The following is a 144179-nucleotide window of genomic DNA, read 5'->3' as shown; positions in this document are numbered from 1 at the left end:
GTAACACCTCAATCAGTACCCTCGCACATCTCACCACCTATACTTATAGACATAATCCATGTTAGTTAAACAATTAATTGAAGTCGCATCAATTAATCCCAATGTTGTCTTGAGAAATAGGCCACCATAGTATCAAACTACACATGCCCACTAGCACATCACACACATGCATCCCCATATAAAATAAGAAATGTAATTCTTCCCAATAACACAAGAGTAATTTCTGTAACATCCCTCTTGCTTGGGTTATAACTATCCTCAATTGCATGAATTTGTAAGAGGATGGCTTTATAATTAGAGTGGAAAACTCAATCAACACATAATGCAAACATGGAACAATCAAATGAAATGAGCATATGTAAAACGAGTTTAAGTGTCCCATACCACACTGGACAATATGTAGACAAACTAAAATTCTTATCTTGGTCAATAAAATTGAGATTTAGCTTAAGTTAGTCTCAGATTTCCAACAATTCTTGCAAACTTATGACGGTCAGACTGAATCTTGAACTTAACAAGTACTTTTGATTGCTCTTAAAGTTGAGTAAACTTCTTGACTTGAAATAAATCTAAAACTTGAGTTTGCATCAAATCTTATTTTTATACATTCTAAGACTTAAACTTGAGAAAATGTTTAGTTTGAACATATCTTATACTTGAGAAAATTTTCATTTATTCTTAACTAAATCTTGTATTCATAATGTGCGTATAATTATTTTTCCCCTAATTCTTGTTTACCAACTTTCTTGGTATTTTAGAAATTCTTGTAAATTGATATTATCTTAACAACTTACATATAAATCTTGTTCTTAATGTGATGATCTTGATTTTGACTTAGTGTGATAATTAACTAATTCTTTCCTATTGTGAATTAGCTCATGGTGTTATATGATGCTATAATCTTCCCCAAGTTGACTAAAGATACTATCGAAGACTGCTATCCACTATGGCTTTCTATCTAAATCCTATTGGAATTAGAAAAGACTAAAGAATACAATACAACCAAAACACAATAGCAAATATAAAACTGTTTGCAAATGTGAATTTGTACGTACCTCCACCTTTAAATAGTATGTCGGTTGTATTACCCTCTTGCTTAAAATGTTTACCATAGATGAAAAGAAAGCAGTTTCATTGGAATCTAAACTTTGTTTTCAGAAGTTCTGCAAAAATCTATTTCTTATTTATAAAAATGGTGTATAAGCTTTATGCTAGAATAAAAATTTTATGAAAAGAAAGATAACATTTATATTTAAATCATTTGAAGAATTGCAATTATAATAGATTTATATAGCAAATTTTTAAATAAAACTTGGCATCCCAAAGTACAGTCAAAACTAACCATTGATATTGGAGTAGAAGAATCTCACCTTAAATTGATGATTTGTTTGCTATGAAATAAGATTTAAAAATGGTAATAATACTAACTATAGCAAATTCTATATTCCTCTAACAACACGAGTATGATCTGATATACAAATATCTTTTCAGGTGGTAACTTAGATCTAAGATAATTATGAAAAGATACATGCATACTTGGTTGCATAGGGTTTTTACAACAACACAATTGATAGTATCCCCTATATTAAGGGGACTAAGGATGTTTTATTGGTCATCATGTTATACATTGATCACATGCTATTCACAGGCCCTAATGATGATCATACTTCAGCTTTTATAGCTAAAGTATGATCTAAGATCATTATGAAAAGATACATGCATACTTGGTTGCATAGGGTTTTTGCAACAGCACAATTGATAGTATCCCCTATATTAAGAGGACTAAGGATGTTTTATTGGTCATCATGTTATACATTGATGACATGCTACTCACAGGCCCTAATGATGATCATACTTCAGCTTTTATAGCTGATTTAGATAAGTCTTTTGAGATGTCAGATCTTGGACCATTTCATTATTATTCGGGCATTGGTTTTGGCAACATAATGATGGCATCATTATGCTATAGAGGAAATACATAGATGCATTTTTTACAAAGAGATTCAATCTTAAAGACTATAAACTTGTGGCTACACCTAGGGAGCCAGGTTTATGAGGTGACTAAGTCTTGAAGATGTAGGTGACTCTTTTGATGTTGGCTCGTATCAAGAAGCTATTGGATGCCTTATCTTTTTGTGTAACACCAGGCTTGTCATTCACTATGTGGTCTCAATATTGAGCAGATTTATGCATAGCCTAGGGACAAAGCATTGGAAGTCTGTCAAACGGGTGCTTAGTTATCTAAACTAAGTACTTTGGGTTATTTTATCCCAAGGGGGTAAATCACATCTGCATGCATTTACAATTGGATTGGGCTGCATGTTATGACACACGGGTGTCCCATGAGTGGTTTTTGCTTTTGCCTTGGTGATTCATGTATATCATGGCTTAGCAAGAAACAATTCACTGTGGCCACTTCTAGCTATAAAGCTAAGTAGTATAGGGCAATATTGATAGCTACAATTGAGTGTGTTTAGCTCAGGCACCTTATTGTTGATTTGGGTATTGTGGCGAGTCCTCAGCCCACTACCATCTTCATTGATAGTGAAAGCGCTATGGCAGCTTTGCAAGGAATCCAATTTTTCATGCTTGCACAAATCACATGTAGGTGCACTATCATTATGTCAAGGAGAGATGCTCTATAGGGGAAATCAACTTGGCTTATTTGCCAACACAAGGCAACTTGGCAGATTTGTTCATGAAGGCTCTCGCACAAAAGAAGTTTAAAGCTTTTCATAAAGCTTTAAACTTACTTCCCTTTGGGGACTAGTTTGGGCCCCCTATCATGGTCTAAAGAGCTTGGCACATCTCTGTACTTCTAGTGCCAACTCACCCCTTGTTCACATCATCACTCCAAGGGGGGATTTCTAGCCATATTTGGTAGTGATGTGTGTGACACTAGGACTAGCCAAGCCACTTTTTCCCTCTTTAGAAGGTTTTTTCCCCCGCGCTAGTATACACCCATCTTGGGGTATACTTATCTTTTTATACAGCACATATTCATTATCTATCTATCATCTCATTGTGTGCTCCCTTGAGCTTCTCCATTATGTGTGTGTGTGTGTGTGCACGCACGCGCATTCTTGCAACCTTATTTCTAACAATTTTTTGGGCTAAATGGATGTGAGAGCGAGCTCAAAAAAAAAGGAGAACAAGCATGGTGACAACTACCGCCTATGCCAGTGAGTTTTAGGATTTTGAGGCTTCTTGGGAGAGCCTTGATAGGCAATAGAGGCCAAGGAAGATTAAGAGAGTCTTGCTACACACAATGTCGGCTGAATGGGAGTGCAAATGGCCAAATGAAGAAGCAAAATCGATCGGCAATGTCTGCATCGCCCTCTCCTACACCAGTCATGATTTGGTCACCTCAATCTCCCATGGATGGTGCCATTTCCATCAAATCTTAGTTCTTCTTGTCTCTTCCATGCTCGATTGTTCTTACATGTGATGAATGACACATTTCTTTCAATCTTTCTTGAAACCTTAGTTCATGGAGATAAAATGGTTGATATTAGGATTAACTTCACCATTCCCATACGAATCTCCAACAAAATCTTCTAAGATTGCATCAATTGGCTTGTCTTTCTCTTCAAGTTTATTTTATGGGGAAATCATAGAAGCATTCTTGATCTTGATTAGAATCTCTCTTTCATAAATGCATGATTGAATGATGCTATTTCAACTAAATAATCCTAATCACATGTTAATGGTATCATTATTCTTCCTTAATCATGCCAAGAAGTGACTTAGAAGCCTCTTTATGCACAAATGGAACCATCCAATGAGTCTTTTAACCAAATTGGCATTTTCTTGATCTTTTGCATGATATCTTGAAGCATTTCACATGTAAATTCATCAAGAATTGCATAAATTCCCTTTCTTTATCCCATGCAAGTGTTATGCATATTTTATATGGTATACAATAATGAATGGAGATTGAAGAAATTGTTAAAGAGATTTGGAAGGGATTCTCAAGCAAGTGCCATTGGATGATTATCAAAGGATGATTATCAAATGATTGGGCCCCTAGGAAATGGTAGAGGGAGCAAGAAGAACGGGGAGATAAGGGCTCTGAAGCACTTCACTCACAAATTAAGCAAAAAAGTTATGCTGAATCTCACAAGATTTCCACTTTTTTTTATTACTCCTTTGTGGCAACCTCTGTGGCGTGAAATTTCTCATTAGACTGCTGGAGACTGTCTTGGGTATAAAGCACCAAGGAGAAGACACAGACTGTAGGGGGGCGCTCTGCGAAAAAATTTACAACAAACCATTCTGTTTGAGTGCTTTTGCTACTAATGTTATAGCTTCTCAAGCATTTGACAACCTCACACCATCCGTTTCGGATGAGATCTATCCCATCACCACACGAGCCATCCAACCTATAGAATTTTCTTTTCCTTTTCCCATTCTCACTTTTGTGGGTTATGCATCACTTTTGCTGATTAAACAAGATATGTTTTCAAAGTTTCGGTTACGGAATGATAAAGCCAAGTCCCAAGCGATAATGAATACATCCAAATCCAAGCTACTTCATCATCAACATTAACCCGCTTATTGGAATACAATGAATCCGCATACAACTATAAGTGTTGGGATTGTAAGTGGTTTAACTCTCATCTCATTCTAGCATTCATGTATCCTTGTTCAAGTGTTGAACCTAGATATGTGGTGAGGGTACCTTTTCCATGCCAAAGGGGAGCATGGCTTGAGACTTTCATGCTGTGAGTGCCTTGGTAAAGTGGTACAAAAGGGGATTGAGTATATTGAATGTGAGGAGATGTCCCAACCCTTGCTATTAGATTCTAAACCTCGGTAAGGGGTTGGGAAGACTTGGCCAGGATATCAAAACGAAGCACTTCATCGACACACATTAGTTGGTATTGGCATTGGTATCAAATTAGCAATGATTATGTAAGGCAATGTAATGGGAATGTCTAGTTTGCTTCATTGAGATTTTTCAATTGATGCCCAAAGGTAATGCAAAAATTTATCAAAATTTTCTTGGGAACACTTGATGGACATTGATTGATGCATTGTTGAGAGTAATGGATTGTTGCCACAAAAATGGACAAAAGGATTCTTTTGGATATGCATGGTTTTAGGGTTTTGGCAATCTTGATAGTTTCTACTTAAACAAAAGACAAAACTCTAATTCACTAGAAGAGGTTTTGGATTGAAGTAAAATTGGATAAAGGGTTGGATTCCCCATCCCTTCAGCTCTAATTCTAGCCCTTAACCTCTCCATTCGGACACCCGAATAACCCGGCTAGGTTGCATTTTGTATTGACTACCTTATTTTTTACAATTTTGATCCACTTTGACTGAACCAAAATCGAATTCATAGTTGGATAGTAGACTCTTAGACTGTAGCCATATTTGGTAGTGATGTGTGTGAACACACTAGGACGACCAGTCGGGCCACTTTTCCCTCTTTAGGTTATTTTTCCACCCGTGCTAGTATACACCTTTCCCTCTTTAGGTTATTTTTTCACTCGTGCTAGTATACACCTATCTTAGGGTATACTTATCATCTTTGTATAGTACACATTCATTATATATCTATCATCTCATTGTGTGCTCTCTTGAGCTTCTCCACAGTGTGTGTGTGTGTGTGTATGTGTGTGTGAATTCCTGCAACCATGTTTCCAACAATTGGTATCAAAACATATGCTCCTCGCCCTTGTTTGTTGCTTACCCTTCACCCCAAGCTACCCTTCTTCTTAAATCGAATCAATGAGCCCTTCAGGGAGAAGAAAGAGGTCCTGGAAGTGTGTAGTACTTTGTACTGAGGTTTCTTGATCAGATTTTTGTTTTGGGTGCATTTTGGGGGCCGTTCGTGCAATTTTCAATTTTCTATTGACATCTTCAAGGACTAGATTTACACTATTCTTCATGAGATTCTAGGAGTAATACTATTAGATCTACTATAGGCGGGTGTGTAGATACACCTGAAAGCATTAGAGACACTCACCATATTAGATCTTATTTACGATCTACACTTCAATGACATCGATCTCTACATCTTATGAGTAAATCTCTACTCGCTTTACTCTGCATTTCTTTCATACACCTTGTAGGTCTCCATTTTAGTGGCCTTATTTAGCAGCCACCTTGGTTGCATTAAAGGATCACTTAGGACTTGTAGGTTACATGATTACTTGCTTGGGTATTAGCAGAAATGGTAGACAATGATGTATTTTGAATGTTATCTCACTGAGAATAAGCTTGATGGGACCAACTACCCATTATAATCTTATATGATGCGACATGTATTGGTAGCCAAAGAGCTATAAAATGTTATTGTTGGTACTAAGAAAAATCCTAGTTCCTCTGATAAACATGATGCAGAAGGTACATCTGCAAACATGGACTCAGTTTTACATGGTGCATTATGATAGGATAGCATATGTAGAAACAAACAAAGTGGGATGGAAGAGATGCGCATGCACATGCGTTACTTGCTTTGTCAGTCAAGAGGAGTATCATTCCTTACATTCGGTCATGTAGGACTATTAAGCATGCTTGGAATACACTTGCGTCATTGTAACAGCATGTGTTGTTTATCTATGCAAGTAATTAGAGTCTGAGCATATGAATGAGGGAGACTCCATGGATAGTTTCCTTACAAAAACCAGGATTTTAAGACAAAATTGGCCAGTGTTGAAGAATTATATCTTGACAATTTATTGGTGCCTCTACTGTCTTAAATGCGCTGCCAAACTCGTATCAAATTTTTTCTTCTACCATCAAACTCATGTGATGAAAGGCAATCCAAATGCCTTGAAGTTTGAGGAGTTGGTTTTTGTGCTCTTCCAAGAAGAGCAATCCAGGCAAAACAAATTTGTCATATGTACAAGTGATCAGGCTTTTGCTCTACTAGTCAACAAAGAGGCAAAGTTAAAGCCCTTCCACATGACAGTTACAAGCCAAGATCAGAGTCATTAGGTAAGCCTGCAGCAGCAGATAAGGAATGCGACATGCCAAAGAAAAAGAGAAAATGTAACTATTGCAAGGAACCCGGTCACTACATTAATAAGTGTACGAAGCGACTACAGAAGGAGAAAAAAAAAGACTCGTGTATGGTTATATAGCTGATGCGTCAACATCTAGTGTAGACAATAAAGAGTCTGCAAACTATGCACATGATGATTGAGCTTTCATTGTACAATGTAGTTTTAACCCTTCACATAAGGATGTATGCATGGTTGTTTTACAAATGTACATGTTTGCTATTTTGACACTGGTGCTAATAAGTACATTACTTCTCATTGTAGTTTATTCTCATCTCACATGAATCTACTCCACAAGGAAACACTATTACATGTGCAAACAACTACTCATATCATGTACAAGGAGTTGGTAAAATTGTTCTCACTGCTACAAATGGTGGAAAAGTCATGCTCTTAAATATATTATATATACTCGGGATCAAGAAGAACTTGTTATCTATCTCTACCATTACTAAGGTGGGATTAGTGGGGTCAATTTGTGGATGAGAGATGTATTGTTCATGATCGTAGTGATGGTAATACAATGGTTACTTCTAGTACTTTATCTCATGGACTTTATAGGCTAGATGCATATGAAAGATAAAAGCATGATGTATGTACAGTTTCTCCCACAAAGGCAATGGTTGATACAAAGCTATGGTATGCACGCTTTGGTCACTTAAACTTTGGCAGTTTGGTGTATTTGCATAAGCATGACATGGTGTCTGGGTTGCCACATCTTGAAACATGAAGTACAAGAATTGAGTCATATAGACTCTAATTGAACTGCTCTGTGTTGAAATAGCCACTTGTTGGTGAGGATTGAAAGATTTACGTTTGACTTGCGAGGCTAATATAGATATCTTCACTAAGGATTGAAGATCATTGATTTGTGAAGATGGTGGCGTCATTTGGAGAGGTTTATAATTTGAAAGAAAATTCCAAGCGATGGGTTGTACCATTGACCAAGCTTTTGCCCACCATGTCCCCCTATCCAAAGATGTACCTAGAAGTCGCCGGTGAGGCTTTGGTGCAATTGTTCTCTAGTGCATGATTATGGATATGTACTCATGGAGCAGCTACTACATTAATTAGCCATAAGACTAGGTAGTAAAAGCAATAAACTTAACAAATATATAATGGCTATTGAAGATCGTTGGGAAAGTGTTAGTGTGTGAGATGGCTTAATCCGTGATGTGGACCAAATCGTGAAAGTGCAGGTTTTTAAGCCGTGAGACTGTAATTCGTGAGAAACCCGAACTTGTGAGATTGCAAGTTTTTGGCCCATGAGATGGAATTCTGTGAAGTGTAATTCTATGAAAGTGCAGGCCGTGAACTAGAATTCCATGAGATGTAATTCTGTGAAAGTGCAGGCCGTGAACTAGAATTCCATGAGAGGTAATTCTGTGAAAGTGCAGATCGTGAACTGGAATTCTGTGAGAGAGAATTCTGTGAAAAGGAACTCTGTGAGATGGAATTCTATGAAGTGTAGTTCCATGAACTGGAATTCTGTGAAGTGTAATTCCGTGAGATGGAATTCTGTGAAGTGTAGTTCCGTGAACTGGAACTTCATGAGTTTTTTTTTGGGGCCATGAAAGGTTATTCCATGAAATGGCCTAAACCCTTGAAAGTGCAGGTTCTGACCTCAAATTTTTTGATTGAAATGATTCTATGGATCAACTAGAGCATGACATGTGAGCAACAGGTTCTTGTGCACTTATGCTTCACATCCAGAGGGGTGACAAGAGCATTGTGAGATTATCTTTGATGTGCTCAAACGTGGGAATTGATTCTTGAATTTTTGGCTCACATGTTGTTGAGGCAGTAGATAAGACCGCTCGTTGGTTACCATTGGGGTTTCTTGAATACACAAGCTCTTGTGTAGGTGCTGAATGCACGAGAGTGGTTGAGTGACTTGCTTGGTATTGCTTTGGCCTCCACTCTTGTTGAACGTAAGGTGAAGCTGTTGGGGGTTTAAGTCCGTGTGGTGAGGTTTTCTTCACGTTGTTAGATTTTGGCAACCATATGAAGGGATTACCATCATAGTATCCTTGTTGTTGAACATACACAGGCACCCATCTTTGATGAGCATTATAAACTGGTGGTGGCTGATGTGCTTGGTGCTGAGGCTTCCTTCTTTGTGCAAGCCTTAGGGGACTTTGTGATGTGCTTGGGAATCCAAGCTTTGGTATTTTGGTAGTACCCTTGTGCTTGCAGTAATCTTTTTGGTACCCACACTTGTTGACTTGGTGGAGTTCCTTGAGGAACTCACATAGGCTTTTGTGGATGGTGTTGTGGAGTAGTTTTCTTTTTCCTTGGCCTTTGAGTGCTACGTTGAGGAAGAGACTTTGACTGTCGAGGCATCCAAATTTGATTGGCACCTTCATAGTAGCCTTGAGCTATAAGTAGTTGCTTCTCCACCCACATCTTGATACTATCCAGATACCTTGATTGTGGTTGTCGTGGTGGAGTTTTCTTTTGGGTTAATATGGAAGGTTTGGGGCCCTCCTTGACTTTGGTTGGTGCTGAGGCTGCAGGTTTGAGACTTTGGTTGGCACTGAGGCTATAGGTTTGAGACTCATGGGTATTGTTAATAACAATGATGCGGCTAGTCTCTTGTGGAATGGCTATCAAGACGAGGCCTTTGGGCATGTGGTTGTCTCCTTTGGTGAGGTTTGTTGATGAAGATTCATAGAGGGCCTTTCCTTTGAGTTCCTTGTTAGAGATAGATGGTTGGGCTATGGGAACTTCTTTAGGAATAGCTATTGATTGCGAGGTTTTGGCATCAAACTTCGTAGAGGTGAGGATGGGGTTGAAGGAGTAGATGCTCTAACAGAGTTGTTGTTGATGCAGATGGTAGGTGATTGTGTAGAGGGGCTTTTGTGAAAGAGGCTTGTAACCTTTTGCATTCAGCATCATAGAAATCCATTAAAGATGGATCCTCTTCCTTTCAGTATGGTATTCTCAACTTTTTGTCATTGACCACCATGATTACTCTATCGCTAACAAAGCATAATGGTGCTTGGGCAGTAATAGTCCATTTATGCCCCAAGATCAAATTTGCTTCCAACACATACTCAACCACAAAAAACTTGCAAGTAAGGGGGTTAGTTTCAATATACATTGTAGATTCAAAGTACCCCAAACATGGCATGTTTAAGTCTTGTGTAAAGGGAATTCTTTTAGGATGTTCCGTGTGTGTTGATTGCCCTAACAAATCCCATAGCTCGAGGGTCATGAGATTGTGTTCTCGTGTTGGATAGAGCTATGGTGATTTTATTTGAAATTTCCAATCCAACCAGAATCCTAGGGATCTTTTCAGTAAGATATGTTGGAAGTTCCAGCTCCTCCAAAGTCTCTTCCTTCCATAATAGCACTTGTACATTACTTATGGGAGTGTTCAAGGTGACTGTTTACATGGATTCATCTATTGAATACAACGATTCACCTATCCAAGTTCCACCAAGGACAACATCATACTCAAGGGAATCTAGGGTAACATGGAATGTAAATTCCATATTACCATCGATTTTTTTTTGCTCTCAGCTTTTTCAAGAGTACTCAATGTGTACATTGGCACACTTGGCCCTTTGACAATTCTTAATGAGGTCTATTTGGAAATTTGTGCATCCTCGCAATCCTGTTCTATGGAGTTCTTTATGTGTTGGTATAACTCATGTTGAGCCCTTAAAGGTGCAAGTGTTGATGTTATGTTGGCTTCATCATGAGAGAAGAGCATTCCTCCAAATGAGGTTTTGAGAGACTGCTTTAATTTTGTCAGGGAATTATCAAATTCCTTACGTGCTTTATCAAGCGTATAACTTGTGCAATCTGTCTCAAATGACTCTTTTGTAGAGAGTATGTCTTCCTCTTTTGAAAGGAGAAGCAGTACTCCTCCTGGGCTTTGTATTTTGGTTATTTTTTTAGGATTGGCATTATGAGGCCTAATCACAACTGGTGACCCTGTAAAACATTCAACCAAAATATGAGATTGGCATTATGAGGCTTAATCACAACTGGTGACCCTGTAAAACATTCAACCAAGCTAATCATTTTGGTTATTTTTTTAAGATTAGCATTATGAGGCTTAATCACAACTGGTGACCCTGTAAAACATTCAACCAAGCTAATCATGCTTTCCTGAGCTTGTTTTTTGTGTTCCGTATATGTAATGTGATCATTATTATCAATTTTGGTGGTTGGGTGGATTCTAGTTTCTTGATTGGTCTATGAGGTGCACTGAGTGAAGCGTTAGAACTTGTTTCATCCTCACTTAGTGACGTACTAGAACTTGTTTCATTTTCTGACTTTCTTTGGATTATCAAGTTTTCATTATGGTTGCCCATGTGACGAGATTGAATTTTCTTTTGGGCTTTTGTACCCGGTGTCACACATATGGGTTTTGTGGTTCGTGTGGTGGCCTTTGATGTGGATGCTTCGACATCATGTGTAGCTTTTGGCTCTATTGGGTTTATGTCCCCTTTTGGCTCTATTTGGCTCTATTGGGTTTATGTCCCCCTATTGGCTCTATTGGGTTTATGTCCCCTTTTGGGTTTATGTCCTCTACAAGCTCCTTTTCCTTGTCGTTTAATTATTCAACTTTGGTTTTGATAGTTTGTTGTCCCTTATCTTTCTTGGGTTTAGAAGGTTTTGCTTTTTCTTTTGGGTTGTTTTGCTTTAAAGCATGTTCTTCTTCCCATGTTCAGGTACTGTCTTTTTTGTTCTTTTTGACTATTTCTCGTGCCTTGGCTTGTAAGCATGTAAGCACATTGAAGGGTACCATGGACAATTGCCCGTTTTGTACACATAAGATATTAAGAGTTGTATTTTATGAGGCAAGTTGCATTGACGCAACTCTTCTTGGGTAATCTTGGAACATGTGAACAATGCCACATCATTCACACATGGGTCGCAAAGTGTTAGTGACTATGGGCATAGAAGTATTCCAAACTGTACAGTTTGCCACCTTGTGAGGTCCATGATAATAGAAACACTGGAGTGTTCGATTAAATGCTTCCTAAGCAGTTTCTACCCTTTGGACTATTTCTGTTTGTTGCACAGGAGATGGAGGTTTTGAGTCAATTGTGGATGAAGTGGGACACTTTTTAGTATCATGGTCAAAGGTTTTACAATATATGCAGTATAGAAGAACACGTGCCTTGTATGCACAATGAGGATTGGGATGGTCGTAGTGATTGCACTCAACACAAGGCATTTTGTTCCTCACTTATAGAGGCATTAAGGATGTCTAGTTTTGAAGGATCTCATCCTCTCTTAGAGATATTGGCTGAAAGGTTTTAAGCAAGGCTGCATAGAATTCTAGGAATGTCAATTCTAAGATCGATCTTTCTTTTGCCATTGCTTCACTTGGTTTAGATGAGAAACACCTCATATCATGATCATCTTCTAGCATGTTGTCATCTAAACGTATTGCTTCTTTACAACATTGATCGAATGTTTCCGGATTGGATACAATGATCAAGTTGTGTAAGTTGTTATTCTTCAAGCCCATCATGAAACATCTCTTCAATTGAATATCGTTTAATTTTTCCCATGACTCAGATCGTGAGTCCAAAAGCTTTATCCGAAGGATAAGGTCTCTAATGGATTCATTTGTTGGTTGACACTCAATTGAATAGAGTTCTTTTGCTGCACTCCACTGATCACCTTGTCTAGAAAAGCCATGTATAAAGCTAATTTCAAGGTTTTGAAGTTGGTCTTGATCACCGGCATCAATGTGATGAACCATCAACTAGCTTTTTCCTCTAAGCATAGGTTCAATGTATGTACCTTAGTGGGGTAGTTGGGATTTCCAAAGGCTTCACATCTCTGTTCAAACATTTGAATGAATTGAACAGGGTCTGTTGTTTCATCATATTTGCCCATAATTTTGGAAATTTGTACGGCCATATTTCTGTATAAGTGACCGAGGCTGTATGTGAGTGCTCTTGTTGGGAGAGGCTCACTGAGTCCTTGGGTTACCCCCCTTCCTAGACTAGTTAGTATGTCCAAGGTGTGGGTATCCAACCTCTAGGATTTTTAGAGATGTTAGGTAAGGGACCAAAGTCTGGTGGGATCGAAGTGATAGGGGGTGTAAAACCCAATAACACGCTTGTTATAGGCATAGCCAATGGTATTGGGAGATGCATTTGTGGCATAGATCTCAATGGCTCGACGATGTCAGTCATTGGGTTCAGTCCTTGTGTGATCCTTGGCAATACCTCTACATGGCCATGTCTGATTGTGTAAATGCTCCTTAATGAGCAAACACAATTTTTTTTTCTTTTTATATTTTCTCACAGCCCGTTACAGCCTTAAGAGACCTGGCGTACTCTTCGTTGGGGCAAACGGGTGTCCGTTTGCCCTAAATAGCTGACACTATATGCACGTGAGACCTTAGAGATAATTTTTCGAAAAAAGTGTATGCTAGTAACTTTCCAGATGGAAGAGAAGGTCCTAAAACCTATTTTCTATCACTTTCTTAAGACGAAAAAAATTTACGAGAATTTTTTCCCTGTTTCGTAGCACATTTTTTAGGGTGTTTCAAAAGAAATTTTGAAAAACTCTATGTGAGAGAGTTGTAGTATTTTTGGAGTACCATAACTTTGTTTCCTTGAGTCGTTCGTGATTTTATCATTTAGATCCTCAAAAAGTAGCCCGAATATGGCTCATCGTCGTTTTCGCATTGTTTTTTATGATTTTTCGTGGTTTTTTTGCTCTTTTTTGCCTCGATTTCTGGGTTGAATTTTGAGGCTGCTGGTCGGAGGCTAAAATGTTCGATTTTGGCTTCGGATGGGTGGGTCCAAAGTTGAAGAGCTTGATGTTAGCTTTTCGATAAGCCCTAAAGCGCCTTCATCAGATATACAGTTTAGAAGATACGGGCCTCTAAACAAGGGCGTTTTTCAGATTTTTTTTTTGCCAACAGACCCCCTTTTCACGTCGTGAAGCGAAGTTCACGGTTTTTATAAAAAAATAAATAAATAATTTTGATTTGGTCACGTCGTGAACGAAGGGTCTCACGCCGTGAAGTTGCAGAAAATGGTTCACGTGTGAACCGAACTTCATGGAAAAATTGAATTCGATTTTTTTCGGGTCGCATGAACAAAGGATCTCATGCTGTAAACCCTTATCGATTCACGTCGTGAACCGGACTTCATGGAAAAATTAAATTCTTTTTTTTTGGGTCATGTGAATGAAGGGTTTCACGCCGTGAACTTGCAGAAAATGGTTCACGCATGAACTGAAAGTTCACAAAAAAATTGAATTCGATTTATTTTTTTTGGTCGCGTGAACAAAGGATCTCACACCGTGAATCGGACTTCACGAAAAAATTAAATCTATTTTTTTTTGTCGCGTGAACGAAGGGTCTCACGTCGTGATCCCTTATCGATTTACATCGTGGATCGGACTTCACAGAAAAATTAAATTATTATTATTTTGCGTAGGTTCTGAGGGCATGAATCCTTTGGCCATGAAGTTGCAGAAAATGGCTCACATGTGAACCGGACTTCATGAAAAAATTAAATTCTTTTTTTTTTGTCGCATGTGAACGAAGGGTCTCATGCCATGAACCCTTATCGATTCACGTCGTGAACCAAACTTCACGAAAAAATTAAAAAAATTTGACACGAGTTCCGAGGGCATAAATCCTTAGGCCGTGAAGTTGCAGAAAATGGTTCACGCGTGAACCAGACTTCACGACAAAATTAAATTCGATTTTTTTTTAAGTCTAGTGGGAAATATGAATTTTTATTTTTAGGGGGGATATTTTTTTTAATTTAAAATGAAAGAGATATGGGCATTTTTTCAAAAAGATAAATGGGAATCAAAAAAGTCAACCTGTTTATGACACCCCTTACACCCTTCATAAATAACCCCCAAAATGGACAATTTTGACAACTCATAAGCAGCTACTCATTGCATGCTCATTAGCCTTAATGAGTTATGTAAAAAATGGACAATTTTGACAACTCATTGAATGCTCATTAACCTTAATGAGTTATGTAAAAAAGTGATTAAATATTAATCCAAGATTAATCTTTTCACTAATCTTTCTTTTTTACACTAATCAAGGACTTTAATTAACCACTAATCTCTAATTAATTCACACAATTGAGCACATCATCGGATAAAGCAAGGGAATGCTAATCTTTGTGCATCAACAAATGTGTAAATTAATCTAAAATAGGAGATTAATTAGACTCTTAATTGTGGTCTCTTCTTTTAAGGTAAAATTAAGGAAAGAGAGTCAAATTTCTCCAATTAATAAAAAAAATTAATGTAATTAGGTGTTTTAATGCATCTAGATGCTCTCAAAATACTCAAAAATACCAATTTTGACTACTCATATGATCAATTTAGCGTATTTTCTATTTTTTGAGTCTTAAACAAGATTAATCACCCTTAATGATAAAAACCACTCCATTAAGAGAAATTAGATAAATTCAAGGAATTTTTTATGGTTTTAAGAAATTTTTTGAAAGATTAAGCTACTTCTAATGCTTGCTAACACTTCCATCCATATAATTTCAACAACAAACACACAATTAAACTAAAACTAATGATCTTAGTTCTATGTTTAACACTGAAGAGAGCTAACATTCACTAAAAATGGCATTGTTTGATGCAATGGATGCAAACTAAGCCTAATACAAACTATGTGCAAGCCCTAAGAACATGAAGAACCACAAAAACAACAACAACAAAAACAACAATCAAGCTAAAAATTAAGTAAAAAGCATTCTTTTCAAAAAATAAAAAGGAAGCTATTTTATACCAAATCACCATCAAATCCACATCTTTTAAATCAAGATAATGGGCTACGGGTAATGCGTAGATTAGAGGAAAAACGATGGCAAAAGCCAAGGGATGGTTCCCCGGAACGGCACCAAAAATGTTAAGACTCACCCTAACCCTCCTTGAAACACATCCAAAAAAAGATTACCTGGTGAACCGCAAATGTCGTTGATGAGGATCTTTCCAATGGTCGAGCTCATAACCCTTGAGGTCTCCAATCTCATAACCCTTGAGGTCTGCAAGCTCTATAATACCTTGAGAAGCAATTCCACCGTGTCTCCCGTGAGCGTTGTCACACCGCCATGTTGCACTATGGGTCCTCGTCCCTCCTCTCACCTCACTTCACTCACACACACTCACTAGCATGCATTAGGGAGAGAGATTAGCAAGAGGATTAGCAAGAGCAAGACTCAATTGCACAATGGAAGAGTATGTTGTATTATGAGAGAAATTCACTTATAACATGGTCATAAGTGTTCACACTCACTTAAACTGTGGCTGGCTGGACACTTTAGGCTCATAAAAGGCCTAATGCTATTACAATGACTACTCTCGTAATATATCCATAAAGTACATCACTTAGGACTTCATCATAACTTGCTACCACACACTCTTGAAGCGGGAATCGCCACCCATAAATACTATGTTACACCATTACGGGTGCTCGTCCACGTTGTAGCTTTGGACACTATTGCTTCATATCTTGAATGTATGACCCTTTAGTGTATCTATCGTGACTCCTTGATGTAAGATAATGGTGGTAGATCTTGTTAACCCTAGAATTGGATTAACATGGTTATGTGTTCATTTGATAAAGCATTATTTTCAGTTTATTATGAAACAAAAATTATGCACACTCATATTATCATTTATATTTGCATTTGTGAGGATTTGAGAGAGATTTTCATCAAAAGATGGAGACTGGAAGCTGCCAATTGAAGATTTCATCAAGGGAGTTGCAATGGAGCCACCATCGTCAAGATTGAAGTGAAGATTTGCATCATGGGGGATGCAAAATCGAGTTGTCATCATCAAGGAGAAGCTACCAAGAAGTTTTATGGAGGATTTTTTTCCTCATTAATTTTTGTGTTGAGCATGGAAGAAATGCCCATATGGTGAAGGGTTGCTATGGTGGGATTTGTGAATCCTACGGTCCTTGGATGTAGTGCAAGATGTGAAGGTGCATGGTTCTTGCTTGGCTACGGCGGCAAAAGCAAGTAATGGGCTACTGTGGTAGTCCTTGTTGAGCATATCATCGAAAGGGGTATGGCTCATTGGTTTGCTCATGGAATGTGGGCAACGTTGGTGAAGTCCTATGCGGGAGCTTCACAAAGTTTGCACCTTGGGTTTCTTGCGAGAAATCCAGCTTTTCGGAGAGCACCCTTGGAGCAGTTTGCTTGAGAGAGATATTGTATGGAAGCATTCCTTGTCAAGTGAAGATGAGCACATTTTGGAGCTCATAAAGGCCATGCAAATGGCTATGGAAGACCTTGTGTTAACCCATTCCTAGGGTTAACAAGAGCTACTACCATTATCTTAAATCAAGGAGCCAAGGTGTCCAAATCTATAACTTGGACGAGCATTCGTAAAGGTCCTATGGAATACTTGTGGGGATTTTTGCTTTAAGAGTATGTGGTAGTAAGTGAGGATAAAGTCCCAAGTAATGTACTTCATGGATATATTATGAGAGTAGTCATTGTGATAGCAATAGACCTCTTATGAGCCTAAAGTGCTCAGCCGGCCATAGTTTAAGTGAGTGTGAACACTTATGGCCATGTATATAAGTGAATATCTCTCATAATACAAATAACTCTCCCATTGTACAGTAGAGTCTTGCTCTTGCTAATCTTCTTGCTAATATCTCTCTCTAATGCATGCTAGTGAGTGTGTGTGAGTGAAGTGAGGTGAGAGGAGAGACGAGTACACGTAGTGCAACACAGCGGTGTGACAATGCTTACAGAAGACGTGGTGGAATTGCTTCTCAAGAAGTTGTAGAGCTTGGAGACCTCGAGAGTTACGAGCTCAGCCATTAAAAAGATCCTCATGATAGTTGTAGTTCATCAGGTAATCTCTTGTTGGATGTGTTTCAACGGGGGTTGGGGTGAGCCATAACATTTTTGGATTCTGTCGGGGAATCATCCCTTGGCTTTTTTCACTTTTTTTTCTCTAATCTATGCATTACCCATTACCCATTATCTTGATTAGTAGTTTCCCATGAAAAATATATGGTTTTAATGGAGATTTGTGTGTGATTTGGTGAGAAATAGCTCTCTTTTTTATTTTTAAAATAATAAATTTTTAGATTAAATGTGTTGTTTTGTTAGTTTAACCTTAGTTTTTAGTGTTTGTTAAGTGTACACATAGTGTGTGTTAGGTTTAGTTTACATCCATTGCATTAAACAATGCAATAGAATGTAATTTTTAGTGATTTTTAGCTCCCTTTAAAGTTAAACATAGAACTAGAATAATTAATTTTTGCTTGATTTGTGTGTGTTTTGTTTGAATTGTATGCATTAGAGTGTTAGCAAGCATTAGGAGTAGCTTAATCCTTCAAAAAAATTCTCAAAACCATTAAAAACTCTTGAAATCGACTAATCTTCCTTAATTGACTAGTTTTTATCATTAAGGGGTGATTAATCCAATTCAAGAAGCAAAAAGATTTAAAAATGTGTTTTTTGGGATCAAAATTGATCATATAAAAGGTCAAAATTAGTGTTTTTAAGTGTTGTAAGAGCATTTAGATGCATCTAAACACCTAATTACATCAATTGGATGAATTTTCCTCACTTTTGCTTAATTTTGCATAAAGAGAAGAGACTAAAATTAAGAGTTTAATTAATCTCTAATTATAGATTAATTTACACATTAGTTGATCCACATAGCTTAGCAATTTCATGCTCTATGTAATGATGTACTCAATGGTGTGAATTAATTAGTGATTAGTGGTTAATTAGAGTCCTTGATTAGTCTTAAAGGAAAAACATTAGTGAAAAGATTAAACTTTGATTAATTTTTAAGCACTTTTTTACATAACTCATTAATAAACATTGAATGAAAAGATGCCAATGAGTTGTCAAATTGTCCATTTTGGGAGTCATTTATGAAGGATGTAATGAGGTGTCATAAAAGGTTTGACTTTTTTGATTTCCACTTACCTTTTTGGAAAAATGCTCATATCTTCCCAATTGAAAATTCAAAAAATATTTTTCCCAAACAAGGAAATTTGAATTTCCCTCTAGACTTTTTTAGAAAAATCCACGAGCCACCCAGTTCATGTCGTGAACCGTACCTATTTCACGTCGTGAAACAATCCCCATGGTAATTTTAAAAAACAAACATTTCACGCGTTAAGGTCTCACGCCTCAAGCAGTTAACACCTTAAGGTCTCACGCGCGTTTTTTTTAAAAAATAGACGTTTCATGCGTTAAGGTGTCACGCCTTAAGCGGGTCATGCCTTCAGGTCTCACGCCCAAAAAAAATTAAAAAAAATCGGATGTTTCACGCGTTAAAGTCTCACGCCTTAAGGTCCCACACCTTTAAAAAAACTCAAATTTAATAAAATTCATGAAGTCCACTTCACCTCGTGAACCACACCCTGCTGGTTCACGTCGCGAAAGGGGGTCCGTTAGCAATCCAAAAAAAAAAAGTCTAGAAAATAGCCCTGTTTGGAGGCTCATATCTCCTAAACCGTGAATCCCATGGACGCCCTCTAGTGCTTATCGGGAAGCTGACATCAAGCTCTTTGAAATCGGTCTTTAGCATCCAAGGGCAAAATCCATCATTTTGCCCTCTAACCAACAACCTCAAAAATTTGACCCAGAAATCAAGGCAAAAAACGGCCCTTAAAGCACTAAAAATCACCCAAAATAGCTCGAAAACGATTGTGAACCATATTCGGGTTATTTTTTGAGTGTCTAAACGACAAAATCATGAAAAACTCAGAGAGACAAGTTGTAGTACTCCAAAAATACTACAAGTCTCTCATACAAAGTTTTTCTAAATTCCTTTGAAACACATTCAAAAATAGGTTGCGAAATAGGAAAAATCTGTTCCAAATTTTTTTTTCATCTTGAGATAGTGATGGAAAATAGGTTTTAAGACCTCCTCTTCCATCTAGGATGCGACTTTTCCAGAAAAATATCTCTAAGAGGTCGTTCTCGTGCGTGTAGGGCCTAAGCTAATTAGGGCAATGGCAGACACCTGTTTGACCCAGCAAAAGGTACGCCAAGCCTCCTGAGTGGCTGTAAACGGGCAATAGGAAAACCTAAAAATAATTTTTTTAAAAAACCTATGCTTGGTCATTAAGGAGATATTGACAATGTCAAAGATATGGCAACAATAGAGGGATTACGTGGGCGCACCCCCAAAATGAACCCAATAGCTGATATCTTCGAGCCATTGAGATCCATGCCCTAAATGCACCTCCCAATACCATTGAGATCCATGCCCTAAATGCACCTCCCAATACCATTTTCCATGCCAACAACAAGCGTGTCATGAGGTTTTACATCCCCTGTCACATCAATCCCTCCAAGATTTGGTCCCTTGCCTAGCACTATCACAAGTCCTAAGCCTTTACATATGCTAGGTACCAACCCTTTGTAACCCCTAGATACCCACACCTTGGATGTATTGACTAATCTCTAGGAAGGGGGATTGCCCAAGGACTAAGTGAGTCCCTACCCACATTAGCACCCACACACGGCCTAAGTGACTCATTCAAAAACACGGCTGTACAGGTTTCCAAAATCATGGGCAAATACGATGGGACGACTGATCCTGTTTAAGTCATACAAATGTTTGAACAATGATATGAAGCCTTTGGAAATTCAAACTGCCCCACCAAGGTACATGTGTTGAACCTATACTTAGTGGGAAAGGCTAGTCAATGGTTCATCACATTGATGCCGACGATCAAGATGAACTTCAGGACCTTAAGAACAGCCTTTATCCATGGCTTTTCAAGACAAGGTGATCGATGGAGTGCAATGAAAGAACTCTATTCAATTGAGTGGAAACAAAACGAAACCATTAGAGATTTTATCTAGAGATTTTATCCTTCGGATAAAAATCTTGGACTCACGATGTGAGCCATGGGAGAAACTAAACGATGCTCAATTGAAGATATGTTTCATGATGGACTTAAAGAATACAACTTGATCATTGTATCCAATCCAAAAACATTCGATCAATATTATAAAGAAGCAATACGTTTATATATGACAATATGATGGAGGATGATCATGATATGAGATGTCCCTCATCTAAACCAAGTGAAGCAATGGATAAAGAAATATTGATCTCAGATTGTCATTCCTTGAATTCTATGCAGCCTTGTTTAAACGCTTTGAACCTGAATCTCCAAGAGAGGATGAGCCCCCTCGAAGCCAATCATCCTTAATGCCTCTCCAAGTGATGGGCAAAATTCCTTGTGTTCATTGCAATTACTATGTGTCCATCCCAATCCCCAGTGTGCCTATCTTTCTGTACTGCACATATTGCAAAACGTTTGATCATGAAACACCGTAGTGTCCCAATTCATCTACAATTAACTCAAAACCTCCATCTCCGTGCCCCAACCAAACACAATTTATAGGGTCGAAACTGCTTAAGAAATAGTTCAACGAACACTTCAGCTTTTCTATTATCGTGGACCGCAAAAAGTAAGATTGTATAGTTTGGAATACTTCCATACCCACAGTCTCACTGACACTTTGCAACCCATATATGTTCGAACGATGTGGAATCGATCACATATTCCAAGATTGCCCAAGGCGAGTTGCTTCCCTGTAACCTGTCTCATAGATTACAACTCTTAACATCTTGAGTGTACAAAATAGGCAATTGTCCACGGTACCCTTGAATGTGCTTACACGCTTACAAGCCAAGGCATGATATACAGTAAAAAAGAATGCAAAAAAATACTTCGAAATGGGTAGAAGAGCATGTTTTAAAACAAAAGCCAAAAGAGAAAACAAAACCTTTTAAACCCAAGAAAAATAAGGGCAACCCAACTGTCAAAACCAAGGTTGAAATAAAAGACGAGAAGGAGCCTGTGGCAGTCCTAACCACAAAAGGGCCAAAAGGTACACATGATGGAGAAGCATCCACCTCAAAGGCTACCACACAAACCACAAAACCCACCGGTAAGACAAAGAACATACAAACCAAAAAGAAAGTTCGTTCTCGTCGCATGGGCAAACCTAATGAAAACATAACGATCCAAGGAAAGTCAAAAGATGAAACAAGTTCTAGTACGTCACTTACTCTGGGTGAACCAAGTTCTAATTCGTCTCACTAGGTGCACCTCATAGACCAATCAAGAAACTAGAACCCACCCAACCAACCCCGACTTAAAAATCATGATCACATCACATATGCGCAATGCAAAAAGCAAGCTCAAGATAGCATGCTTAGCATTGTTGAGTGTCATACAGGATCACCGGTTGTGATTGAACCTCATAATGCCAATCCTAAAAAAGTAACCAAAATACAAAAACCGAAGGAGTATCACTTCCCCTTTCAAGAGAGGAAGACGTACTCTCTACAGAAGAGTCATTAGAGGAAGATTGAAAAGGCACGTGAGGAATTTGATGAATCCCTTACAAATTTAAAGCAGTCTCTCAAATCCTCATTTGGAGGAGTGCTCTTCTCTCGTGGGGGCGAAGCTAGGATAGTGTCAATACTTGCACCTTTAAAGGCTAAACATGAGTTATACCAAGACATCAAGAGCTACATAGAACAGGATTGTGAGGATTCACAAGTTTCCAAACAGCCCTCGATTAAAGTTGTCAGAGGACTGTGTGCCATTGTACACATTGGGTACTCTTAAAAAAGCCTAGAGCCAAAAAGAGGATGAAAGTGAATGGGAATATAAAACCAAAACGTGATCTAAAGCTGAAACAAAAACTGAAACATCCATGGTTCTACTTGAAGATTCTATCATGGTGTGGTTAGATTTCCCTACAGGCAATGATGTTAAGTGCAAACGCGCGTTGATTAGCCCTCGAGCTAGTCATAACATCAGACAATAGACACTTGGGTATCATTGGATGACCTAAAATCTTCCCTAAAGACAATGGGCTTGCAAGAGGTATCAATGGACAAAACATTGAAGTTCCAGGTTTCTTTAGCTATGCTACTTAAATAATCGGTGAAAATGTGGAATTTAGATTCCATGTTACCCCAGATTCCCTTGAGAATGATGTCATCCTTGGTGGAACTTGGGTAAGTGACTCATTGTATTCAATTGATGAATCCATGTAAATAACCTACCATCTGCATCAATGACCTACTCCGATAAAGCATCTACCCCCTCAACTCCATCCTCATACCAACAAAGTCCAATGCCACAACCTTGAAATCCTCATTGTATTCAATTGATGAATCCATGTAAATAACCTACCATCTGCATCAATAACCTACTTCGATAAAGCATCTACCCCCTCAACTCCATCCTCACCAACAAAGTCCAATGCCACAACCTTGAAATCCTCATCTATTCATGAAGAAGTTCCCTAAGTGCAACCATCTATCTCTAACAAAAGGAACTCAAGGAAAAAGCTCTAGAGCTAAGGCCTCCTCATCGACCAACCTCACCAAAGAAGACGAATACATACTCAAAAGCCTCATCATCAACTACCACTTTGCACGAGACTCGAGCCTCATCGAAAACAGCACCCATGAGTCTCAAAACTGTAACCTCAATGCCAACCAATGTGAAGGAGGACCAAAAACCTTCCACTTCATCCACCACAAAGAAAACTCCACCAAGACAGCCAAGATCAAGATATCTTTAAGGTATCAAAATGTGGCTAGAAAAGTAGCTCCCTGTAGCTCAAGGTTACTATGAAGATGCAGATCCAATCTAGGTGCCTCGATAATCAAAGCCTCTTCCTCAACGCAAAACTCAATGGCCAAGGAAGAATAAAAGTACTCCACAACATCATCCACAAAAGCCTATGCGGGTTCCTCAAAGAACTCCAACAAGTCAACAAGTGTGGGTACCAAAAAGGCTACTGTAAGCTCAAGGGTACTACCAAGGTAATACCAAATCTTGGATTCCCAAGTGCATCAAAAAGTCACCTAAGCCTCCGCAAAAAAAGAAGCCTCAACACACTAAATGCATCAACCATTAACTCCTAATGTTCATCAAAGATGGGTGCATGTGAACGTGCTTCAACAAAGATACTATGATGGTAATCCCATCATATGGATGCCAAGATCAAACATGGGAAGGAATGCTTCACCAACACCTTCAAACCCAACAGCTTCACCCAAGGTTTAACAAGAATGGAAACCCAAGCAACACCAAGCAAGCCACTCAAAAAATACACAAGAGCTTGCGTGTTCATTCAAACCTAATGGCAACCAACCAATAGATGTGCCTACTGCCTTGACAACACTTGAGCCACAAATTCAAGATTCAATTCCCACATCTGCCAATAACGTAGACTTATGAGCACATCAAAGACAAAAATCTTCACACAACGCAATGATATCTAATCCTTCGTGAGAGATATCTATCTAAGCCTCGCAAGTCGATATAATTCTTTCAATCCTCACTAACAAGTGGCTACTTCAATGAGAGCAGCTCAATAAGAGTCTATGCGACTCAATTCTTGTACTTCATGTCTATCTGCTTCATAAAGTACTTAAATATACATAAAAGCATAAAAGGCACATGGTAAGAAGCATACGGGAACAAGTCCTACTCAACAACATTTGACAAGAATCTTGCCACAAAAAGAGCTATCATCGAAGGCCAAATTCTTCAAATGATGAATGTCACTTCAATGAATCATATGAAGAACTGAGAATCACAATCTTGTTCTGATAATTTTATCTACGTTCCTATGGATCCTTCCTTCTCTCTCCTCCCCCATTATTAACATCTCTTAGTTTTCCCACTAACACAAATCACATGTAGCTCTGCTTATAATTGCCAAAAAACAAAGTGAGCAAAAAATATTAACCAAAAAAAAGGTTCACAAAAATATAAAAAATTCAATCATTCGCAAATACCCCCATCCACCCACCCCATTAGGAATTTCTTCTAATTTCTACCTTTTCATTTACCAACTAGCCTTTCTTGTTCCTTTCGGAGGAACAAAGACCATTGAATGTCGCTCAACATCAAAAGCCATCGACAAAGCTTGTAAATTCTCCCCACACACGAAGGTCTTCAACGCGATTAATGAGGACGTGATCGACATCAAGAAGGGGGGAATGTTAACCCATTTCTAGGGTTAACAAGAGATACTACCATTATATTATATCAAGAAGTCAAGGTAGATACACCAAAAGGTCATACATTCAAGATATGAAGAAGCAATGGTGTCCAAATCTACGACTTGGACAGGCGTCCATAAAGGTCCTATAGAATACTTATGGGGCGATTTTCGCTTTAAGAGAGTGTGGTAGTAAGTTAGGATGAAGTCAATGATGTACTTTGTGGATATATTATGGGAGTAGTCATTGTAATAGCAATAGGCCTCTTATGAGCCTAAAGTGCTTGGTCGGACACAGTTTGAGTGAGTGTGAACACTTATGGCCATGTATATAAGTGAATATCTCTCATAATACAAAGAACTCTCCCATTGTGCAATAGAGTCTTGCTCTTACTAATCCTCTTGCTAATCTCTCTCTCTAATACATGCTAGTGAGTGTGTGTGAAAACGAAGTGAGGTGAGAGGAGGGACGAGTACATGTGCAATGCAGCGGTGTGATCACGTTCGCGGGAGACGTGGTGGAATTGGTTCTCAAGGAGTTGTAGATCTTGGAGACCTCAAGGGTTATGAGCTTGGCCAGTGGAAAGATCCTCTCACGACGATAATTGCGGTTCACGAGGTAATCTCGGGGGTTGGGGTGAGCCATAACACCTCATTTTGGAGATTTGAAGAGATAAAGGTACTTTAACAACCAGAGACTGCGCAGAGAGTAGCGCCTAAGAAGATAAAAGATGTAGCATTGCATGTGTAGAACTCAATCAAGATCTCATAATGGCCATATTGATGGCTATGTTTGAGACAAGAATATGAAAGTCAAGTGGAGCAGTAGATGTTGCCGGCAACCTACAGGAGGAGTGTAGCAGCCTATAGAGCAGAAAGCCTGTAGAGTAGCAAACTGAGGAAGCAATTCTTGCACGGGAAGTGTAGAGAAAAATCGCAGTAGAGCAAAGTAGAGAACAACAAAATCTCCATTGCAATGAATAGTGAGCAAAAGCAAACAGCACTAGAGAGTGCAACCACCACAGGTCATAGTCCAAAGAAGACGACCGACAGGAGTCCAAGGTAGTAGCAAGCATAAGTAAATAGGCCACGGCCAACTGCCGCAAAGCATATGGAATGGGTAAGAAGACCTCACAACAGAGGTTGAAGCAAATGGTCAGCTGCAATAGTGGCAAAAGGTCGTGCGGTGGTGGATGTCATCAATGCCACGTCGGTCATGAAGAAGAGAAAGCTGGAGAGCAGGGTGAGTGAAGTTGAGGCAGAGACAAGTTCAAGGTCGCCATGGAAGTTTCGCAAAGCTTGACGAAGAAGAAAGCATGGAAACGCATGCGGGTCCCAATCCTGTAAAAAGTAAATCGTTTGCAGCAGCTGGTGAGCCAGAAGCATCATAGTTAAGGTCGGCGGGCCTGGGGGTGTACACAGTGCAAAGCTGTCAAATAAAAAGTTTTTTAATTAAAAAACCTTTAGTTTTTGCAGCAGTCCAAAAACATTTTCAATATATCTCATTTAAATGGATAAGGATGGTTTTACACACACAATCCCAAACAAGGATATGTTCACATACATTGTTTTCATAATCTTTTTCCAAGGATTTTTCCTATGTGGGTGCCTTGCCCAACTATGGTCAAAATGGAAGTTGTAAAACATTTCACCCACGTACTTAGGGGTAACCGTGCCCAAGCCTATGTGCTCAAAATGAGATGTGATTCACCCATTGGTATAAGGGTTGCCCTGCCCGAGAAGTTCACCGCCAAGAAGCTCAAAATGGTTATTGTGATGTGTGCATGAGCGATGCACATGCGAGGTGCATGCGCATGGGTTGGTTCCCACCCAAACTTCTATGTTTAAATTGGACTTAATGGTTCCCTTGTGAGCAAGTCGGCTCAAAATGGACTCGATATCTAAGATGGTAGACACGCGCACACATATTCGTTGGCTAATACTCCAATTTTGGCATTGAGGGGGAGTGTTGAGAGGTAGCGATTGCAGTTGTGCAATGCTACATTGACATGAGTGATGGGTGAGTTGTGGAACACCTCGATTAAGAGGGGGTGTTGAGAGATGTAATCGCAGTGTTGTGTGTATGTGGGAAAGCACCCTAGAGGTGCAAGATATTGTGGTAAGATAAGAATGCCACATGTGATATTATATGGTGTATGAGTATTGACCCAAAGAATGTGAAAAAGGGAGTGCCACATGGATGATGATGTGTAAAGTGGGATAAATCTAGAAGGCCTATATCATTGTATGGTTCATTATGAATGCAATAGAGATATAGTGTTGAGTGTGCAATCTCTCTCTCTCTCTCTCTCTCTCTCTCTCTCTCTCTCTCTCTCTCGTCATGGAGTTTTTAGTGTGGTATAACCCACCTTAATCTTATGCTTAATCTTATGCTTAATCTCTATTTCATTATGAATGCAATAGAGATCTAGTGTTGAGTGTGCAATCTCTCTCTCTCTCTCTCTCTCTCTCTCTCTCTCTCTCTCTCTCTCTCTCTCTCGTGTCATGGAGTTTTTAGTGTGGTATAACCCACCTTAATCTTATGCTTAATCTTGTGTCTATCACCATGATCAACTCCATATTAGGATTGTTAACATAGCCCAGGCACAAAGCATTGGCAGTCTATCAAACGGGTGTTCCGTTACCTAAAGAGCACCAAGTACTTTGGGTTGTTTTATCCCAAGGGTGGTAAATCACATTTGCATGTATTTACAGACTTAGACTGGGCTAGATCTTGTGACGCACGAGTGTCCACGAGTGATTTTTGTTTTCACCTTGCCACTTCTAGCTATGAAGCTAAGTACATGGCACTGTTCACAACTATAGTTGAGTGTGTTTGGCTTCAGACGCCTAATTACCTGATTATGCTGATTTGGGTATTGGGGAGTCCTTAGCCACTACTGTCTTTACTAATAGTCAAAGCACTATGGAAATTGGGAGGAATCTATTTTTTTATACTCGCTTAAAGCACATTGAGATGCATTACCATTATGTCAGGGAGAGATGCTCCCCATGGGAAATTAGCTTGGCTTATGTGCCAACACAGGACAACATGGTAGATGTATCTCGGCTCCCTCCTTTCACAGTTCAAAGAGCCTGGCACATCTCTATAATGTTCGTGCTAGCTCATCCCTTGTTCACATCATCACTCCTAGGGGGGATTTGTAGCCATATTTAGTAGTGATGTGTGTGAATGCACTAGGACCTTTCCCTCTTTAGGAGGTTTTTCCCCAATGCTAGTATACACATATCTTGGGGTATACTTATCAGCTTTGTACAACACACATTCATTATTTATCTCTCATCTCATTGTGTGCTCTCTTGAGCTTCTCCACTATGTGTGTGTGTGTGTGTGTGTGTGTGCGCGCGCGCATTCCTTCAACCATGTTTCCAACATAGACCATCCTATAGAGCTGATGGAAGAACTCCCAAATCAGATATCATTTCAAGGGCTAAAAGGGCAATTTGTTATTGGTTGACTTTTTATTTAAAAAAGGTCAAAATAGAGAGTAATACAACTTTGATAGGTTAAAGATGACCGCTTACTTGGATAGTAGACATTATAAGCTTTCTATATACAACTAAAGAAATCCAAAATCGGATATCATTTGAGGATTCAACCACTTGGAATTGGTTTTCAGCCATGCCAAGGGGAAGAATGAGAAAGTTTGTAGAAGTAGTGCAAGATATGCCAATGTGGATCAAGTCAATATAGAACATGACATTGAGGAAGCATTTGTCAATGAGGATATCCAAGTGCATTTGTGTGAAGGAAGTCAAATGCATGATGATGATAATGGCAATGTGGATGAGTGCTAGTATGAATCCCTCTATGAGCATGGACTCCATATTATAATGATCATGTGGTCTATCTTAGAAAACATAATGGGACGAGTGCAAAAAGAAACGAGGAAAGAAGGTGAGGGTATGTAACAAGGTGCAGATACATCTTTTGGGATGACATCTCAAGTAAGACAAACCAGGGGTGTGCCTTTTACCAATACTAATGGGTTTGGTCATAATAACAAAGAGTACAATACACGATCATCATCAAGGTTTAGGGGAGGAGATGCTTATCAAGGGCCTTCATCATTGGGAAATCAAGACAATCCACCATCACATCATTAATTATCAAGAGCCTATGTCATTGGGTAATCAAGAAAAAGGCAAACATATTTCTTTTTATTTCACACGTATCATGGATGGCTCTTAGAATAATAGAAGGTCTTCTACAAGGATGCACCAGGATAACATTAATGAAGAAAGAGATAAATTCAAAGGGGTAAAGGACAAAGTGGTTCTCACCAAGTTCAAAGGAGAAAGCACTTCCAAGGAAGAGTTTGAAGAATGGATCAACAAGATGGATATGTACTTTCAATTTAATCCACAGAGTGAAAGCGCAAATGTCTATTTTGCAACTCTTCACCTTGAAATACATGCCCGCACTTGGTGGATGCACATTTCTTCTCATGGTTATGAGGTCAATATTAAAGATCAAATGAGGGATACACTTACATCAAAATTGTACAACAATAAGGTCATTTGGTGCTTGGAATGATTTGGAACAAAGAGGGTTCAGTGTTGTAATGTACTCACACCGGTTTCTAAAGCTTTACAAGTAGAAGAGATGAGTGAAAAGTACCAAAATAATCAAGTACATCAAGGGTTTAAAGTCTATCACTAGTGCAGATGTAAATGCTCAAAGGCCTCTATCTCTCAAAGAAGCTATAATGTTGGTCGAGATATATGAGGAGAAATATACTCAAAGTTGGCAATACAAAGGTCCTCAAAAGGGTGATTCAACTCCTAGCTCTTATATGAAGGCATTCCAAATAGTTTTACAATGGGACATTCTATTCCAAGATACCCTACAGTTTACGGGAGAGATACAAAGTCAAACTTTAGATTTGGGAATGTCTCTTCTAGGGGTCCAAGTGGGGATGGGAAGCCTTCAAGTGGTGTGACAAAGAGTAACGTGATCAAGGAAGATTGAACAAATGAGATTAGGAGCAAAGGCTTATGTTTCAAGTGTGGAGAGAAGATGAGCAAGGATCACTACAAAGCAAAGAAGTTATCCTTGAGTATGATTCTCATGGAACAAGATGATGAGGTACTTGAGGATGATGTATAAAATTTTGTGGATTATAATGAGTATGATGATGAAAATCATGATTATGAGGCTAGTGAAGAGTTCCTTTTGATCAAGGTTGAGCTCATAATAATGAGAGTCACGGATGATGGATTACCCACCACTACTTTGTGTATTATGGATTCATCAAAATGTAATGCTACCTTATGTTCACTCTCTAATGATGGGTATGCCAGTTGTTGCAAGGGTACAAATACCTTGAGACTCAAGGTACAATAAATGGGAGGGTGCACATGTGTTAGTGGTTAGTGGTAGCACGCATTGTTTTGTGAACTGAAAGTCATTAAACAACCTCAAGTTCTATCCTATGGCCTTGTCCTCTTTGCATATGGTTTAAGTGGAAAATGGAGAAAATGAGGGATGTACAATGGTTTTTGCAATGAGGTGAATGCCATGTTCTCAAATGAATACACATGTAAAGTTGATCTACTAATGTTGTGCCATCCTAGTGAATTGGTATCGTGGGTGACCCCACATTAAATACTAGTTACCTGGTGTTATTGGTATAGCTTGAGACCATGCTTGACGAGTGTATGTGAGGTGTAACAAGTAGTGCCATGCTTGACGATTGTGTGTGCTCCAAGTGAAACAAGTGGATTATGCTAGACAACTACACATGGTCAAAGCATCGCTATATTACTCTAGCACTTAAGTTATAAGAGTTTTTATTATTTTAACTTGTGTGAATAAGCTCTAGTGCTTGAGCTATTTTTATAAAAGTGGAAAAGCAAGCCCAATTTTGTATGCATGACTATTATTAGTTCCTGGGGCTATATATTAAATACAATTTTCAAAATACTGATGTCGTGGAAGTGGGAGCTACACGCATGAGGGGAGAGATTACACCCAATAGTGTGTTGATGGTAATGTCTACTCTATCTCATATTTTTATTTTATGCTCAATCTTGTCAGATTGATTCAAGTCTATGGTTTATTTCTTGATGTATACGTGAGTTAGATTAATTCTTCAAGAAGTACATAAGGTTCCATGACAGTGGTATTAGAGCTATGGGTACTTGCACTTGAAGAATAGGGAAAAGCTCACAAAAATCCAAAGGATAAAGAAGACCAAAGCTTACGGACTCGGATAAATCTTGGAAGGTTTAAGGGAATTTTATGGGCCATAGGATGGAGAAAAAGATCAAGGGCTAGAGATTAATATCACCTTTTCTTCAAAAACCATCTCTGTTCAAACCAAAACCACCCTCTCTCATGAGAAGTGCTTTTTCTCAATTCTTAGCCTCTCCATGATCCAACCGTATGGATAGAATTGAAGGAGGCTTAAGATAAATTTTTAGATTGCTAAAGGCCCGCTTATGAGACAGAAATCCATAATGGAAGGTGGACAGTTGCCCATAAATCAAATTGAAGAAAAATCGCTTATTGGCTTTTAGAGAAGATAAATCTTTGGATCAAGGGTAATCAAGAGGAAATCAATTTCTCTTCTCTCTACATCCACTAGCGATAGTGGTATTTTCTCTATTTTTCTCCACCCAGTAGGCGGTGGTGAATTCGTGAAAATTGGCCGTGGGGTGGCGGGTTTTATTTCTTCTCTCTCAGTAGCGCATAGCACAGGTTCTCTTACTATCATGAAGAATCTTGTGTTTAAAAGCTCAATGACTAAGCTTTATAAGCTTTAAAATCTTATAAGCTTTTAAAACGTATAAGCTTTAAAAAGTATAAGCTCTAAAAAGCTTATATTATTACAAGCTTTACAACATTCATTGGTTACAAAAAGAAAAGAAAGAGAGAGTGCTACAAAAATTTCCTCCTTTTTTCAATGCAAAAAAAAGAGAGAGGGAGTTTTACAAAAGCCCAATCAGCAAACAAGTGGACAACAATACTGACAGAGGATTCTTTTGCAAAATTTTACAGACTTCTTCAACGCATTATTATTTGGATTATTTCGGTATCAGAGAGTTCTTATGCTAGTTATTTTCTACCTCGGATGCATTGCTTGAGTAAAATTCTCGAGTTTTTGAATGTGCCTTTTCTTGGATTTTTTAACATCAAGGAGTCTTAAATAATTTATATTCTTATGTCAAGCATCGTCAAATTCAAAGATTACATTTTCATTGACTTAAAGCGGCATGCCAAGCTTGTTTCCAAAACAAACAATAATCAGATACGCTTGTTACTTTTTCTTTTTTTAAAAAATTAATAATAATAATAAACAATGACAATAATAATATAAACAACAATAATAATAAAATTCAATGACAAAGAAGAAGGCTTCTACTACGATGATTATTCTGATTCCTAAGGTAATATATTCATTTCATTTGATTATTTTTACAATAAAATTTTATTTAAGACTTTTTGTAAATTTCAAAGAGAGTTTTTATGCATCAAAATTATAACTTCTTAAAGGAACTAGCCCTTCCATCTTGAACTATACTTTATGAAAATTTCCCTATATATTAGTCTTGTGGTATGGGACACAAAGATTAATCTTGTGTGAAGGATTCTGATGCATACTTATCTCTAGATTTGTGTAGGATAATTTTTGGTGGTATGGGACACTAAAATTTATTACACATAGAATTTCTTGATTCATTGTCTATTTGTCATAATTAGAGAAGATACTAGAATTTATATATTCTAAGATATTGATCTCTTTTAAACACGCAACTAAGGTTAGTTGCTTATCCAAGTAGGGGGGATGCTACATAATGTCCACCCTTTAGTTGAGCAGGGACTCCCGGACTCTAGTGTGCCATCCTAGTGAATTGCTATCGTGGGTGACCCCGCATTAAATACTAGTTACCTAGTGTTATTGGTATAGCTTGAGACCATGCTTGATGAGTGTATGTTGTTGAGGTGTAACAAGTAGTGCCATTCTTGTGACGATTGTGTGGGGTCCAAGTGAAACAAGTGGACTATATTAGACAACTACACACAATCAAAGCGTAACAAGTGGTTTATGCAATTGATGTGCCATGCTAATTGAAGTGTAACAAGTGTTAATACACGCCATGCTAAGATGATGTGTATAATGATACTCTTATCGCAGTGTAACAAGTGGTGAGTGTATGTTGTGTTTGTGCCTATCAACGTTTGATATTGGGATTAATTGTTGTGGAGATAGCAATTAATTGGAACCACTAATGTGTTTACGTTTGTGAGATAGGTGATGAGCAGTGCATGTGTCACACATGAAAGATCTTATCTATATCATCTCAGATTAATGTTATATCATATTATTTTATTGGCCATGAGCCAAATGATTGTACACATTATTTATGCACGCTTGTGCATGGTGTTGCTATATTACCAGCACATAAGTTAGAAGAGTTTTGATTATTTTACACTTAGTATGTGGACACACTCTAATATTTGAGCTATTTTTGTAAAAATGGAAAAGCAAGCCCAATTTTGTATGCACATTATTGGCTCCTTGGGCTATATTTTGAATACAATTCTCAAAATACTTATGTCGTGGAAGTGGGAGCTACATGCATAAAGGGGGAGATTGCACCTAATAGTGTGTTGATGGTAATGTCTACTCTATCTCATATTTTTATTTTATGCTCAATCTTATCAAATTGATTTAAGTCTATGGTTTATTTCTTGATGTATGTGAGTTTGATTAATTCTTCATCAAGAAGTACATGAGGTCCCATGTTGATAAGTACATGCCAACTATTGCTTCCATTAACTACCAAGATACATGATGCATTTCATGTGTCCCATTTGAAGGCTTATGTTATATAAGAATATGGCATAGCAGAAAGAGATAGCAAGACAAAGCATAATAAACAATGTAATAGATACACAATGGAGAGAATTTAAAATTTTGATTATACCAAAGAGGTATAAGTGATGGTGATGTCCACCAATGCGCTCTCAAGTAGAGCTTAGATGGCGATCTAGACAGACTTTGGATGGAGTATGTACGAGGTATAGAAGGGGGTGGATACTCACAAGCATTGGATGCCTTAGCTCATGGCAACCATGTTCATATATAGTACTATAGGCGGTGTGGTAGACGCGTATACAACGAGGGCGGTTACACTGTATAGACACGATCACCGCCCGTGTATCAAGAATGCGGCCCACTGACCACCGCCCACCACTAATGATGGACCTAGTATCCAAGGGAATATTCCTCATACCGTCTCGCTAACGCTCGTACCCCTGACCATCTCCTAACCATCATCAATGGTCACAATAATGACCCCATCGGCGGTTCCCACTAAAGACATATGCACCATGGCTACTCCTCATAATGGGGGCCTAACAAATGTGTAGTATACATCAAAGTGAGATACATGCTGAGAGGTGGGCATTGAGTGTATACTAACATGTTAGACTAGAGGTGCAAGTTTTTGAAGAGCTACCACCTATGGATGAAGAAGAAACGATCGTGAATATGTTCCGGAGAACAGAATGGGCAAACGTGAAAGAGTGCTTTGCAATTGTGCTATGGCTGAGCACTTGGTCAAGTGGCATGGGTTACCTCTTGAGGAATCTTCATGGCAGCCTGATTTTATGTTAGAACGATTTGAAGGGAATTTGGATACATATCATGTGTGATATTGTTACCAAATGGACGCTACTTGCTTGCTGGAATTTACTGTTATGACAATTTTTGAGGTCCTAGAAGTGGAAGATTTGAGTTCTCAGGCAAGGAATCTTTCATAGGGACTATACACTGACATTAGGGATCATTTTTGGGAATGACTTGAGAGCATATTATGCAATTCTTAATGTATGGAAGGCACTATGTTCTTATGGACATAAGCCATGTACATGAAGGCCGTTATATGCTACCATATGGTCTACGTGGTTATTGGAGTTACATTCTATTTCATGAGCTGAATTTTTATGGTTTCGAGGATAAAACCAATGGGAAAGGATGGTTTGTAACATGGTTACTTATGCCATGTATATAATGGTATGGACCAAAGGCCATGATCAAGTGTAAAAGGACATTAATAATAAGGGTAGTGTGAAAAGGGTCCAAGTATATAAGCCCATGGACATATTTCATTTACCAACTTTTGAATATACATAAGCCCATGTACATATTTCATTTACCAACATTTGGAATATACAATCTTATCTTGAAGCTAATTGCTAAAGGATCCATGGTGGTTTGTGTACCCTTTGCGTGCATTCCATGTAATGAATGCTAGGATGTATGCATTCTATCCCAATTGAGTGCAACCCTTTCTTTTGCAAGGCTAGGCCCCTTCGGCGGTGCCAAATATGTTTAAGTTAAGAGCTAGTTTTGTTATTTGAGTTTTTTGAGGTTTTTTGGACTTGATGGGGGATTATCAAGATTCCTAATCATAGTTAATGGTGGTTACATAAGTAATCAATGCAATTAGATCAAAGACTTATGAGCTTCAAAATCATGCAAATCACAGAATTTTTTCCCTTTCAAGATATGAACATAGAATGTCCTAAATACAACAAACTCCAAAACAAAATAAAAAAACATCCAAGGCTCCAAAACCGTATGTTTTTTGGAGTGTGACCTCCTAATTATGACCAGGCAATATTGGGTAATCGTAATAGCTTGGAATGAAGATGAACGGAGCTAAGCCCTAGGCTAGTCCCTATTGGCAAAACCAACTATGTTAAATCATGTCCTTGGGTCTTGCCTTTGAGCTAAAATGTAACTTCCCAATGTGGGTGTACTCGCATCCTCACTTTGTTGTCATGATAGAATGATCCTTTGCCAATGGGGTGAAGAAGGAGCTCCCTATGCCTAGATGAACCCTTTATGATGGTTTTCTTTCATAAAAGGCAGGGGGGATGAAGAAGAAGCTAATGTAAGTGGAAAACCTACAAACAAACCTATCTAACATCAAGATTCAATAGCATACATGCAAGTAAAAATAGAGAAGAGAAGAGCTTACAAGTATTCTATTGCAAGAGAATGAATGTATAGTGTCAAAAATGAGTTATATATAAGTGACTAGTTTTAAGAGTATTGCAAATGCTTGTGCATTGGCCTTAGATTGTGCTTATCTTCATTAATTCAAGGGGTTGCAAGTTGTTTGAGGCTAAGGGTGGCCTCACCATGTTGCTGAAGGAGCTCACTTAATGAGTTGGTGGGCCCAAAAAGATTACGTCCTTTCTTAATCACAGAATATCAATTTAGAGACAGAGGAGGGGAGGAATTGAAACTAGAAATCTAGATGAAACTTAAGAAAAGCTTAATTGCCATTATTGAAAGGTGCTTCATCAAATTTGTACTTCTAAGGGTGGTGCTTTTAAAAAATATTTTTGTCAAAAAGGGTATTGTATTGTCATTTTCAAAGTTCCCAAAAGTTATTATTTGAAACGTGTATGGAAAAGAGGTTAGATTTTTTAAAACTTTTCCTTGAGTGTAGAAGCAACTTGAGTGCCAACCACACAAAGGTAACTTGATCTCTCGCCCAAAGGCGGTAAAATTATGACCATAAATCAGCCATGCCACTGAGGATAGGTGGTCATAAACCCACACTACACTAGGCTACGTACCCATTAGCGAGGCTAGTTTTTTCTTATAGGGGTGGTAGATGAAAACCCTATAAATCACAATATATTTTTAGCCCAAGTAATTTTGAAATTGTTATACTCAATAAAATTGATTTGTTTTGACAAGAAGTTTTACTAATTTTTTAACAATTAGAAGTTTCAATTGTAGGTTTTAAGAAACTTAATCATATTAAAATTTTGATGTTAGCTCTTGTAAAAAAAAGAAATTTATTTATAGAACTTTAAAGTTTTTTCCATCTCTCTATCGGCCTCAAAAAAGATGTTAATATAATTTCTATTCTCAAGCCACCTCATTACCTGGCCCCACCATCGTCTCTATAGCTTTATTAAATAAAATGTTTTGGTTATAACCTTACATTTTGGCCCAATCAATTAATAAATCCTAGGGGCTAATAAAGCCCACTTGTTTGGATTTTAAAGAATAGATAAATTAAGTAATATATTCTCTATTTTGGAAAAAATATCGCTTTTAAATGCAATTTCTGAGTTAATGGGCCCTTCGGTTGGACCTTTATATACAAATACTAGTCACGTGTGTATACATATGTATATATCTATGTATTTATATGTATATAAGCTCCTGTATACACATCTGTACATATCCTACATACTATTCTTGTATAAAGAGATCTACCTACCTTTTCGTGCAAATGTCTTTGCCCTTCTTCAGAACACGGGAGCGGAGCTAGTAGGCGGACGCTAATCGAGTCGAAAGTTTTGAAGCACAGGAGCTGCGCGTATCTTCATGTACGTCTCTCCTCCGGCCGTTCCATTTTCCGAATGCTCGCAGGTATGTCTCTGTTTAACTTCAGCTGTTTTTCCTGCCACAGGTTTCTCTGAGTTTCTTAGCTGCAATGAAATTTCTCTCTGCTACGCCGCAAGATTTTTTTCTGTGGCACAATGGAGAGCTTTGATACGAATGTAATGATTGGAGAGAGAGAGAGAGAGAGAGAGAGAGAGAGAGAGAGAGAGAGAGATCATAATAAATGCTCAATGACATGTAACCAAAAAAACCAGAAGTATTACATACTGTAAAAATCATGCTACTTTCTTGAGTGTTTTGGGGGGGGGGGAACACAGTCATACTACTTGCTTGAGTGCGTTGGATAGGAGTTGAAATCATGATTGCACAATGCAAACACTCTGTTGCGTGGGTAATCTTTGAGATTTAACCATGTCTCTCTAATGACAAGGGTTTTGAAGTTTCTTTAGATTGCGGTTAAGTCCTTAGACAAAATAAAGTTCGTTCAAAGGCAGTATATGGGCAGATTGGAGCAATTTGACAATCCAATAAGCACCTAGAAGTGCTATAGACATGCACCAATGGTTGGAACATATTTTGGGCATATATGAACAAGTTTAATGACATTTTTGATGATATTTTGAGACTTGAAAAGGTTTGGCCAACCAACAAGGGCAAGGGTCAAATAATTCATCATTTAGCAATGGGACAATAATCTTCACTTTTGGATCAAAAGAAGCAAAACCAGGACATCAGTTTGCAACACATGGAGCAGCCGGTTTAGTCATTAGCATGCATAGAAGTTAACGCATGACATTAAAGTATCCATATCTACTTAGATCTCAACAATTATACTAAATACATAATGTTTTCGTAATATATAGTAGATTGTAGGAGTATGTTAGGTACATAGTTTCTCTTTTTACTTCTTTTTGTCATCATCGAACATGTGATTAGTGTTAATCTCTATTGTATAGCATTAATCACCATTAATCACATTTTCACATAGTTAGCATACTACAGTGTTAGTCCTTACCTTAGTAATGTGTGGATCAATGTGCCAAAAGACATAATCAATTGAGGTTAATTGTTTAGAAGCCGGGAGGGATGTCACTGTTTGGCCACCGCGATGATTCTCCCTAGTCTCGTGTTGCTTTACGGGAGGCTAGGGCCTAGACATCCTTTGTGCCCACATGACATTGTCCGGATGGAGTTTGCTGCACCTCCTATGCTAGTAGAGGCCCTCTTCGAGACGATGTGCTTCATACAGAGGATGATATGCCATCAGATCGACTCTCACATAGAGCTTTTGAGGCGTCCAGGCAGCTCGCAGAGAGTGGAGATAGGAGATCATGGTATTCACAGATGATACAGTGGCTCACTCAGCATGGTCTTGACATAGATCACCTGCCACCTTTCCTGTATGATATACATGCACCACACATCCAGCTCTCTCACAGTGAGAGGAACAGAGTCCTTCGGCAGGATTTATGGCAGCGATACACTCAAGAGACTTGGATTACACCTAGTTAGCCTCTACCGCCGAAGATGCTATACTACAGAGATCAGTTTATGTGTATCTTAGCGGATGGATTTATACAGAGACCTAGATACATGGATGTGTACATGCCTCACAGTGCCCGAGTGGTGATTGGCCAGCTTAGAGTGTCATCACACCAGCTTGAGATTGAGGCAGGTAGGTTAGCACGGATCCCTAGAGCAGAGAGGATATGCAGACTATGCCGGGAGGAGGTTGAGAGTGAGGAACATTATGTATGCAGATGAGTGTCATTAGAGAGAGAGAAAACCACCATCTTCAGTGGACATCCCTCACTCTGCCAGATCATGGAGTCCGCAGACCAACGCAGATTTGGCCAGTTCTTGCTAGAGACACAACGCCATAGAGAGACACTGCTCTACGGACTCATACCACAGGGAGAGGTGGGCGACAGCTTCAGCTCACTGATTTCTTCCAGAGATCTATCTCAGTGCCTATCCTGACACAGGAGGGGGTTACACTTCAGCGTGCTGCGGACCTCTAAACTTGACGGAGATCGAGAGCACCAGGCTACCAGATTCCCAGACTACATCAGAGGGAGATCACAAAGATACGGGCTCGACATCAGCACCATATCTAGGAGTGGCTAGCTCACTTGCACTCACACCCGGAGATCATGCTCCGAGGTATTTTTGCCTCGCCATCGCCTATGTATCACATATTACACTCCCATTATGGTACTGGTTGGAGCTAGACAGGTCTGCATTGCATTCTTGTATACCTTGCGCATATAGGTTGCATACTGAGCCTCTAGTAGTAGTGCTCCATCCATCACACCCCCCCACTAGCTCAGTACTTTCATAGTTTATTTCATGTTCATTTTGTCCTTTTTTTTTTCTGGACATCCAATAGACATTGACAGTTGTACATTGATTTGTCTCATAGATCGAGTTCGGCCTCTAGTAGACGTTAATACAGCTTTCTTTCGCTCTCTCTCTCTCTCTCTCTCTCTCTCTCTCTCTCTCTCTCTCTCTCTCTCTCTCTCTCTCTCTCTCTCTCTCTCTCTCTCTCTCTGTGCCGACGTGCTGAAACGGAGCCCGACTCTCTCTCTCTCTCTCTCTCTCTCTCTCTAGTTGTGTGCGCTGGAGACCCTCCTGCAGGAGATGCCGATAGTAAAAAAGAAGCTTGCGGTCGCTTAATCTCTCTCTCTCTCTCTCTCTCTCTCTCTCTCTCTCTCTCTCTCTCTCTCTCTCTCTCTCTCTCTGTGCCGCCGCCTTCCCTTCCCTGCCCTGTTCGCTGCCGCCACCTTCCCTTGCCCTGTTCGCCGCCCGCTTGCACAGCTGCCCTGGGCGCCGCCGCCCTAATCGCTGCCCACTCACACAGCGGCCATGTGCGCTGCCCGCACTGCTCTCTCCCATCGCGTTGCTGCTACGCTCGTCGCCCGGGGCCGCCCTTGTCCGCTACTGTCGCCGCCTTCTCCCCACTGTTCTCTGTTCGCTGCGCTGGCTTGCCCCCTTTTCCCCACCCACCCTTGCTCAGGCCCCCAAGGCAGCAACATAACTCTCTCTCTCTCTCTCTCTCTTTCTCTCTCCCCTCCCTGCCTGTGGACAGGACTGCAGAGTGATCTGGAGGAATGGCCCCGAGTCTCCAAGAGAAACTCGAGGCCCTCGAGAGGGCAATGAAGGCACTAATCAAGGAGAACAAGAAGACATCCGATTCCAACCTCAATGAGGTGGAGAACAAACTACACCGGCACATCATGGCTCTCGAAGCACGGGTCACGAACCTTGAACAAGAGAACACGGCACTCAAGGAGGAGGTGAGTGCATTGAAAGTGGAAATGGTAGCCATCAAGAATACTGAGAAGGAAGAAGGGGAGATCAATGACAACACTCTCACGGCCATCAAAGAAGAGATCTCCAAGGAGATCACAAAGGACATGGAGGGAAAGCTCGAAGCCAAGCAGTCAGGATGGGTTGAGGTGGTGAAGAAGAACATCCGTAAAGAAGTGAGGGAGGAGACTCAAAGGGAAAAACACCAAATCATTCACACCACCATTGAGGAGGAGAAGATGACGCATGCCCGCCGCCTCAACATTCGAGTCACAGGTATAGCCGAGACACCCGACTCCACTCCCGAGAAAGATGGACAGCTTCTATGCATGAAGCTCGGCTACAAGGAAGAGCACCCTCTCCCCTTCACCAAAGCATGGAGAGCCGGGAAAGACTCAACACGCAAGCGAGCCCTCATCCTACAGTTTGCAGGAGAGACGGAGAGGGTCACCTTCATGAGGAAGAGGGTCATACTACGGGGTTTAGAGGGAGCTCCTATTTTCTTGGATGATGATCTCACGAGGATGCAGCTTGAGCATAGGAGAACTTGCATGCCACGAGTCTTACACGCGAGGAGAGAAGGCAAGAAGGCCTTCTATCGAGATGGTCGTGTCATCATTGATGGCCGGCCCATGGATTAGCGGTTTGGGGTCTATGGGACATAGACCAGGCCACTGACAGAGATACGCATGGCAGTATGGAACTGTAATGGTTCACTATGGGTGCAGCTTCGACGATTGAAGCATGTTATGGTGGGGAGAGACATCATACTTCTGACAGAGACACATCAGAGCCCAGAGAGAGGGCTACCTCGAGTAGAGGGATTCCAGTGGGAGTCAGCATACAGGAGGACCACACGCCAGGGTACCTCGAGAGGGTCGGGGGGAATAGCAATTCTATTCAGACGGGAGCTACAGGGGAGAGTGAGAGTGGTAGCACAGGATCCAGAGGCCAGATACATGTGGATCAGCTTACAGCTCTCACAGGACAGGGTTATATACATAGCTCTATGTTACTTTTCTCCATCAGGATCCTCCTATGTCATTACAGAGGACATGCCACAGGAGGAGGAGCCAGGAGCCTCGCCATACACTTGTCTGTCAGAGGAGATCATGCATTATTCTACACTAGGGGAAGTATTTCTTACGGGCGACTTCAATGCCCACACACAGAGCAGACAGTGTGAGGTGTATGACTATGATGACATGGAGATCCTCCACCCTGTGGATCCAGAGGAGATAGGGGCTAGTCGGGCATCAGAGGACAGTGGACCAGACAGAGGACATTATGGGGACCACTTACTAGAGTTGGGAGCCAGGCATCGTCTCGTTATTTATAATGGGATGCTACAGTGGCCGGGATCAGGAGGGCTGACATGCTTCCCACATGGGGGTCATACACGGACCGGAGGCACGGTGGTAGACTACATTATGGGGTCTTTGGAGGCATCACAGCTTGTCACCTCATTCTCCATTCCACCTTGTCCTATTGGGGTAGATCATACATACTTGGCATTTTCACTAGCCGGATCACCAGTATCACCAGCCCCCCCACATATCGACGCCACACACTACCATCTACTTCACACATGACATGGCAGACATATACACTGGCAGAGTAGAGGATGGGCTCCTACTCATGGATCCCTTGGCACCTATGGATACCATTACAGCCCAGCTGGCATCACTCCTACACACGGCTGCATTACAGAGCTTCCCACATCGTGTACACTCAGGAGAGCCTGCGAGATCTGGGACTATGCCCCAGAATAGATGGTATGATGACGAGTGCAGAGCCCTATACTCACGGCTCCACATACAGAGAGCCTTGGGAGCCATCACAGAGTAGGAGTCGAGGAGAGAGATGAGGAGACTTACTCGCCGCAAAAGGCGGGCCTTCGCAGAGATACAGGAGCTAGAGATCTTTCATTTCGTCATGAGTAGAGATAGCCCTGTCTCATGGCGGCACTTCAGAGAGCCTTGGACACCGACACCTATTGCAGACCCACAGACATGGCACACATATGCAGAGGGCCTATACCACGCCCCACAGCAGCCACCTATACCTCAGCCACAGGAGCCTTGACCTACCACAGCTAGCTTCTTTATCCACTCGATGGTACAGGAAGCTATCTGCCGCCTACAGCATGGACGGGCCACTGACCATACGGGCCTGCAGGGTGAGCATCTCATATATACAGTAGATTCTTTGGCTCCTTTTCTTGCACACCTGTTTAACAGGGCACTAGCAGAGGGTTTGCCTGCGAAGTGGATGATGCACACCATTGTGCCGATTCACAAAACAGGGGATATGCTCGATCCGAGCAACTATAGGACGGTTATGGTTGGCCATGTGCTGGCCAAACTCTATGGTGCAGTGTTGGAGCAAGAGCTTAGCTTATATGCTGAGCGAGCAGGTTTACGCTCATCAGGGCAGGCAGGCTTCAGGAGAGCTTTCTCTACCACTGACCATGTATTCACTTTGAGATGTATGATTGATCAGGCCAGAGTGAGGAAGAGAAAGCTCTATTACTGCTTTGTGGATTTCCGCAAAGGCATTTGACACAGTACCACGAGAGAGGCTCTTTCAGCGCCTGCAGTCTCTTGGCATACCAGCAATTATGACATGGGGCATCTATGCATTATATGAGCAGGTTTTTGGGCGAGTCAGATGTCCAGGAGGTATGTCCGAGACTATTGCTAGCACCATTGGTGTGAAGCAAGGATGCCCACTTTGCCCCACGCTATTTGGGTTATACATTGATGAGGTGGCTGACTTCATTACACGGGGAGGCGGAGATGGGGTTGATTTAGCAGGTACCTCAGTACATATTATGCTTTATGCTGACGATATTGTATTAGTGTCTGAGTCTCCAGGTGGTCTACAGCAGCATCTACATGCACTCGATGATTTTTGCACACAGAGGGGTCTTACTGTGAACCTTGGGAAAACCAAGGTTATGGTCTTTCATACATCGAGACAGGGCAGGAGTCGGCTGACATTCACTCTCGCAGGACGCCAGGTGGAGGTGGTGACATCATACGTGTACCTAGGGGTTACCTTCTCTGCAGAGCAGCCACACGCTTCACCATGGGTTCAGCAGCCAGAGCTAGATTGACACGGGGATATGCAGCATTGGCTATGCTAGAGAGACAGTGCCACCAGGCGCATTTTCAGGAGCCTCGGACGAAGGGGTGGCAATTTGACACATTAGTCACACTGGCATTGATGTATGGAGCAGCGGTATGGGCGCCAGGCCTTGCTACCCATTGGTGGACACAGATAAAGAGACCACAGGCCCTCATGATGGCACGCATGATACGCAGCAAACCGTCAGTACCTCATGACATTATCCGAGCAGAGTTTGCTGCGCCCCCTATGATGGTAGAGGCCATATTCCAGACTATATGCCTGCTAGACAGATTCAGAGAGATGCCACAGGACAGATTGTCATACAGAGCTTTTGAGGCATCTAGACAGGTGGCTGAGGTAGGAGACAGAGGATCATGGTATGCACAGGTCACACATTGGTTCTCACAGCATGGCCTAGACATGGATCATCTACCACCATTCTAGTATGACAGGGATGCACCACATATCCGTCTCTCTCAGAGTGAGAGGAACAGAGTATTGAGACAGGATCTATGGCAGCTCTATACACGAGAGACATGGATATCGCCTACATAGCCTCTTCCACCGAAGATGCTATACTACAGAGATCACTTCATGAGTATCACTGATGATGGATTTATAGAGAGACCTAGATACATGGAGGGCTTTTTACCACACGGCTCCCGAGTGGCTATTGGTCAGCTTAGAGTTTCATCACACCGATTGGAGATTGAGACTGGCAGAGCAGCACGGATCCCCCGAGAGGAGAGGGTATGCAGATTGTGCAGAGAGGAGGTGGAGAGTGAGGAGCATTATGTATGCAGATGCAGAGCATATACAGCCATCAGAGAGAGATATCCCATTTTATTCAGAGAGCCACATTCCCTACGCTAGATCTTTGAGGCAGCAGACCAGCGCATACTGGGGAGATTCATTCTAGACATACAGCGCCACAGAGAGACATCATTACAGGCTCAGACAGCTCTAGAGGGGGGACGACAGACACAGATTACTACATTTTTTCAGAGATCCATCCCACTCCCAGCCCCTACACAGCAGGGAATTACTCTCCGGAGAGCAGAGACACTCAGAGCCCGCAGGAGACAGAGGACACCTGGCTTTTGGACACCACGCCTATACCAGAGAGAGATGACAGAGATCAGAGCTCAGTTTCACAGAGGGTGCGGAGCGACTGGCTCGCTTCAGAGCACACCCAGGCATATTCTTCAGGGAGCTTTGGACACCCCCTTCATTGATGTATACCATTTTATACCCCCAGTATGGTACAGGATGGAGCTAGCTAGGTTGCATATCATGATTGTATACTCCATGCATATAGCTTTGCATTCTCCTAGTAGTAGAGCTCCATCCCCTTTACCACTCATTGTACTTATTGCACACCCAGATTCAGCTTTTTAGTTCAGTACTTTTTCATTTTGTTGGGATGACAGAGGATACCCCATACAGGTACACCGATTTGTCTCATAGGCCGAGTTCGGTCTTTTGGAAGACGTTAATAAAATCTTTCTTTCTCTTCCGACGTGCTGAAACGGAACCGGACTCTCTCTCTCTCTCTCTCTCTCTCTCTCTCTCTCTCTCTGCCAGTGTGTTGAAACGGAACCCAACTCTCTCTCTCTCTCCTTGTTGACGTGCTGAAACGGAATCCAACTCGATGGACTGAAACAGGGCTTTGTTGTCTTTCCTCCTTTCCTGACTAATACAACAAGTACCAGCCCGTACCAGCCCTTGTGCAACATGTTTAATGCTTCGTATAGCTAGTACCTGCCCCAAACCAGTCTACACCTGATTTCGAATCAGCAAGTTGGCTGAACTGTTTATCTACACGTGGAAATGGCAATGGGTCATTCATACAATAAAAAAAAACTAGGTTTTTCTCCTCTCATGTCTAGAAAGAATTCTATTTTGCAGAGTTTCTTTTGCAAATGTTTCTTTTTTCTCTCTCTCTCTCTCTCTCTCTCTCTCTCTCTCTCTCTCGGATTCTTTGAGATCCTATTTTCCCTATGTTTGCCTTACCGTGCTCTCAAGTTTTGAGAGCCAGTGAAGGTCAGTGGGCCTGGGAATTTGGGAGCAAAGCTTTCATTTGGAGTACCAAGTTTTCCTCCCTCCGCGGTGAATCACCTTGCCAGGTGTTAGTACGGGCGTGCTTGTTGGTGCACGGTCCCAGAAGACCAATGTAGTGCGGGTGCCGAGCCTAGTGAAGGTGGGAGACTGCATGTGACACGGTCTTCATAAACAAATGGTTTCATCACCGACAACATCTATGGTATTTGATTCATTTGTATTCAGTCCATGTATGGAGGAATCTCCTCATAAGCCCGTGAAACTTGTAATCATCAAATACTCCAAGAAACACAATTTTTTTGGGGGGGGGGGGGTCGGTCCTTTCCGGCCCCAGTGGTGGTGTCAAGTTGTGTTTTGTTATTTTCAGATTTGTGGATGATTATGCTGTACATTAATTGTCAAGGTTAAGTGATCTGAGCTTGTGCACTTGTTTTCCAGATGTGGTTGGTCTCCCGTGGGGAGCAATTGCAAATGCCTTGTATTCTGACATGGTTTGTGGCATGCGAACAGGTGGTAAGTATTCATTTAACCCTTGTTTATTATTGCAAAGGTTTTATAACCTTAGCAGTTCACATTTATTAAAGTTGGGCACCGGCCACTGGCTCAGTGCCCGGGGCCCAACCAAAGTCAAAAGTGTGGCCAGCCCAAACGTTGGGCACCCACACAGAGCCTCATAAGTGTGTGGACACTAGAAGGAGGTGCCCACCACTAAATACAGTGGACTGTGCCACATGGCCCAAGGGGATTGGACCCCTCCACTCCTCTCCCTCAATCTTCTCCTGCAAGCTGGCGCCCATTCCTTTTTTCCCCCTTCTAGACTGAAAGTTGACTGCCTCTTCGCTTTCTGGTTTTGACTGCTGGTTGGCTGCTCCATTGTGGACGCGTGCTGTACCTGACTGTACCTGCAGACCTGTACCCGCCTTTGCACCTGCTGTACCTGCTGAAACCCTAATCATACCTACTCGACTGTACCTGAAGTGCTGTACTTATTGTTCCCGATTGTACTTACAGTACTCAACTGTACCTGCAATATCCTACTGCACCTGCAGTGCTGTACTTGCCTCTGTATTTACTGTACCTTAAGCACCTTCTGTACCTGCTGTACTTTCTGTACCAGCAGTACCGGCTGTACCTGCTGTGAGCACCTGCTGTACCTTCTGAAACCCTAACTGTACCAGCTGTACTTGCTGAAAATCAGAAATGTACTCACGGTTGTACTTGCTGAAACCCTAATAGTACTAGCTTGTGTACTAGAACTTCTACCAGTACTTGTTCGTGTACTTGCAGAGTGTGAGCACCTGTTTGTGTGCCTTACACTTGGGAGGACTAAGCCCACTCCTTTGCGAGTTGTGCGAGCCAGGTTCTTGTACGAGAGCGCCTGTTCGTGCGTGGTCTCGGAACGACAATTATGTGTTCACACAACTCCAAGTGTATGAGGAGTCAGGGCTGGTTATATTGACTCATTCGATGAGTCCGGCTTCGACATTCTTCACCAGCAAATACTTGTTTGGGTAATATGTCTTCATATTATCCATTGCATGGATTATTTGGCTAGCAAGCCCTTGGAACTTTGTACACAAATAAAATACTCCAATAATATACTTCAGTATTGAGGGGGGGTCAGCCCGTTCGCGGCCCCAATGGTGGTGTATTGTGCAGTGCCTCTCTTTTGCAGATTGTCTTGAGCAATGATGTATCTTTTAGTGATTATGTGTATTGTGGCTAGTTCATTTTAGTGTTGATGAGCGTATTGTTCACGAGACGATGCTCAAGGACGTTCACACTTAGGCGGTGTAGTTTCAGTTGCCTTCACCTCCAGCAGGGGGTCCCTGGCTTACTACATACACAGCACAAGTTTTCCCAAGTCTTCATTATTTGCAGCTTCTGCTTAGTGCCCGACTCTTGAAGTACATGCATTCAACCAGGCTTCTTCAAACACACATCTCATGTGTGATCAACCCATATACCTTGTTGCTTTCATCATAAAAAAATTTCACAAAATACAGCACAAACAACAACCAAAACAATGTGGCACTTTGATGTTCAAGAAACCCACCATTCATCATCATATGGGTATCACACACTTTAGGTGTGCAAATTGGGATTTATGGTTTACATCGAAATGAAAACCCCCTCTGCTCCTCCTTTATTGTTAACAACGAGTCCCAATGCTTTCAGTTCCAGTTGAACTTTCTCCTTATACAGGATGGTCTATAACAACATTGCCAACTTGCAACCTACCCTTTCAAGTTCACAGTATGTCTCTGCCTCACCCACTGTTGATGGTTCTCACTAGGGTCCAAAGGCGTCAACAACCACAACCCTCGGAGCCTCAACTTGCAGAGTCTTCATCTCAGCCTACTACTACGAAGGACCAAACCCACCAGCTTGGCAATCTAGCTCTAGCAGATTGGCAGTAGCAGTCTCAACAACAACTTCAAGAATCCATGGCCACATTGGCTTCTCAGATCCAACAATTGCAGACGGATTGCCATTCTCATACCAGTTCTGTACCAGTAGATGACATTACAACATCAATGCCAAACAATGAAGACAACATTCCCCCCCTGAGGTGGAAGGTGATGATCTTAAGACTTTTTATCGTCTTTTGCAAGCTAGTAAAACAAAGAAATTGGAAGTTAAATCCCCTGAGTGCTATGGAGGATAACGCAATAAGCATACACTTGAACAATGGCTTTACAAACTTTGCATGTATTTTGACTCGATGGTCCTTACCAATTCCAAGAAGATTACATTTTTCGCGTCCTTACTTAAGGATACTGCCTTACTTTTTTGGCAACGGCGACAGCATGTTGGAAAAACGATTATGAGGTGGGAAAAATTTGAGCAGGTCATTCGTAAGCAGTTCATTCTTGCCAAAACTCGTTTATGCCACTTAGACCAAATTGGTTCTTTGGCTTCTTATATCTCGTAGTTCACTAATCTGATACTAGAGATTGATTCTTTGTCCCCAGCGGACGAGCTTCATGCCTTCATTGAAGGTTTAAACCCCACACTTTGTACCGATGTGCAAAAGTACAACCTTGTTGACCTACTGCCATTCATTATGTCGAGCGTGTAGCGGATCTGAATCCGAATTCTCAAACATCAACCTCTCAAGGTTATTATGGCAATGTTTCACGTGTGGCTCGTGAAGGTTACCAACAATCCTTATCGGACAACTTTCAATTTTGACCCAACTCCCCTTGGAAACATTCGCAGAGCAACCTCACCGACAAGAAGGATCGTCTTTTAATCATTCCCAGCGTTAGCAGTTCCTTCAATCACTTGCATCTGATTGTGGATGGGACTCTGGACGTGACCAATCTCGCACTCCTCGTCCTGCAATAGCTTCGTCTTCTTGTGAACAACAAAAGACATGATTGTGCACAATTTGTAATGGCAAGCATAGATGGTTTGAATGCCCTAAACAACCTAATGCTCCTTAAAACCATAACGTGGAATCTTCAACTTTAGAAGACTGTTTCGATAAGGAAAACATGTAGCATCTCATGCACTTCATGTCAGTCCTAACCTTGACACATATATGGCAAACTTTATTGAGTCAACATCGAGGATTCTTCCAGCATGACTTCAGAAGAACAACAAGATGATATTGAATAATCCTTGGATTCTTTATCTCAAGATGATGAGTCACTAACGATGGACTTCTTTGAAGACACTAAGATTACAAAAATGGATATAACACTTGTTTCAACCTTACCCACATGAGATGACACAGTTGACATCAAGCAAGAGGATAAAGTTTTCAATACTGCAGAGAATTTCAAGCATTCTTCTAACAACTTGGGTGAGTACTTTACTACTGTGAAGTGGAACACTTCAACAGATACTATTCAACTATCATCGAGAGAATTCATGGTTGAACCTTCAGATTCTTCTACATCCCAACATAGCCAAGTCAACTTCAAGCCCAACATTTGGAAGCAGAGAAAGAAGAAGACATTAAAGAATGATGCTACAACTTGGGATTTAGCATTTAAAGTACGACAACAAGACAATAGAGGAAACTTCTTCAACATTTCTCATTGCAAGCTTCATCACAAGCATAAATGGCCTAATGATGAAGATCTTCAGCAACATCAGAAGTCTCTTATTTAGCCGGAGTCTTATTTTATGTAACATGCAGCGGAAGTATTCATAATTTGAGGATCTTGTCACACAAATGCTCACACCGTCTTCTGTATCCTGAGTTTCACGAGTTTAGCAATCCACTTTAAGACTTCAAACTTTAAGAGATTTGAGAGAGAGAGAGAGATAGAAACTATACACCGTATGGGGTCCCACTGAAGGGCCCCCTATCCCGTTACCGGAATAGTATTTGCTGTATTACTTTGAAGAGACTGACGGTGGACTGACGATAAGCCAAACGCAAGATCTCTGAGGACCAAGAGTTGGGCTGAACTCTACACGGTTGTAGAAGTACCAATGATGAACAATCTCGAGCGTATGCACTCTTCCCAATGGATGTAGGAAGGCTGCAAATCTGATGTTGAGAGAAGGGGCTGATTGGGACTGTTCTAGACTATGTATGAATGTTGAGTTTTACCTTCACCAAGTGGTTGTAGCAAAACGATGCATATGAGGATGCTGAAAACTGTATGAATGCTGAAAACACAAGGGGTACTGCAGGCTGAATGCTGTAGATGCTTCGTTTTATTGAAGGGAGGCTGAATTGGTCAAGAGTTGATGCTCCTATATGCTGATGAGAAAAATGCTGAAGGATGAGGTGCTAAATTCTGCAATCGCTTATGCTCCTTGTGTTGAAGGCCCCAAGCATTGAGGTCTTCAAGGCTGATTATGATATGAATGAACGGAATGATGCAAAGCTCAACTATTTATATGATCTCTAGATGCTGGTCGGTTGGTTGAAGGACTGGCCGACTGCATGTGTCTTGGCAAAAATATATAAATGATGTAAAAATGCCCAATAAATGCTGTAAATTATGGGAACAATACTAGATAAATTTTGATGAATGCTAAATGGTATTTGAAGGCTTCTGCCATGGTCTAAATGCAATGGATGAATGCTATGCATTATGTAGAGTGCTTTCTAATGCAAACCCTAAGGATTCTACTGACTCTACATGCATGAATGCATCTCTTCAAGTGGGTTAAGGGACTTGGACTGACTGACTGACTGAGTGACTGTCTAAGGCTGAGAATGATTTACGTAGCTCGTGCCTGACTTATCCTGGACTAAGGATTACAATGGGGTCACGGCGTACGACAATTATCATCCTAAAAGATACTAATAATGTACAATGTTGCACCGATGATTTTGAGTCATCTTGTCACCATGCACTATAGTGCAAAGTACATGTGACATTTTAAGTGGGAGGGAATGTCACGACTGTGACTTTATCTCTCTAACTACTCTTGATTATGCTTAATTACTCTTAATCATTGAAAGGACACCACTGAAAGGTCACACCTTGTCACACGGGTCATCACGAAAGGACATGTCTATTCCAAGGGACATATCTATTGATCGAAGGACACATCTCTACGTCCAAAGGATATAACTATTCATTCAAGAGTCACACCCTTTCATCACGGATGTGCCTCTTCATTTGTACCTTTGCAGGTCCTATTTAACAAGGCCTTGTGTCTCAATGCAAACAACATAGCTTTTCGCTCTTTGCCTCATGTTTACTCAAGTATTTAAGCATTAAGATATTATAATCATGTTTAATTAAGCTAAAAGCTTAACAAAATGGACCTAGGTGTAATGTGAGATGGGAGGTGCTGGCGGAGGGACGGGTGGTGTGTAGGTAAGAGTGAAAGAGAGGTAGGCATGGTCAGCTTCAAAGGGAGGGTGGCGGGATGGAGAAGTTGGGGAGAAGGTGTGCCAAAGCCGGAGACCCCATCTGGTAGTTTATGGTGCCGACAGACTCCAGTACCTCTTGAACGAGGGAAGGAGGTGAGGCCATCGGGACATCCCATTATAGCTAACAAGACCATGTGCAGCTCCCAGCTCTAAGAAATGTCTCCCATACACCGTGACCTCCTCACAGTTCTGTGATGATCTTTGTAGCCTTGTGCCAATGATGTCCAGCTCTTGTAGTCTGATAGGGTCATCTAGATCAAGTAGTGGGACCTGTTGACTCCCCGTCCTGGCGTTGAAGTGCTCGAGCAGGAGGACTGACCCCCCTCCCCCCAAGTTGTGAGAACTCCATAATATCCCATATAGTGGTAAGTACGGTGACTGGCCATGCTGTGCAGTGTAAGGGGAGTGACTCGGTGCAAAATAAAACATAGCAATGTGGATGACTCTGTCACCGTGAAGCTGTAGCCGCACCCGAAGATACTGTGCATCCTCGTCCTTCCGGATGATGCTGAGAATCTGCCGGAGATGGGATATAAAAAGGATAGCTACCCTTGCTGAGCCACATATTCCTCCTAATGTGTGGGTCTCGCCTCGGAAAACCGACTCCCACTCATACCTGACTATGTATGGTAAACCCCTCTCAACGCTCTGATGAGTCTCTGTATAGAAAATGACATCCTTGCCTGTGAGGATCTCGGCCAAACCTCTTGGATTTGACCATAGGGTGCCATTGGAGTTCCATAGTGCTAACCTCAGGTCTCATAGACCCCATCGTCCCTATTTGGGACAACACTCAGTGATAATGACCCTGCCATCTCTGTAGATAGCAGCCCACTTGCCCGCTTTACGGGCCTCATGAACTGTCACCATTGCCTCACGCCGGTGTGCCACTCGTGCTGGCGTGAGATCATCCCCCATGTACAATTGTGCGCCCTTGAGGGCAGCCCATCTGTCTAGGAAAGCCTGTCTGTTGGTGGCATCGGGGGAATTTGATGATGAGGGGCCGCTCTCGTGTCATATCCTTGCCTGTCCTCCATGCATCTGCAAGGGGGGGGGGGTGGTGGGCGATCCCATCCACTCCTATCATCTGGCAAAGCGTCATGCACATGTGCCTTGGGAGAAGCCCCCACCTGTAGCCCCCGCACTCGCACATGGAGGGCCCTATCCTCCTTGTGTTTCTCCCCCTCGAGAGTCTCATGTATGATGCTTTGTGGGGCTTTGTGCTTCTTCACCACCTCCACCCAATCTTTCTTGGTGGTTTGCAGTTCTTCCTTGCAACTTATCAGTCGCTGCTCCAAGTCCGTCTGTCAGACCCTCCAGAATATTCAGTTCCCCTTCCTCCATTGTATGGTCCTTTACAATAGCCTTTAGGGCTTCCATTTCTGCCCGGAGTTCCCCTATCACTGGGGCATTGCCTATTGTTGCGTCTGGGTCTCTTTCAACATCCGAATCTCCTCCTCCTATTGATTCACCTTTGCTGTCAATTCTTCAATCTTGTTATTCTTGTCCTGTATCTCCTTGCGGAGGCCTTCGAACTGTTTTTCATGTTGATTCAAGACCCTGTCCCGCACCTTCTTCTGCTCGCCCAGCGCCTTCTTGGTGTTGTCCTCCACATTCTTATGTATGCCTCCAGCTCCTGTAGGTTCATTTTGGCTATTTCCCCCTAGTTGCTGCCTTGAGGGCTTGAGCAAGGTGGGTGAGATAAGGGGTGCAGGGTGGGTGTGTGCAGCAAGCATGCCAGTGCGTAGCAAACATGCGTAGTACAGCAGGTGCGCACAACAGTGCAGCAAACAGGCACAACAAATGGCAGGCAGTGCAGCGCGAATAAGGCGGGGGTGCAAGTAGTGTATGCAGCAAGGCAGCCACTAGTAGCACTTGGTGCGAAGGGGGGGTTCACGGAGAGAGAGAGAGAGAGAGAGAGAGAGAGAGAGAGAGAGAGAGAGAGATGAAATGTTATATTAACGTCTTCAAAAGGCCAAAGTGACCTATGAGACCAAAGTTACAACCATGTGACATCTGATACACTGTCTGGAGAAGTAAAGAAAGAACTGAAGGTAAGTATCTAGCCCTACAATACATCAGTAGGGAGCATCCGGAAGCAGCAACTAGGGAGAGTGGGAAGCTAATGCTACTAGTCAAAATGGGGTACATGGATACATGAATACATGAATATGGGGGAGTACAAAAGTGACAGTGAGTACAACAGTATATGGCTGGAGTGGTAACCATCCTAGGAGCTCTAGCATGGGTCTCTGCCAGATGGCCTGGATATCTGCCATAGTGAGATGCCTGGTCAGACGAGCCCGATGCCTCGCAATGATGCTCTGAATCCTCCGGTGTAGGCACCGTCTTCGATGTGAGGATCCGCGAACCCTCGGGCGTCTGGATCTGCCCAACTGGATAGCTCTCTCAACTAGAGTCCCACGGGGTGCTTGCTGCTAGGCTGTCGGCTGTGTGTCCTCCCGGGTAGTCCCTCTAAAGAAGTCACTAATCTGTCTCTGTGTGGACTCCCTGCCAGTCGGGCGTCTGCTCCTGATAATGGACTCTCTGTTTGAAAAGGCAATGATAGCGCCCTCGAATCTCATAATATGCTGTGTAGCAACAGATGTAGTGCTCCTCCGTCTTTGGCTCTATCCAACAAATTTGACAAATCCTGTCCCTTGGAGGTATGCCTCTAAATCTGCCTGTCTCTATCTCTAACTGATGTGAAGAGAGAGAGAGAGAGAGAGAGAGAGAGAGAGAGAGAGAGACGTCTACAAAAGACTTGAAGGGCATACGAGACCATGAGTAGTACAATGATACCTTTCTCTTGGAGTGCTGGTATGGAAGAAGTCAGTGAGAGCTCTCTGTGCTAGTCCTCGCGCAAGTACAACTGATCTGGATCCCACTAAGGACTCCCTATGTCTACGGAGCTCTAGAAGAAAAAGTCCCAGGCATCTCTGATCCGGGAAGTCCATGATCGTGGAAAGTGGTCCGAACCCATCTTGGAAGAGGCAGTGGAACCTCCCCCGAATCTCATAGTATACTGGGCACCGGCATATGTAATGATCCTCTGTCTCAAGCTCTGTGTGATAGAGTTGGCATATCTTGTTCTTTGGTGCGGCCGCCCTGGGCCCATATCTGGCAGTCTCCACTCTCAGGTGGGCTGAGGTTTGGATTTGGCCGATCGCACATCACACCCCAATAGATAGATATATATATAGAGAGAGAGTGTCTCCATTTGGTCCATCTCTATTTTTGGAGCCACTTCTATGGGACTCACTCCATAGAGCGGCGAGATTTGTACCATGTTCACATGTGGCCAGGCCAATGTCCCATGTGGAAGGGTCAGTCATCTTGTGTAACATGGATGGGAACCAGTTTTGTGCCACCCGTGTGTGACCAATATTGTGCCATATGGGCGGGAGCCTGTTTGCTGCTACCCGTGTATGACCAGGATTTCGTCTTACCCATGGGACTGTCACTCCATGGTAGGACTGATATTTGTGTTGAGCTTTGTCTATGGGATTGTCACTCCATAGGAAGGCCCGTGCCAGGATTTGTGTTTTGCCTATGGGACTGTCACTCCATAGGAAGACCAGGACTTTACATTTCTGTTGTGTCAGTTTTGTGCCCGACAAGAAATCTTTGTACAAGTTTCATGAAAGGGAGATTTTGTCCATTACATGTGCACATGCATTCATGTTTGCAGCACAAACTTGTTTTTGTGTGTTCGCTTGGTATGACGTGCTAGTACACTGGACGGGGCGCCCCCTGGGTGTGCTGTCTGCTGATGAGTTGGTGTGGCGTGTGAACAGGTGGTAAGTATTACCCTTTTTGGCCTTTTCAAATGTAAAATCCTTAAAGTAATGTAAACCTTAATGTTTAAAAGGTTGGGTGTTCACACATATTTAAAACATTGGCTGGACACTTTTTAGTGTGGGTGCCCAAGAGTTAACCTTTGATTAAGGTTTAATAATATTTAAAACATGTATTGCATGGGAAACATTTCCTCTGCACACGTGGGTGGTATGGAGTGGTTGATGGAAAAAGTAGGCGACTACCACCCGCTTGTGTTTCTTGGTGCCCGCCTCCAATCCGCCTTGCAGTTGTTGTTCTGTACCCGCCTGCTGCAACAATACCCCCCTCTAGCTCTAGCCCGCGCCTGTTGCCCTTGGTACCCGCCGTTGTGCTGCCCATTGTACCTGCCCTCTCACACCCACCTGGCTGCCAATTTTATACCCGCTTGTGTGCTGCCAATTTTATACCTGCCCGTGTGCTGCCTTCATACCCGATTGTTGCTACTACCTTGTATGTGCCTACAACACCTGTGTGCTGCTGCAGCCTTTGTACCCGCCTACAGTACTGGCTATTGCTGCCCTTGAACCTGTTGTCGGCTACTCCATCAACACCTGCTTGGTTGCGGCATCAGAACTTGCTCTGGTTGCTGACTTGTACCTGACTTCTGTACCTGCTGGCTGCCCGCTTGTACCTGCTGTTTGCACCAATTAAGAGTACATTAAAAGGGGATGGTCTTCTCTCCTGAGACCTGAATTTAAATCTTTGTCAGGTACTTGTTTCTATATTTTTTTCAAATTTAGATAAAATTAAAATTAAATGTTGTTTTTACAAGTTTTGTGTAGGCAAGCATCACCCCAGTTGCCTTCACCATGGAAGGCCACTGGGATGGTGATTTTTCTCGTGATTACCTTGACCCTGCCATCACATTTAGAGGAGCCAGTGAGGGTCTTTGGGGTATGAGGAAAAACTGGGAGCAAAGCTTATTGTGGAGTACCATGTATCACTCCCTTTGCGGTGCTTCACCTTGCCAGGCGTTAGTACGGGCATACTTCTTGGTGCACGGTCCTCCCTACCCGAACATCCCATGAGACCACTAATAAAGGTGGGGGATAAGAGGAGACCAGGGGGCTTTTTGTCTTATATAGAGGGGTTAAGTTGACTCCAATCCTCTATGTGGGATAATAGATTGCCACATGGCAGCATGAGAAGCGGAGGGCAAGAATCCATTCCAACACCCCCTTGGATGTAAGCCTGAAGCCGAGCAGAAGGAGCCGACGAGGCTCTGATACCATGAAAGAACGTGGAGTGTGGAGGACCAAGGGAACGGAGGCGCAACACGCGGAAGACGGCCATCAACCGGCGAGGTCCCCCCCACCTGAACATCCCATGGGACCACGAATAAAGGTGGGGGATAAGGGGAGACCAAGGGGCATTTTTCCCTATATATATGGGCATAGTAGTTGTCATGCGCATGATCAATGCCATGTATCTTCTCAGGGCTAATCCAGAAGGGGGCAGCCAGTAAAAGATCAGTAGAACTAGGAGTTTGGAGCATTTGGTGTAGCAGAGGCCAGTGTGGACCTGTAGCAGGGGCATGGAAGGATAAGGTTGAGTTGTTGGCTGCTTGCAAAGGTGGGCGGTTGGACCAGTTCAGAGGCGGCTGGACCAGATCAGAAGCGGCTGGTCCAGATATGACACAAACGCAGGTTTTGTATGGATTATGCCCACGACTGCTGGCCGACCAGCAGTCCGCTAGTTCCACAATGATTCCAAGGTCTATAAATAGGCACACATGCTTATTGTATAGGCCATTCAATCCCCTAGGGATTGGGTCAGTAGGAGTCCCATAGGGGGATAGAATTTTGGGTGTTATCACCTTTTCTTCAAGGCAGCCTAGGGCTGTTGACAAGTACCTTTTTATACTATAGTAATATATTGAATTTTCTAGCATCTCTCTCTCTCTCTCTCTCTCTCTCTCTCTCTCTCTCTCTCTCTCTACTCTCTCCCTATATCTGCGTTTTGCATCAGATGGTTTCCAGGAGTGTTTAGGGCTGAAAGAAGACTCCCAGAGCTTCCGCGTGTTACATTGGTATCAGAGCATCAGGCTCAGCAAAGCTAAACACTAAATCAGTTCCATTTGATGGTGTACAGGTCCAAGGTACAGGAAAGTACACGGATACGAAGCCCAAGGCAAGGAACAGAGAATCGGGAAGAGCTCCCAGGAGGTTTGTTGGTGGTGTTCCACAAAGCCAGAGGGGATGGCAGTCCTGTGAGCCAGATAGGTTCTCGGGCAACGGTCCCAGGGGAGGATTACCCTCCAAGGGTGATGTGAGAGTGCCAGACTCATTTCTCAGGAATGAAGACCAAGACAGTGTTCAGGGTCAAGGCAGGAATGGATTGTGGACTAGATGGAAACAGATGCATAGATCTTCGTCTGAGACAGAGTGGTTTGGAGAACAGGCCGGGCTTTCAGAGAAAAGGGTTGCCAGGGATGGATGGATGACAGAGGGACTTCGGGACAAGATTTGGCATGATGACAGTCATCCAAGAGCAGGTTGGAATCCCGTCATCAAGTTTAGGAGAGGGGGATGTCATGTGCATGATCAATGCCATGTACCTTCTCAGGGCTAATCCAGAAGGGGGCAACCAGTAAAAGATCTGTAGAACTAGGAGTTTGGAGCATTTGGTGAAGCAGAGGCCAGTGTGGACCTGTATAGCAGGGGCATGGAAGGAGTTCAGAGGCGGCTGGACCAGATCAGAAGCGGTTGGTCCAGATCTGACACAAACGCAGGTTTTGTATGGATTATGCCCACGAATGTTGGCTGTCTAGCAGTCGGCCAGTTCTACAATGATTCCAAGGTCTATAAATAGGCACACATGCTCATTGTATAGGCCATTCAATCCCCTAGGGATTGGGTCAGTAGGAGTCCCATAGGGGGACAGAATTTTGGGTGTTATCACCTTTTCTTCAAGACAGCCTAGGGCTGCAGACAACTATAGTAATATACTGAATTTCCAGCATCTCTCTCTCTCTCCTCTCTCTCTCTCTCTCTCTCTCTCTCTATATCAGCGTTTTGCATCAGATGGTTTCCAGGAGTGTTTAGGGCTGAAAGAAGACTCCCAGAGCTTTTGTGTTGTTAGAGTTGTTTCTCGTACCGGTACGAACCCATTTGTACCGTAGGGTATCGTACGGTACGATCCCCCCCCCCAAACCTTGAGAAAAAAATTCCAAATGTTAAAAAAAATATAGAAAATCCTGCTTAACGAAGATCCCAAATGCTCGCTGTCCACTCAGTATTCTATATGGGGTTGCTGAGAGACCTAAAAATTCTGGCAAGGTAGACTGGTAGTGTACACTTGATTGGTAGGATGAGAGAATCTTGCTACATCACTTGGAGATCCCTGGTATAGGTAGGTTAGACAATGAGATCCTCAAGTTATGTACGAGGGAGAAGATTTGGACATGGCCATTTTGATCTAGAGAGGAGTTCCTAAACCTATCACCCTAGATGCACTGCTCGTATTTGTGCAAGGACGGTCCCTTAGTCATAAACGCTACATTGGGAGCCCTTTTGGTATTGCATTACCCATGCAGGTTCTTTTTTGGAGACAATTGGGAGATCCAACTAGGAGAGACACATGTCCATGTTCTGGTTCCTCAAGCACTGTAGACTCCCCCCCCCCCCCCCCCCCCCCCCCCAACCTTCCCTCACATTTGAGCTTGAAGCTCCATAGTTTGTTTTGTAAGTGTTAAAAAAAAAAACCGTATTTTATCGTACGGTATCCGAAAAATTCATATCGTACCAAAAATTCCCGTACAGTATGGTATCGTACGCTATCGTATTTTCGTACTGTGACAACTATGTAGAGGGGTTAAGTTGATCCAACCCACTATGTGGGATAATAGACTGCCACATGGCAGCGTGAGAAGCAGAGGGCAAGAATCCATTCCAACAGCTATGGGGTGATTTGTGAAACTTTGTCAGTTGTTGTTTTTGTAACTATTTTTCTCTTCACTATTTGTATTTGAATTTGAATGGTGATTGATCTTTTTTGCAATGATGAAGCATGATTAATGAATGTTTTGCATATTTAAGGCTTATTTTTACATCTCCTATCGGGAAACATTTCGTAAAGGTTTGAAACTTATGAAATGACATGTACAAGTAACTCTTGGCAACTATACTTGGAAGACTTCTCATTTGCTTGCTTTTGTATGGAGTCTCTTTTCTTGCATTGATTTGGGTACACAATTATTTGTCATTCAGAACAAAATATTTACCCAACTGGTTAACTCAAGAGTAGACTTCTAGAGCTTCTTAGATCGATTTGAAGTGTCCGTATTAGAGTATTAGAGAGAAAAAACTCGGTATGTGTGGCAATTCAAACAGCCTTGCTTTTGGTGTGCAGCATAATTGAGGAACTTGTACCTTCTAGTGATGAGCTCTGCAAGTGGCTGTTATATTCTCTCAGAAGTAGTTCTTCTGGAAGTGATGCCGTTTGTTTGGGAGGATTGCTGAATCTAATGCGTTCAAATATTGTTCTTCCAGTTTTGAATCTTGACAGATGTTGGACTGGGTCTCATACTGCCATACTACCTTGGACTCGCTTCCTACTGTCTCTTATGATGCTTACACCCTGATTGACGGAAGAAAGTGGCAGAAATGCTGACAAATGTCTTCAGACTGGTATGGTACAGCTTCAACAACTTTTTTGGTCACGCTGTCCCCTTCTTCGTCCTTCCCAAAAAAAGAATCCACCCTCCCCTCAAATGAGATGCTTCCATTTGTAAAAGGAAAGTGCATCTAAGAATTAGATAACAACCTTTCATGAGTTTAACGTCTAGAAAAAGGAAGGGTAGGGCTCCGGCCACTCTGTGAGGGAGGCTACTTGTATTTATCTTCAGGCAATGCACTCTCTGAGCATCCAATTTATGAACTTTTTCTGATCATGTTCTCTGGTTTTTAAATTATCGGCGGGTGTGCATAAATCTGCAGGGTGGACTGAGGCAAATATCATGGTTTCAACTGATCCTGCAGATGGAGATGGTATTTCACCCTCTGAGAGATGGTATGACACAACACTATGAAGCTACTAATGAGCATAAGGGTGGCTGAAATGCACTTTGTTTTTTTAACCCTAATGCGTAGGCGTTGACATCCCGTGTTTTGACACATGTAGCTTCCCCATCATTACAGTTACTTCAAATCATCAATGGGACACGTGCGTGCGTGCGCACACACAAATGCATGCATGCACGCATGCACACACCCCTTTAGCGTGCGTGACACACACACACACACACACACACACACACACACACACACACACACACACACACACACACACACAAACACACGCATGTGCGCATGCACACACCCCTTAAAGGCGCGTGCGCGCGCGCGCGCACACAAACACATACATGCATGCTTGCTTTTGGTGTCTTACGTGTGTATCTACCAGGCATAGTGACCACCTTACAAATAAAGTGCTGAATGCTCACATAAAACTGCAAAATGGAGGTAATCTGAGTGCGTGGACAAGTGATAATTCAGGGTCTCATGGAGGTATTCTTCTTGGCCATCATAACTTTGTTTTGTGTGTGCAAAACCTGGACGTTTTTGGTTCTCTGTATGGAAACATCAAGTTTTTTTTGGGTATGTTATGCATAAAATGATTTGAGCAGTTGGACTTTCTGATTCGACAGGATCCATTGTCAAGCTTTGGCTATTTATTCCTGGACGCAATGAGACTATAAACACCACAATACAATCTGCAGTTACCGGTCTCAAAGGTGAGCATGAAACTTCAAATAATTGCTTATTAGGAGGTACTTCGTTTTGTGATTATCACCGAAGCTTAGTAATATGTTGAAACGGAACTGTGGTTCTTTTAAAGCTGGATCCAGAATACTTCCCGTCCATGGCATGGATGGGGAGCTGGATGGCCAAGATTGCCCATCCATCTCTCGTAGATGACCTGGATGGGCAGACATCATTCTGTATGCAGCCCGAGAGTGGGCGTGATTTGAGATTCTTTTTCTTGTCTGATAGAATCATTACTCTAGTTTTGGCTGAACTGTTGCAGTAGTATAAAACTTCTTTTGGGGTGGGGGCTTGTCAGTAATCATCTTCTTCTTCAGCAATACTGTGACACAAACATCACCCAAGCATGGAGCAGCCGGGCAGCCAGTAGGAGCAGTCGGGCAGCAGGTCCAGGGGATCAGACTAAGCTTAGTGCGAACTTACCTGCAAAACCCATAAGTCCACTGCTTCAGGCCCAAACAAGTGTTTACATGCCCCATTCACAGGGGTGCCGAGGCTTCCCTGATCCCATGGACATTCACATACAAAATACTTGGCATTGTCCGCCCAAACCAAAAAATGCCCCACACAAATAGAATAAGTGTCAAAAACGCATATGAATGCATTAGGCACATATAAACTTGGAGAATCACCCATCTACTTTCTTGTACTTCCAGGAATTCCGGCTGCCATCCCTCTATGCACATGGCTGGAATTCTCACTAGCACCATGTGTACATGTGTATATGGCAGGATTTCACACTGGTACCATGGATATCACCTGGAGTCCTCACAGGTCCTGATAACCACCTTGGCACCATCCAAAACCTCTTTGGGCATCTGCGCCGAAGTCCAAATACTCCGAAAAATTAGTGATTTGTGACATCCTCAGCAGGCCGATAGCAGTAGAGGAGGCTTACTAGCACTGATGGGTCCTAGATATATATGCATAGGTTTTTCGTCATCCCCATCTGCATTCTCTTAGGTGTTCAGGTCTATAGAGTGACTCTCTAGTGCAAGGGTTGGCCAAGGAGAAACTACAACAGAGCATTGGACTGAGAATCATGGTCAGCATTTTTAGTCATCTTTTGAACTTGAAATTCAGTTGTAATCATAGTAATAGGAAACGGCCGTTTCCTAGACCAGAAATGCGGAAACACTGTTTCCTTACTGTCGTCGTTTCCGTTCCTCGGTTTCCTAATCTCTGATCAAAATATCACCCATTGATTTGTCTCATCTAGTGCTTGCTTAGTGATTTTCTACAAATTTTACTTAGTATTTATTTCAAATTATGATGGTATACTCCTAACCTTAATCTTGGGTTAATATTAACCGGAATCTTGAACCCTAATGTGCAAGAAATGGGAGCAAAAAACAGAAGAGAGAGAGAGAAAGAAAAGATATATTAACGTCTACGGAAGGCTAGATTGGCCTATGAGACAAATCTGTATACAACAAGTCCATGTCCTGAGTATCATGGAAAGAAAAACTGAAATGAAAAGCTAATCCTAGTCATATGCAGCTCACTATGCAGTCACTGTCTAGCATGCTATAGATGTACAATCATGATAGGTGGTATACTACTAATTCCACCTAGTGGAGATGGTGGGGTGTAGTGCATCATACATGGGGCATGGGGCAAGGAGGACTCTTCACGTTTGTTGTGCCTTGGTGTAGCCTCTGGACTCTCTCCTCCATAGCTTTGCAGTATCGTGCCTGGATCTGGGCAGATTGGGCCTGATGGAGTAGTGGTGGTCTGCGTCCGGGTAGTCGCGGTCTCCTGGCAGCTCTGATCTCCGAGGCTCTCTGTAGTGTGAGCCCTCCTCGGGAGGTAGCTGATACAGGGGGAGGGGGATGTGGCTCGTTGTGATAGGCCTGAAGAAGCTGGTGATCTGTGGCTAGGATCTGTGGCTCTGCACCTGTAGAAGCTGGTGATCTGTGGCTAGGATCTATGGCTCTGCACCTGTAGAAGCCTCTCTCTATGTCGGTGTAGCTCAAGGAGGAAAAGGCCTAAGCATCTCTGATCAAGATACTCCATCACCTGGCTAAGTGGGCCAAAACCCTCTCTGAACAAGCGGTGGTACCTCCCCTTTGATCTCATAATATACAGGGCATCTGCATATGTAATGCTCCTCTGTCTCTACCTCTTTGTGGCATAATCTGAACTCTGTGTCCTCTCTAGAGAGAAAGAAAGAAAGAAAGAAAGAAAGATTTTATTAATGTCTTCCAAAAGACCGAACTCAGCCTGTGAGACAAATCAGTGTACCTGTGTGGGGTATCCTCTGTCATCCCAACAAAATGAAAAAAGTGCTGAAGTAAAAAGCTGAATCTGGGTGTGCAATAAGTACAATGAGTGGGGGAGGGGATGGAGCTCTACTACTAGGAGAATGCAAAGCTATATGAGAGAGAGAGAGAGAGAGAGAGAGAGAGAGAGAGAGAGAGAGAAGGAAGGAAAGGAAAAGATATATTAACGTCTACGGAAGGCCAAATTGGCCTATGAGACAAATCTGTATACAACAAGTCCGTGTCCTGAGTGTCATGGAAAGAAAATTTGAAATGAAAATGAAAAGCTAATGCTAGTCATGTGCAACTCACTATGCAGTCACTGTCTAGCATGCTATAGATGTACAATGTATACTAGTAATTCCACTCAGTGGGGATGGTGAGATGTAGTACTTCATACATGGGGCATGGGGCGAGGAGGACTCTCACATCTGCTGTGCCTTGGTGTAGCCTCTGGACTCTCTCCTCCATTGCTCTGCGGTATCGTGCCTGGATCTGGGCAGATTGGGCCTGATGGGGAACAATACCCAACTTTACCATCGCATGTGACTAGTACACAATATCATAGAAGTCCCATAAGCAGATGTACTGTCAGCCTCAATACCTCGGGTGAATGCAAAGTTGTCACCAAGTGACTCCTAGATGAAAAACTGAGCCTGTCTAGAACAAGGGAGCGGAGGTGCTACCCCCTCTTGAGCATCAGGCAATGGTCCAGACCCATGCTTTGCTGAACCTGAATGAGCCGTCGCAAGAGTCGGCTCCAACTCAAAGGCGTCAAGATAAAGGTGCAATACCTAAGGTGAATCCTCCTCCATCCACTTCGCATCCATTGGTGAATAGTTCTTGAACTTCACAGGATAGCGATGGGAAACTTTACCTTGTACCTTTCTTTCCTTGTGTGCTGGTATCTGCTCGAGAATAAGAACCTCATCAAGTTCCTCCTCTGCCATCTGGGCCTCATCTGATACATCCACAAGCACCCAAAACCTGCTTGTACTCCACCCAAGTGGTAAGCACAAGTCTTCAATGACGCACAATGGAACCATGAAACCGGGCTTCAGAAATCTAACGAGCAGTGGAATAAACACTCGCCCAAAACACTTCATCACCCATGGGAACCTGAAAAAGGAAAACAAACAGGGAGCTAGAATGCTCTTGCAAATAGTACAAGAACACCGATTGGCCCCAAAACGCAGTGGCGCTCCTTGCGGTGTTTCTTTTTTTTTTTTTTTTGAGAAAAGAATCCTTTCATTAGTTATAAAAATAACGCCCACTGGGCTACAAAACCCCTCTCTTGCTCATAAGAAGGCAGAGCAGAGATGCAATCAAGGGAGCTAGGGAGACTCTCCCTAGGTGCAAAAAAGTACAAATACAAGTACAAATAACTGAGAGGCTATATCATACAATAGGAGAGGGGAAAATCCTAACAGGTGGCCTGTAGTGCCATCGGGGGGTACCCGCGTGTAGAGTATAGAAGGGGCCGCTGCGCCAAGTGGTGTGGAAGGCCTGGCGCCGCAAGATCGCTCGATCCGAGTCGCCCTGGATGCGGTCATACTGTCCTCGCAGGGTGTGAATCAACTCCTTCCAGATACTCCGAACAGTCTCTGCTGGTGGCTCCAGTCTCCCCTCAAAGGCCCTGAAACAACGGGCTCTCCAAGTGAACCATATGGTGAGGCTACTGAGGAGCTCCCATCGTAGATCCCTCTCTTGTGTCCGGCCGACGGACGAGAAATCCGGTGAAGGAACAAGGCGAGGCTGGCCCCGAATGAATCTGATGGCCTGGCTGTCCTGCTTCGACTCGTATCCCAGAGCAAGCCATGACGAAGTCGACCAAGCAGCGGCTCCCCACGTATACATGCCACGTATACATGCCCTCTGGAGAGAGGGGGGCCAAAATGCGCAGAATCCTCAGCCAAATTTGCTGCGCCTGTGGACAGTCCCATAGGCAATGTCGCTGGGTCTCCAATGGGTGGCCGCATCTGACGCAGGCCGACGGAAGACCACTGTAGACAAGCCAGGTGCCAACTGTAGAGCTCCTGTGGGCAACCAGCCACTGGAAAGTCGAGATCCTGCGTGCCTGTCGGCTAGCCCAGAGCTTGGTCCAAAAATCCTCCAGGAACTCCTATGAGAGTCCCTGTAGCCGCCAATGCTCCGATGCAGCTAGAGAGACCATCCTCCTCGCAGTCAAAATATGCCTCCCTAGCCGAACAGTGTACTGGTGATCTCTGTGGCCTCGGGGGATGCATAAGGATCATGCCACTTGTACTCGCCAGGGTCCCACTGGAGCCAGGCCAAGGGGCGCGCAGCATATGCCCATATGTGCCAATCAGAGTCCACATCTGCAGGGTCTGGATCAATATGCCACTTCCGAGAAGCGGCGGCCACTACCCATATCCTCTGAAAGATGCACTCTGCAACCAAAGGCGACTCTGCCTCCACTCTCTGAAGTCTGCCCTCATCTTGTAACTCATAGTAGAGGCATCTACCATCCTCAGTGCAAGCTCTGACAGCAATCAGGATCTCCAACTGTGTAAAGGCTCCCATCCACCGTGGGGCCGCTGGCTCGAAAGGCATGAACCACTCCTCAGTGAGTGCCTCCTGAATGTCATCCCTCATAATCAGCCCCCCTCTGAAGTGACTCAGCCTCTCCGCCTGGATCTCCTCCGGGAGGCTGCAAAAGGCCTGCCAATCTCCAAAACTGCGTGCTGGGCTTGCCGCCAATGGTCCCCAGGCTAGACGAGGCCGAGAACCCAGCATATGACCACGCTCTGTGCGTATCGCAGGGCTCCAGATGAGCGGCTGTCTGGCCCGCTCCTCATCACAAGTGGGAGGTCTCTGAGAAAGCCCCGGTCTCAGCAGCTCCCAAGCTCGCAGAATGCTCAAGGCAAATCTGTCCTCCCATCCTCTACTGAGGCCTGTCCTCCTCATCTCTATGAAGATCCACCGTATCTCTGGTGCCCAAGTGCCCCCTGTCGGGGGAGCTCTAGCCTGCAGCCGTTGAAAAAGAAGCTCCTTCCAAGGCTCAGCGCCTGGAAGCAACCCCCGAACAATAAGCTTCCCCAACAAGGCTCTACTCTGATCAGCTGGATCTATAATGCCCAAGCCTCCCTGGGCCAGCGGAAGAGTGATAACTGCCCAAGCAACCTTAGCCCGGGCCGGCTGACCATCCCGCCTAGACCAAAGAAAGTTCCTGATCAGCCTCTGTACCTGGCTGATGCAAGAACTTGAGAAGATCCAGCAAGACGTGATGCGCCACAGTCACTAAAAGCACTTGATTTGACACCACCACCCTCCCAGCCAAGGATAGCCGAGCTGTACTCCAATTTGAAAGCTTCTTCCGAATGCTCAAAAGAAGCGGGGCAATCTACTGCTCAGGTGACAAATCAAGTCCAATCTGGCATCCCAGATACCGCACTGCTGTGCCAGGAGGAATCCATTTAAAACCCGGGTCTGGGCTCCATGACGGAGCGAGAGCGCTACTGATCCAAAAAGCCACTGTCTTGCGCCAATTGATCAATGCTCCCGAAGCCACACCAAAAACCTGTAGCGACTCTTTTGCCCTCTGCAGATTGGCCTCCTGGCCATGCAGAAACAATCCCGTGTCATCAGCAAACTCAAAATCGAGTAGGTCCTCACCCCGGACTGGAAGCTGAAGTCCTCTCAAACCAACCTCCTCTGCTGTCAGATACATGCTCATAGCCTTTGCAAAGAAGAGAAAAAAGAACGGGGCGAGAGGGCATCCCTGACGGACTGATCTGGTCAACTCAAAACTCGGCCCCCGTCCTCTTGCCATCAACACCTGGCTACGAGCTGTGGAGTATAGAGCCGCCACTCCTCGAATCCAGTCTGGCTCAAAACCTAGGCGAAGCATAGTGCCCTCTAGGAAGCCCCAATCGACTCTATCGTATGCCTTCTCAAAATCGAGAAGCATCACGACCAAGTCCTCACCGAGAAATCTAGCTCGGGCCGTCGCCTCCCAAAAGGTGAAAATGTTGTCAAGAATACTGCGCTCCTTGACGAATCCTGTCTGGGTAGCATGAATCAACTCCCCAAGGAAAGGCTGGATCCTCAAACTCAAGGCCTTTGCTAGGACCTTGTAGACAGTATTGAGGATCGTAATAGGCCTCCAATGCCGAATATCATCTGACACTCCCTCCCCCTTGGGGATAAGAAAGATCAAGCCCTTTGAAAAGCTCTGTGGCATCACCCCAGTGTCCAAAACATACTAAATGTCATGTGCACAGATGCCCATGGACAAGTTCCTCAGCTAGTCCAGAAAAGGCAGCCAGAAAAAGGACCATTAGAACCAGAAAATGGAGCACAGAGAGCTGTTGGCAGTGTAGACTGGAGCAGGGCTTGGAGAGCAAGAGGAAAAAGCCTGTCGGCTGTACCACAAGGGAGTCGGCTGTACGAGAGGTGGAGGCGGCTGAACCAAGTTGAAGGGGGGCCGCAGGCGCATCATCGAAAACAAGCATTAATGACCAGTCGGCTGAATTAAATAAACTTTAATGAAATTATGACTGGCCAGCAGTCGGCCAGCATAAAGGGGGTCCAAGACCCATATAAAAGGGCCCAAGTGCTCCTCATTGAATTCATTCAACCCACTAGGGGTATGAATCATTAGGAGTCCTAGTCTAGGGCAGTTTTGGGGTGTTATCACCTTTTTCAAGAAGGCAGCCCATGGCTGCAAAGACATGTACCTTTTTGTACCATAGTATATACTGAATTTCCAGCACTTCTCACTCTCTCTCTCTACTCTCTCTCTACCTGCGTTTTTGCATCAGATGGTGCGTTTTTGCATCAGAAGGTTTCCAAGAGTGTTTAGGGCTGAAAGAAGACTACCCAGAGCTTCCGCATGTTACATTGGTATCAGAGCATCAGGCTCAGCAAAGCTAAACACTGATTCAGTCCCATATGATGGTGTACAGGTCCAAGGTACAGGAAAGTACACGGACACGGATTCGAAGCGCAAGGCGAGAACACAGATCGGGAAGAACTCCCAGGAGGTTAGTTGGTGGTGTTCCACAGTGCCAGATGGGGATGGCAGTTCCGTGAGCCAGATAGGTTCTCAGGTAACGGTCCCAAGGGAGGTTGATCCTCCAAGGGTGATGTGAGAGTGCCAGACTCAATTCCAGGAAAGAAGACCAAGACGGTGTTCAGAGTCAAGGCAGGAATGGATTGTGGACTAGAGGAAGACCAGATGCATAGATCTTCGTCAGAGACAGAGTGGTTTGGAGAACAGGCCGGACGTTCAGAGAAAAAGGGTTGCCAGGGATGGATGATGACAGAGGGACTTTGAGAAAAGGATTGGGATGATGACAGTCATCCAAGAGCAGGTTGGAATCCCGTCATCAAGTTTAGCAGAGGGGGATGTCATGTGCACAGATGCCCATGGACAAGTTCCTCAGCTAGTCCAGAAAAGGCAGCCAGAAAAAGGACCATTAGAACCAGAAAATGGAGCACAGAGAGCTGTTGGCAGTGTAGACTGGAGCAGGGCTTGGAGAGCAAGAGGAAAGAGCCTGTCGGCTGTACCACAAGGGAGTCGGCTGTACGAGAGGTGGAGGCGGCTGAACCAAGTTGAAGGGGGGCCGCAGGCGCATCATCGAAAACAAGCATTAATGACCAGTCGGCTGAATTAAATAAACTTTAATGAAATTATGACTGGCCAGCAGTCGGCCAGCATAAAGGGGGTCCAAGACCCATATAAAAGGGCCCAAGTGCTCCTCATTGAATTCATTCAACCCACTAGGGGTATGAATCATTAGGAGTCCTAGTCTAGGGCAGTTTTGGGGTGTTATCACCTTTTTCAAGAAGGCAGCCCATGGCTGCAAAGACATGTACCTTTTTGTACCATAGTATATACTGAATTTCCAGCACTTCTCACTCTCTCTCTCTACTCTCTCTCTACCTGCGTTTTTGCATCAGATGGTGCGTTTTTGCATCAGAAGGTTTCCAAGAGTGTTTAGGGCTGAAAGAAGACTACCCAGAGCTTCCGCATGTTACACTAAAAGCCCTTGCGGAGACCTGGCCCCAAAAGGTCCCAATAGCGCATAAAGAAGGCAGGCGTCAATCCGTCCTCCCCAGGGCAACTATGACGCGGAAGGATCCTCAAAGCCTCAACAAGCTCATCCTTTGAAAGGGGCTCACCCAAAACTGTGCGCATACGATCTGTGACCCTCCTCTGCACATGGGCCCACACAGTCTGTTTGCAAGCATCACGTGCCTCCGTGGTTGGCTCCGCTGAAAGCAGGTCTCTATAGAACTCAGTGGCAATGGCTCTAATCTCCCCGGGCTCAGTGGCTAACGATCCGTCTTGCCTCTCGAGCTGGCGTACTCCTGCTCGAGCATGGCGGGGTCCGGTGATCTGAAAAAACTCATGTCTGTGCTCTTCTGCCTCTCGAACCTCTTGGCGTGCCTGGCTCAGCTGGGACGCCACCCACTCACATGTGGGCAGCTGCTCCTGAAGACGCTGAAGCGATGCAAGGCTACGTCTCAAGCGACGCCCGCTCTCGAGTCTCTCGAGTCTCTCCCAGCCGTGTCAAGGCTGTAGCGTGCAGAAAAGAGCTGAGCTCAATGAGTCCCTGGGCACACTGGTGTGCTGCATCCAGGTCAGAGCTCTGGCTATCATGCCATATCCTCTCAATGAGTCCCTGGGCACACTGGCGTGCTGCATCCAGGTCAGAGCTCTGGCTATCATGTCATATCCTCTCAATGTCCTCAGAAAGACTGGGATCTGTAAGTATCCTCTCTGGGATCCTCAACTGCAAGCTGGTCTCCCGTGTCCTCTCCTCCAATGTCAAAATAACTGGCGCATGGTTTGAAAAAGAGGTGTCAGTGAGAATGCCAACGGAGCCACCACGCTCCCCGAACCTGTCGCCCACATAGAAGCGATCAATCCGTGATAGATTAGTCCCTCCCTGCCGGCGATCCGATCGAGAAAAACTAAGACTGTCTTGAGAACGAGAGAAAACCTCATGCTGCCATGCATCAGTGATCCGCAGTGTCATGCAAAATCTCTCCCAAGCTGCAAGCTCCGTGCCGTGCATTGTAACATGACTGCCTCCCACCCTATCGGTCGGGTCCTCAAGCATGTTGAAGTCTCCCCCAACACACCAATGTGCGGCCTAGGGCAATGCATCTGTAACAAGGGTCCAGAACTCAGCTTTGGCACTAGCATGGTTGGGCGCATAGACATTGAGCACGCCAAAGTGCTCATCGTGCATCCTCAGAATAACATACTGTGCTCTACCAGGCACAATGACCCCGCAGTCCACAATGGCTTGCTGCCTTACATCCGCAATGACCATACATACTCCTCCCTGCCCACCCAAGGGGCCAAAGCCTACAGACCAAAATGTGTCCCATCTACCAGGCATCACCGACCCATATCGCCGAATCCTGCTCTCACTCAAATGGTGCTCCTGCATCATCAGAATATCAATACTGCCCCCAACCAGGCATCTCTGAAGCTCTTGCCTCAAGCAACCACGATAACGTACATAGTGTGCGCCGCCAAGGCCCTGTACATTCCATGAGATGATCCTCATGGATGACCTGCTGAGGTGGAGGCTGTCTCAGCCATACGGCGGGCCTTCGCAAGCGGCTTGGATGGAGAGTAATCCCCATCCGAGCGGCTACGAATCTGCCCACCCGGTGTGCTGCAAGAGTCTCGGACCAGGCGCTAGTGGCTGTGTCCCATAGCGACTTCCTCCCGCTCGGAGAGAGAAACCTCATGTATGCATACATAGCCAGGGTCTCGTGCTAGGTCTGCCACTATGCGAACCACCAAATGTCGAATCCCGGAGGCATCCGCACTCCAGGTATCAAAGAAATGTGCCAACTCCCAGAGTCGGCCTGTCACACATCTGTCATCTCCAAATCGCTCACATGGTGAGAAAACTCAACTGCCTGAGTCTTCAACATGCTAAGAGCGAGATCCAGAGTCCACTCCCGGTCGCTAGTGCCGCAAAGAGGGAAGGAGAAGGCCATCGCTGAATCAAGTGCCTCCTCCCCTCGGGCCGGAGGTATCACCACATGAACTCTAATGGGTGCTGGCTCATGGGGGCCCTCCGCTCCAAAAAGGCGTGTGAAGGAGTAGTCGAAAGCCTCCGACCGCTGTCTAATGTCGAGACTACTCAGCCGACTGCGGATAGAGGATATCCGTGAAGCACGAATTGGCATGGTAGGTCTCCTCTGCGGTGCTCGAGCAAGGTCGGTGCTCTGTGCCCGCCGGACTGTAGGTGAGCGCTAGGGAACTGCCAGTGCCTCCCGGGGAGCTGAGGTGAGCGGAGGGGGAGGAGGGGGGGAAAAGGGGGTGGGGAAGGAGCCGGTGAAAAAGCGGGAGCGGGAACGGGAGGAGGCAAAGGTGGAAGTGAGGCGGGAGGGGGGGACGGGGGAGGGGGGGTGAGGGCGGGGGTTGGGGGGTGCTGGCATCTCCTGATCTTCAGCCTGCGCTGGGGTCTCCTCCTGGAGGGGAGCAAAGCTGTTCCTCACTAGAACCGAGTGATGCTGAGGCTGTGACTGCTGCTGCGTCGGTCTCTGGGCATGCTGCTGTGGTTGTCTCCCTCTACGGCGCCCCTGTCCAGGCTGCCAATCCGAGGTCTCTGTGGGCTGAGCAGGTGTCCCGGAGGCTGCCTGTCGAGCCGCATCTGTGGGCGGGCCATCGGGGGTCTGTTGCTACGGTGAAGGTCGGGGTCTGCTGTGAGGGCAGGCCTTGGCCAGGTGGCCGACCTGCCTGCATATAAAACACTGGTTCGGGAGCCCCGAAAACTCCACTCTCTGATCGATCCATCCCCCCCCTATCCTAGGTAACTATATGACCTTCGGAAGGGAGGAGATGTCAGGAACCAAAACTCTGACCGAAGGCAGGCCAGTTGCTCTAGCCACCACTGAAGCTGCTGTGTGGCCAGTCTCAAGCACCCAGCCCACCAATGATCCTATCCTAGAAAGGAGCGGAAGGTACTCGCGACGAAGTTCAGGAAAGCAAACTGTAACATAGAATAGGCGCTCTCCTTGCTTGGCTGCTGCTGGGTCGAAACCATGCTGCCAAGGTCTGAAGAAGGCCCGAGCGCCCCTGATGTCAAGGGGACTCATGGCTCGGACCTCGGCCACGCTCTGGGCTGTCTTGAACTCAATTTGGTAGTGTCCGCGGCCCAGTAACTGAATGTCCAGGATCTTGTCCACATCTGCAAGAAGGCGGGCCTGGAGAAGATCCCGGATCTCCCCTCTGCTGGGGCGGGTGCCAACTATACGGCAGATGGTGGAATGTGCCTGGAGGCGTTCCACCTCTGCGGCGAGGCTCGCTTCCTCATCTGGCGAAAGAGAAAGCTTGATGGGGGTATCCTCAGGCGCGGGCAAGGGGGCTGCGGAAGAGTCCCTCTGAGGTGGGGCGGGAGGAGCCTCCATCAGAGTCTGAAGAAGCTGAGTCGAGGGCGAAGCGATAAACGGGGGGTCCTGCAAGAGCCAAGCCGCACGAGAAAACGGAGTGGGGAGGGGAGGAGAGGGAAGGGCGGAAAAAACAGAGGGGAAGGGGCGGAAGACAGAGGGGGGTGAAAAAAAAGGGGGGGGGGGCGGGGAAAGCGCGCAAGGGGGGGAGGGCGGGGGAACGAAGGGGGGGGGGGCAGCGGGGAACGAAAGGGGGGGCGGGGAAAGTGCGCAAGGGGGGGGGGCAGGGAATGAAAGGCAGAGACGGAGAAGGGGGGGGGGGCAGTGGGGAACGAAAGGGGGGGCGGGGAAAGCGCGCAAGGGGGGGGAGGGCGGGGGCAGGCGGGGGGGCGGGATGCAGAGGAAGGGGGGGAGCGGGGGGTGCGAATGAGACTGGGGCAGGCGGGCAGGTGGCGATGGGCGAGAAGGGAGGGTGGAGGGCGCGAGACACACAGGGGCGCGGAGGGGGGGGTGCGAGCAGGCGGGGAGAGGCTAAGTCACGAGGGCGGGGAGGGGGGGTGCGAGCACGCGGCAGCTCGAGCAAGGTGAGGGTGAGGGGGCGAAGGCTTCAGCGAGCAGATTGATGCTCCCTACTGATGTATCCCCTTGCGGTATTTCTTTACTTGATCAAATAAGACTACAAAGTACAACTTGTCGAATCCTTTAACAATAGGATCCCTTTTAGCTTTTCACCCAAGACTTTCCAAATAAGAACTCTTGTTACTACAGCAAGGCATTCCATAGAGAAGGCACACCTGTACAACACCTCCCTGCTTGAAAAGGTCTTCTCCATCTCAACCATGGATTCCCACGAACCCTTTCTCAAACAGCTGTAGGGTTGTACCAAACCATATGTCCTTCCTATAGTCACAGCCTGCATGTAACCTCGAGAAAACTATAGCCTGTTCACATGAATCCAAAGACATGCTTTCCACACGAAACCAAAGACCTGTATCTGATAAACCATAGACGTGTATCCCATAACCATAGGCCTGTATCCTCGATACTAAAGTCATGTTTCTTCTCGAAAGACCAATGTCTTGTTTCCATGACAGATAAATCCACATATATGCACCATCCAATCACGATGCCAAAAACCCATAGACCTGCTTCTATCATGCTGGTCTAAACCTGTCCTAGCTATTGAGATGCCTCAGCGATGCGGTCTGCTCCATGATGCAAGAAAACCCGCCTAGCTGTCACATACAAGTAACCTGCTTCACGGCCACCAGTACCTGGCCAAATTCACTACTGTGTGCCCATCCTCTACACGGCTTTCCCACACCTGGCGTCCACCTGACTGTCCAACTGACTGTCCGACTGGCTGACGTTTGCCTGGCTGCCCACTTGTCTGGTTGATGGTTGCTGGCAACCTGTTTGGTGTCCTGTTGCTGGGCAGCAACCCATCTGGCACCTATAGCTACTCACAGCTTGCTTGACAGCGCCCAGCAGCAACCAACGACAGTAGCAGCAGCATCACCCTGTGGCGGCAGCAACAGCAGGCAGCAGCGGCCAACTGCAGCGGCGGCGGTGGTGGCATCGGCAGCTGTAGCGGCAGCAGCAGTAGCAGCATCAGATGGCGGCAGCAGCACATCAGGTGGCAGCAGCAGCTAAGGTGGCGGCATACGTAACCCACCCGGCCACCCCTGAAGTTCCATACGGCGACCACCCATACGGCCACCTTATGCTCGCCACCCATCGATTTAAATAGAAGCGATGCGCTTTTGATTAAAAACGCCAAAAGCAAAGGTTTAGAATAAACGCATGCTTTTCAAAATATAGTAATAATATTTTTAGCAATCAAAGGTTTAAAAACCTTATAACTTTAAAAATCCTTTGTCCCCTTTCACACTTGGGCTGGCCACAATTATAGGTTTTCCTTTTCATACACAAACTTGATGCCTGTCCACACACTGTGTCCGGTGCCCGTGCCCGTGCCCGTGCCCGTGCCCACCTGCTTGTTGTCCAGAGGGAAAAACACAGGGTCGTAACAGAGTGGGTGTGGAAGGATGCTTGTAACCCCTTGAAAAGCATGCCTTTTTTCAGTTATACGGTGCGGAATGCTAGACATCTTATCTTGGGACACATTCAGAGTGTCCCTACTCTTAGACCCCATTGGGAATTTTATGGCATTTCGACTGACATTTAGAGGGTTTTTTGGCGGAGATTGTGGCATTCTTATAGAAAGGCACAGATTTCCTCCTTTATATGGGTTTCTCTTCATGGTGGTCTGGCCCCCAATCAGTGGAGGTCAGTTACTGGTGCTTGCCCAGCATGCCCTAGATGTGCTGGAGCTTCGGAGTCAGTTTACCATTGTTTATGGGAATGCAAGGAAGCACAAAGGATTTGGTCTGCGATTGCACACCTCTTTGGTAGGATTAAGAGGGATGCTATCATTTCTTTTGGTTCTTTCATTTGGTTGACACAGTCTGGGCCACAGCTCAGCTAAGATTCGAGGGGACTGTCAGGAGCTTGGCCATTATGGTTAGGCAAGGAGTTGCTCGGCAGTGTTGTCTTCAGGATTTGCGACTTTCACACTTTGTCCCTCCGGCACAGAGGTTAGACAGTTCTTGGGAGATTATTGCTAGCATCTCAGCCTGGAATATCTGGAAGGCTAGATGCACCGAGGCTATTTAGGGTACTCCTGTTCTTGTTTCTCAGTGTCTTTGCAGGATTTGGAGTGATATTATTCACACCATCAAGGCTACCTGGGCCAGAATCCAGGGATCTTCGAGGGCTACGGAGAGGAAGCGCGGCCAGTTTATGAGAGAGTGGGACATTGGTATCTTTTTCACGTCCTCTCATTCGGGACCCTATTGGCAGCACAGGGCTCCTGATTGGTTGAGATCTCCACCTTTCTTGGTGTGAAATCTCCATTTTGTAAAAATTTTTTCATACTTAATAGAAGTCTCCTTTTTGAAAAAAAAAATGTTTATCAAGGTCATCTTGAGCCCCAACTCTCCAGTCTTGATCTGCTCCACTATCCACCATCATGGCCCAGCTCACCACCTTTTTGCATGTTACAGCCTACGTCTCTTTCCCCTCCACACACCACTCTACCACCAAGCCTCCCTGTGGATCCCTGCCTCGACATAGTTTGGTACGATGACGAGTGCAAGGCCACACGCCTACACGTCTTCCCTGATAAAGCAACGAGACAAATCATCGAGCGCCAAGCACAAAGGATGTTCTAGCGCCTCGTCCGTCATAAGAAGGTGGTGTTTTTTGGGTTAGGAGCGAGGATGACTTTTACCGATCCTTTTAGAGCGTAACTGCTAGTGTAACCAGTAGAATCAATGGACTTGAGCCTATGCTTGCTCCGTTGTTAATATGTTACAGAACTGATTGAAAGCGTAACTCGTAGAGACTGAGCTAGATATGTCCGTCCAAGTTGACACCAAGTGAGGACAGAAATCTTCCACAGAGATGGGTCTAAACGCAATGCTTCCAGAGCAACATCCTGCTATCACATTTACTGTGGCGAGGCACTAGCCAATATAGAGTAAAACCAAAGAAGCTCAAAGGTTCGCACAACAAGTGTTGCGTTTAGGACATTTCCATTAGTTCCTAGTGGGGACAGTGGTCTGACACGGAGTAGGTCCATACAGAATGTAACCAGTATCTCCTTCTTTCCTCAAGTGTACTAATACAAACAAGCGTGGTGACTATTCATCTTGAGAGTACACACAATATTTTTGTGGCCATCTTGTTTCCTCAAGCCAATCAAACATGTAATGTTTACAGTATCAATGGACAGAAGGAAAAATACGTAGGATGATGAGTCTATTGATTGGTTAATAGTCCTTTTGGCTCTCAATATCTCATCCTTGAGGCAGGTATATCAAAGAAGAAGAGGGCAAGGCATCTCTGAAGAATTGAGGCAAAATCCATCTTGAAATAAGCAACAGTATCAGCTCTTGTATCACTCTACCCTCTGGAAACTAAAATATGGTCATGCCATGTACAAGGTGGTTAGCCATAAAAATTTGAATTAACTCAGCAGAAAGCGACTTGCGGGCCAAGCAGCAAATCAGGCTTTCATGCTGTCATGCATAAGCTGCATGCACAAACTGAGGCCCGACAGAGGCTCACACAGGCATAAAAGAAAGCCAAAGAATGAGGAGAATCTTGGTGAATTGTGAAGACAAAAAGAACAAAGCTCTAGACAGCAAGTTTGCCGTGCCCACTCATGCCATGTCCTCGGCAGGTGTCCAGTCAAGGGGGGTCACTTATTAGACACAAGAGGTCAAGTAGTCACGTAGTGGCTTGGGGCTACCAAGGAAGCATGCAGGATCTAGTGGCCATGAAGCTGAAAACTGTCCACGGAATCTCATCATGGAATACCAAGAATGTGGAACATGAGAGGAGCATCAGCCCCCAATAGATGGTATACCACTCTCCAAAATATCAAGCATGGGGCTAATGAGTATGGCCGAGAGGTCTCCCTCAGCTATGTCACGTGGAAAGGTAGCTTTATGGCGGTGGAGCATACCTTGGATTTGGAGCTCATGAGGGACGTTCGGGGAGCCGGGGGCGTCGGGCACGCTAGAATGCAGAGGCCCGGTACGAGGTAACTCCTCTTTGCTGTAGGGAAAGCCTCGGGTACTTGCAGGGATCCATGTGACTGATGCGATGGAGGTATGTGACTGTTTGGAAGAGTGCATCCACTACCATCAGGGGTGCAGCAAACTCTACGTAGATAATCTGGTGTGGGACCGATGGTTTGCTGCGGATCATATGGGATAACATCATGACCTGGGCCCTGGGGCCTCTCAACTCACTGCCAATCCTCATTGGATAAATCTGGCCCCCATAAGGCTGCTCCATACGACTGTGTGCCAAAGCCGGAGATCCCATTATAGTCCACAATGTTGGTACCTTCTGGGTGAGAGAAGGAGGTGAGGTGTTGGAGGAGGGCCATTGGGACATCGTGTTATAGATAACAGGACCATGTATAGCTCCCAGCTGTAAGAAATGTCTCCCATACACCGTGACCTCCTCTGTAGCCTAGTGTCATTTGCCCAGCTCCTGCAGTATGATAGGGTTGTGGTGATCAAGTAGTGGGACCTGCTGACTCCCGACCTCCTGGTTGCAGTTCCATAGTGCTAACCCCCACCTGTAGCCCCCACACTCACACATGGAGGGCCCTATCGTTCCTACGTTTCTCCTTCTCCAGAGTCTCATGTATGATGCTCTATGGGGGTTTGTGCTTCTTCACCACCTCCATCCAATCTTTCTTGGTGGTCTCTGTAGTTCTTCCCAACTGGATGTCAGAAACATGAAAAAGAAAAACATCTATCAAATATAAAACAGGCTCATGTACTACGTGAGGCCATGGATACAGAAAGAGAGTCAAAGCTCATGAGAGAGAGAAAGAAAGAAAGAAAGATAGATATATCAAGCGTCTACTAAAGACCCAATGGGCCTATGAGACCAAAGTGATACAATAATGTCCATGGCATATCTCATCATGGAATGGAAAATAAAACAGAAAGAAAACATAAACATAGCGATCTCATTGGGGTGATACAAAACTGCCCATGGAAACTCATCATGGAATACTAAGAACATAAAAACATGGGAGCAACATCAGCTCCGAGTAGATGTTATACCACTCTCCAAAATGTCAAGCATGGGGATGATGAGTATGGCCGAGAGGTCTCCCTTAACTATGTCACGTGGAAAGGTAGCTCGATGGTGGTGGAGCATCTCCTGGATCTGGAGCTGATGAGGTGATCGTGGCCGACGGGGGGGTCGAGGGTGTCGGGCACACTGGAGTGCAGAGGCTCGGTCCGAGGTAACTCCTCTCGGGCGAGGTAGGTCTAGAGCAGCTCCTGGAGGGTCCACAAGATCCACTATGTCGGTGTCCTCCAGCTCTGGGGTTTGGAAGAAACTGGTGATGGTTGGTTGGCGAGGGAGGAAGCGGGGTGGTTGGGGCCGAGGCTCTCTCAAGGTGTCCCTGTGTCTGTGGAGCTCAAGTAGGAAGAGGCCCAGGCAACACTGGTCCTGGAAGTCAATGATCCTGGAGAGTGGACCGAATCCCTCACAAAATAGACAGTGAAACCTCCCGCGGATCTCATAGTATACTGGGGAGCGGCATATGTAATGCTCCTCCCTCTCAACCTTTGTGTGGCATAGTCGGCAGATCCTCTCCTCTCTGGGTCTCTGTATGAGCTTCCTGGCTTTGAAGATGCGCTCAACTCTAGTTGTCTCCACTCTGAGGCGGTGGGATGAAACTCGTATCTGGCCAATCGCAATCCGCATGGCATGGGACATGTGAACACTCAAGTAGCCCGGCTGCTGGATGAATCCATCCTCAGTGAGTGTGAGGAAGTGATCTCTGTAGAAGTGCATCTTCGTGGGGAGCTCCGGAGGTGTGATTAATGTGCAATGTGTGTAGAGGCTTAGAAGATCTGACTAGATAACCCGGTTGGTATCATCGTGAGACAGCCGGAGAAAAGGGGAGTCCAAACTGTGCTGAAGGGGGGGTAGGCGGTCCATGCAGAGCCCATATATTGAGAACCAAGTGGAAACTAGTGCATACCATACTCCAGAGTGCGCCTCAAGTGCTAGCTGTCTGGAGGACTCTAGGGCAAGCCTCGGGTGCCTGTGGGGATCCATGTGACTGATGCGATGGAGGTATGTGACGTAATGGAATTTGCCTCCACTACCATCGGGGCTGCAACAAACTGTGCCTGGATAATCTGGTGTGGGACTGATGGTTTGCTGCGGATCATACGGGAGAGCATCATGGCCTGGGGTCTCTCAACTTGCTCCCAATCCTTATCGAATAAATCTGGCCCAAGAAAGCTGCTCCATACATCAAGGCTAGTGTGACGAGGGTGTCAAAAAGCCAGTCCTTCGTATTGGGCTCTTGGAAATGTGCCTGGAAGCACTGCCGCTCGAGTAAGCTCAAGGTTGCATATCGCCGCGTCACTCTGGCATGTGCTGCGGGAAGCATGGTAAAGCGTGGGCCACTGAAAGTGACACCAAGGTAGACATAGGATGAGACAATCTCCAGAGGATCCCCTCTATATGTGAAGCTCAATCTGGATGTGAAGGGGCGAGAGGTATCGAAGACCATTACCTTGGTTTTACCAAGGCTAACAGAGAGGTCCCGTTGAGTGCAAAAGTCATGTAAGGCATCCAACTGTTTCTGAAGCCCTTCGGCTGAGTCTGAGAGGAGGACGATGTCACTTGCATAAAGTAGTATGGGGATCAGTATGCCTGCCAGTGTGGGACCAGCCCCGCCTAATCCATCAATGAAGCTCAAGATCTCATCAGTGTAGAGGCTGAAAAGAGTGGGTGATAGAGGGCAGCCTTGTTTCACCCCAATAGTGCTGGAAATCTCCTTTGATGTACTTGATGGGGCTCTCACTCGTCCGGTGACGGACTCATAGAGGGCGATGATGCTTCAAACCATGTCAGATGGGACTCCGATATCCTGTAGATGGTGTAGGAGGCGGGGTCGGGGTACAATATCAAAAACTTTGTGGAAATCCACAAGGCAGCAGTGAATCCTTTGATGTCGTGCTCTACCCTCCTCAATGATGCACGGAGAGTGAAGATGTGGTCAAGGGTAGAGTAGCTTCTCCGAAAGGGTGATAGGTGTGGGAGGGCGATGTTCTCGGAGTTTCCTCTAGGCCTCTTTGCATATAGAAAGAGAGAAAGAAAGAAAGAAAGAAAGAAAGAAAGAAAGAAAGTTGTATTAACGTCTTCAAAAGGCCAAAATGACCTATGAGACCAAAAGGTTACATCATATCCATGAGGTACATAATCCTGGGTACAAAAATCGCTGAAAAAATGTAGTAATCTGTCTATCGTCCCCCCTCTGGAGCTGTCTGAGCCTGTAATGATGTCTCTCTGTGACGCTGTATGTCTAGAATGAATCTCCCCAGTATGCGTTGGTCTGCTGCCTCAAAGAGCTGGCGTAGGGAATGTGGCTCTCTGAATAAAATGGGATCTCTCTCTCTCTCATGGCTGTATATGCTCTGCATCTGCATACATAATGCTCCTCACTCTCCACCTCCTCTCTGCACAATCTGCATACCCTCTCCTCTCGGGGGATCCGTGCTGCTCTGCCATTCTCGATCTCCAATCGATGTGATAAGACTCTAAGCTGACCAATAGCTACTCGGGAGCCGTGTGGTAAAAAGCCCTCCATGTATCTAGGCCTCTCTATAAATCCATCATCAGTGATACTCATGAAGTGATCTCTGTAGTACAGCATCTTGGGTGGAAGAGGCTGTGTAGGCGATATCCATGTCTCTCGTGTATAGAGCTGCCATAGGTCCTGTCTCAATACTCTGTTCCTCTCACTATGAAAATGAGAGAGAGAGAGAGAGAGAGAGAGAGAGAGAGAGGGGGGGGGGGGAGGGAGGGAGGAAATGATATGATATGATATATTAACGTCTCTAAGAGGCCATAATGACCTATGAGACCAAAACTGAGAGTACATCTGAAGTTGGTGTCTCATCAAAGAGAACAACTAAATGAGACTAAAAAGTACAATAAACTGATTGTCCTACAGTTATAAGAACAGAACTGTAAGACTCCGAGATGATACTGAGTAGAGAATACTGGAAAATATTGAAAAATGTATATCAGGTAGATCCATGTATGCTGATCAGTTGAAGTGTTGCCCTCTCCTTAGATCAAGTATCTCCGCCATGGGGCTGTCTAGAATGGAGAGGTCATAGAAGCGAGGTAGGCGCCTCTGATGCCGAGCAATAATGGCTCTGATCTGGCGATGGTGAGGATGCCGTGGTCGGGATCTTGGTGGGCGTAGCCGATGAGCACGACATAAGATAACTGCTCTATTTGTGGTGACTCCCTGGGAACGTGGTCGGTGCCCTGATAGCCCAATGGAGGAGGTATCAGGAGGTGTGTGGGCTAGGTTGCTGGTGCTGGTGCCGGTGCCGGTGCCGATGAAATCTGTCAGGGTCCTCTGTTTAGGTACATCATGGCTCGGCCTCCTGTCTGCCAAGAGGGTCTCTTTGTGTCTCCTGAGCTCAAGTAGAAACAATCCGAGGATCTCTGATCCTCAAACTCCATGGCCCTGCGTAACGGCCCAAAACCCTCTCGAAAGAGGCAGTGATATCTCATAATAGACACTACATCGGCAAATGTAGTGTTCCTCTATCCCTACCTCCTGGTAGCATAGCTGACAAATGCGGTCATCCAAGATCTGATGCACATATTGCCCTGTGTCAATCCGTAGCCGGTGTGATGAGGTCTGGATCTGTCCAATGGCACAACGTATCCCATGTGATAGGTGTACATCCATGTACGCCAGGCGGGTAATAAAATCATCTGGTGAGAGGTGTAGAAAATGGCTCTTGTAATGAGCCATTTTCGTGCCTAAGGGCTCAAGGGGGCTATCCATGTCCTCTCTGTGTCCACTCTGATGATATCCATCCCGATCACGCGGTTTTGCTCTGAGCGGGTGAGATCCAAAAATGGACAATCCAGACTGTACTGAAAGGGTGGTAGTGCCTCTATCCGCAAACCATGTAGGTCAAACCATGATCTCATCTAAGCGTACCAGCAATGAGTATCTCCATCCTCTGCCAACTGTATGGATGAGGTCAATGCCAATCGGGAGTACCTTTGCTGAGGGAGCTTCCATAGCGGTTGTAAAAAGGTAACTGCGTGGAATAGGGCCTCGGTTACTACTGGTGGGGCACCCAACTTAGCCTGAACAATCTCATGTGGTACTACTGATCTGCTCTGAATCATGTTGGTAATCATCATAATCAGTGGTCTCTCCATTTGCCTCCATCCCTCATCTGTCCATCTCTGAGATCTGTGATGTATACTGGGCCCCCAAATTGGAGCTCCGTACAGGAGGGTCGATGTGACAAGGGTATCAAATAGCCACAATTTGGTGTGTGGCTCGTGAAACTGTATGTGTGCACACTGCCTCTCAAGTACCCCCAAGGCTGCATGCCTTCGAGCTAATCTAGATGCTGCTGCCTCCTTTAGGGAGAAACGCGGTCCTGTGAAAGTAACTCCCAAGTAGACATATGACCTGACGTACTCTACTGGCTCCCCTCGAAAAGTGAACTGAGGCTCTGATCTCGTCACCCATGCTTGTGTGGTGTTAAAACACCATAACCTTGGTTTTCCCAAGGTTCAGTGTCAGATCTCTATCCGCACAGAAAGCCTGTAATGCATCCAGGTGTCTCTGTAATCCCTCCGGAGAGTCTGAGATTAGAACAATATCATCAGCATATAACAAGATGGGTATCAACACCCTTGCCAGGCATGCCCCTGGGCCTCCCAATCTGTCTACATAATGAGAGACCGCATCAATGTACAGTCCAAAGAGGGCGGGTGATATCTGTAACCTGTCTATTGCATCTAGCACCATCCGCATAGTAAAAAAGGTGCTGCTAGCCGGTCTAGCTCCTAGTGGAGGGGGGGTGGGGGGCTCTCTTGGTGCATCATATAGCTCTCTAGCATAAGTATGCCATGCCTCAGGTGCAGTAATCGGAGTACTAGGCTGTCTTTCCTGAAACATCTTCCATGCCCTCTTGCTGTCCTTCCCCAGGAAGATTTGGTAGATCTCCTCCTCTAGCTTAGCCAGATAGGCTCGTTTCTTCCTCCGCACAAGGCACCGAAAGATCATCCTGGCCTGTCTATGCGTGTGAGACCCAATGGCAATCTCACGCTGTAGCTGTGCTCGTGTCTCACGACACTCATCATCATACCAACTGTTCTGTGGGGCAGTGTTGCGGGGGTGGGTGGAAGGGATCATAGTGCAGGGAAACGCATATAAGGCGGATGCATGTAGTACACCTGCCAATCCTCTCGTGATCTTGTCCAGAGGGCTATGCGGGTCTAAAGCGAACAAGCCATGAGATACTGCATCTCGGTAAACCCTAACTGTCTCATGTGTAAACTGATATCTCAAGTACCTAGGTAGATGAGTGACTGGCCCATCTCTCGGGGATCTACCAACTAGTATGAAACTTAGGTATGCATGATCGGCTACTATGCCAATGGGCCTACTGGAAATCGTGAAACCCCGCACATCAGGTATCAATGAAGGAGATCCCATCAAGTAGTCCACCGCGTTCACTCCCCCTTTAGAGTTCCAGTGTGTGAGAGCATCTGATCCTTGCCATCTCGATAAGCCATTCTATATGACCAACCCATGTGCACTCCCGAGTGTGAGAAAATGCCTGCCATAATCTGTAATCTCCCCCTCATCTTGTGCTGGTATTGCCACTCCTCCAGATCCTCTAGTACCTCCCACTGTGTGTGATTGAGGGTGGAAAACTGATTCCCATCTATAACCCCGTACGTCAGGAAGCCTCTTGTTTTTACACTGACGGGTCTCTGTATACATAGTAATATCACTGTGTCTGAAAGTATCCTCAAAGTATCCTGCATCTGTTCTAAGGGCTCCGTTGCAATTCCACACCATGAATCGCAAGGTCTCATAGGCCGCGCACTGTCAAGCGGGCCTCCTGTCTGTAATGATGACTCGGCCATCTCTGTATACCGCCCATTTCCCCTCTTTTCTTGCCTCAAGCAGACGCGGCATGTGTTCCTTCCGGTGTGCTATCTGTGCCGGTGTAAGGTCCTCATCCAAATAAATCTTTTCCCCCCTTAAGGGCCATCCTTTTGGAGAGGAAGGCCTTCTTCTTCTCCAAGTCACCAAACCTGATGATCAATATCTTCGCCTTGGTTTCATCTCTGCCTACTCGCCATGCTCCGATAATGGGTACATCAGTAACTCCAATTTTTGTTGCAAGAGCTTTTGCATCCTCTTGGGGATTTCTTTTATCTTCCCACCCAACTACACGTACATGTAAGGCACGTGCCCGTCTCTTGGCTTCCTCTTCCAATGTTGCATTCATCACCTCTACTTTATTGATTGGTGTATCCTTCTGTTTTTTTACTACTTCAATCCATGGGTTGACTTCCTCAATTTGTTTCTTTGTGGCACTGGCAATTTCAGCCCATGAATGCATTTCCTTCTCACCTGCAGCCACTTTTGCCTTACGTGTTTTGCATTTCTGTGATGTCTTTTTCGCGGTCAGCCATACACGTCTTCAAAGTGTCTTCGTACGATGCAACTATTGTGCCAATCTCTCGGAGCATGTCATCCTTCCATTTCTGCATCTCTTTTTTCATTTCAGTGTGCATCAAGGCTTGGGCTAATTCCATCTCAACCCGTACTTGGGCTTGCATTTCTCCCTTCAATTGGACATGTATCTCTTCCTTCAGCGTTTCGTATATCACTTTCCTTTAGGCATGCATTTGCTCGGTCCATTCCTTTTCAAGCTCTTGTTGCATGGTGTTCATCTCTGTCCTTATGTGAAGTTGTATCTCCTCATAAAGGGCCTCATCTCGTCGGGCCATCTTCGTAATCCTTAATGAGCCTGGGGACATGATTCCTTCCCTCAATCTTCTGCGGTAGGCATTTGGTGCCTTTGTGGGGGTGTGAAAACCTTCTCACCATCCTGTTCCCCCTCCAGGGGTTGAGACATGTTTTCCCCTACTAGTTGCTGCCTTGGGGGCCTGAGCAAAGGGTGGTTGGGAAAAGGTGCCCAAAGCGTGGGTGGGAAAAGGGCAGCAAGGCAGCCTACAGAGGTGCCCACAGAGGCGGGCAGAGGCGTGCAGAGCAGAGCAGCGAGGTGGCCTGCGCACAGGGCAGCGAGGCAGCCTACAGAGGTGCGCAGAGAGGGCAGAGGCGTGCAGGTGGGTGCGCATAGAGCAGAGGCGCACAGGTCATCTCAGTAGGCGCACTTCTCAGCGAGCGCACAGGTTATCTCTGCACGCGCGAGAGAGAGAGAGAGAGAGAGAGAGAGAGAGAGAGAGAGAGAGAGAGAGAGAGAGAGAGTCATATTAAAATTACATTGGCCTCTTGCTTCTTCTGCACGACATGCACTGAAACAATTATGCATCTGTTCATGAGTTGTCCAGTGGCCCGTCAGATTTGGTCTTTTGTCTCTCGCATTTGGGAGGCAGTAGAGAGGTCTACTATTTCAGCTCATTAGTGGATACTTGGGATTTGTCCTCAAGTCATTACTTCGGACAGTCACCTTGTGATATTCCATTTCCTTAGATGGACAGGACTTTGGCATATTTGGACTACACGGAATGGGTTCATCTTTGATTCCTTGTCTGGAATACATGGGCACATTCTACGTATCCGCGGTTTGCTGCTTTGGCAGTTTTCTTCTCTTCTCTCAGCTCAGCTACTGGATGCAGATGTTATTTCGTTATGGTCTACGGTGGCTCGGCTGGCTCATCTTTGATGCTTTTATCTGGGATGCTTATTTGGTTAGGAGGCTTTCTTATTAGTGTATAGGTTTGCATAGTCATAATCCTTTAGAGGATCTTTTGTGGGGGGTTTTTTTTGGGCCATAGGTTCTGTGTGAGCCAAGTGGCTGATGTACATTTTTACATATAATATAAAACACCATTTCACGAAAAAAAAAGAGAGAGAGAGTCATATTAACGTCCGCGGAATGCGTTGAAGGCATATGGGACCAAAAGACATGACATCACAATCATTACAATCCACTTCGGGGTGCACTTAGGCGCAAGTGCGCATAAGCGCGAACATTGAAAATAAAAATAAAAAAATCTAAGGGTCAACTACCATGTGTAATATGAATGCTTGTGGTACGTAGGAGAGAGCTAGTTAGTGGGGTTTAGGCTTCTGGAAGTCTTCAATTATTGCTCTTCCTTCGCGGTAGACAGCCCACTTTCCAGCTTGGCGGGCTTCTCGAACTTTAGCAAGTTCTGCACTTTTGTTTTTGAGCTGCATAGGTGTAAGCTCGTCTGCTAGCCACAGCTTGGTGCCTTGGAGTGCCTTGGATTGTCGCAAAACCTTCATCTTGTCCTTCTTGGTTTCATAGCATAGGATGGCCTGTCCCCCTTTTGGGGTAATGAGATATGGATTGCCTATGTCGATGGAGGAGAGAACCCTGCTGATTCTCCTCTTCCAGATGTCCGTATCGGGGATGTAGTCATCTGCATCAATCTTGGTTTGCTCCCTTACCTCTTGCTTGTCCCAACCCTGTGGGAGCCCCCCTACCCGAATGTCTCGGGCAACCGACACTTGAAGTTTTTCTTCCTTGAGGGTGGAAATAACATCTAATTTCACATGTTGTTGCATACCTTTGGTGGCATCAATGAACTCCTTCTTGGCTTCTTGGATCTGCTCTTGAACTTCTTGAACTGGGTCAGGCTTGCCCTCGAGAGTGGCCACCCTGGCCTCAACTTTGCTGAGCTGCTTCTTCAAGGCTTCCTTTTCTTCTCGTAGCTTGTCGATCTCTGCTAAGAGAAACACCTCCCACGAGCTCGTGCTGTGACTAGTCAATGGCTTGGTCGGTGTGGCGAGGGCACTTGCGTAGGTGAGTTTCCTCGGCATTGTGGTAATGGCCAGCGTTTGTTGGCCTGGCTCTCCCAACGTACCACAGTCTTATTACAGGGCGGGACACAGCATGAAGGTGACTGCTATGGCCTGGTGGTGCCCTACACCAGGCCCAGCGTGGCGAGGCTCAGGCAGGGCTCAGGCGGGGCTCAGACGCGCGAGCAGCAGAAAGCGGCAGTGTGGTGAGGCTCAGGCGGGGCTCACGCGCGTGAGGGAGAGAGAGCAGGCAAGTAGGCACGTGTGACGGGAGAGTGCAGGTGCAAGCGAGGGGGAGGGGACGGAGCAACGTGAGACAGTCGCGCATGACAGTCGAGAGAGAGAGAGAGAGAGAGAGAGAGAGAGAGTATTAAATGTCTAAAATAGACCTAAAGGGTCTATAAGACTGAAAATGAGTACATATAATCGATGAAAAACTGGATGTCAGAAACATGAAAAAAAACATCTATCAAATAAAACAGGCCCACGTATGGATACAAAAAGGGAGTCAAAGCTCATCTGAGAGAGAGAGAGAGAGAGAGAGAGAGAGAGAGAGAGAGAGAGAAAGAAACATTGTTTTCTGTTGGCAGTCATTTCTTCTGGATTGTGGTCCTTTCCTAAAGATCGCAATGAGGTTGCATATGCATTGTGTCAAGCACTACGAAATCGAATGGAAAGGTGGTTACAATGTCTTTGCACATGGGATGTTTCTTTAAGTGATCTTGAACACACATTTAAGAAAATGCTTCCTTCTATGTGGTGACAGAGGCTTAAGGAGTGTAGGGTACATGCGATTTGGGGATGTGTTTGTGAAGTGCAGATCATTTTCTGCCAATGAATCACAACTCAGGTATGGTATCATAAACATTCAAGGCATTACAGTCTTATTATGTTCCGATATGTGTTAAGTCCTCTAATATCCTCATGACTTACATCATAAACAAGTCTTTCATGTGTTGGCTCATGGATGTTCTTGTTTCGCAGAAGACCGCTGCCAATATGCGAGGTGACATTTACAGTAAGCGAGGAAGCAATTTTTGTGCATTTTGTGCTTCAACGAAAGTGAGTGCCTTTGTTAGCATTAGCTTCCTTTCTGATCAAGCAATAGTACTGATCTCCATTTTTTGAGAAGCACAGGAAATAGAGCTTTGTGTGACCAATTTTAGGCTTTAACTTGTTGCTCACATGAGAGGGTTGGGTACTCAATCATATAAGAATAATTTAATGTGGATTTGACATTTCATGGTATTCCCAAAATGAGTTCTGGTTCTCAAGCATAAGAATATCTTGTTCTGTTTTACAGGAGAGTTCGCTCACTCTCCACTGATGACATTCAAGCAGCACTGAAGCTGCAGCATGATGGGTTGGCAGATGAGGTAGAATCACAATCAGGTAGATATTCTTAGTTAACTGAAATTTGTGCATGTGTGCGCGTGCGTGTATGTGAGTGTATGCTGCATGTGTGTGCTGAGCACACCCTCTATTGTGTGGTTTTTATAAATACTCAAATAATAATATCTATGCATCATAGGCTGTTTTTGTGCAAATGGTGGAATGTCTTGAAAAACATTGGGCATTTTCAACGTTTCTTGTTTGCTAGTTTTGCTTAGTGTGTTAACAAGCTGTGTGATGATCCTACTCTTTTTAAGTGTTAATGTTTGTTTCGCATTCTGATTGTCTCATAGTTATGGTTGCACCTCACGGTTTGAGTGGGAAGCTTACTGGATGCTATTCAAGTGATCTGGTTCATGTACTTTATGAGAGGTGAGTATATAATGTTTTTGCAAACTATAATTTTTTTTGGGAATGTGAGTGAAGAAGCCCATGCTACAATTTCTATGTCATGCATGCATGTGGCAATTTAAGCTTTTGTTTCAAGATGTCCACTGAAGGATTGGAAGCTTTTCATGCTATACACCCAATAACAGAATTTGGTGGTTTGCCATTGGAAAGAGGGCCAAGGGCATGCAAGCTCATCCGAGCAACTACCAATTCACCCAGTTGTATGCCTTCTCAGAGTTCAACCAGATTCTTGCGCGTGTCCTTGCCTGATCGGTGATGATCGTTAACAGGATAAAAATGTTGTCCATGTGGTCTAGGATGCTGCTATCATCAAAACTACATGTTTAAGTTCCTTGCAAGAGCTTATGGAGTCTCGGGGTCTTGTTGAGAGTCTTTTGCATCATGCATAACAAGGTGATGTGATGCCAATGCATGATCTCCACACATTCTTTGGAAATCAACGATTAGCTTCTCTGCTAAAGCTAGACTTCTAACATGTAAGTATGATGTCTTAAAAGTATCCAATAGCTCCCCGTCCTATCACTGCATGAAATTTGGCACCTATGCTTAAGATGTGGCCTGTCAGCTTCCTTCAAAATAAAGTTAAACAACCCCTCTTCTTCGGAGCATGAATGTAATTCAAGTATTGATATTCTGAAACATTTGTGAGACCCATCAATGCTCTTGAAGTTAGAGATTTGAGACTTGATTGTCATTTGAGTGAGCAGGGTATGTGTTAGTTGGTGCCACTGCAGGAGTCCACTAATCGGGAAGATGGTTGTACAGTCACGAAAATGGATTATATTGATAGGAGTAGAAGACAACAGAAACGGAAGCTTTGGTCTTAAGTGCAAAGCATTTCCATGCATGATCACAAGAATTTGTTTGTGTGGCATATTTCTACATATATCTATGTAGACCAAACTCGCTTTAAAGTTATCTCACATCTCCCATAGGCTCCCCAAGCACTTTGGCTTTCTAAAAAACAAAGAATCTTCAGGGTAACTCTAAACATACGTTCTCAAACTCCTTTCAAGGTTTGGGCTGCGTGGTGGCAGGAGGGATTAGGTTAACATGAGAAAAATATGTGTAGTGCCAGCAGTAGTGGATACATGCACCATAAATCTGCTCTGGCCATGTTGTCAAATCCCCATAGGATCTCCTTGTAGAACGCTCGTGGTACAAGACTCGAAACCTGCAAACAAACGATACAAACATGACGGGGGTGCAGAGGCCTGACTCACCTCCCAACCTTGAGAGCCATGGGCAAGCCCACAAGTCTTGGCTGTCCCCACACCGAGCCACGAGCTGAGCTAACTAGATGGACGCACCGACCAATCTCTACCTCGTGACGTCCCATACCGCCATGAAGCTACCCTTGCGGGCCTCGAGACTGCTGCCGGCCTCGGCTGCATGAAGCAGGTGCACGTCTGCACTAGATCCAGGCTCCTGACCATAGAGCTCTCACAAAGTCACGCGAGACTCTATATGACTAATGACTAACCTTGGCCACCCTTTTATAGGCTCTTGGTCGGTCATCGGGCGTCCACACTTGGGTCCCCGCTCGTCCATACTTGGGTGCCCGCCCGTTAGTCTATCCCTAACTTAGCTCGCCAATCAGCTTGCCTAGCTCCAAGATTCCCCAACCTCGAAGCTAGTCTTGTGTGCGTGTAGCACACGGTAGATACACACTGTGCACTAACATACTCTCCTTCCTCTAAGAGCTCACTCCTGAGCTCACTAAAAAGCCAGGGTAATCTCTCTGAAGAGTAGTCAATGTCTTCCATGTAGCGTCCTCCTCAACACGATCCTTTCACTTGATCTTGTATTCCGTGATAAGTTTGTTACGCAATCTTCTTTATCGAAATCCAAGAATCTTTTCAGGGTCGTGTGGAACAAATGTCATGTCCTTGACATCTATGATTTCTTGAGGAGTAACTAACTGGTCTGTTCCACCCAGTACTTTCTTAAGTCTACTGACATGAAATACAGGATGAACTTTCACATAAGGAGGCAAATCCAATTCATATGCAACTGAACCAATCCGTCGTGTCATACGAAATGGTCCACAGTATCTAGGGGATAATTTCGGAGATCGACTTGTCCGTAAAGTCTCGAAATCTTTCAGAACTCGCAAATACACCATCGTTCCTTTAGAGAACTCTCTGGGTGAACGATGTCTATTAGAATAAAATCTGTCTTGGTCTTGAGCACTTCTAATAGATTCCTTCGCAACTTGTAACATTTCTTGCATATCTTGCAAAAGTTTACGTGCTGCATCATGTTGAAGTCCTGAGAATCCCGCTGTAACAGGTGATCTAGGTTGAAAACCATACATAAGCATGAAAGGACTAAAACCTGTACTCGTATGCTTGGAACTGTTATATGTAAATTCTAACATAGGAAGATAATCCTTCCATGAATTCTGCCTTTTGGATACATATGCTCGAAGCATATCCTCCAAAATCTGATTCACACTTTCAGTCTGGCCATCAGATTGAGGATGATCTGAGGAACTCAAATTCAAAGTTGTTTCCAACTTCTCAAAAACAAGTTTTCAAAAATCACTCGTAAACTTAGAGTCCCGATCACTGACTATGTCCTATGGTAATCCGTACTGTCTAAACAATTGCTCGATAAACTGCCTTGCTAATTACGTAGCTGTAATGGTCTTCCGGACCGGTAAAAATCTAGCCATTTTTGTCAAGCGGTCTACCACAAGCCAAATAGAATCGTGGCCTTGATGTATTCTTGGCAATCCGGTAATAAAATCCATGGAAATACTTTCCCATTTATTACCTGGGATTTGCAAAGGATGCAACAACCCAGCCTGTCTAAAGCATTCAGCTTTATTTGCTTGACAAACTTGACACTTGAGAACATAATCTTCTACATACCCTTTCATCTTTGGCCAATAAAAAGTGTGTTTCACTAACGATAGTGTCTTGTGTACCCCAGGGTGTCCAGCAGAAGGGGCGTCGTGACACTCTTTAAGAATCTTGGACCTAATGTCCGGGATCTGTCAAATTTTGTCATTACGGAATAGTAAACCATTCCGAATCATCCACTGGCCTCGTGCAGCCTGAATGGTAGGCTGCTTAGTCATCGAGTCTTGGTCAATCAATGAGCTCCCGTCCTGGATCTTCTGCCAAAATGGACCAAAATAACTATCAGTCCTGCAAAGCCCTCTCAATGACTGAAATAAGTCAGTAGAAATCTTGGTGAATGACAAAGTATTCACCTCTCTAATTCGACTAAGCGCATCTGCAACACTATTCATGGACCCTTTTCTATAACGAATCTCAAAATCAAAATCAAAATCTTGCATTAATTCAGCCTATTGAGCTTTCCTTCCTCTCAAATCATCCGCATCACACACACATACTTGATTGATTGATGATCAGTCAATACCACAAACTTGGAGCCATATAAATAATGTCTCCAAACCTTGTGAGTGTGAATCACAGCATAAAGTTCCTTCTCAAGGGTTGGTCAACGAGATTGAGTGTCGTCTAGCTTTTTACTTTCAAAAGCAACATGTCTACCATCTTGAAATAGAGCCGCCCCAATGGCATAGTCACTGGCATTAGTTTCAAGAACATAAGGCCAACTAGGATCGGGTAATGCTAAGATAGGTGCTTCCTTGACTTTATCTTTGAAAAGTCTGAAGGCCATATCTAGATCGTTATTCCAAGTGATAGGCTGATTCGACTTACGTCCATGACCTTTCAACAAGTCGGTCATCGGTAGTGTGAGCTGAGAGTACTCCCGCACAGATTTCCGAAGAAAAACAACAAAACCGAGAAAAGAACGAAGTTGTTTCACTGTTTGTGGTATAGGCCAGTCCAGAACCTTCTGAACTCGGTCATAGTCGATGCTTAATCCATCTCTAGTGATCTTGTGTCCCAAGTAAATGATGTCTGTCATGAAAAACTCACATTTACTTAATTTAGCATACAGTCAATTCTGTCTTAAAATAGTTAAGACAATCGTGAGGTGTCTAACATGATCCTCAAGAGTACGACTTTATAAAAAAATATCATCCAGGAACACGACCATAAATTTTCCCAAATGTTCACGAAAAAGATCGTTCATCATCTGCTGAAAAGTGGCTGGAGCATTGGTTAACCCAAAAGGTAATACGAGAAACTCGTAATGGCCATACCTAGTCCGAAGGGCGGTTCTTTCGACATGCCTTTCATGAATACGTATCTGGTGATAGCCAGTACGTAAATCTATCTTCGTGAAATATTTCGCTCTTGCTAACCGGTCAATCAGGTTATCTGATCTAGGGAGAGGATAACGGTTCTTAATTGTCAGCTTGTTCAATCTCTTATAATCTATACACATTCTCCAAGTGTTGTCCTTCTTTCTCCTAAGCAACACAGGTGCACCCCAAGGTGATTTACTTGGACGGATCTGGCCCATCCTCAAATAATCTTCGAGTTGTTTGGCCAACTCATCTTCCTTAGCTTGGCTCATCCTGTAAGGTGGAATACTAACAGGGTGAGCACCAGGGACCAGGCTAATACGATGATCTACTGCCCTTTCAGGTGGTAAGCCCGATGGCAGTTCCTTAGGAAATACATCTTGAAATGAATCAAGTATCTTCTGTAATTCTTTGCTTTCAAATACACTTAATTCATTGACATCCATAGAAGGTATGAGAAATGAAGAAAGTGGAATCAATACACAATGGAAAGCAGTATACAAGGAAGAATCCATTATATTACCAAAATCAACTGTCATGGCCCTGTGAAAATGGAGCAGGACAAGTGTGGGCATGGTGGTTGCAGGGTCAGAATATTTTATGATTCACATGGGGGGTGCCCGGACAGTGTTCAAAGATGTGTGGACAACCCTAGGTGTGAAGGGGGAACATTAAAACATTAACTTTTAATGTTTATAAAAGTTGCCCCTAGGCCTTAGTGGCCCTAGGGAACTTATTCAAGTTGGGCCCTAGGGCTTATTATTATTATTTTTGGGGGAGGAGCCACTTTTGGAGAGTTTCTCTCTCTTCTCTCTCTCTCTCTTCCTTTTTGGGAGTCGTGGAGCAAAAGCATGTATTCTATGCGTGGAGAAGCTGAAGGAAGGGGAGGCGGCTGCTGAAGATCAGAACTGTTGCTGTTTTTCTGAGAGAGACAGCCGTACAGCACTGTACGGCCAGAGCAGGACTTTCTCTCTCTCTCTCTTTCTCTCTCCTGTTGCTGGCGGCGCACAAGCTGTTGCTGTTAGGGGCTGCGCAGAAGGCCTGTGCAGGCTGCACAGCTTGTTTTTCAGCAGGTACACTTGGTACGGCTGCCGTACAGTGTACGGGCAGCAAGGTACAGACGGTACAGTTGCTGCAGAAGTGTTTACAGGTGCTGGACAGACCTGTACATGCTGATTCAGACAGGTACAGAAGTGGACAGCAGGCTGTTTTTGCAAGTACAACGCTTGGCACACATCCCGAGGCGGTACAATCAAGTACAGTGCTGATTTTCAGATCTGTACTTTCAAGGACAGCATAGGAGTGAGCATCAGGAGGAAGATACAGGCAAGTGCAAGCACATGTGTGAAGCAGGATTGTGGGTTCAAGTGCCTGCAGGCACAGATTGGTGCTGTTGCTTCCTCCAGAGTTGTTTCACGAGCTGAACTTGGTAAGCCTTGACTCTGTTCATCCATCTCTCTTTCTATTGCTTGATGTCTGCTACAGGTATGTGTTATCTGGCTCCTTGTGAGAGGAGGAGTATAGCAGATTGACAAGGGATTAAGACAGGGATTGAACAGCACATGTATGTTGAGCTGAGAAGATGTATCATGCTTATGAGTTATGCCAGATGTATGCCCATGGCTGGCCTGCTTTGTGAACTTGGCTGATCAGAGGGAGGCACAGTGTGTTGCTTGAAGACACAGATCTGTGTGCATAGATCCTCTGTGCTGAGAAGGATTTGTGGGCAGTCAGATTGGACTACAGGTGTAAACTCTTGGCTGGTTTTTATGTTGTACTCAGCCATACATATTATTTTAATGGAATAAAGAAATACCGCAAGGGGCGCCAAGCTTTGGGGCCAACAGGTGTCGTTGTGTATTCAGATTTGGGCACTCTAGCCCCAATCTGTGTTTGGTTTTTCATCTAGACTACAAGTGGACGGGTGTTAGCTCTTACCGCACTCTGGTTTTCTATCAGAGGCCGGTTTCAAGGTTCCGTTGCCGGGACCAATCATCAACTTTCTGAAGGGGGTGAGCTCGTGGTTGTTTTGGAGAAAGCCATCGCTGAAAATTCAGCAACCATGTCTGATACAGAGGAAGAGTACTTCTATCAAGAAGAAGAAGAGCAAGAGACTTCTCCTGAAAGAGATGTATCTGAGGATATTTTTGCAGGAGAACAGGCTGCAGATGTTGAGCCTTATGAGGATGTAACACAGCCAGAAGATGTGCATGGTAAAGAGGATGATGATGCTCGGTTCAAAGATCGCTTGGCTGGTGTTATGGATACTTTTATGCAGCTTACACAGAGCGAGAGATTTGCTGAATTTATGAGATCTCGCACAGAGCCCCGCACAGAGCCCCAGAAAAAGAAGAAGAAGGTTCGTTCGAAGAATCTTTCTCATGGTCATCGTGGTACCACTCCACAGGATCCATCTCCTGCACAGTTTCCGAACATGCAGCATGCTTTTGGTGCTAACCCACAGAGTTCCTTCTATGGACAGCCACCTATTCCTCAGCAGAACATGCATCCAGGGTACTTTGGTGGTGGCTCGGTGTTTCAATCCATGACTGGGGGATATCCTCAGGGAGGCATGGGTATGTATGGGCCTTTTGGAGCCAATTTTCAGCCTGGCATGCAAGGGAATATGTATGGTGGTATGCAGTCCGGTATGCAAGGAAATGTGTTTGGAAGCATGCAACCTGGGATGCAAGGCAATATGTTTGGTGGCATGCAGCCAGGTATGCAGCATGGAATGTATGGAAACATGGCTGGGATGTATGGTATGCCTGGTGTTGGAATGGGAAATGTTGACCCAATGATGGGTATGAATGTTGGGGGCAGCAATCTCACGAAACAACTTCCATATGATAATCTAACGCCTATGGGAAAGGCGAAGGATTACAAGGAAGGGGGAGCTGCAGTGAAGTTTGACACTTTCAGTGGGGCCAAGGATAAATTGAAGGCACTTACCTTTTTACAGCAGTTTGATGCTGCTTTTTCTGGTGGGAATTACACAGAGTCCTCGAAGGTGAGGAAAGCTGCCACTTTTCTCAAGGGCAATGCTTTGCAGTGGTGGTCTACTCTTCTTTTGCAGGGCATAGCACCCACTACATGGGTCCAATTCAAACAGGTTTTCTCTTCCGTTTGGCTCACATCTACATTTGAGGTGGATGTTATGACAGCATGGCACAAGCTGGATGCTTCAAAGTGTGATAGTTTGGAGGATTATAACAAGAAGTTTTGGGAAGCTCTACTCCCAGTGACTTCTTATCGTGCCGTGCCATTATCTGAGCAGGTAGAGAAGTATTGTTGTGGGCTGCCCAAGGAGGTACGAGATTACTGTATAAAGACAAGAGTAACGAACATGTCACAGATGATTGAAAATGCTATGACAGCCAATGCGTTACTCACAGGTGGTTCATCTGGATTTAAAGGCAGTAAGAAATTGGGCAAGAAAGCTGAAAAATTTGGGCATGCTTCTCGTGATGCTAAAGGGTCTACAGAGACGAAGTATAAGAAGTTGCCAATGCCCAAAAGGACTTCTGAGGAAAGACAAGCTTTGAGAGATGCTCAAAAGTGTTTTTACTGTACTGAAGAGGGGCATATGTCATTCAATTGTCCCAAGAGAACGTCCAAGAAGGATCCTGACAATAAAGGAGAGCCCAAGCCAAAGAAACCAAAGCCTTCTGCAGGCTTAGTTCCTGATCTTGTGGGGGAGCAGCTAAGTGGTGAAGCCACAGAGTTGTGCAGGGCATGGGGCAAAGTGAGAGATCAGAATGCTTTGATCTTCTTTGACACAGGTGCTAGAGCCAACTTCATTTCACCAGATTTGGCTGGCCGATTGGGGATTCGCGCAGAGGAGATGGGGCCGTTACATGAGGCAAATATGGCTTGTCCAGGGTATGCAGAACCCGTTACTCCTATCATTGGGAAGCTTCGGCTTCATTTGCAGGGTTATGTGGACAGCGAGGAGTTTTTCATCATGCCTTTGGATGGCTGTGATGTTTTGTTGGGGATGCCATGGTGCCACAGGGTACATGCGGTGGTGGATACTTACAATAGGAAAATTACTCTGACTCATAGAGGGAAAGAGCATGTATTGGATGTAAAACTCAAAGGGGAATCTGTTCCTATTGTATCCGCTTCGGCGATTTCATCAGTAATGAAAAAGCATCTTTCCGCGTACTTGATTTATGTAAAGGATGCACAGGATGATGAGTCTAAGTCTAATTTGTCAATGTTAGATAAGGACAGGGCTGATTTCTTAAGTGAGTTTCAAGACTGTTTTTCCGAGTCATTGCCAGGAGAATTACCTCCTGAGAGGCCAGAAGATCATGCCATAGATCTGATTCCTGGTAGTACTCCACCGAATAGACCGCCGTATCGTGTTAGTGCAGCCCAACAGGAAGAGATTATGAGTCAGGTGCAGGAGCTACTAAATAAGGGGTTGATTCAGCCTAGCTCATCACCCTTTTGCTCACCTGTGCTCTTAGTGCAGAAGAAGGATGGTTCTTGGCGCATGTGTATTGACTACAGGGCGCTTAACAAGAATACCATCAAGAATCGATTCCCCATACCGAGGATCGATGACATCTTGGACCGCTTACAGGGCTCCACAGTTTTTAGTCGTATTGACTTGAAAAGCGGGTATCATCAGATACGCATTAGACCCGAGGATGTGCATAAGACAGCATTCCGAACCACGGTTGGGTTGTATGAGTTCTTGGTTATGCCCTTTGGTTTGACGAATGCGCCTGCCACATTTAACAGAATGATGGACAGGATTTTCAGGCCTCATAGAGAGTTTGTGGGCACATTCTTTGATGATATGATTGTGCATTCACAAACTGAGGAAGAGCATAGAAGGCATTTGGCCATTGTGTTTGCAGAACTCAGAAACCATAGGTTGGTGGTTAATGGCAAGAAGAGTGAGTTTTTCTTGCAGGAGATACATTTCTTGGGGCATATTGTGTCTGGTCATGGAGTCCGTATGGATCCAGCCAAGGTGGAAGCAATACTTAATTGGCCAGCTTTGAGGACCGTGCATGATGTACGCAGCTTTCTAGGATTGTGTTCCTATTACAGGCGTTACATACGGCACTTTGCTGAAATTGCTTCGCCTCTTCATGCTTTGACGAAGAAAGCAACTCCGTTTAGATGGGCTGATCGGGAAATTACAGCATTCAAAAAGCTCAAAGAAAAGCTTACTTCGGACCCAGTATTGGTGTTACCGGACCTCCGAAAGGCTTTTGTTGTCCAGTGTGATGCATGTGGAAGTAGCATTGGTGCAGTTCTCATGCAAGAGGGACATGTGATAGCCTATGAGAGTAGAGTTTTGCAAGATGCCGAGAAGCATTTGCAGGTGTATGAGAAAGAGATGTTGGCTGTAATTCACGCTCTTTCTACATGGAAACACTACTTGCTTGGGGCTGATTTCACTGTGCAGACAGATCATCAGACTTTGCGATATTTCCTCACGCAGACTAAGCTTTCAGAGAAGCATATGCGTTGGGCAAACTTTTTGTCAATGTTTCACTTCCAGATTGTGCATGTGGAAGGCAAAAAGAATGTAGTGGCAGATGCTTTGTCACGCAAGCCACAGGTCTCTGCAGTTTCACTTGCTTATCATCATGAGCTTGATGAAATGAAACAGCAGTATGCCCATGATGAGGATTTTGAAAGGTTGTATGATCAGATGTCTGAGGGTCAGCGGCATGAGCATTACACTCTCAGAGATGGGTTTTTATTGATGCATGGCAGACTGTGTGTTACCAGGCCATTGCGACTCAAGGTTATGATTGAAAGTCATGCTCCACCGTATGCAGGTCATAGAGGTATTGACGCCACGGTCAAAGCAGTGGAGACTTTCTTTTATTGGCCAACCTTGAGAAGAGATGTTGATGCCTTTGTGAGGCAATGCATCGTATGTCAGAAGGTAAAGTTTGACCGTCAGAAGACACCAGGGTTATTACAGCCTTTACCTATTCCGGATAGACCTTGGGAGAGCATTGCCATGGATTTTGTATTTGATCTTCCACGGACTCAAACGGGAAATGATGGTATCTGGACAATCATATGCAGGTTCAGTAAGCAGGCTCATTTCATTCCCGTGAGGAAGACAATTAAAGTGGATCATATGGTGAAGTTGTTCATGGCGAACATCTTCAAGTATCATGGCTTGCCTACGTCTATCATTAGTGACCGTGATCCACGGATGACGAGTTTGTTTTGGAGAGGGTTGTTCGACAACATGGGTACAACTCTCAAGTTTTCATCGTCATTTCATCCACAGACAGATGGTCAGTCAGAAGAGGCTAACTCTACAGTGTTGGATCTTCTAAAGTGTTATGTGTCAGAGCACAAGCAACAATGGGAAAAGTATCTTCCTTTGGTGGAGTTTGCATATAACAACACTGTACATAGCTCGACAGGCAAGGCGCCTTTTGAGATTGTAGAAGGAGGGAAGAAGCTACCACCCATTTTGCATACAAAGGATAAGATTTTTGAGGCTGATCAGTATGTGGAGAGCTTGGATGAAGCTTATCGGAGAGTTAAGTTGGCCCTCCAGAAAACTCAGCAGAAGCAAAAGCAAGCCGCAGACCGTCACAGACGTGATTTACAGTTTGCATTGGGTGATTGGGTTCTTTTGCGTTTTGAAAAGGCTAGACTCAAGAAGATGAAGGCTAAAGAGCGCTTATTCCCTAAGTTGAGCATGCGATATTATGGGCCTTTTCAGGTTTTGGAAAAGATTGGTGAGGTAACCTATCGTTTGAAGTTACCAGATCACTGGAGGATTCACAATGCTTTTCACGTGAGTCTTCTTAGACCTTTCCGTGGGGATGTGCCTGAGGATGTATCGGATGAGGCTCAGCCGGAAGTTGAGGAACTTGATGAGGTTCTGATTCCAGAGCAGATACTGGCACATAAAGAAAAGAAGGTACGAGGTAAAGTTTCCCGTCGCTATCTTGTGAAGTTCAAGAACTATTCACCGATGGATGCGAAGTGGATGGAGGAAGGTGACTTAACAGATTCACCTCAGGTTTTGCAGCTTTATCTCGATGCCTTTGAGTTAGAGCCGACTCTTATTGTGGCTCATTCAGGTTCAGCAGAGCATGGGTCTGGAGCATTACCTGATGCTCAAGAGGGGGGTAGCACCTCCACTCCCTTGATACAGACAGGCTCAGATGACATCTAGAGGTCGCTTGGTGCAGATTTTATCTCATCCGAAGGTACTGAGGCTGACAGTACATCTGTTTATGGGACTTCTATGATATATGTGTACTAGTCACATGGAGATTTTTGTGGATATGTATGGTTCACAGTGGTATACAACTTGGACTATTACTATGCCATTGGTTTGCAGTGAATATTGATACATGTGTATGGCTCAGAGCGATTGGGACGCTGATCTTGCCATATTGTATATTTCACTTTGGATATTTTGATGCATCACCAGAATGCAATCGAGGACGCTTGCCATCTTTCAAGAGGGGGGTATGTCATGGCCCTGTGAAAATGGAGCAGGACAAGTGTGGGCATGGTGGTTGCAGGGTCAGAATATTTTATGATTCACATGGGGGGTGCCCGGACAGTGTTCAAAGATGTGTGGACAACCCTAGGTGTGAAGGGGGAACATTAAAACATTAACTTTTAATGTTTATAAAAGTTGCCCCTAGGCCTTAGTGGCCCTAGGGAACTTATTCAAGTTGGGCCCTAGGGCTTATTATTATTATTTTTGGGGGAGGAGCCACTTTTGGAGAGTTTCTCTCTCTTCTCTCTCTCTCTCTTCCTTTTTGGGAGTCGTGGAGCAAAAGCATGTATTCTATGCGTGGAGAAGCTGAAGGAAGGGGAGGCGGCTGCTGAAGATCAGAACTGTTGCTGTTTTTCTGAGAGAGACAGCCGTACAGCACTGTACGGCCAGAGCAGGACTTTCTCTCTCTCTCTTTCTCTCTCCTGTTGCTGGCGGCGCACAAGCTGTTGCTGTTAGGGGCTGCGCAGAAGGCCTGTGCAGGCTGCACAGCTTGTTTTTCAGCAGGTACACTTGGTACGGCTGCCGTACAGTGTACGGGCAGCAAGGTACAGACGGTACAGTTGCTGCAGAAGTGTTTACAGGTGCTGGACAGACCTGTACATGCTGATTCAGACAGGTACAGAAGTGGACAGCAGGCTGTTTTTGCAAGTACAACGCCTGGCACGCATCCTGAGGCGGTACAATCAAGTACAGTGCTGATTTTCAGATCTGTACTTTCAAGGACAGCATAGGAGTGAGCATCAGGAGGAAGATACAGGCAAGTGCAAGCACATGTGTGAAGCAGGATTGTGGGTTCAAGTGCCTGCAGGCACAGATTGGTGCTGTTGCTTCCTCCAGAGTTGTTTCACGAGCTGAACTTGGTAAGCCTTGACTCTGTTCATCCATCTCTCTTTCTATTGCTTGATGTCTGCTACAGGTATGTGTTATCTGGCTCCTTGTGAGAGGAGGAGTATAGCAGATTGACAAGGGATTAAGACAGGGATTGAACAGCACATGTATGTTGAGCTGAGAAGATGTATCATGCTTATGAGTTATGCCAGATGTATGCCCATGGCTGGCCTGCTTTGTGAACTTGGCTGATCAGAGGGAGGCACAGTGTGTTGCTTGAAGACACAGATCTGTGTGCATAGATCCTCTGTGCTGAGAAGGATTTGTGGGCAGTCAGATTGGACTACAGGTGTAAACTCTTGGCTGGTTTTTATGTTGTACTCAGCCATACATATTATTTTAATGGAATAAAGAAATACCGCAAGGGGCGCCAAGCTTTGGGGCCAATAGGTGTCGTTGTGTATTCAGATTTGGGCACTCTAGCCCCAATCTGTGTTTGGTTTTTCATCTAGACTACAAGTGGACGGGTGTTAGCTCTTACCGCACTCTGGTTTTCTATCAGAGGCCGGTTTCATCAACTGTATTTACAAGAGGTCCCTGAGAGGGATGTATATAATCACCTAAGATACTATACTGGGTGTTCCTATGTTCAAAAAAAAAAAAAATGACTAGACTAATCTATCTGGACTTGAAGAGTCTTAAACCACTCAATCCCTAATAACAAGTCTACATGTTCTAGGTGCATAATATAGCATTCCAGAGTACCTTTGTAGTCCTGAATCCGGATTGGTAGCATCTCCACCTTTCGATCCCATACTTGCCGACCCGCAGGTAGGTATACCTCATAGGTATGATCATTGGGTGTTGTGTCAAGACCCAATTTCTGCACAAGTTTGTAATTAACAAAGTTGTGTGAGCTGCCAGGGTCTAGAAGAATGTGGATTCTATGGCCATTCACTTCTCCATAAACTCGGAGAAGATCATGCAAGCCAAAAACTTTACAACAGACAATCAGAACATGTACTAGGACGAGAGTACAGTAACTGACGTACCTGCCAAAGACAATTTGTTAGCTGTCTTTGGCTTGGGTCCTGCGTTGGTCTTTGCACCCTTTTGCTTCGGGCACTCGTTACGCATGTGTCCTTTTTCTTCGCAGATGAAGCAACATCCCTCCTCCTTGAGCTTCAAAGCTTTAAGGAGACGTTTCTTCTTCGTTGGTGTCGAAGTTGAATTCTTCGAAGGTTGGTCCGAAGACTTTCCTTCAGTCGTGCTAGCCATTGGTGCAGAGAACTTCCTTTTGTGCTTGTTCCCCTGCTCGGTAACGGGTTTAGACTTGGAAGAGACCATTGTATCATCATAGATACGAGCGGAATGAATGGTTTCATCCAAAGTTTTGCATTTGTTATTTTTAACCTGTAAACGATATGAGTCGGGTAAACCGGCTATGAAGAACCCCAAAAGAGTTGTGGGATCCATCTTCGTAGCTTTCATCTGCAAGTCCCTAAATTTCTGGAGGTAGACCTCATAAGTGAGGTTGTGCGAGGTCAAGGTCAAAGTAGTAAACCGGGCAACAACATCATAGTCATCCTTTTTCTTGAGGAATTCTTTCTTGAAGACATCTTCAAACTGTGCCCAAGTCGTTGGTTTAGGGTTGAGTTTCTTCCACCAAAGCAAAGCTTTGCCTGAGAGGAAACCTGTTGCTAATTGGATCTTTTTTCCATCGTCATATGGATGAAACTGAAAATGAACTTGCCACTTATGTAGCCAAGTGTCCACTATGTCCTTGGTACGTTGCTTTTGCTCGCCCCCAAGCTGTTCGGGAGTAATATTGGGGCCCAAAGCAGATGTCAAGGTATCCATACCCGAAAGAGTAGATAGAGTAGTGGTCAACAAAGAGATGGAGTTCTGTAAAGCCTGCATCTGCGCGGCGATTTGTGCTTGACATTCCGAGGAAGAAGCTTCGAGAGCAACTTTAAATTCTTGGAAATTTGATTTTGACACATAATGGTCGAAAAGATCGGCATTGGTGTCTTCCGTAGCCGGCAGGTCTTCACGTTCGATAAGGGGCTCCAACTCGGATTCTTGGGTCGACATCTTGAAGAGGGCAAGGTGAGAGAAAAAATTGATCTTGCACAAATAAGAGTGCTAGAGAACTCGAGAGCTTGAGGACTTGAGAGATGTGTGGCAAGAAGCCCGCTTAATGGGAATATATAGGCTTTCCCAAAAGCTAACTTTAGCTTTTCCTTTTGTGTTTTTTTTGGCAAAAAAATAAAAATAAAAATAAAAATAATAAATAAATAAATAAATAAATAAATATATATATATATATTCTGTTTTCTTAAAGAAAAGAAAAAAAACACTTATAAAGCAAGACTTGGGTTTGTAAAAATCCTTTTTACCAAAGTGTGGTTTTTTTAAATAATTAAAAAAAACATGCTAGATGGCTTTTAGAAAAGCCACATAGAAAGCTTGTAAAAGCCACATGTTTATTTTTAATTTAAAAAAAAACAGCTCTTCGATTTGAATTTTTTTAAAACCCCACGCTATAGGTTCTAAAAACGAAAAGCAACATGTGTTTTTTTAAAAAAAACGAGAGCTAAAAAAAAACGAAAAGCGGCTGGTCGCCACCTGTCGGCTCTACAGGGCCCATCACCTGCCACGCTTCCTCTGAAAACGGCGCCATTTGGAGTAGCTTTTCGTGCTCGCTCTGCATGCGTAGAGCTGCCTGCTTGCATGCGCATATCCGCCTGTGTGCGAATGATTCCAAGGCTACCTTCTTCCCTCGTAAGTGCTGCGCAGCCAAACAGTAGCCGACCCGCATCCCAATCGTTAACAACCATCTCTATTTTTAGTTTTATCTCTATTTTCATTTTGTTGCCCCCGAAGTGGAATGTAATCACATGGATGTATCCGATTAGTCTTATAGGTCAGATGTGGCCTCTAAAGGACGTTAATATAGTTTTCTTTCTTTCTTTCTCTTACAGATTCGCACAGCCGACAAACTACACCGCTTTCACTTGTTCAAAAAACCACAGCCCTTCTTCTAGCTTAACAAGACAACCCTTTCTATGACCACTACTTTTAAGTCCTAACGATGTAAACACAACATGCTGAGTTCTGAAAAACAGCAGTATGCACAGAAAAAACAGCAAGCTTCTCGAACTCATACCTTTCTTCGACCTCTTTTTCTCTACCTACTGACTTGCTCGTTCATGAGGCTTGCTTTGATACCACTGTCAAATCCCCATGGGATCTCCTCGTAGAACGCTCCTGGTACAAGATTCGAAACCTGCAAACAAACGATACAAAGATGACGGGGGTGCAAGCCTGACTCACCTCCCAACCTTGACAGCCGTGGGCAAGCCCACAAGTCTTGGCTGTCCCCACCGAGCCACCAGCTGAGCTAACTAGATGGATGCACCGACCAATCTCTACCTCGTGACGTCCCATACCGCCACGAAGCTACCCTCGCGGGCCTCGAGACTGCTGCCGGCCTCGGCTGCATGAAGCAGGTGCATGTCTGCACTAGATCCAGGCTCCTGACCATAGAGCTCTCACAAAGTCACGCGAGACTCTATATGACTAATGACTAACCTTGGCCACCCTTTTATAGGCTCTTGGCCGGTCATCGGGCGTCCACACTTGGGCGCCTGCCCGTCCATACTTGGGTGCCTGCCCGTTAGTCTATCCCTAACTCAGCTCGCCAATCAGCCTGCCTAGCTCCAAGCTTCCTCAACCTCGAAGCTAGTCGTGTAGCACATGGTAGATACACACTGTGCACATGACGCATGTGGCGTGTTGCTAATTTCTGTATTCCTGCTGCTCCTGGCAGCCTTGCCCTGTGGCTGCACAAAAGGGAGATAAGTAGTGGCCATGCCTCATGAGGTTCGAACTCACGCTACTGCTCTGTTTCCTGTACCTATGAGCCATTAGTTTAAGGTTGGATGTTTCTACTCAGCCCTTGTAATACTTCTCCTAATCTTGCCAACAAAGCATGAACTGGGGATTTATTTGTCTGTTTTGAATAGTTGACACCATCAGGTTCTTGTCCACATGCACACAACCACTGGCCTGTTGTCTGTCTGCCCACCCCTGTGTCCATGGGAGTTTGTCTCTTTTGCATTGCAGTGATTGTTTCGTCACCTTAATCATGGGAAATAAAAGGAAAACACAAACAGAAGTGGAATTGGAAATGGAAAATGCCATGTTAGCAAGGAAGATGAAAGCATGGGGAAGAAGACTGGAAGGTAAAAAGACGGGAGAGAAGAAACAACAAAGAAAGGAAATGGAATCATCATGTTTGAGGTGGGAAAATGCCATGTTACCAAGGAAGATGAAAGCATGGGGAAGAAGGGTGGGAGGGGATACGAAAAGTAAAAAGACGGGAGAGAAGAAACCACAAAAAAGGGATTTTTGGCCTGAAACTCTCTACAATGGGGAGCACCAAGAGAAAACAGTTGGGACCAAAATGACAAAGAGGGAAATGGCTGAGTTTGCCAGGAATCTGCCTTCTAGAATCAGAATGGCTGAAAAGCCCTCCCCATCCCTCTTTTTGAACCCCTGTTTCACGTGCTTCCCATAAGTATGCTCCTGACATGCATGCTAAGCAAAATATTAACATGTATCATTTCTTTAAGTTCTTTTTTGCCTCAATGTCAAGGTCAACGAGTTCTTTGTTGAGTGTCAAGGTCCATGAGGTTCTTGTCTTTATTTGCGCATATCTAAGGTATTGAATACATACAAGTTTTTCTTTGTAATGTAAGTTGCATGCATACATGGATAGAAGATAGAATTGTTTGGAGGTTGGGTTCTACTGCTTTGAAGTAGGCATGTAGTGCAGTTTGTGTGAGAAAAAATATGCTGTAAATTTGCCCTCAGGGTGGGGCTTGCAGACTTGTGGATGGCTCCAGAGCAAGGCTCATAGCATCAGTGACACCCCATACTGATTCTGTTGCAGTAAGATGAAAGCTGTAAACGACCAGTTGGAACCACCTCTTCACATGGCATCATCTTGCTACCATGGGATAAGCTCAGCATCTGGTCTTCATGCCGAGGTTAGCTTTGGTCATGACAGCCATGCCACACCGGTATTGAAAGTATCAAAGAGCAGGGGTCTTCACGTGGGACAAAACACAGGAAGAAATGGGACAATGGATGCAGAAAGAGAGGATGGAAGCTGTACAAAATATAGTCATCAAGTTGTAAGGACATTGCTTTATCCTCCTGAAGCCGTGCTTGTTCCACTTGTACCTGCTGTGCCAGCAAGGATATTCTTAAAGAGGTTTGCCAATGATTGCATCTGTAGTAATATGGTGTGAACTGTCTTTTAAGAAATTTTCCAACAGATACCATCAATTGCAGGTGCTGGCTGCAAAGGTGGGTGGGTACCACATGGATTGAGGACGAGCTTCATGCAGGACCCAAAATTGCCAATTCCTATGGATCATGGTAGTTTTATTTGCAGTGATTTTGATAGTGATTGGTGATGTACTTTTGAGTGATGCCATCTTTGATTCAAGAGTTGAATATTACTTCTTTTGAAGGTTGACAGATCTGCCTGCAGGTGTAAAGTGAATGATGAAAGGCTAGATAGCCTACATGCTAGCACAAATGCGTCGCATGGAATCAAAAGTCCCAGTAACAAGAGCTGTAGCAGTAGTACAAGCAGCAGTGGGGGAAGCAGCATAGAGAATAGCAGTAGCCATGGTAGCAGCACAAGTGATACCGATGGTGAAGCTGGAGTAGCACCAGGGGAACTAGAAGCAGATGCCGAATCCCTTGTAGTAAAAGGGAAGCTGACACATGTTGCATCTAGACAGCTCATAGATGATGAAATGAAGGGATTTGAGGTACCCTTTTACATGTGAAAGGATGTCATTAAGTTTTTCAGGGTTAAATATAGAGCATCATTGACATTGGAAATTGCTAAGCAAGGTAGTGGCTTTGATGCAGGATGTTGCTGCTGTTGTCAAATGGGGGCAATCTGGAGGAACAACCCAGGAAGCTCCTGTGTTGAAAGCTACAAAGAGAAGTTCTAGCTCTGGGGGAGAAGTTTCAAATGATGTTTCGAGGTCTCTTCAGAATCGAGCCGATGCTGGTGCTTCAGGGATGGTGGGTACCCCGAAAGCTGCCAGTAGCCAGGTAGGAACACCATGGGAGTGGCCAGAAGATGATAGGGGTCTCAACATGGGGATTGAGAATGATGCAGATATTCTTGCCGAATTTGGAGATTTTGGCGATTTTTTTGAAGATGATGGACTTTATTTTGGGGAGGTGAGACTTTATAATTTGGTTTCTTAGATGCATGCCTTAATGCATCCCATGCTCTTAAGTTTTCTGCTTGGAGGTGTTGTATGCCTCACATCTACCTTGTTTTTGTCTTGTTGCAGCCCCCTGGTACAGCAGAGTCTCAGGCAATTTTGTTTCCTCTGACAGATTGCATGGACGGGATTAGTTCTCCTGGAAACGGTTGTCTTGAATTTTCGGATCCCATGCTATTACCCATATTGGATATACCTGCCTTGGAGGGACTCGAGCAGCAGCCGGTCTCCACTAAGGATGTTAAGGTAACAGGGCTTGTTTCTGGTTTCCAGGAGTTGCAAGAGAGTGTGAAAACTCCAGATGTGGTGCCAGATAATCAGAATGCAATATTGGACTCGTTGCCTAAGGTTGAGGCAGTGCTACTTTTGGCACCAGGATATGAACCCGTGTCGTTTCCGAGTGGACGGGATGTGTATCAGCAGCAGTCAGTATTCAAGTCTCCATACCTGCCTGGAGCCAGAAAAGCTCAGTTGGATGGCACAGGAGGATCTGATCTCTATGTCTACGGTGCTACTCCACCTCCTTCTCCGAAGGCACAGAGTTTTGAGAGAAAACGGGAACATTATGAGATTGTTTCTGATAGAGCAGTTTTTAATGGAAAAAGGCTAAAGAGTGGTGGTACTGTAGTCAAATATCTGAAGGAAAAATCCACCTCTAACTTACATAGTATGGTGGGAAGGTTTCCTACTGAAAAGCCATCACTATTGGGAAGGAAGATGCCTATCAGAGAAACTGTATGGACAGAGTCAGGTGCTTGTATTTATGGACAGAAGGCTCTTGATCAGATCCTGCCAAGACGATTTCCGACTACAATTCTTGCAACAGAGGTCGATTGCTGCCTGTTACAATTAGCTTTTCTGCAAGTCAGGGATGCACACTTGTATAAGAATGTAGCAACAGCTAAATCTTCTTTTGGGAGTATGAAAGAAGTGCATTTGGATTCTATCTTTACTTCAGATTCAAGCACATTTGCTGCCAAGGTGGGTGTAATCAATCAACAAGAAAGGAAAAAAAAGGATCGTATCCCCTCACGAATCGCTGGTGACGTGGACGAAGAGGTCCATGATGGGCCTCGTGTGTCTCAAGTTGGAGTGTGGCGTCCGGTTGGAACTCCCAAACTGCAAAATACACCTCATTCATCATGGAATGAAAGTACTCAGACCAGCTCTGGGATAACATCAATGTCAATCGAGCCTGGAGCTCTAATAAGTCAAGAAAATGCCTCATCAAATACAAGGCCAAATCATTGGCAAGAACTTCTCGATACTCTTCCACTATTGATTCAGCAGTGCTCGGTACCTTTTGATGTTGCGTTTGATGGTGACTGTGGGGATGGGCCCTTTGGATGGTTGACATCTCAGGAACAGGAAAGACATAAATCTGTATGTGGGCCTGGAATGATCCATGCAGGATGTGGGGGAATGCTTTGTGCTTCCCATTTTCTTGACAATGCTGGTGTTGAGCTTCTGGACCCATTGGCAAGTGAGGTAGGATCGTTTTGACTTGGTTATTATTTTGGGCGTTCTATATTTAACTGATTTGATGTTTGAGGATGAGCGCTTGCAGGAGTGCTTTCTGACTGACATTTTAAGACATCTTCTCTTATTGAGTGGGCAGATATCAGCTGCATCAGTAGCCACAATCTTACAGTCTGACATGCGTGTTGCAATGGCTACTGCTTTTGGGGATGCTCATTTGGATGGACCTTTAAGCCTGGGTGAATGGTTAAGGGGTCGGGCTTTTTTAAGCGACTCATTTGGAACTGATAGTGCACCAAGTGATTTGAAGGAAACAGCTAGCACTGTTACGGGTGAGCCTATCACCCCTCCACAATGCACAACAGGGCCACCAGGTATGAAGACATCTGTGCAGGATATTGAAAGTCAGCCCTGTGATGGGCATCGAAGTAGTAGTAGCTGGGCTATGGAAGGCTCGTCTTTGTCAGATGATGGGTGCACTAGGCGATGTGGTCAAGAAACAGGTTTGGTTGAAACCGATGCCCAACCTAGTACTTGTCGAGGTGGACCAACAGTCGTGGCACTCCCCATGCCATCTTTACTTGTTGGGTATGCCGCTTTTGAATTATTCTTTTTTATCCCCATGCATTGATAGCTTATAAGACACTGAGTTCTGATCCGTCAAGAGGTTGACATGTACTCGGGCATCATGCAACCTACATTGTATTCAGGACTCAAGTTTTGATAGCTTTGTGGTTTTGCCACAGGTATCAAGATGATTGGCTAAAGGTATCGTCTAGCACTCTTCATCTCTGGGAGAAGGCCCCACTTGAGCCTTATGCAACAGCTAAGCCAGTAAGTTTCCACCTGCACTTTAACAACCCTAAATCCTAAACCTCAAAACTTTTTCATGACTAAGAGCTTATGTGTGGACTGTCCTCTTAGGTTACCTATTATGTGGTGTGCCCTAGAATAGATTCGCTTCTATCAGCCACAGCTGACTACCTTCAGCAGTTAAGCTGTGGTGAGTTTTCTTGTCCTTCTGAAGCCTACCAGCACACCAGCTTCATACATTGAAATTGCTTTCTTAGGGTTAAAAAAGCAAGCAAGTGAATCAGAGCCTGTTTTTGAAGTCAGCTGATACCATAGAAATGGTGAGGTTAGCCATGACAAGTGTAAGTACTCAAGCTGGTGTCTTTCTGTTGTTGCTAGCAGTATATGAAGCATGCAGGTTAGGAACGCATGTGGCCGGTAACATGGTGTTTGGACAAACCAGCTTTCCTCCAACATCTGGAAAGCATGCTTTTTCTGGTTTTGTGGCTGCAGATTTCCCTTCACAAGCATCTCAACAACATGGGCAATTAAATGCTTCATGTCCTTTGAGTCACTATGCAATGAGTTTCAACAAAATTTGGAACTTTCCTGAGTTTCAAAAAGCACTTAGCAAAGCCTGTAAATCTCTTCCAGTGTCTACAAGTAGCACTGCTCAAAGAGAACCTGAAAATGGTCCCTGCCTGGTATGTAGTCACTGTGGTCTTTTTTCTTGCACTATTGTCAATTGAGAAATGGAATTATTATGTTGTGCGCGCGCGCGCACGCATGGGCGCCTTGAGATTTTTAGAAGCTTTACTTGAATGAATGTGCATGCACTAAACAAAGTCCACACGCAGGTGTACTATGTGATATGTCCATCATCAGATCCAGATGCAGTTCTCCAAACCATGCTTGTCGCTTGTCAGAGCATTGGGCGTAATATTGCAATCTCCGATAAACAAAGGAGAGCAAGCATTTCCAGTCAAATGCAACGAACATCTGCAGGATTAGGATTTGTGGAGGATCCTACAAGTGTCCCGGCCCAAGGGATAATCGGATTTTCAACTTCAAAGCTGGTCCTGCAAGTCTTGACAGCAGAAACTATATTCAAGTCAAGTAGTCCCATTTCGGTGGATATGGACTCTTTGAAGGAAGTAGCATTTAGTGTCTATAACAAAATACGCCGTATACCTCGCGTTTCTAGCAGTCCTGATCTTTCTGTACATAACATTCAACCAGGCAGAGGTCGTCCTTTACCTTTGCAAACCAGCACAGCCATATCTGGTGTGTGGAAGGATTGTGGCACTGGACGGAATTCTGGGTCAAGCACAGCCTTACCTGGACAGGATTCCCTCCTAGAATCCAGTGCATTTCGCACTAATAGCTGGGATAACTCGTGGCAACAGCAAGGGATTTCAAATGAGCCCAGTACTGTTGATGGTGGGCACCACTTGCATGACACTTCTAGGTATCTCTTTGAGCCACTGTTTATCTTGGCAGAGCCGGGCATGTTGGATCACGGTGTTGGATTTTCTGCTTCACGTTTTGCTGGATTTGATGAGGTTTCAGGAAGTGTGCATCCTGGGCCATCAGAGACCATGCATGGTACAGTAGCAGACAGTGGGTCAGATTTTGACATAACATGTAGTGGGACTCAGAAGGTGGCCAATTTGCATTGCTGCTATGGTTGGACAGAAGATTGGCAGTGGTTGGCATCTGTGTGGACAGATGCGAGAGGAGAGCTTTTAGATGTGCATTTGTTTCCTGTGTCTGGTGGTGGTGGGCGATGGGACATAAAGGGATTGCATAGCCTTTTTGTTCAGGTTCTTATGCATGGTTGTCAGTTGCTGTCGATGGCTACTGGTACAGGATCTGCAAAGCTACGTGCCATGGTAATCACCCGTGTCGGTGCATTTTTTGAGCTAGAATGTCAAGGTAAACTCTCTTTTCTTTCTGTTATTGATCTCAAGTGTAGCCTGCCTCTTTGAATTAAATTTGTGATAATAATTTCTAGAAAATTCAAGGCTTTATGTGGGGTTTGCAGAATGGCAGAAGGCTGTTTTCACTGTCGGAGGCATGGAAGTCAGAAAATGGCCAGTGCAAATTTGGCAGCAACCATCAGACGGTAGTTGTGTTGTGGGAAGCAGTAGTTCACTTCAGCCCCAAGATGTAACCACATTGGTGGACAGAACCATGAGCCTGGGGGGTGGCATGCCTTCATCCCCTGGGTCATCTTCGTCGGTCTTCATGTCGCGAAACAAGGCTTCCAGTTATGTCAAAACTGAAATAGGTTCAAGTGCCACAAGAAAGCAGGGTGGAAGTGGCCATGGACAGAATGATGCATGCAGAGGGGCTTTCCATCTGGTGCAGAGTGTAAGTTTCATCAATATCATGCTAGATCACTCTTTGCAAATGGTGGGGCTCAACGATGTAGGGTCACAGTCGAGTGCTGGAATAGGTGGATCTCAAAATGTGGGGTCGTCAAGCTGGTTGAACTCAAGCAGTGCAAATGTGTTGACTGCCCTGGGAACCGGAGTTGGATTGGTGAAAACTCTTGCATCAACAGCAGCTTCTTACATGTTTGTACCTGCTCATGGACTGCGATTCATGTCTAGTCCTCTGCAACTTCCAACATGTTGTGCCTCTGAATCACCCACCATTGAACAACTTCTTCGAAAGAGTGGTTTGGCCACGACAATAGCATCAGCCTTCATTGTTTCAAGGACAATCCCTTCCATAAGAACAGAGCTAATGCACAGCAAGTCCACTGAAGAGTGGCCATCGACACTCTTTGTTGGTTTAGTTGGCCACATGAGCAGTTTTACGGGTCCCAACTCACAACAGGGGGGGCTGAGTGCCAGTTTGGGAAATGATGCAGTGTTGAAGACAAAATTTGCAAAGCCAATGCATACTGAGGGGGGCTGTGATCATGGTTCAGAAGCTCATTTAATGGTGGAAATGATAGCTGCAGAACTTCAAGCACTTTCATGGCTAACAGTCAGCCCAGCATTTCCATTCAGGCGGACTGCTTTGCCCTTCCACTGTCATGTTGTGCAGCGATTGCGGAGATTGTTGCACTATGCTGATACCGAAGTTAGTGGATTATATGACATATAAGAGTGTCCTGTTTGTATCTTAGTATCACATTAGTCATAACTCCAGAATTACAGTATGTGCAACTTTGAACTTCTTACATTACCAGTAAGATATACAGAATTACAGTATTTCTGTACAGAAAGAGGAGTTGTCGTGGACTTGCATGCACATATGTAGATCAAATAGATCTTTGAAGGATAGAGTTACCATGTGGCACATGGTGTACCTTATACATTTAATGGCTTTGAGGAGCTATGGTGGGGCATTGGTTTTGTGATGCTTTGTGTAGCATGTCATGGTTGGACAATCAACTTATAACACTCTTCCCCCCTCTTTTTGCAAAACGAAACTATTCCTACATCTGTAATAGAGGCAGCAATAAAAGCCTCTTTGATTTTCAGCCACATTGCTTGATGTAAATATTGGTTTGACAGGTACAAGTGTGTAACTCTGAGGAATGAAAATAACTAATCATATATATGGCTTGAGGATGCTGACATAAGTCGGACAAGAACTCTGTTGTCTCACGACACTCGTTTCTCCTTGAGGTAAGGACGAATAGAAAAATGAGTGCTGTAAAGCTTTCTTAATATAGAACTTCTATCATCTAAAAAGCCATTCAATAACTTGTTAAAAAGGGAAGACGTGGTTGTAAGAGATTATTCATAAACTTGCATAAGTAGATGTAAATAAGTCATATTCACTAATGTGTCCATGAAGAACATGTCATGAGGGACATGAATTATGATTATTGGTCTTCATTAATTTTAAAATATATGAAATTAATCGATATCCTTATTGTGATGTATTGTATGACTTACATTAGTCTCTTACAACAGTCTCCCATCTCCCATCCTTGAAATAACTCTATACATACATGAAATTACTTTTTAGAACCCCACAGAGGGAAGGGCTTTGCTTTACTTTAGCATACATGCATGCATGCACACAGGTATAATACATATATTAACATAAAACATTAAATACATACATAGACCTTGAGTACACCATGCTGATTGATTCTAACCCCACAAAGGGAAGCGCTTGCTTTGAGCACTCATACTTTAGCATACATGCAAGTAAGGAAGTATGCATGCATACATGTATAATGCATACATTAACATGAAACATTAAATACATAAATGGAGAGACCTTGAGTACATGACCTTGAGTACACAATGCCCCATAATTGAAAGAGATATCTATAATGTATCAGTAAGTCATATAAATGTAGCATAGGATATAAAGAAATGAAATTAAGAGATTTTGTGCATAGCCACAATTGTTGTAGTGAATTAGGTCTTACATTTATTTGTTGAGATTAGAAGATTTCGATTTGTGTCCAATTTTTTTGAGCTTGGCACTAGAGCATTATCAAATACCCAGGTATTCAAAAATTTGGACTAGTGTCTAAATATCTAGATTTTTAGACAAGTCCAAAACACGAGCACTATCAATAGATTTGGACATGTGTCCAAATCTTTGGAGTCTTGGACATAAGTTTTAAACATGAAAGCACTATTAAATATCCAAGTTTTTGTTCTTGCAAGTATCCAAGTTTTGGACTTGTGGCCAAAACATAGTGGTTTGTCATCAACAAAGTTTTTGACCATTCCATTGGTAATCTCACTCTCAATCCATGTGTAATGGAACCAATATTTGAGTCCCAATGTAGTGACTAGAAACTCCTCTCTGCCTTGAAACCCTTGCCAAATTTTATTTCCAAAGCATATCCTTATTCTGGACCTCCAAGTCTTTGATCCCCTACATTTTGTATTGGGCTTGTGTTCATATCTCAATCTCAAACCACAAACTCCCTTTCGTTATTAAGTGGAGTCCTTGACCCAATTATGATTAAATAAATGTTACTAGTTTGTACTTATTACTCGTTGGACTCTGCAAAGTTTTTGACTTGTGTCCAAATCTCACTCTCGAGTCTCAACCCACATTGAATACTTGGGTACACCAAGTTCTGAACACAAGTAATTAATATTTTAATAATTATTATGTTAAGTTTAAAATTTATCAAATATAGTAATAAAAAAGTGGCATATTACCTTGAGTTTAATGTCAAGTAGGGAAAGTCTATAAGGACTTTATGTATATACTTACTTATGACTAGTAACATAGGTCATACCATTTTGAAGTTTGAGTAGTAATTTGTTGCTTTTCATTTTGTTTTGCAGTTTATTTACATTAGAGCATTCTATTTTCATATCTTGGAAGAGAAAAACCATGATTTCTTGGTGATTTGAATGATTTTAAAGCTTATAAGACTTTGATCTTGGTGTATTGAGCCAAGAAATAGCTTAGTAGTTGTGATTAGGAGTGGAATCCACTCCGAAAACATAAGTATCAAGCTCAATTAGGTGTGGATTAGAGTGGGATAGTTAATCATGTTTATGTATTTCATAAATTTTCAAGAATTGTTTAAATTAGTAGCTTAGAAGCATGTAAATCTAATAAAAAATATATAATTACTTATATAATTACCACTAACTAGGATTAGAATCCTTAATCACTCCTATCATGTCCAACAAATCTCAAAAACTCTAAAAACTAGACCAAACCAGCTCTTGAATTAGGGGATGTGTGCCCACAATCTTGCGAAAAAAGACGTCTGGGGACGTGAGCTTGCAGCGTGATGGTAGACCTACAAACATGAGCTTGTAGACATGAGTGAGTATAGAGGTAGGTATACCTAATATTGTACCAACCAATTATTACTACCTTAAAGACTTATAAGGACATACCTACTCATGTCTTTTAAGGATTTTCTTGTCATACAATCTGTATAACATCTATAAATTCCAAGGAAAATTATTGTCCTTTGCATTGCTGCATGATGGTGCACGTAACCTTGATTGTTTCTTAAAGTTTCTTTCTTTTTCTGATGTGGCACTCTCTTTTTCAATGCCATGCAGCACCCGTGGGTTTATGTTGCCACATGGCACACATAACCTGGTTAATTTTTTGGTGACATGGGACCTGTGGGCATGCGTTGCCACATGATACACATTATCTTCTTTTTTTCAAGACCTAAAAAAAGGGTTGGGTGTGTGTTTCTGTTTTTTTTTTATGTGGAAATTTTCTCCAAGGGAAGGAGTGTTTCAAAAATTTAGGGAGAGTAAATTTAAAGGGCCCACAAGAAGGGACAATTTTTGAAGGAGGAGTGGTGGGTTTTAGAGGGGGTTATGTGCACGTGAAAGTGTATGTTACCATGTGTAGAGAGTTTGCACGAGTGGGCATGGGTGTGTGTATGTAATTGCATGTTTTTTATTTTTTATTGTTTTTAGTCTAGTTTTGGGCAGCCGTAATGGTTGGCAGCTTGTCAAGGTAGCATAAAACATATCAATGTACTTCTTCATACGTGATGCCTCCTTCTATTATGAGAATGGCTGGGGCGCTTCAAAATTAGGTAGTTAGTAGTAGTGATCCGCACCCTATGATTGGTGGAATGGGTGTCAAGAACACCATGTAATGATTTGCATGGGTAGATGGCAATCTGGATCATCTTGGCATGACATCATAAAATCTCACATTGTGATGCCTAGACATCATGCTTTCTTTGTGGTAAATACCGTAGCCACAGTGTGGTTATGTTGGTGTTGAATTAGAGTAAAAGAAAAGGTTGCATACGCTGAAGTTCTTTGGAGGCACCTACAATGCCGTAGGTTCTCCAGGTGATATGTCATACCATGGGCCAAGCTTGCATCCCCCATCCAGAGAGACCTGGAGGGTTGATGCTAACAAGATTAATTGTAGCATGTGTGCGTGCAATCTGTAAGGTCTGAGATGTGGAAAAAAATGTAATGCTCGCAACAATGAAATACACAGGTGATGTGCATGAGCAATGGGTGGAACGTGTGCCCCTGTGTGTACTCCTTCAACTTGAATATTTTTCCAACTCAACTCCTTTCTTTTAACTCTCTTTGCTACTTTCTCTGACATTTACTCGACATCCCTTTTTTGGGGAGTCAACAGAAGGTGTGCCCCTATGTGTATACTCCTCCAACTTGAAGATTTTTACAACTCAACTCTTTTCTTTCAACTCTCTTTGCTCCTTTCTTTGACATTTACTCGACATCCCTTTTTTTGGGAGTCAAGATTATTAGATCGTTGAGGCACGATAGTAGGCTTTTTCCATAGCAGATGTAACTGGTAGCCTTTGTGGCTCGAGAGATTCAGCGTAAGAAAGCATTGGGGATAGAGTCAATATAGATTAATGGGTGGGTGGGGCAAAGGAGAGGCTACGGAAGGTTTCTACCGATCTGGGGAAGGTCTAGGTGATGGGTCATACTATGGTCTAGACTTGCACGAGCCATGGTCCCCCCATCCATAAATGTACTTGGAGAGTGACGATGAGGCTTAATGTAGTGCTTGAGATATTGGTGCCTATTGATGTGTCTACTAGATGCACACCTGTGTGAATATTGTAAATATCCTACATGTGCATCGTGGAAAGGTGTGCCCATGTAGAAGCTTCTTCTAGGGAAAACTCTAACACACCCCTTTCTTTGACACCCCTATGGGCCTACACTAGACAAGTAACCCTAAATTTTTTAAGGTGATATGGCACTCATTGGCCTACATTACCACATAGCACATGGGTGATGTGGCACACGTTGACCTACGTTATCACATGGCACACATAACCCCTTTTATTTTTTGGTGACATGGCACTCGATGCCACATGGCACTCATGGCCCCCCTGCGTTGCCATGAGGTACACGTAACCCTTTTTCTCAAGTTTGTTTCCTTTGTTGGGTGTGTGGAAATTTTCTCCAAGGGAGGAGATGTTTCAAATTTTTTGCAAGAGGAAATTTGAAGAGCTTGCAAAGGGGGTAATTTTTAAGTGGGGGATGGAGGGTGGTTTTTAGAGGGTGTTGTGTGTGCATGAGTGCATGCGTGTACGTTACCATGTGTAGAGAGTGTGCGCATGTGGGTTGTGTGTGCATGAGTGCATGTGTGTACGTTACCACATGTAGAGAGTGTGCACATGTGGGTGTGGATGTGTATATATACTTTGTGTACATAGGTGCATTTGTGTGTTTTTAAAATTTTATCCTTTTTTTTAAAGTTTTAAGTTAATCATTCTCTATATATACAATTAATAGGAAGTGCTACATTACAATGGGGTTTTAAGGTTTCAACTTATCGTGTGGCCTCACTAAGCAAAGGCAAGAGTCGCTTACCCATCCGCGACGAAAGCCTAGATGTCATTGGCTGCTAGATTTGTTGGCGGGCTTGATTGATCTTTGTCTTTCTAGTAGGTGTGGTGGTGTGGTACATGAGTGTTGTGGTTTCATGGTGGTATTTTTGAGGCTTTTGGGATTGCGTGGTGGTGCTGTTGAAATATATGATGTACAAGTGATAAAGGGTGAGAGAAAGAGGTTATGTAGGTGTGAACACACCCCAAATAAAGTGGGCATGTGGGTGAAAAAGGGATCTAGGGTTGGCCCAACCTTAGCCCTTGGACCCTATATAAAGGACAGGAGGCCTCACTTTTTGTAACACAACACTTGAAGGTGAAGGCTAAGCCAACTTTGGAGTGGCTGCAATAGAAAGTAATATAGAAGCTTTCTATACATCTTGTGTTCTTGCTCTCTCTCATATATGTTGCTCTATCTTGCCATCAACTATTGCTTTCGTTGTGCATACTCCCTATTATTTTGACATGGTATCAGAGCCTTGCAAAGGCTAAGTTCCCCTTCAATCCCCTTTTCTCTCTCTCTCTCTCTCACACTATCATACGCCATTCACATCCTTATCAACAAGAAGGACCGTAGTAGAAGAAGGTGAGAAGCAAAAAGGCGTCAGCAACAAAAGAGCTTCATCAAAGAGGAGTTTCTTATCATCAAATTCAAGATCTTCAGCAAAGTGAAGGAAGCCAGCAAATCCAGAAAGCGGGAAGAGAAGAATGAAAAAACGCAAGAAAAATAGGTAATTTTCTCATTTTTTTCGTCACTGTTCCGTCGATGTCCACATTCCGTCGACGTCCGTCCATCTCCGTCCGCCTCTGCAGATTCCATCGCCGTTGTAGTATGGTGGTTGTTTTTGCTTATGCAACAAGCTAGGTTGGCTGCTACAATATACGGCAGCAAAGCACTAGCATCATCGAGCAGCGCATCAAACACTGCAGCCGCCGTCCGTCTCAGAAGCAGCCGTCTTTAACGAATAAAAACACAGGTGCATTTTTTCAGTAAAAAAAAAAAAGCCGTCGTCCGTTCATTTTTGGAGCCGTCCGTTTGTTAGACGGCTGCAACACTGCAAGCAAAGCCTTATAAGCTTGGTAAGAAGCAACACCTTGGCAAACTAAGCGCAACATCAACAGAGCACATCAACGCAGCCAAAATGCAGTATCTGCAGTGAAAAAAAAACCGCATACTCTAAGGTGCCCTTGTAAACCTTTCTATGCACTCAAAGGTATCTTTCCTCATTTCTCTCAAGCTTGAGGCAAGTGGAGGAAGATTTATTTGTGCCGTTCTCGCTTGGGAAGTGCAACGCATGCACAATTTTTGAAACCAAGCAAAATTCAACGCATCAAGCATGAAATCCGATCCTAAATTTTTTTGATGAACTCATATGTATGGAAGTTATCTACTATATTGTAATGGAGTTAGACACTGCCCTTTTGTTGATAAACAAGTGGTAAGACCTCTCCTAAATCAATGTTCACATTGGTGTATATATTTATGCATCATGATGAAGTGGAAGGTGGAAGCAAGAAGCATATTGAGAAGCACATGCATAAGCTATTGAAACATGGGTGGAAGCCTTGTGTTAGTCTATGTGGCAGCTAGATTAAGGAAGCTAGCATGATTGGAAAGAGACATGTACGCATGAAGCGTGTCTACCACGAGAAAGGATTGGAGAAGCACAAAGATGCAACCAATGAAGCCAATGTAATAAAGAATGGTACATCCAAATCCCACTTGAAGATTTTCTTTTGCAAGAAGATGGTTTCATCAAAGCAAAGGAGCAACATGAGTGGTGCACGAAGCTACTATGGAAGAGATAGTACCAAAGATGTTACTAAGGTTAAGGGGAATTTTGTAAGTTCCTCACATAGAGCGAGCAACTCTTCTAGTTGAGGAGTGAAGCATGTTTGCTAGAATGGGCAGTGAACCACATTACTCTATAACTCATCACTTTTGTAAAAACCTAATTTATAAAGGCTACCTACCTTGTCATCTATCCTATGGTTGAGAGGGGGTGATTTTGTTATGATATGTCAAATGCAAAGTATTTCCTCTTGCTACCTGTTTGGCATTCATGAACTCTAAACATATGTTCTCAAACTCTTTTCAAGGTTTGGGCTACATGGGGGCAGGAGGGAGTTGGTTTAGATTAACATGAGAAAACTGTGTGTAGTGCCAGTAATAGTGGATATATGCACCATTATTCTGCTTTAGCCACGTGGCCTGTTGTTAACTTTTATGTTCTTGCTCCTCCTGGTAGCCTTGTCCTGTGGGGGCTGTGATATAAGTGAGGTATTTAGTGGGGTGTAAGCATGTTAATGTGCACTAAAAACGTCGTCTAAGACATTGCTAACTAATAATGCTTGTTAGTTGTATTTTAAAACGTCCCACATTCGCCTTTTTGAAATTAAAATGTATTTGCAAATGTCATTCTCTTTCTTTCCAAAGTTTAAAAATAGTGCATTTAAAATATTGGCGTTTAGTTACGCCATAATGGGACATGTGCCTTAGCTCCATCCCTCTCTCTCTCTCTCTCTCTCTCACACACACACACACACACACACTCACTCACACACACACATAGGTCTCTAGGATCCCCTCTCAACCCTCTCCCCCCATGCCATCCCATGTCATCCCGCTTCCCCCCCCTCCCCCGTCATGCCCTCTCTCTCTGAGCATCCTGAAAGTCTTTGAGACTCCCTCCTTCCCTTCCTTCCTCATTCTCTCCCTATTCTCCCACTCTCTCCCTCTCCGCAGAGATATGGAAAACCATACATTGGCATCCAATCATGTAGGTGTCATGGCAATGCAGAGAATGTGTCCAATGTGCTCTTACCATCATCATTAGGTAGTATGAGAGAGAAAGGGAGATGAAACAACGGGAGGAGAAGAAACATATGAAGGGTGATGGTGGAGTACATGCTCTTGATGAAGAAGAAAAGCACAAAATCTCCTATGAGGTTATGAAAGTTTAGAGGATTGAAGGCATTGTTATAGAAGCGAGACATGAAATCTGGAATCTATTCATTCATCAACACCTTGTCGTGCAAGCAATCCACGAATATTCTACATTGGAGGAGGTTACTGTTCAAACCGCTCGTTTCCAATGTTTGCAACACATTGGCTTTGGTCAAGTAGCCAAGTTGTAAAGAGGAGTTGTTTGAATACAACATTGTCCATGATGCTGAATTCAAAGGAAAACATGCATATTGCAAAAATCTCAAGGGTCCTGGACGTCCCCCATGGCTACTTGTACAAGGCAAAATCACGGGTGGAACAACCTGATGCTGATAAACTATTCTCATTGGTTGCATGTCGAAAGCAAAAACAATATAGCCTAATCACATATGAAATGAAAGAATTGGTATACACATTTTGGAAAGATGAGACACGAGTATCCCCTAACAATAAGGATATTCGTCTAAAGAGAATGGGGAGGAAAAGTTACATAAGACACCCCCATGCACCTGCTCAATAAGCCTTAGGTGATCGTCTCACTCAAGTGACATAACTTGCATGTTATGGTGATAAACTAATATGCATTGTGAGTTAGCATATGTTCCATTACGCACATATGCTTCTGTCACTATATACATTCTTTCACCTTTTGCTAATTCCCACTCTCTCTACTAATATCACTATTAATTTATGTTTTATTGCTACTTTGAACTTTATGCTAATTAGCAAGAGTAACTCCTTTTGCTAGTTAGTCATTCATCTTATAATTATAGCTTCTTATGATAAATAGCACAACACATTGTGTTGTCTAGTGTCACATTTGATAACCAACATGGATCAATAGCTAGCATAGAAGATACAAAACAATAAAGCTAGTTTTCATACTATATTGGTAAGAGTTCTAGGTGGCTAGCATACTACAACACTAGTTAGCATACCATACGTCTAGTTAGCATAAAAAAAGAAACTACAACACTAGTTAGCATACCATACGTCTAGTTAGCATAAAAAAAGAAACTACAACACTAGTTAGCATAATGCAGCTATGCATAATAGGGTGCTTATTAGCATACTCCATAGGTAGCTAGCATAATCTATAGCTAGTTAGCATAGAAGAAATAAAACAATAAAGCTAGTTAGCATACTATATTGGTGAAAGTTCTAGCTAGCATACTACAGTGCAAGTTAGCATACCAGACGTCTTGTTTGCATTTAAAAAAAACTACAATGCTAGTAAGCATAATGTAGCTATGCATATACTATATTGGTAAGAGTTCTAGTTAGCATACTACAGTACTACTAGTTAGCATAGAAGAAATAAAATAGTAAAGCTAGCTAGCATACTATATTGGTAAGAGTTCTAGTTAGCATACTACAGTACTACTAGTTAGCATATGAGACTTCTAGTCAATAGAGAACCACAAATCTAGTCTGCATAATGCAGCTATGGATACTGGGGTGCTAATTAGCAAACTCGATAACTAGTTTGCATAATAGAGAGCTAGTCAAAGAAGAAAAAAACAAAAAAGCTCATTAATATACTAAAGTGGTAAGAGTTCTAGCTAGCATACTATAGTACTAGTTATCAAACTAGATGTCTAGTTAGCATAAAAGAAAGAAACTACAATGCTAGTTTGCATAATGTAGCTATATGCTTACTGAGGTGCTAGTTAGCATACTAGAGAGTGTTAATATTCAAACTAAAGAGTGCTAGATATCATGTGGGAGCACTAGTTAGCATATCAAAGTGCTAGTTAGGAAACATACAATTAGCAACCAATGCATTCTTGTTGCGGCACAACCCTCTTGCTGTGGGCTCCCATGTATTCTTTCTACACCGTGCCTTTTCCTACAGATGGTGAAACTCTGTCCATAGCCAAATGATACAAGGAGGTGTCAATGCCTAGGTCAAATGATTGGATCTTGCTGTGCATTTGTGTTGTAGGACCATAATACATGGAGATTTGAATATTCCACAAATTGAATAATAGAAGAAATAAACCATAAACACCATAGGATAACTCCAGAGCATAAAAAGCAAAGAACACAAGATTGGATGCAATCTCCCTCCTCGGATGTTGTGTGGCTCCACTCCCACATGTGGTATTTAAATTATATTATCATAAATTTAGCCCTTGGAGCCATAAATAGCATAGCTTTTTAAAAAATTAGGCTTTTTTTAACAAAATTTAACCTTAGTTCAATGCTTTTAAAGTACCTCATAAAAAATAAACCTTGCCCAACGTATGTATAATGGGCCAAACCATACAAAATCAAATATTTAGCACACATGTGCTTGGTTAGATAATCTTGTCCAATGTCCACCTTGGTTATTCCAAACTCATGATCTATACTCAACATAGTCCACAATGTTAGATCACAATTACTTTGGAATTACTCACAAAAATAATTTTGACAAATGGAAATCATTCACTACCATGCCTCATAATTAATCGGATTCACTCCACATTGGATTCACTCACAATGTCCTCAAACGCATCCCAGAGTTGATCGGATTCACTCATAATCAAACTCCCACATCTTTACATGCATCACACGTCTTAGAGTTGATCGGATTCACTCACACAATCAAACTCTCACATTGGATTCACTCACAATGGCTTCACACCTTGAGTTCTCTTGGTGCTACTCTAGCTACCATGGCTGCTGCTATTCTCTACGCTGCTTCCCCCAATACTGCTTGTACTATTGCTACAACTCTTGATCCCATGAAACACATTTTTGCTAGCATGTAGGCTATCCAGCCTTTCATCATTCACTTTACACTAGGCAGAGCTGTGAACCTTCAAAAGAAGCAATATCCAATCCTTGATTCAAAGATGACATCACTCAAAAGTACATCACTAGTCACATTCAAAATCACTGCAATTAAAACTACCTTGATCCATAGGAGTTGGCAATTTTGGGTCCTGTAGGCAGGAAGACCAGACACTGAGCTTATCCCATGGTAGCAAGATGAGGCCATGTGAAGACGTGGTTCTAGATGGTCATTTGCAGCTTTTGTCTCACTGCAACAGAATCAGAATGGGGTGTTGTCACTGATGCTATTTGTCTGCAAGCCCCACCTTGAGGGAAAATTTATAACATATTTTTTCTCACACAAGCTACACTATATGCCTACTTTCAAAGCAGTAGAACCCAACCTCCAGATGATTCTATCTTCTTTTTACCTTTTGTCTCTCTTCCTCACCCCTCCTAGTCTTCTTCCTCGCCGTGCTTTCATCTTCCCTGCTAACATATGACATTTTTCCCAGGAGCAACAGGAACATAAAAGTTAGCAGTAGGCCACATATGTGGCCAAAGAAGATTTATGGTGCATGTTTCCACTACTGCTAGAGCCTGGCACTACCCATAGTTTTCTCATGTTCACCTAAACCAAATCCCTCTTGCCACCACATCTTTTGGTTAGGCAAGGACACATTTGGTTGAACTCTGTGGTGAATTGGGATGAGCTTGCATACCCTTGGCCCTCTTTCTAATCATAAAAAAACAACCAAAATTTTGTGAGACCTTCAGTGGACATCTTTAAACAAAAGCTTAAATTTCCACATGCGTGCATGACATAGAAATTGTAGCATGTGCATCTTCACTCACCTCTCATCATAAAGTACATGAACTAGACCACTTGAAAAGCATCCATTAAAGCTTCTCACTCTCAAACTGTGGTGTGAGGTGCAATCATAACTATGAGTAGGATCATCGCACATCTTGTTAACACAGTAGCAAACAAAACTAGCAAACAAAGAAGAAACTTGTTGAAAATGCCCAATGTTTTTCACCATTTTTCACAAAAACATGTCCCCTAACCCTCCTATGATGCCATGACGTGGGAGATTCTCACAGGAAGGGATGTCGTTTTCCATACAGAGAATTATCATAGCCATGAGAGGGGTTTACCATACATAGCCGGGTATGAGTGGGAGTCAGCTTTCCAAGACGAGACCCACACATCAGGAGGAGAAGAACGTGGCTTGAAAAACATCATCAATACTATTTTTCATTTCCATTTTCTACACTGTAATTTTGCATACACTTTACAAGTTTCCATCATCATCTCAGTGATCTACTAGCAGAGCCATTTTGGTTACATTCAATGGGCATTAATAGTGCCTGTATAGGTAGTTAGGATAATTCTTTGTGTTTGTAGCAAAATGATAGGCAATGATGTATTTAAATCATTTTTATTGAGGATAAGCTTGACCCAGTGTGGTCCTATATGATGCAACACCATCTCTTAGTTTCGCAAAAGGTCTTTGGAATGTTGATAGAGGCATTAAGGCATGCCTTATCTTGCCAACACAACAACATAGTATATGTACTTTGGATGGTGATATAAGTTTTGGTGTGACTATGGCATCTGCCTTCGCACCTCCTACGACAAAACAAGCTAGATGGGATGGCAAGGATGCAAAGACATATGAATTAGTGACACTTTTAGTGAAAAGGAGCATTATTCCTCATATTCATTCATGTAAAATTGTGAAGCATGCTTGGGATGCTCTTGCTGCACTTTACCAACAAGTGTGTAACGAGGCACGAGTGGCCTACTTGCACGAACACTTTACAATTGAGCTTAGAGTTTGAGCATATGAATGAGGGAGATATGATGGATGAGTTTCTCACAAGGATTAAAGATCTTAAGAAGTAGCTATATTAATGATGCCTATCTAGACAATTCTTAGTATCGACTATTCTCACAGCTCTACCAGATTCATACCAGGGTTTTGCATTACACTTTGTCTTATGATGAAGGGTAACCCTAATGTCCTTACTTTTGATGAGTTGGTTTCAGTGCTCTTGTAAGAAGAGTAATCTTGGAAAAACCAAACTAGTATGTATTGTTGAGATATCGAGCTCGTCTAGTGAGGCGGTGGACACTGATGACCCGCCTGGGGGATAGGCCCCACACTTACACCACTGGCATGGTTGGTGAGATCTTGGGTGATATGCGGCCAGTGGGATGACAGGCTGTGTGACAGCCATTCTAGAGATTGGCATAGTTATAGCGCTAGCTCATTTAGTCGGGTTCACACTATAGAAAACTCGTGTATGTATTTGGTTGAGTACCTTTCATTTTGTGTGTACTCTTATTCTTGTATATGGTGTGTTGAGTGTTGAGTGAAGAAGAAGAAGATTTTCAGCCTCTCACCTTGTGTGTTCTCTTTAGGGTTTTGTGAGTGTGTGTGTGTGCTTGCAAGAACTCAAGCTCTCTTCCCTTCTGCATCTTTTCATGGTATCAGAGCCTGGTTCGTGCTAAGGGCTGAGCTGTAAGCAAGAGAACTACAGGAAGCGGTACGAGGATAAGAGCTTCAACTACTCTTCTCTATTTGTGTTGGTGACTACACCCTTGTCGGGAGCTCTACGGGAGGCACCGGCAAACGATCTCTGATTGAGGAGCTTTCTTCGCGGGAGTAAAGCTATAGGGCAACTATATAGTCTTATCGGACAAAAATTTCTGGGCCGAAAACGCGTTTTGGGCGCGTTTGGACCTCCATTTTTCAGAAAGTAGGCGATTTCGAGCACTGCGGGTAAGTCATCGATTCTCTGCAGAACTCTGTTTTAAGAACTGCAGGAAGACAGATTAACTATGCAGACATTGTGGGTGCTGCAAAGAGGTCTATAGTTGCCATTGGGTGTATGTATGCACATTGAAGTCACTGGTTGTGACATTTGAGAGTACTACAGTACCGCTGCAGAAAATACAACAGTTTGTGCAGAAAAACCAGAGTGCTGTTTCTGGTAAAATTGTGTGTTTGGCAAGATGTCAAATGATGGGATAACCCAGATTGTGGCTGAGAAGCTTGATAAGAATAACTTCCATGCTTGGAGGTTCAGGTTGACGAATTTCCTGATGGGAAAAGGCTATTGGGACTACATAGAAGGTGAGCATGAAGAGGCACCAGAGATACCGGCCGACTGCTGCTGCAGATGTGAAAGAGTTTAAAGACTGGAACCAAGGAGCCAGGAAGGTTATGTATTGGCTATCCATCAGTATACAGGACACTATGATTGGTCACATTCAGGATGCCAAGTCCCCCAAGGAGGCGTGGGACACCTTGGTAAAGCTCTATGAAACAAATACCAAGGCACGTAAGATACAGTTGAAGAATGAACTTCATACTGTGGAGAAAAAGAGCATGTCTATGAATGACTATGCGCTGAAGATAAAGGGTATTGTGGAATCCCTTGCATCTATTGGTGTGTCAGTAGATGATGATGACAAGGTGGAAGTCTGTCTACATGGTCTCGGGCCGCAATACAAGGTGTTCAAGACGTCCATTCAAACTCGGGAAAACATTCCCAACTTCACAGATTTGGTGTCTATGCTGATTATCGAAGAGAAGAGCTTGGGTGAAGACCAACAGTCTTCACAAAGCATAGTTTAGAGCAACAGGCCTTCTACACGAGTTCAGGAAGAGGACGAGGTAGAGGAGGCTGTGAACGCGGTCAAGGAGGTGGCCGAACAGGTAATCAGAATTATGGCCAACAGCAGAGCAGCAACAACAACAGTCCCAGAATCAACAACAACAACAACACGAAGGTGGAAGAGGCAAATTCAGAGACAGGGGGAGTCAAAGAGGCCGTGGAAATCGGCAAAGGCAATATAATGATGCACATGAATGCTCTTATTGTGGTAAGCCTGGACATGTGCAGGCAGAATGTTATAAGAAGCAGGCTGACATACAAAATGGGAAAGTGCAGCAAAACAACTATGCATCCTCAAGCAGAAATAATGAGGATAATGAAAGGTTGTTTGTTATGCAGCATGTCGTGAATGCCATGTCTGAAAATGTTGATGCAGCACAAAAAGATAATGTATGGTATATGGATTCAGGCGCTTCGAACCACATGACGAGTCATAGGGAGTGGTTCTAGGAGATGAAAAACTCGGAAAGACCAGGTTTTGTGGAAACAGGGGATGACACTGCTCATCCAATTGCCCATGTTGGTGGAGATGTGCCATTGTTTATGCAGGATGGCAAAGTGAAGTACCTTGCAGATGTACTTCATGTACCGAACATAACAAAGAATCTGGTTTCAGTTGGCCAGATGATTGAGCAGGGTTTGCAGGTTCGGTTTAACCCTGATGGTTGTTATGTTGAAGACTTTAAAGACAAGTGCAGGTTGGTTGCAAAAGGTAACAGAGTGGGCAGAATGTTTACATTGAATGTAGACATGCCTGAAATGAGTACTTGGATGTTTGCAAATGGTTCAGGAATTGTTGTAGACACAGACATTTGGCATAAAAGGATTGGACATGTAAATGTGCAGAGATTGAAGTCTATGCAGACAAAAGGAATTGTGACAGGGCTGCCAAAATTAAAGTGAAAGGTATGCAGAAAATATGTGAAGCATGCCAATTTGGGAAGCAAACAAAGCATGTGTTTCCACGTAACAGATATGTGAATAGAAATGCACTAGATGTTGTGCATTCACATGTATGGGGTCCTATAAAGACCATATCTATGGGAGGCTACAGGTATTATGTGACTTTCATTGATGACCACACAAGGAAAGTGTGGGTATATTTCATGAAGGAGAAGAGTGAGGTGTTCACTCACTTTCAGAATTTCAGAGTTTTGGTTGAAAAGCAAACAGGAAAATATGTAAAGTGCCTAAGGTCAGATGGAGAGGGAGAGTACTTCTCCAATGAGTTCTCTGAATTTTTGAAGAAGAATGGTATTTGGAGACAATTTACATGCAGATACACTCCGCAGCAAAATGGAGTTGCTGAGCGAAAAAACAGGCACATTGCTAAGATTGCGTGAGCATTGATGGAAGAGAAGAATATGCCGCATAGCTATTGGGCTGAGGCTGTTTCTACAGCAGTATACATCATGAACAGGACTCCAACTGCAACCATACATGATGTAACTGAAAAGATGCAGGGGGGAAGAGAGCTTGAGCTCTTGCAAGCACACACACACACTCACAAAACCCTAATAGGGAACACACAAGGTGAGAGGCTGAAAATCTTCTTCTTCTCTACTCAACACTCAACACACCATATACAAGATAAGAGTACACATAATATGAAAGGTACTCAACCAATACATACACGGGTTCTCTATAGTGTGAACCCGACTAAATGAGCTGGCGCTATAACTATGCCAGTCTCTAGAATGGCTGTCACACAGCCTGTCGTCCCACTGGCCGCATATCTCCCATGATCTCACCAACCATGCCAGTGGTGTAAGTGTGGGGCCTATCCCCCAGGCAGGTCATCAGTGTCCACCGCCTCACTAGAGCTCGATATCTCAACACTCTCCCTCGAGCTCAACTCCATCTCATGTACACCAAGTGAAGCCCTGAATCTGCGGAGCTTCTCTGTACCCAATGCTTTTGGTGAAGATGTCAGCTACCTGATCCTCTGTGCTGACATAAACAAGGTCAAGGTCTCCTGCCAAGACCTTCTCTCTGACGAAGTGGTAGTGGACCTCTATGTGCTTCGTACGAGCATGAAAGACTGGGTTCCTGGCCAACTGTATACTGCTAATGTTGTCACAGAAAATGATAACTTGTCTATCCACTGATAGACCCAAATCTGCAAGTAGCTTTCTCAACCAAGCTACCTCACATCTTGCCATAGCAGCTCCTCTGTACTCGGCCTCCGTACTCGATAGAGCAACCGTAGGCTGCTTCTTGCTGCTCCAAGTCACAGCAGCACTCCCCAAAGAAAACATAAAACCACTGGTAGATCTTCTATCTGAGATACTACCAGCCCAATCAGCATCTGTGTATCCATGTACATATATCTCTGTCCCAGTCTCATAGAATAGTCCACAATGCAAAGTAGACCTCACATACCTCAGTATGCGTCTCACTGCATCCAAATGCGGTTTCCGTGGAACCTACATAAACTGACTCACCAACACAACAGCATAGCTCAAATCTGGTCTGGTGATCATCATGTATATCAAACTTCCTACTATGCGTCTGTACATAGTAGGATCCTCCAAGATCTCTCCTGAATCTGCACTCAACTTGCCATTCTGATCCAATGGCACAGAAATAGGCTTACAGCCTGTCATACCATACTTGGACAACATGTCCAAGCCATACTGTCTCTGCAGTAATCCAATACCATGTGGTGACCTAATCACCTCAATGCCCAAGAAATATCTGAGCTCCCCCAGATCCTTCATCTCAAACTTCTGTCTTAGCAAGATCTTTACATCAAAGATCTCTGCATCATGGTCCCCCGTAATGATCAAGTCATCTACATAGATGACAACAAGCACAACTCCTCTATCACCATGTCTCACATACAACGAGAAATCTGCATTGGCTACATGAAAGCCAATAGTGACAAGATATTCAGAAATCTTGTCAGACCATGCTCTTGGTGCTTGTTTTAAGCCACACAAGGCTTTCTTCAACCTGCAAACATGCTCGGGGTGACCCACATCCTCATAACCAGATGGCTGCAACATATACACCTCTTCTTGCAAATCCCCATGCAAGAATGCATTCTTTACATCCATCTGATGTAAAGACCATTGCTTTGACGCAACCACAGCTATCACAACTTTCACCGTTGCCATCTTGGCAACTGGGCTGAAAGTTTCCTCATAATCAATCCCATATGTCTGCGCATATCCTTTGGCTACCAATCTAGCCTTGTACCTGTTTATGCTTCCATCACTGTTATGTTTAACTTTGTACACCCACTTGCATCCAATGGCTTTCTTGCCTTCAGGCAATTGCACTAAGTCCCAAGTTTCATTTCCATATAGTGCATCCTTCTCCTCATCCATAGCTTTCTCCCAACACACATTTCCAACAGCCTCATCAATGCATGTGGGCTCTACAACCTGCACAACCTTTGCCATATATGCATAGTGATGTGCCACATAACCATCATATGTAAATCTCTGCACAGGGTTCTTCACTCTCCCTGATCTTCGCAGCTTTTCATTCATGGCTTCCATAGCCTTCTTTACACCAGGTGTTCTCATAGCTGGGATCCCAAGCTCCTCATCAAGGCTCATATCTGAGCCACTAGACTCTCCATCAACATGAGAATGCCCTGCAGAAATGTCAGGCATACCAAGGGGCTCAACCACTTTCTCTTTTCATTTACGTGATGTACTAACCACATTTGCAGGGCTGGTATTATGACGCAGCCTGCCACTCCATGGTCTATCAATAGACCCACTAGATGAGGACTCTCCTGGTCCACTCAGAGACTGTGATTGCTGACCTGCATTCTGTGCAACCACACTTCCACTCACATCAGCCCCAACAGCTTCTTTTTCAGTAGCATACCAGCTGCTCATCTCATCAAAGACAACATCCCTGCTTACCCTCAACTCACGTGTAGCAGGGTTATAACACCTGTATCCCTTTTGCTCAAGGGAATATCCAATAAACACACATTTTTCAGCTTTCGGATCCAGCTTAGTTCTCAGCTCATCTGGCACATGCACATATGCAATGCATCCGAAGACTTTCAGATGAGACAAATCTGGTTTTCTGCCAGTAAACCTCTCCTCTGGAGTTACATCATGTATGGCTGCAGTTGGAGTCCTGTTCATGATGTATACTGCTGTAGAAACAGCCTCAGCCCAATAGCAATGCGGCATATTCTTCTCTTCCATCAATGCTCGCGCAATCTCAGCAATGTGCCTGTTTTTTCGCTCAGCAACTCCATTTTGCTGCGGAGTGTATCTACATGTGAACTGTCTCCGAATACCATTCTTCTTCAAAAATTCAGAGAACTCATTGGAGAAGTACTCTCCCCCTCCATCTGACCTTAGGCACTTTACATATTTCCCTATTTGCTTTTCAACCAAAACTCTGAAATTCTGAAAGTGAGTGAACACCTCACTCTTCTCCTTCATGAAATATACCCACACTTTCCTTGTGTGGTCATCAATAAAAGTGACATAGTACCTGCAGCCTCCCATAGACACGGTCTTGCTAGGACCCCATACATCTGAATGCACAACATCTAGTGCATTTCTTCTCACATATCTGTTACGTGGAAACACATGCTTTGTTTGCTTCCCAAATTGGCATGCTTCACATAATTTCTGCATACCTTCCACTTTAAATTTTGGCAGCCCTGTCACAATTCCTTTTGTCTGCATAGACTTCAATCTCTGCACATTTACATGTCCAATTCTTTTATGCCATATGTCTGTGTCTGCAACAACTCCTGAACCATTTGCAAACATCGCAGCACTCATTTCAGGCATGTCTACATCCAACGTAAACATTCTGCCCACTCTGTTGCCTTTTGCAACCAACCTGCACTTGTCTTTGAAGTCTTCGACATAACATCCATCAGGGTTAAACCGAACCTGCAAACCCTGCTCAATCATCTGGCCAACTGAAACCAGATTCTTTGTTATGTTCGGTACATGAAGTACATCTGCAAGGTACTTCACTTTGCCATCCTGCATAGACAATGGCACATCTCCACCAACATGGGCAATTGGATGAGCAGTGTCATCCCCTGTTTCCACAAAACCTGGTGTTTTCGGGTTCTTCATCTCCTTGAACCACTCACCATGACTCGTCATGTGGTTCGAAGCGCCTGAATCCACATACCATACATTATCTTTTTGTGCTGCATCAACATTTTCAGACATGGCATTCACGACATGCTGCATAACAAACAACCTCTCATTATCCTCATTATTTCTGCTTGAGGATACATAGTTGTTTTGCTGCACTTTCCCATTTTGCATGTCAGCTTGCTTTTTATAACATTCTGCCTGCACATGTCCAGGCTTACCACAATAATAGCATTCACGTGCATCATTGTACTGCCTTTGCCAATTTCCACGGCCTCTTTGACTCCCCCTGCCTCTGAATTTGCCTCTTCCACCTGCGTGTTGTTGTTGTTGTTGTTGATTCTGGGACTGTTGTTGCTGCCTGCTGCTGCTGCTGCTGACCATAATTCTGATTACCTGTTCGGCCACCTCCTTGACCGCGTCCACGGCCTCCTCTACCTCGTCCTCTTCCTAAACTCGTGTAGAAGGCCTGTTGCTCTGAACTGTTTTTACTTTGTGAAGACTGTTGGTATTCACCCAAGCTCTTCTCTTCGATAATCAGCATAGACACCAAATCTGTAAAGTTGGGAATGTTTTCCCGAGTCTGAATGGACGTCTTGAACGGCTTGTATTGTGGCCCGAGACCACGTAGACAGACTTCCACCTTGTCATCATCATCTACTGACACACCAATAGATGCAAGGGATTCCACAATACCCTTCATCTTCAACGCATAGTCATTCACAGACATGCTCTTTTTCTCCACAGTATGAAGTTCATTCTTCAACTGTATCTTACGTGCCTTGGTATTTGTTTCATAAAGCTTTACCAAGGTGTCCCACGCCTCCTTGGGGGACTTGGCATCCTGAATGTGCCCAATCATGGTGTCCTGTATACTAATGGAAAGCCAATACATAACCTTCCTGGCTCCTTGGTTCCAATCTTTAAACTCTTTCACATCTGCACAGTCGGGATTTATATCCGGTATCTCCGGTGCCTCTTCATGCTCACCTTCTATGTAGTCCCAATAACCTTTTCCCATCAGGAAATTTGTCAACCTGAACCTCCAAGCATGGAAGTTATTCTTATCTAGCTTCTCAGCCACAATCTGTGTTATGCCATCATTAGACATCTTCCCAAACACACAATTTCACCAGAACCTGCACTCTGGTTTTTCTGCACAACCTGCAGTATTTTCTGCACAGCGGTACTGTAGTACTCCCAAATGTCACAACCAGTGACTGCAATGTGCATACATACACCCAATGGCAACTGTAGACCTTTTTGCAACACCCACAGTGTCTGCACAGTCAATCTGTCTTCCTGCAGTTCTTAAAACAGAGTTCTGCAGAGAATCGATGACTTACCCGCAGTGCTCGAAATCGCCTGCTTTCTGAAAAACGGAGGTCCAGACGCGCCCGAAACGCGTTTTCGGCCCGAAAATTACAGTCCGATAGGACTATATAGTTGCCCTATAGCTTTGCTCTCGGGAAGAAAGCTCCTCAATCAGAGACCGTTTGCCGGTGCTTCCCGTAGAGCTCCCGACAAGGGTGTAGTCACCAACACAATAGGGAAGAGTAGTTGAAGCTCTTACCCTCGTACCGCTTCCTGTGGTTCTCTTGCTTGCAGCTCAGCCCTTAGCACGAACCAGGCTCTGATACCATGAAAAGATGCAGGGGGGAAGAGAGCTTGAGCTCTTGCAAGCACACACACACACTCACAAAACCCTAATAGGGAACACACAAGGTGAGAGGCTGAAAATCTTCTTCTTCTCTACTCAACACTCAACACACCATATACAAGATAAGAGTACACATAATATGAAAGGTACTCAACCAATACATACACGGGTTCTCTATAGTGTGAACCCGACTAAATGAGCTGGCGCTATAACTACGCGTCTTAGAATGGCTGTCACACAGCCTGTCATCCCACTGGCCGCATATCTCCCATGATCTCACCAACCATGCCAGTGGTGTAAGTGTGGGGCCTATCCCCTAGGCGGGTCATCAGTGTCCACCGCCTCACTAGAGCTCGATATCTCAACAGTAACTCCAACTGCAACCATATATGATGTAACTCCAGAGGAGAGGTTTACTGGCAAAAAACTAGATTTGTCTCATTTGAAAGTCTTTGGATGCATTGCATATGTGCATGTGCCAGATGAGCTGAGAACTAAGCTGGATCCAAAAGCTGAAAAATGTGTGTTTATTGGATACTCCCTTGAGCAAAAGGGATACAGGTGTTATAACCCTGCTATACAGGTGTTATAACCCTGCTACACGTGAGTTGAGGGTAAGTAGGGATGTTGTCTTTGATGAGATGAGCAGCTGGTATGCTGCTGAAAAAGAAGCTGTTGGGGTTGATGTGAGTGGAAGTGTGGTTGCACAGAATGCAGGTCAGCAATCACAGTCTTTGAGTGGACCAGGAGAGTCCTCATCTAGTGGGTCTATTGATAGACCATGGAGTGGCAGGCTGCATCATAATACCAGTCCTGCAAATGTGATTAGTACATCACGTAAAGGAAAAGAGAAAGTGGTTGAGCCCCTTGGTATGCCTGACATTTCTGTAGGGCATTCTCATGTTGATGGAGAGTCTAGTGGCTCAGATATGAGACTTGATGAGGAACTTGGGATCCCAGCTATGAGAACACTTGGTGTAAAGAAGGCTATGGAATCCATGAATGAAAAGCTACGAAGATCAGGGAGAGTGAAGAACCCTGTGCAAAGATTTACACATGATGGTTATGTGGCACATCACTATGCATTTATGGCAAAGGTTGTGCAGGTTGTAGAGCCCACATGCATTGATGAGGCTGTTGGAAATGTGTGTTGGGAGAAAGCTATGGATGAGGAGATGGATGCAATATATGGAAATAAAACCTGGGATTTAGTGCAATTGCGTGAAGGCAAGAAAGCCATTGGATGCAAGTGGGTGTACAAAGTTAAACATAACAGTGATGACGGAAGCATAAACAGGTACAAGGCTAGATTGGTAGCCAAAGGATATGCACAAACATATGGGATTGATTATGAGGAAACTTTCAGCCCAGTTGCCAAGATGGCAATGGTGAGAGTTGTGATAGTAGTGGTTGTGTCAAAGCAATGGTCTTTACATCAGATGGATGTAAAGAATGCATTCTTGCATGGGGATTTGCAAGAAGAGGTGTATATGTTGTAGCCACTTGGTTATGAGGATGTGGGTCACCTCGAGCATGTTTGCAGGTTGAAGAAAGCCTTGTATGGCTTAAAGCAAGTACCAAGAGCATGGTCTGACAAGATTTCTGAATATCTTGTCACTATTGGCTTTCATGTAGCCAATACAGATTTCTCGCTGTATGTGAGACATGGTGATAGAGGAGTTGTGCTTGTTGTCATCTATGTAGATGACTTGATCATTACGGGGGACCATGATGCAGAGATCTTTGATGTGAAGATCTTGCTTAGATAGAAGTTCGAGATGAACGATCTGGGGGAGCTCAGATATTTCTTGGGCATTGAGGTGATTAGGTCACCACATGGTATTGGATTACTGCAGAGACAGTATGGCTTGAACATGTTGTCCAAGTATGGTATGATAGGCTGTAAGCCTATTTCTGTGCCATTGGATCAGAATGGCAAGTTGAGTGCAGATTCAGGAGAGATCTTGGAGGATCCTACTATGTACAGGCGCATAGTAGGAAGTTTGATCTACATGACGATCACCAGACCAGATTTGAGCTATGCTGTTGGGTTGGTGAGTCAGTTTATGCAGGTTCCACGGAAACTGCATTTGGATGCAGTGAGACGCATACTGAGGTATATGAAGTCGACTTTGCATTGTGGACTATTCTATGAGATTGGGACATAGATATGTGTACATGGGTACACAGATGCTGATTGGGCTGGTAGTATCTCAGATAGAAGATCTACTAGTGGATTCATGTTTTCTTTGGGGAGTGCTGCTGTGACTTGGAGCAGCAAGAAGTAGCCTACGGTTGCTCTATCCAGTATACAGAGGCCGAGTATAGAGAAGCTGCTATGGCAGCATGTGAGGTAGCTTGGTTGAGAAAGCTACTTGCAGATTTGGGTCTATCAGTGGATAGACAAGTTCTCATTTTCTGTGACAACATTAGCAGTATACAGTTGGCTAGGAACCCAGTCTTTCATGCTCGTATGAAGAACATAGAGGTCCACTACCACTTCGTCAGAGAGAAGGTCTTGGCAGGAGATCTTGACCTTGTTTATGTCAACACAGAGGATCAGGTAGCTGACATCTTCACCAAAGCATTGGGTACAGAGAAGCTCCGCAGATTTAGAGCTTCGCTTGGTGTACATGAGATGGAGTTGAGCTCGAGGGGGAGTGTTGAGATATCGAGCTCGTCTAGTGAGGCGGTGGACACTGATGACCCACCTGGGGGATAGGCCCCACACTTACACCACTGGCATGGTTGGTGAGATCTTGGGTGATATGCGGCCAGTGGGATGACAGGCTGTGTGATAGCCATTCTAGAGACTGGCATAGTTATAGCGCCAGCTCATTTAGTCGGGTTCACACTATAGAGAACCCGTGTATGTATTTGGTTGAGTACCTTTCATATTGTGTGTACTCTTATTCTTGTATATGGTGTGTTGAGTGTTGAGTGAAGAAGAAGAAGATTTTCAGCCTCTCACCTTGTGTGTTCTCTTTAGGGTTTTGTGAGTGTGTGTGTGTGTGTGCTTGCAAGAGCTCAAGCTCTCTTCCCCCCTGCATCTTTTCATGTATGTGGGAGATCACTTTACTGCAAGTCAAAAAGGTAAAGACAAAGCCTTTTTCTCAAGGTATAAGCCAAAGGCAAAATCAATCTAGTATTTTGGAAAAGGTGGAAAGGATGCCAATGTTGGAGAAGGAAAAGAATAAAGAGTCAGGCATGGCTATGGGCTAATACATCAGCACCAAGTGATAAAAAGAAGGAGCAAATGAACTATGCATAAGATAATTAGACATTCATTGTGCACTGCAGTTATGTTCCTTTTGTCTATGACGTATGCATGTCAGTCACAAATCAGCGTGTCCTGGTACTTTGATAGTGGTACTAGTAAGAACATTACTATTATCCATGATGTATGCCTGTCAGTGAAAAATCAACATGTCTGGTACTTTGATAGTGATACTAGCAAGACATTACTTCTCAGCGTGATTTATTTTCCTCACTTGAGCTTGCTCCTCAATAAGGAAGAATCACATGTGAAAACAACTCCTCACTTGAGCTTGCTCCTCAATAAGGAACAATCACATGTGAAAACAACTCCTCGTATCTAGTGAAAGGAGTTAGTAAGGTTATTTTCACAACTCCAAATGATGGGACATATCACTTTCTCATAAGGCATTAAAAAAAGCTTGATGTCAGTCTTTGCTTTGCTAGAGCAAGCTTAGTGGGATAATTTGGTGATGATAAGTGTACAGTTCATGACTGAAGTGATGGAGATATCACTGTGGTATCTGGTGCTCTAAGCTATGGGCTTTACAAACTAGATAGGTATGAGACATTGGCACATAATGCTTGTTGAATTACTACCACACGTGCTATAAGTGACATGGAGGTATGGCATGTTGTAGTTTGTTGTAGCTTAAAAGGCAAGAGATGGTGTTAAGTTGCCAAAGCTTGAGACCCCCATCAAACATGTATGTGAGGGGTGCATTTTTGGAAAGATGCAACATGCATCATTCTCGAAAGGTGGATTTGTTAGGGCTATCTATAAATTATAGATTATATGTAGTGATGTATGCCAGGAGGACACCACCGATCGGGGGATATCTCTACTTTGTGACTTTTATCGATGATTACTCTAGACACACCTAAGATTTTTACATGCTTTAGACACTTTGTTTATATGGTTGAAAATGTGTCTACATGAAAAGTTGGCACCCTTCATATAGGTTGAGGTATAGATTGAGGGGGGGAGTATATGTCAAAGGTGTTTCATGTATATATAGTTGAAAGAGGCAATATGTCAAAGGAGTTTCATGTATATATAGTTGAAAGAGGCAATATATAGTTGAAAGAGGCATAAAACATCAATGCACAATGCCTTATACACCTTTGCAAAATGGTGTGGCTGAGAGGAAGAACATATGGATATGACTTAATCCTAAAAAATGACACGGTATTTAGGTGATTAGAAGATTTGACTTATAGTCAAAAGTCCATTAGTACAAAGTGGGTTTATAAGCTAAGGCATAAAGATGATGGTAGCATTGATTGCTACAAGGCAAGTCTTGTTGCCAAGGGTTATGATAAAGAGAAGGGCATAGATTATGATGTGACCTTTTCACCCCCATCTTGTATAACTACGATCAGTTATATACTATTACATGGTAGCACATCGTGGTTGGAATGTCCACCAGTTGGTGTATTATTACATTGGCAGCACATCATGGTTGGAATGTCCATCAATTGGAATATCAGGACTACCTTCTTAGATGGTGACTTACATGAGGAGGTTAATGTATCTCAATCTCATGGTTTTGTTAAGAAGGGGCAGGAATCTAAAGTATGCACATTAAGAGAAGCTTTATACGGCCTTGCATGAGGAGGTTTATGTATCTCAACCTCATGGTTTTATTGAGAAGGGGCAAGAATTTAAAGTGTGTATGTTAAGAAAAGCTTCATATGGCCTTAAGTAGGCTCCTAGAGCATGGCATGAGAAGCTAAATGCATACTTGGTTGCAAATGATTTTTGTAACAGTCCAACCGAGAGTACCCTCTATGTAAAGAGAAGTAAATATTATCTTTTAGTCATTTGTTTATACGTTAATGACATGTTGCTCATAGGCCCTAATAAGGAGAAGATTTCAACCTTCAAGGATGAGATATATGTGTCATTTGAGATAACAGATTTGGGATCATTGCATTATTATTTGGGCATATAAATTATACAACATGATGATGGTATTGTGATGTTATAGTCAAAGTACATACAGAGGCTACTTACATGGTTTGGTCTTGAAGATTGTATTGTGCAACACTAGCAGTAGTAGAGACAAATTATGTAGTGTGATGATGGTATTGTGATGTTACATTCAAAGTACATATACAAAGGCTGCTTACATGGTTTGGTCTTGAAGATTGTATGACTATTGTTACACCAGTAGAGATATGTGCTAGGCTTAGTGTCTCCAAGATAGATGTAGGTGAACCATTTGATGCATCACTTTATCAACAACAAGCTATTGGCTGCATCATCTATCTATGTAATGAAAAGATGCAGGGGGGAAGAGAGCTTGAGCTCTTGCAAGCACACACACACACTCACAAAACCCTAATAGAGAACACACAAGGTGAGAGGCTGAAAATCTTCTTCTTCTCTACTCAACACTCAACACACCATATACAAGAATAAGAGTACACACAATATGAAAGGTACTCAACCAAATACATACACGGGTTCTCTATAGTGTGAACCCGACTAAATGAGCTGGCGCTATAACTATGCCAGTCTCTAGAGTGGCTGTCACACAGCCTGTCATCCCACTGGCCGCATATCTCCCAAGATCTCACCAACCATGCCAGTGGTGTAAGTGCGGGGCCTATCCCCCAGGCGGGTCATCAGTGTCCACCGCCTCACTAGAGCTCGATATCTCAACACTCCCCCTCGAGCTCAACTCCATCTCATGTACACCAAGCGAAGCCCTGAATCTGCGGAGCTTCTCTGTACCAAATGCTTTGGTGAAGATGTCAGCTACCTGATCCTCTGTGCTGACATAAACAAGGTCAAGGTCTCCTGCCAAGACCTTCTCTCTGACGAAGTGGTAGTGGACCTCTATGTGCTTCGTACGAGCATGAAAGACTGGGTTCCTGGCCAACTGTATACTGCTAATGTTGTCACAGAAAATGACAACTTGTCTATCCACTGATAGACCCAAATCTCCAAGTAGCTTTCTCAACCAAGCTACCTCACATGCTGCCATAGCAGCTCCTCTGTACTCGGCCTCTGTACTCGGCCTCTGTACTCGATAGAGCAACCGTAGGCTGCTTCTTGCTGCTCCAAGTCACAGCAGCACTCCCCAAAGAAAACATGAATCCACTGGTAGATCTTCTATCTGAGATACTACCCGCCCAATCAGCATCTGTGTACCCATGTACACATATCTCTGTCCCAGTCTCATAGAATAGTCCACAATGCAAAGTAGACTTCACATACCTCAGTATGCGTCTCACTGCATCCAAATGCGGTTTCCGTGGAACCTGCATAAACTGACTCACCAACCCAACAGCATAGCTCAAATCTGGTCTGGTGATCGTCATGTAGATCAAACTTCCTACTATGCGTCTGTACATAGTAGGATCCTCCAAGATCTCTCCTGAATCTACACTCAACTTGCCATTCTGATCCAATGGCACGGAAATAGGCTTACAGCCTGTCATACCATACTTGGACAACATGTCCAAGCCATACTGTCTCTGCAGTAATCCAATACCATGTGGTGACCTAATCACCTCAATGCCCAAGAAATATTTGAGCTCCCCCAGATTCTTCATCTCGAACTTCTATCTAAGCAAGATCTTTACATCGAAGATCTCTGCATCATGGTCCCCCGTAATGATCAAGTCATCTACATAGATGACAACAAGCACAACTCCTCTATCACCATGTCTCACATACAGCGAGAAATCTGCATTGGCTACATGAAAGCCAATAGTGACAAGATATTCAGAAATCTTGTCAGACCATGCTCTTGGTGCTTGCTTTAAGCCATACAAGGCTTTCTTCAACCTGCAAACATGCTCGGGGTGACCCACATCCTCATAACCAGGTGGCTGCAACATATACACCTCTTCTTGCAAATCACCATGCAAGAATGCATTCTTTACATCCATCTGATGTAAAGACCATTGCTTTGACGCAGCCACTGCTATCACAACTCTCACCGTTGCCATCTTGGCAACTGGGCTGAAAGTTTCCTCATAATCAATCCCATATGTCTGCGCATATCCTTTGGCTACCAATCTAGCCTTGTACCTGTTTATGCTTCCATCACTGTTATGTTTAACTTTGTACACCCACTTGCATCCAATGGCTTTCTTGCCTTCAGGCAATTGCACTAAATCCCAAGTTTCATTTCCATATAGTGCATCCATCTCCTCATCCATAGCTTTCTCCCAACACACATTTCTAACAGCCTCATCAATGCATGTGGGCTCAACAACCTGCACAACCTTTGCCATATATGCATAGTGATGTGCCACATAACCATCATATGTAAATCTCTGCACAGGGTTCTTCACTCTCCCTGATCTTCGCAGCTTTTCATTCATGGCTTCCATAGCCTTCTTTACACCAGGTGTTCTCATAGCTGGGATTCCAAGCTCCTCATCAAGGCTCATATCTGAGCCACTAGACTCTCCATCAACATGAGAATGCCCTGCAGAAATGTCAGGCATACCAAGGGGCTCAACCACTTTCTCTTTTCCTTTACGTGATGTAGTAATCACATTTGCAGGACTGGTATTATGACGCAGCCTGCCACTCCATGGTCTATCAACAGACCCACTAGATGAGGACTCTCCTGGTCCACTCAAAGACTGTGATTGCTGACCTGCATTCTGTGCAACCACACTTCCACTCACATCAGCCCCAACAGCTTCTTTTTCAGCAGCATACCAGCTGCTCATCTCATCAAAGACAACATCCCTGCTTACCCTCAACTCACGTGTAGCAGGGTTATAACACCTGTATCCCTTTTGCTCAAGGGAATACCCAATAAACACACATTTTTCAGCTTTCGGATCCAGCTTAGTTCTCAGCTCATCTGGCACATGCACATATGCAATGCATCCAAAGACTTTCAGATGAGACAAATCTGGTTTTCTGCCAGTAAACCTCTCCTCTGGAGTTACATCATGTATGGCTACAGTTGGAGTCCTGTTCATGATATATACTGCTGTAGAAACAGCCTCAGCCCAATAGCAATGCGGCATATTCTTCTCTTCCATCAATGCTCGCGCAATCTCAGCAATGTGCCTGTTTTTCCGCTCAGCAACTCCATTTTGCTGCGGAGTATATCTGCATGTGAACTGTCTCCGAATACCATTCTTCTTCAAGAATTCAGAGAACTCATTGGAGAAGTACTCTCCCCCTCCATCTGACCTTAGGCACTTTACATATTTCCCTGTTTGCTTTTCAACCAAAACTCTGAAATTCTGAAAGTGAGTGAACACCTCACTCTTCTCCTTCATGAAATATACCCACACTTTTCTTGTGTGGTCATCAATGAAAGTGACATAGTACCTGCAGCCTCCCATAGACACGGTCTTCGTAGGACCCCATACATCTGAATGCACAAGATCTAGTGCATTTCTGCTCACATATCTGTTACGTGGAAACACATGCTTTGTTTGCTTCCCAAATTGGCATGCTTCACATATTTTCTGCATACCTTCCACTTTAAATTTTGGCAGCCCTGTCACAATTCCTTTTGTCTGCATAGACTTCAATCTCTGTACATTTACATGTCCAATTCTTTTATGCCATATGTCTGTGTCTGCAACAACTCCTGAACCATTTGCAAACATCGCAGCACTCATTTCAGGCATGTCTACATTCAATGTAAACATTCTGCCCACTCTGTTGCCTTTTGCAACCAACCTGCACTTGTCTTTGAAATCTTCAACATAACACCCATCAGGGTTAAACCGAACCTGCAAACCCTGCTCAATCATCTGGCCAACTGAAACCAGATTCTTTGTTATGTTTGGTACATGAAGTACATCTGCAAGGTACTTCACTTTGCCATCCTGCATAGACAATGGCACATCTCCAACGTGGGCAATTGGATGAGCAGTGTCATCCCCTGTTTCCACAAAACCTGGTCTTTCCGGGTTTTTCATCTCCTTGAACCACTCCCCATGACTTGTCATGTGGTTCGAAGCGCCTGAATCCACATACCATACATTATCTTTTTGTGCTGCATCAACATTTTCAGACATGGCGTTCACAACATGCTGCATAACAAACAACCTTTCATTATCCTCATTATTTCTGCTTGAGGATGCATAGTTGTTTTGCTGCACTTTCCCATTTT

At 43.8% G+C, this 144179-nt stretch overlaps 1 protein-coding gene across 5 annotated transcripts; it reads left to right on the top strand.

Annotated features, from left to right (window-relative positions):
• Nucleotides 1–37310: 37310 nt before the first annotated feature.
• On the top strand, nt 37311–113954 carry GCT (RNA polymerase II transcription mediator). Of its 5 annotated transcripts, XM_086781706.1 has the most exons (22): nt 37321–37406; nt 37490–37580; nt 59966–60243; nt 60553–60625; nt 61019–61122; nt 61263–61349; nt 88026–88113; nt 88202–88285; nt 88420–88497; nt 88739–88827; nt 89121–89199; nt 106726–107049; nt 107130–107216; nt 107332–107617; nt 107721–108041; nt 108158–109576; nt 109707–110155; nt 110314–110401; nt 110492–110570; nt 110762–111063; nt 111217–112294; nt 112404–113954. In XM_086781706.1, the coding sequence occupies exons 4-22, from the start codon at nt 60573–60575 to the stop codon at nt 113474–113476; spliced, it is 6168 nt and encodes a 2055-aa protein (XP_086637832.1). In that variant the 5' UTR covers nt 37321–37406; nt 37490–37580; nt 59966–60243; nt 60553–60572; the 3' UTR covers nt 113477–113954. The 5 variants fall into 5 exon arrangements, with proteins under 5 accessions (XP_086637831.1, XP_086637834.1, XP_086637833.1 ...); XM_086781705.1 differs by lacking the exon at nt 37490–37580 and having other exon boundaries at nt 37311–37449; nt 60106–60243; XM_086781708.1 differs by lacking the exon at nt 37490–37580 and having other exon boundaries at nt 37312–37449; nt 60106–60243; nt 88423–88497.
• The last annotated feature ends 30225 nt before the right edge of the window (nt 113955–144179 follow it).

The sequence above is a fragment of the Cibotium barometz genome, chromosome 43 (assembly GCF_041138505.1).
Source record: "Cibotium barometz isolate CiBa-2024 chromosome 43, ASM4113850v1, whole genome shotgun sequence".
Classification (NCBI taxonomy): domain Eukaryota; kingdom Viridiplantae; phylum Streptophyta; class Polypodiopsida; order Cyatheales; family Cibotiaceae; genus Cibotium; species Cibotium barometz.
The sequence above is the reverse complement of the archived record's forward strand: the minus strand, read 5'-3'. Positions and strand labels throughout refer to the sequence as shown.

Coding starts and splice junctions, on each gene's coding strand:
- GCT (XM_086781705.1), top strand. CDS start 60,573: ATGGTTTCAACTGATCCTGCAGATGGAGATGGTATTTCACCCTCTGAG. Junction 107,217..107,331: donor GCCAATTCCTATGGATCATG/GTAGTTTTATTT, acceptor ATCTGCCTGCAG/GTGTAAAGTGAATGATGAAA. Junction 111,064..111,216: donor CTGAAAATGGTCCCTGCCTG/GTATGTAGTCAC, acceptor GTCCACACGCAG/GTGTACTATGTGATATGTCC.